The 121,737-nt window shown below is 41.0% G+C and overlaps 1 protein-coding gene and 1 pseudogene across 6 annotated transcripts; both read right to left on the bottom strand.

Annotated features, from left to right (window-relative positions):
- Nucleotides 1-8,244: 8,244 nt before the first annotated feature.
- Nucleotides 8,245-116,094, bottom strand: Tet1 (tet methylcytosine dioxygenase 1). 6 transcript variants are annotated; one of them, XR_012449732.1, is made up of 15 exons: nt 115,856-116,094; nt 106,374-106,450; nt 103,339-105,353; nt 87,471-87,524; nt 51,304-53,596; nt 47,680-47,770; nt 47,041-47,134; nt 31,612-31,823; nt 27,784-27,934; nt 27,514-27,600; nt 25,629-25,718; nt 24,234-24,371; nt 22,011-22,326; nt 18,370-18,450; nt 17,697-17,771 (listed from the first exon to the last, which is right to left on the bottom strand). XR_012449732.1 is itself a non-coding variant. In XM_074079015.1 (14 exons), exons 3-14 carry the CDS (start codon nt 105,232-105,234, stop codon nt 16,840-16,842), a joined length of 6,354 nt encoding a protein of 2,117 aa, XP_073935116.1. In that variant the 5' UTR covers nt 105,235-105,353; nt 106,374-106,450; nt 115,856-116,094; the 3' UTR covers nt 8,245-16,839. The 6 variants fall into 6 exon arrangements, 5 of the variants coding, with proteins under 5 accessions (XP_073935116.1, XP_073935117.1, XP_073935120.1 ...); XM_074079015.1 differs by lacking the exon at nt 18,370-18,450 and having other exon boundaries at nt 8,245-17,771; XM_074079016.1 differs by lacking the exons at nt 18,370-18,450; nt 106,374-106,450 and having other exon boundaries at nt 8,245-17,771.
- A 3,833-nt stretch (nt 116,095-119,927) lies between these two features.
- LOC109695226 (trans-1,2-dihydrobenzene-1,2-diol dehydrogenase pseudogene) lies at nt 119,928-121,152 on the bottom strand (annotated as a pseudogene).
- Nucleotides 121,153-121,737: the final 585 nt, after the last annotated feature.

Raw genomic sequence — 121,737 nt, 5'->3', positions numbered from 1 at the left:
CAATTCACTATTTGCAATTCTTTTTTTTTTTTTGCAGTACTGGGGCTAGAACTCAGGGCCTACACCTGGAGCCACTCTTACCAGCCCTATTTTTGTGATGGGGTTTTTGGAGATAGGGTCTCTCAAAGTATTTGCCCCTGGCTGGCTTTGAACCAGGATCATCCTGATCTCTTCCTCCTGAGTAGCTAGGATTACAGGTGTGAACTATGGGAGATGGGTTATATTTTGTTTTTGAGACAAGGTCTCACTAACTTTGGCCAGGCTGGTATGGAACTTTAGACCCTCCTTCCTCTGCTTCCCAAGTAGCTAGGCTTAAAGGTATTCTCTCCTATGCCCAGCGATTTAATTGATTTTATTGAAGTTATCTTTTTCCTTTTCTTGCTTGTGCCAAATCCAAGGTCATGAATATTCATTTATCTCTATGCTTTAAAGAATTTTTTTCATTTTGTTCTTATATTTTAAGTCATTGATCCTTTCTTCCTTTCTTTCCATTCTGTCTTTTTTTTTTTTTTTTCATATGTGCATACAAGGCTCGGGTCATTTCTCCCCCCTGCCCCCACCCCTTTTTTTTTTTTTAATGTGATGCTGGTGATCAAACCCAGAGCCTCCACATGCTAGGCACGTGGTCTGCCACTGAACTGCATTCCCAGCCAGATCCATTTCAATTTATTTTTTGTATATGGTATGAGTTAAGAGTCCAGTTTATTTTATTGCATGTAAATAACAAGTCCCACCACCAATTGTTGAAAAGTCTATTCTTTCTGAAATTAAATATTCTTGGCACCATTGTTCAAAATCAATTGTATATGTATGGGTTTATTTCTGCAATGCTTTTCCATTTACTCAGGTGCTCTAATTTCTTTCAGCAATGTTTTACAGATTTCAGTGTAAAATTCTTTCACACTGTTGGTTGAGTTTACTCCCCAAGTATTTTATTTTTTGTTTTATTCATTTTTTATTAGCATCCACTAATAATACAAGGGAGTTTCATTGTAATAATTCCATAGATGCATGCAGTGTACTTTGTACAAGTTCACTCCCTCTACTATATTCTCTTAACCCCTCCTTCCTATCTATCTATTTATTTATTTTTAGTGAAAGTGATAGTAAACTTTATTAGGAAAAGAATACGCTGAAAGTGGGTCATCTCAGACAAGGAGGTTGAGTATGACCTTTTATTTTGAGATGGTATCTTGCTATGTTGCCCAGGCTGGTCTTGAACCCTGTGCTCAAGAAATCCTCTTTCCTAGCCAGGCACTGGTGGCTCACACCTGTAATCCTAGTTACTCAGGAGGCTGAGATCAGGAGGATCAAGGTTTGAAGCCACCTGGAACAAACAATTCATGAGACCCTATCTTGAAAACATCAAGGGCTGGTTCAGTGACTCAAGTGATAAGAATGCCTGCCTAGCAAGCATGAGCCCTGTAGCTCAAACCCCAGTAACCTTCCCCCACATACATACACACACACACACACACACACACACACACACACACACATACACACAAAAAAAAAGTCCTCCTTCCTAAGCTTCCTAAGTAACTGGGACGCCAGGCATGAATCACCACCACGACTGACATTTTTTATGCTATAGTAAATAGAACTATTTTTTTAATTTCATTTTTGCTTTTGTTTTTTTGGTTTGGTCATACTGGGATCTGAACTCAAGGCCTCATGCTTCCTAGGCAGGTGTTTTGCTACCTGAGGCCACTCCACCAGCCCTTAGTTTCATTTGTGTTGTGTGTGTGTGTTCATGTTTATGTGTGCATGTGTGTGTGTGTGTGTGTGTGTTGGTTTTTTTTTTTTTTTGCACTGGGGTTTTGGGTTGATTTTTTTTGAGGTACTGGGGCTTGAACTCAGAGCCTTCACTTTGAGCCATTCCACCAGTCCTATTTTTGTGAAGGGTTTTTTGAGATAAGGTCTCAAGGAACTATTTGCCTGGGCTGGTTTTGAACCTCAATCCTTCTGATCTCTGCCTCCTGAGTAGCTAGGATTACAGGTGTGTGCCCCTGCAACCCAGCTGCACTGCGGTTTTGAATTCAGGGTCTCATGCTTGCTAGACAAGTGTTCTAACCTCTTGAGACACTCAGCAGCCCTTAATTTCATTTTTGGATTGTTTGTTTCTTGTAGGAATAATTGATATGTGAGTGGTGATCTTAGATCTTGTAACTTTCTTGCAAATTAGTTTATTAGCTTTCATAGGTTTTTGGACTCTTCAGGATTTTCTTTATGTAAGATAATGCTATTAGGGCTGGAAATGTGGCTCAAGTATTAGTGTACTTATCTAGCAAGTGCCAGGCTGTGAATTGAGATAATCCTAGTTCTAAGTCCTTTTTATATTGGAAAGAAAGAACAAGGCATTCACAGATAACATGATGTGTTGTTGCTTTGGTAGTACTGAGGTTTTGAACTCAGGACTTCATGCTTGCTAAGCAGATACTCTATCACTTGAGACACACCACCAGCACTTTTTTGCTTTGGTTTATTTTTCAGTAGGGTCTTGCTTTTGCCTCAGCCAGTCTCAGACCAAATTTCTCCTACCTCTACCTCCTGAGCACCTAGGATTACAGATATGATCAACAATACCCAGCTTATTTGTTGAGGTGGGGTCTGGCTAATTTTTTGCCTGGACTGGCCTTGAGCAGTGATCCTCCCAATTTCTGCTTCCTGAGTAGCTGAGACTACAAGAGTGAGCTGCTGGCCTAAGAATGCATTTTATTTATTTATTTTATTATTATTTTTTTAGCTAGAAGTTCATATAACGTTGAATAGGGGTGGTAAGATACGACATCTTTTATCATTTTCCTGATCTTAAGGAGAAAGTTTCTGTCCTCTACCATTAAGTAGGATATTACCTTTGAGTTTCTCATTGTTAATCTTTTTTCAGGTTGGTTGATTATTGAATGCTTTCATCATGAAAGTGTTTGGATGTTGTCAAAAAATATTTTTCCTCCATAATTTGAGATGATAATGTGAATTTTTCTTCCTATACTCTATTAATACAGTACAGTACACTGTACATTCAGGGCAAGTGTCCTACTAGTTGATGTATGCCCCATATTTGTGGGATTTTGTGTATTGATCCATGCTTGCATTTCTGGGATGGATGAATCCCATTAGATTCTGGTTCATAGTCCTTTCAATATGCATCTGGATTAGTAATTTTTTTTTCTTTCTTTCTTTCTTTTGGCAGTACTGGGGTTTGAACTTAGGACCCAATGCTTGCTAAGCAGGTGCTCTGCCACTTGAGCCACTCCACCATCACACTTTTTATGTTGTTTATTTTCAAGAGAAGGTCTCTCCAACTATTTGCCTGGGCTGGCTTTGAACCTTGATCCTCCTGATCTCAGCCTCCTTCGTAGCTAGGATTAGAGGGCCACCAGTGCCCCAACTGTATTTCCTTTTAAATAATGTATCATAGAAATTGTTTCACATCCAAATACAACATGCTTCCATATCCTTTTTTTTTTTTTACAAGCTAGGTGATATTCTTTTGTATGAAATGATCATATTATATTTAGGGTACGGCAAATTTATGGGTATTTAGGCTTTATTTTTTGTTTTGTTTTGGGCAGCAATGGGGTTTGAACTCAGGACCTTACTCTGGCTACACAGGCACTTTATCACTCCAGCCACTCTGACAGCCCTTTTTTCTGGTGGGTTTTTTTGAGATAGGATCCCTCGAACTATTTCCCTTGTGCTGGCTTTGAACCGTGATCCTTCTGGTCTCTGCCTCCTGAGTAGCTAGGATTACAGGTGTGAGCCACTGGCACCTGGCTAAGAATCTCTTAAAATGATATTACACTCACGGTGTGGCTCAAGCAGTAGCATACCTGCCTGTAACCGCAAACCACCATCTTCCTCCTCTCATCCTTCCAAGTAGATAGGATTGCAGTTGTGAGCCAACAGTGCCCAGTTAAACCCTATCTTCTTGAAAAGAGAAAAAGTGTATTTAATTACCTTATTTTGGGTGTTGTGGTTAACATGTGCCCTTAAATCACAGGAAGTGGTATTTATTTAAAACCTGAAGAATGAGGTCAGGCTAAGAGGAAGGAGGAAGTCATGGTGACCTTACCAAGTACATTTTCTAAGTTAGAAGTGTCTCTCTATGTGATGTAATTTCAAATAAATTGTAGGCTAAAATATGATGTGACATTGTATAATGCCAGAGATTAGACCATATTTATTTATTTATTTATTTATTTATTTATTTTTGAAGCTCTAACACTAATACGGACTATATTGAAGATAAGGTTATTTTTTTAATTTTCAGTTTTTTTTGGGGGGGGTAGTACTGGTGTTTGAATTCATGGCCTTGTGCTTGCAAGGTAGACACTGTACCAGTTGAGTCAAGACCCAGCTCTACTAGGTTGTATCTAGATACTGATGGGAAGGATCCAGTATTGAGGGAAACCCTGAATTTAAGTCAGAGGGAGAACACATAGCTGAAGAAGTCCTTGAGCAGTCAGATGAGACAGAAACCACAGTGCACATGGAGGAATTAGCCTTTGGTTGATGGGAGAATATTGTCTTCAATGTAATAGATAGTAGGAGAAAACAGTGAAGTGGAGGTAGTCTTGTACCTGTAGAGATTAAAAGGAGATTTTTTTTTTTTGCAGGTTCAAACTGGGGCCTACACCTCAAGCCATTCCATCAGCCCTTTTTTGTGAAGGGTTTTTTTGACTTGGGGTCTGAAGAACTATTTGTCTAGGGCTGGCTTCAAATTGCCATCCTCCTGATCTCTGCTTCCTGAGTAGCTAGGATTACAAGCGTGAGCCACCGGTACCCAGCTTAAAAGGAGATTTCAATCTGTGAATTTTACTACTTCTCTGAGGAAAAAGGAGGTGAACATTTGTGACCTAGTGAGATTCAAAGATGTACAAAGACAGAATGGCGCCCCCCCCCCCTTTGGTGGAACTGGTGTTTGAGCTCAGGGCTTTGATTTAGCAAAGACGGTGCTCTACTGCTCGAGCCATACTTCCAGCCTTTGCACCTCTCTTTGTAAAAATCCAAGTTGGGGGCTGGTGGAGTGGCTCAAGTGGTAGATCACCTGCCTAGCAAGTGTGAGTCCCTGAATTCAAAACCCCAGTGCCACAAAACCAAAACAAAACAAAATCAGAGTTGGGAAGCTGCCCAGCATGCCATGGGATGCTTGGACCGTTCAGCCTCAGTAAATAGAAAGGCTCCCGGGCCATATGCCATGAGCTTGTGCCTTTCCCTGTGGTCATGTGGAGTCAGTGCTTGTTTTGGCCGTACAGAGACTAAAATTGAAATGAGCATATGAAATCAATAACCTGTTTCCATGCATGCATGGACCATCAAAACCTAGGCTTTTGCCTTCACATGGAATAATTTCTATGTAATAACCAAGGAAGGAAATAGTCACATTTCCCTCAGGGTTTATATTTTCCTCTATGTAAAGAGAATTTTAGCATGTTCACTACATTGTATTAGTCTGTTAAAGACTGAAGAAATCCTTATTCTCAATGGTTCAAAAAAGAAAGGAAAGTTCTCTCCTTTCTTTTTTGCTTCCCTTCTCACAGAAGAAGGAAAAAGCAAAGGAAGGGGAGGGAGAGAAAGAGACAGAGAGCGAGCACTAGGGCATATAGCTCAGTGCTATAGCACTTGCCTACTGTGCTCAAGGCCATAGCTTTGAATGCCAGTACCACAAACAAAAACAGCACGTGCTAGGTGTGGTGGAACATAACTGTAATCCCTGCACTGAGAATGCCGAAGCCAGGAAGAAAGTTTGATGCCAGTCTGGACTACATAGTGATAATGTGTCAAAAAAGAAAAAAGCCGGGTGCCAGTGGCTCACACCTGTAATCCTACCTACTCAGGAGGCAGAGATCAGGAAGATGGAGGTTCAAAGCCACCCCAGGCAAATAGTTTGAGAGACCCTATCTCAAAAATACTTAACAAAAAAAAATGGCCAGTGGACTGGCTCAGGGTGTAGGGCCTGAGTTCAAGCCACGATACCACAAAAAAATAAATGGAAAGAAAAGTTGCATATCATTATTGGTTTTGAACATAAAAGAAGGAGGCTCTCACAGGGTGGGGAGACAGTGACCAAGTCATCTTACAAAGCAGTTCTGAATCCCCTGAGATGGGTGGAGGGAATAGAGGATGAGGGTATGGATTGTGAAGTAAGGCTTCCCAGGTTCAAATCCTGGCTACTTCTAATAGCTATGGCATGCTTAACTTTTCTGTCTGTTTCCTGATTGAGGATTACATGGATTAATATATGAATAGCACTCCAAATAATGATAACACACAGCAAATTATAACCCTCTTTATTTCATTTCTGCCTAGGTTTTATTTCATTTCTGCCTAGGTTTTGATGGTCCATGCATGCATGGAAACAGGTTATTGATTTCATATGCTCATATGCTCAGGTAATGTTAACTACTGTTAACATTAGTAGAAAATAAGGCATTTTAAAATGCATGAGTTTCAAGAGCATTATGTTAAGTGAAAGCCTAGTCATTCCATTTTCATAACATTCCGAAAAAGGCAAAAAACAAACAAGCAACAACAAAACTACACAAACTGAAATCAGGTTAGTCATTGCCAGTGCTGACCATGGGGAAGGTGGTATTAGGGCAGTGTTAGGGGTGGTGGAAACTCTCTCTAACCTGTAAACACTTGATTACCTGGCTACTGAGTCCCTTAAATGTGGAGAAACTAAGGAACTGATTTTTTTTAATTTTATTATTCATATGTGCATACAAGGCTTAGGTCATTTCTCCCCCCTGCCCCCACCCCCTCCCTTACCACCCACTCCGCTCCCTTCCTCTCCCCCCCACCCTCAATACCCAGCAGAAACTATTTTGCCCTTATTTCTAATTTTGTTGTAGAGGGAGTATAAGCAATAATAGGAAGGAACAAGGGTTTTTGCTGGTTGAGATAAGGATAGCTATACAGGGCATTGACTCACATTGATTTCCTGTGCGTGGGTGTTACCTTCTAGGTTAATTCTTTTTGATCTAACCTTTTCTCTAGTTCCTGTTCCCCTTTTCCTATTGGCCTCAGTTGCTTTTAAGGTATCTGCTTTAGTTTCTCTGCGTTAAGGGCAAGAAATGCTAGCTAATTTTTTAGGTGTCTTACCTATCCTCACCCCTCCCTTGTGTGCTCTCGCTTTTATCATGTGCTCAAAGTCCAATCCCCTTGTTGTGTTTGCCCTTGATCTAATGTCCACATATGAGGGAGAACATATGATTTTTGGTCTTTTGGGCCAGGCTAACCTCACTCAGAATGATGAGGAACTGATTTTTTATGGTACTGGGGCTTGAACTCAGGGCCTTATGCTTGCCAGGCAAGTGCTCTGCCACTTGAACCATTCTGCCAGCCCTTTTTTGTGTTGGATATTTTCCCAGGCTAGGATCTCGTTAGCGGTTTTCCCTGACTGGCTTCAAACCATGCTTTGATCTCTGCCTCCTAAGTAGCTAGGATGATAGCCATGAGCCACCAGCTCCCGGGGTACTGAGATTTTAGGGTTAGGTGCTGGGGATTAAATCCCAGGGCCTTATGTATGCTAAGCAAGTGCACTAGCACTTACATCCATCCTAGTGCTGTTTTGGTTTTTTGGTGGTATTAGAGTTTGAACTCAGGGCTTCCCTCTACTACTTGTGCAACACCTCCAGCCCTGCAGCCCTAGTTTTGTGTATTAGCAGATCCAAGCTAGGCTTGGTAGTATACAGCTGTAATACCAGCACTCAGGAGGCAGAGGGAGAAGATGGAAAGTTCATGGCTACCTTGACTTACATAGTGAGATCCTGTCTCCAAAAACCAAGGGCTTGAGACTGTAGCTCAGTGGTAGGGTGCCTGCCTGCCATACATAAGAGCCTGCATTCTGTCTCCATCCAACAACACAACCACACAACCTGCCATGATCCATATGTTTGGTCATCTCCAAATCTTTCTTTTTTTAATTGGAGTTTGAATTCAGGGCTTTGCTTTGCAAGCACAAAGCAGCCACTCTATAACTTGAGCCACACTTCCAGTCTGTTTTGCTCTGGTTATTTTTATTTGTCCAAGCTGCCCTTGAACAACAATCCTTCCAATGTCAGCCTCCTAAGTAGCTAAGATTACAGGTGTGAGCCATTGGTGCCTGGCTCCAAATCTTAAGATCTTCTATAATTAAAACTGTGAATTCTATTGGACATTACATTTTAAAATATGCCTTTGAAGAGGAAAGAAAAATTAGACTACCAGGTGCAAAATAGAAGTATAAATTTTATTAAAACCACCCACAAAGTTCTGTGTAACCAGGAATGATACAATTTGCAATATTTTTTTAGAAACGCATGACAGATTTAAAATATATTTTCAATTACAGTATTCATTTAGCCTTATTCAGTTAGAACAATTTAAAAAATGAAATTTTATGATCTAAACAAATGAGACACACAAGGAAAATATAAGACAATTTCCACAACTATCTTTACATGTATATTTTTATACTACTACATTTTAATGCATTTTGCTACATAAACATGAAATCATGTACAACTGCTGTGCACCAAAATTTAGCTTAATTAGATCTTTCAAGTAACATGCAGTTCCAACTCACAAGTCTTCAAGTACTGCTAACAAGTGTTCCCTTGTCTGAGGACTAAAAGTTGATCCTCTATTACAATGATCATAAGATTATTATTTTTCCCTTCTACATGGTGAAGTGCTTTTTCATAAACTTTCCCTCATCTGTTAAGGACTAAACTAGATATTTTATGGAGTATTTCCTAAAGAATATTTTGGTGTCTGGGATATGTAATGCAGTAGGACAGCAATGGGTTAAAAAAAAAAAAGCAAAAAGCAAAGAGAAGAAATAAATAGTAAGGCCTGGGAGTACGGCTCAGGTAGAACAGTGCCTGACTAGCAAGCATGAGGCACTGAGTTCAACCACCAGCACCACCAAAAAAAAAAAAAAAAAAAAAAAAAAATTAACATATTCCAAGGAGAAAAAAGTCAAGTAGATACTTGAACTTGATATTTTTCTACTGGAAATTCAGCACTCCTGAATTTCTTCATTGCCTGTGAATATTTTAGTTCTATCAAAGATAAGCATTCTGGCTTCTCCTTTAAGTCACGCTACTAATATGCAAGTGAATTTACCTGGCAGATCACCATACAGCATGAGAGAAAATGAACAAAGTAGAAATTCATGTTTATTTCATTTTATTTTTATTTTTTTATGGGGAGCTGGGGTTTGAACTAAGGGCTTCACGCTTATAAAGCAGGCACTCTACTACTTGAGCCATACCTCCAGTCCATTTTGCTCTGGTTATTTTGGAGATGGGGTCTTCAGACCTTGAATTGCAATCCTCCCAATCTCAGCCTCCCAAGTAGCTAGGATTATAGGCATGAGGTACCAGCACCCAGCTTAGAAATTCATGTTTATCTTTCTGCCAAGTAACCCTACAAGTTTATCTTTAGGGAACAATTCATGATTTTCTTTTTTTAGTAACCCAAATATGATCATCCACCCATACATCACAATGCAAAAGCTGCCCTTAGTTTTTACTATAAAACCATTTCTGGAAAAAATATTTCTCTTAAAGCACGTATCACAATGTTATCTCCATAAAGGTTAAAAAAAATATGACCATACATTGCAATAAAAATATTTAATCTATTTCTTAAAAAGAGCTGTTTTGTAAAGTTATATATCGCCAACATTTTATCATATCACAAACAGGCATTGGTGAGAAAGTTATTGGACTCACCAAAAAGGGGGTTATTTGAATATTCACTTCTTTTGTGACCCAGAATGTATTGATGGAATAGTCAAAATATCCTACCTCTTTATAATGGAGATTACTAAAATAACCTATATAAAGAAGTGACTAAGAATTTTACAAATCTCAGCATTTTTCTTAACTCTCTAGGCAAAGATATACTTAAACTTTGACCAACAGATTTTGTGACTGAAGCAGAACAAAAATACAAGATAAATTCAAATAATTGAGAGACATTCCTACCTTTAAGAGATGTCAATAATTTTCATTTTTATCATGAGTGTCTGGGAACTAAAATTGTTTACCTAATACATTTCCTTCAAGAAACCCATATTTCAGTAAATTTGATTGTGAGATGCTGACTCTCATCACTGTTTTAAAAGTAATAATTTAAAAATTTATGTAGAGGAAATGATTTAGGATATTCCCCTTGTTTTAATAGCAAAGGGATATTCTTTATGGAAGCCTTTTTTCATAAGGAAGAAAAAATATGAAATGTCATAAATCTAAGCCCCAATGCAGAAGCCCTGGGAATTTGGGGAGACTTTCCTTCCTATGCATGAGAAAACAGGTGACTAAAAAATTTGTTTCACAAGTAAGGTTTTATATAAGTCTTAGATTAGGTCTGACAAAATGTCTCTTTAATAATACATGATCTCAAGTTGTGGTACAGAGATGTATTTAGCAGTCTGCAGATATTAAGTGTTGTACCCTCAGGTAGGTTGACTTGCTTTGTGACTTGGAGCAAGCCCCTGGCTGTTTTTGCTACCTGCAGGTTCCTCAACTGTAAAGTGAAAAATGTTGTCTGTATAACCCTCAGTTTGGGGGAGGAAAAGGTTGCACATAGTAAAGCATTCTGATAATCTAAATAATATAAAGCACAGGGGCCATAATTTTTATCACTACTATGTCTGCTTCCAAAATAGGTCCTTATTTTTAGCAGCTATTTTCAGATAAAATTGGCATAGAGGGTAGATAAGAAGTATTAAATGGGTCTCTTGCCTCTGAGTTGGGAGAGTGAACCTTAGTTGTAATAGCACAATTCTCACTCCTTACTCTCCCTCCACTTCCCTACAGTGCTTCATGAAGAGCTTCTCACAGCTTACTTATAACCCAAGAACTCTTCCAGTTTCATTTTAAAACTTTTCTCAGCCAGATTATAGTTCTTATTCTAGCTGAGTGTAGTGGCCCGAGTCTGAGATGCCAACAGGAGGATCATGAGTTCAAGGCCAGTCTGGAGCTCCATAGCAATTCCCTGTCTTAAAAACCAAAAGTTCCTACTATTGCCAACATTATGAAAGAATTCTAAAGGAGTACATTTATATTAGAAAATAGATACCATCTACAAAATTTGGTTGAGTTAAGAACAATAGGCAGGTATTCTATCCATAGATAAGACTCAGTCAGTAGTCACCAATTTTGTAATTAGCACGATGTGTTACACAGAAATAGCAAAGCCATACAATATAGAATATTGGAAAATTTATCTTAACACTCAAATGCCAACCAGGAAGTGAACTAAATACTGTAATCTGTGTTCTTATGACTACTACCTATTCCTAAAAACCGAACTTGCCTCTAACCAAAAGGACTGTATAAAAGCTCTTGGTCCTTCAGACTTTTGAGATGTGGTTATTAAAAGATAGAAAAACAGGTGGAGAGCATAAATTCCAGACTGGCCTGGGTTAGAGGGCAAGACCTCTCAAAGACAAATAACAAAAAGAAATATATTTTTTGCTTGTGGTACCGGAGATTGAACCCAGTGCATGCTAGGCAAACACTAAACCACAGAGCTACACCCCAACTCCCATGCATATTTGTGTAGGGGATCTGGGGAATGGAAGCAGGACAGAGACATGCAAAAGCATGAAGACAGGTCTTGCTATGTAGCCCAGGATGACAATGAACTCTTGATTTTCCTGCCTCTGGAGAGCTGGGAGTAGATAGGTAGAATTGCAGTTGGTTTCAATAATCTTTTCAGTCCTTTTCCTTTCTCTCTATTTCCTTTTTTTTGTGGTGCTAGGGACAGAACCCATGCCAGGCAATCACTCTGCCACTGAGCTATTTCCCTAGCCATGAACAGATTTTTAATTTAAAGGAGATCAGAGGAAAAGATTAAACATGCAAAAAAAGAATGAAAGTGCACTTAGTGGCCTTGGAACCTCAGTAAAATGAGAAAAGAAAAATAGTAACAAGCAGAGTTTCTGGTCAAGGATTCTAAGTTTATACCCTGCCAAATGGAAAATTGTTTTCCAATATCTCTTCTCCTAAAACGAAAATCTTTCTGACAGCTGCAAAATTTTTTCTCATGAACAATACAAGAGAGAGAATGCCTTACATAACAGCTGCAAGAGGCAAACATTCTATTTTTAGGACAACTAGCTTTATATGTTAATTTAAAGTCGTATGCAAAACCATCCTCAAACATAAATGGGCTAAATCAGCTAATGAACATGTATGGCTAAACAAACTAGAAGAAAACTTAGGATCCAGACAGAATCATGAGTATTATACTAGGGGTGGAAAAGGAGGAAGGAAATAAGCTGGATAAATTAAATGCTGTATACTACCAAAAAACAAATTTGAAGATGGTATGGGGCCTGTAAAAGGAAAGAGAAAATGAAAAGTAGCAGAATAGAATAAACAATGTCTTTTGAGCAAACAATGATATTTGATTGGCTATCCAGAAAAGAAAGGATTTAAACAAGCTGGGCACTGTGTCTGTAGTTCCCAGCTACTTGGGAGGAGAATTACTTGAACCCAGGAGTTTGAGACCAGCTTGGGCAACATACTAAGACCTTGTTTCAAAAAAAAAAAAAAAAAAAAATTCACATAAAAGATGGCTCTACCATCTCAGAAACTGACTCAATTTCTATTTGACAAACACAAGAAAAACAAAACATTCCATGAAACTTAATACACTGTATGAAAATATACAAACTCATCTTCTGATGGACATACTAATCCTGACTTTCTCAACTGCCTTCCTGAGACAGGGATGTCATCATTTTGTAAAGCTCTAAGAAGGCCAACATGGAACACAGTTTGATTTGGATAAACCCAGACTCTCTCTGCAACCAGGCACTGCGTACACTATTTTGATAGGAGGCATATGGACTGGCACTGAAACAATACACATATGAGCAAATTTAGGAGCTGTACATAGCAAAACAGTATTCAATTCATGTCGACAGCCACATCGAAACTAATTGCGAGGACATAACTAGGCAAGGGGCACATGAAGGGATCGTATAATCCTGGCTAGGTAGTATGGAAATATACTTCCCTTAATCATCTCAATGAAATAGTCTTTTATAACTCCTTTCTCGGTAGGTAAAAGTCAGCTAACTTCTGACATTAAGCGTATGTATAGAATGGATAGGCGAGGGGATCTTGACCAAGTTTCATTTCTAACTTTCTTTGCCTGAACCACTCAGGAAAAAAAGCCATTTTATTTTTGAATTGTACCAAAATAAGGCTATTTCCCAGTGATAAAATACCCTGTGGGTGAAAACTCCAAGTTTGTTTTGTACACTTCTCCTAAGCATCTGCTTCAACTCTGATTAGAAACTGACATTGACTTCTGTGTCTGGGCCCCAGTGATTGAACTACATGACTTAGGTGACTTCCACCACTGTGAGAGGCCACTACTTTACTACCTTATCCCATAATTCCTTTGTTATAAGATTCCACTAAAGATGCCTCACAATTTTATTAAATGTAGATGAAAAATTTTCCATGCATTCTAGTGAAATTGCACTAAAAGTTGCACATACCTACTGATTTAGTTGACACAAAATGAAATGTTGTAACCCACAATTGCTGGCAGTTGTCATGCAAGAATGTAACTTTATCTCAGATAAAAAGTCTCAATATAATTTCCATTTGAAAAAGACTACTTTGGGGTTATTTTCACACATGCTATTGTGAAATGGCAATCAGTAGTAGTCCACTGGAATGAGAACATTAGGAAGTAAGTTACTTCATATAAATGATGTCACTAGCTCATTTACACAGAGTATGCATTCAGTTAGCTACGCATTGAGGTTATGCCTTAAGTAAGTTGCTTATGGATCTCATCTAGTGAAATTCTGTATTTAACAAATGAAATTATTTCATCCACATGCAGACTGGATAACAAAGATGTTGGAAAGTTACTTAAGATGTAAACGTGTGGCAAAAATTTCTCTACAGCTATGTAGTTTCAGTTACCCTCACTTTCCAACAACTAATTTCAGTTAGGTTTAATGACAAGGTCTACTGAAACCTTTGTGGATAAACTGGAAATAAAATGTAGTAGGACAGACAAGCATAAGAAAAAAAAATTCACTGATATTCCCAATAGACATTAGAAGTGGAATTTTAAGGAGCAGGTACTTTTTTTTATAGGATTCTAAAATAGGCAGGGGTTATATATGATCATATTTGTTAACATTTTAACTATGAATCAACTAGGCTAATTTGAAGATTACTTTTGAATGAATTGAATATACCACAAAAGCAGAAAATTAAAAACCCAATTAGAATGCTATCAAAGAGATAAAATAAAAGGTAATTATACTAAAACATAAAGGAGTAGAAATAATGTTAGATGACAAGTTTTATGAGTGAGAATGTCATTTCAAACCAATTTATTTTGTTGCTTCATAAGAAAGAGCATTCGTAAAGCAGAGTAGTCAGCATACAATCACAATGCTGCAGGACATGGGAAAAATCACAGGGAGAATGGGACAACAAACGGTTCAAATCCAGAAATATACTCCAGAGAAATAGGAACAGAGTGCAGTTCCTACAGTGGGGTTATTGGTTGAGGCAGTCCATTCATGATGTTACTTACAACAGTGGAATGGAAACATTTTAGTTGAAACTGGATACTTTCAAGTACTTGTTTTGGTAAATTGCAACTAGCTTCACAAATCCTAATCTCATTAATCAACACTGGAGTTTAAAGTTTAGCATTAAGAAAGAAACTGTTTATTATACATATATTACCATGGATTATTTTGAAGGGAATTGTTTATTTCTTCAAAGATATTTGCAATCTTTTCAGTTTTAAAATTTTCAAATGTACTATGGCATAGGTGGTGATTCAAGGAAAAAGTAAATTGATATTTAGAAAGTTCGCATTGGAGAAATGGCTAGACGGGTGGATGGATAAAGTTGAGGACACAAGTTCTAGTGAAAGCTAAAGCCTAAAATCTAAACGATAACATCAAAAGGGTGTATTCCTGATAGGCTAAAACTAGTAATTACCTTATTGAAGCAGCTGAAGCAATAAACAATCACTTATATATTCATATGTATAAGAAACCTTAGGCTCAAAAATATACATGTTTTAAAACGGAAATCTAAGGCACACAAAACACTAAAACAAGTCAATGAAATACCCTATTTTACATATTCAAGAAGCAGAAATCTACTTGTACAAAAGATGATGGTCTTTCAATGAACATTTCATTATTTACAATCCCTTCATATTCCTTTACTTGGATTTTTAGTCAAAAGCTTTAAACTGATACTTTGCACCATATATTATTTTAATAAGTTAAGAACTTGCTGGAACTGTTTGAGTTTGCACCAAAGTTGTGTGTTAGCAGTTCTGGGCTTCCTATGGCATTTGCAAGGGAGAAGCACCATTAGGTTTTCTATACTCCCTAAGAATCTGACACTTTGAATGTTATAGCACCTCTGCAATTTAACAGGATCAAGTATTTCATGGAAGGTTCTTTTTGTTTTAAACATTGTTTGGGTAAATCCATTTTCTTTTGCTATAAAAAAAGGTCAATAAAACAATGGAAAAACTAAAATAAATGGAATGCCTACTTTTTCCTATTACCTAGAACGTAGGCATTCCCATCTTCCCAAATCCAACAGGTCAAGATTAATGGCTAAATGAGCCCTCGAAGCCATGTTTATAGTATCACTAGAACAATCTGACTGGGGGCCAAAGAAGATTTCTATGGGATTTAAAAAATTTTTCTATGTTAGAATGGATTTCAAAATGAAAAAGGCAATTTGGGATGGGTAGGCTTCTGGTTGCTTAATTTTTATAATTTTAATCACCATGTAACATTAGAAGCATTTGACTCTTCTAAATACCATTTTGTTCCATCTCCTGGAAACATCTTAAATGGGGTATAGTGAAAAGGCTGGGATGAAAATAATTTTGAGACCACTGTTGCTCAGTCAAACAGAAGAGAGCAATCTTTGTTCAGTCTCTCCCCACATACACCAAAAAAATGTTAATTGTTATTGGTGATGTTTCCCAACTCCAACTGTAGAGATTTAACTATTTTATATAATTAGCTAATATGTAATGGGAAAGGACACATTAAAAGAATATAAACCATGTATATGATTTGAATACATACTGCAGTTAACAAGATGGAACTCTACACAGCAAGAATAAATGATTTCTCTTGTATGCAAATATGCACAAACAATAGACAATAGGATTCTTATACTATACTATTTCAAGTTACTTTTAAAAATAGAAAGTGCTTTTAAAATATATATTTACAGTATATGAACAGCCTCCAACCATTACTAATAATAATGAATTATTTTATACAGGAGAAATATTTTCAGAGAAAGAAAGCATTTCATTGGTCGATTTCAAAAGGATATGCCAATTTTCTAGCAATGATTGGAAGATGTTAGAATAATGGCACCTTGAAATAAAAATTCAGCTTATGTTTTACTGTGTTGATGTGGTAAAGCACCAAGAGCTGTGTAGAGTTAACACTGTGTGTTTTGATTTTACATCACAGAACAGGAACCTGTTAAAATCCTCTTGTTTCATAGTAAACAGACTTAATTTAAAGCACCAAACTGAGTGATTCTATCAATGTTAACACCTAACCAAAACATTTCTTTATGTATTTAAAACTATAAAACTTTTTATTTTTGCTTAAAATGTGCACCTTCTACCAATTTTCAAAATATAGTCACAGTTAAGTACCCACCCCATTTTTTAAATTTTTACCTCTGACTGGAAATGGGTGAGATGAAGATAGAGTGAACGACACCATGACTTTCTTTTAACAGCACCTTGAAAAAATACACTGCACTAGCAGAGGCATTAAGGAGGGGAGAAAAGCCTTCAGACCCAATGGTTGTAGGGCCCCGCCACTTGTGTGAGTGCATAAGGGGACACGGTGACAATGTTGTCATGGGTTAACGTTAATGCTTTATGGGAAGGAATTTGGTTCAATTCATTTCCTGGTGGGGGCTGCCCACCACCCTCCATAGCTGCCTGGTCTTTCTGCTCTAAGGCCTTCAATCTCTTATTCCTAGCTTCTTTAGCTTCAAACTTAATCCTGTTGAGTTCGAAACCATGTTGGGGCAAGTTTAGGTTTTTGTGCTGGTAAAATACAAGGGAGAGGCGAGCGGGGTGACAGCGGTTTGGGTTCAAGACAGGAGTGGTGGCATGAAGCTCTCGGCGTGCACACTCAATCAAGATTGAGCTATGAGTGGGTGCTATGGCCACCCCACCAATGTTGGGATCCAAGAAGTTGGGCTCATCGTCTGACCAGTACTCTTCAACGTGGGCCACTCTGTCCTCTGCAGGAGACAGGGCGTCCTCTGACAGGGGATCATCTGACATAGGCTCATCTGCTTCAGAATGCTGCTCATCCTCTTCCCCTACACAGGGAGCCAGGCCTGCAGGAAAAGCAAGGTCTGGGAGTTGCTGGGCTGGCACACAACAAGGGAGCTGCCCAGATAGACCAGTGGCAGGCTCAGAGGAAGCAAGGGGCTCAGTTCCTGGAGGAGACAGGGTGGGAGGAGGAGCCATGTCACCAGGCTGGACAGCACCAGAGCATTCACCAGCAGCTGCATTAGCACCAGAAGGCATTGTGCAGGGGTAGATGCCACTTCTTTCTGAGATCCCAGGTGAGGCTGCTTTATTGCACCTCACTGGAGTCGTTTTCATGGATGCTGCCTGCAGAGGCCAGAAGGCTGGACACAGGTTTGCCTCTTTCACTGGGAGAGGAGTGCAGGGGACCGAAGAGCAGCTTTTAGTGTTCTCTGTACCTTGGAAGATAAAATGAGGTTTAGTTTTACTTTTTATGGTAGCTTACAGTGTCTCACTATTGATCTCTAACAGAAAGAACCAACAATGTGAAGATAAATATAACTTTTTCATATAATGACTTTTCTTCAAGAATTCTTGGGCTGGAGTTTGGCTCAAGAAGTAGAACACCTGCCAAGCAAGCTCTGAGTTCAAACCCCAGTACTGCCAAAAACAAAACGAAACAAAACAAAACACACACACACACACACACACACACACACATACACACACACACACACACACACACCAATTTCATCTTTGCTTCTTTACCACTAAGTAGGTAGATCGTTACTACTTCACTGGTCTCATTAGTAAGTATAGGCAACTTACCCTGTAATCATTACACAAGTCTAAAATGGAAATATTTTTATTAAAAGATATTCTACCTATTTTGAAGTTATTTTTTGGAGGAATACAAAAGGAGCAAAAGATGAAAAGTAAAGCAGCAATTTTCTGAAATGATTAACAATTTAACACAGCTTTGTTTTCTATAGATCTGCAATTCTCAGATGATACAACCTGGTGCTATGACAGTTCTTGTTACTCAAGAGAACTTACAAGCAAGAATCAAGCCATCACATGAGGAAACTGATGGAGCTATGTGTGGTGGCATCTCTCATTACAGAAGTAAAACTGTGACTGCAGGGAAGGAATGAGAAGAAAGGATTTTTAGAAAACTGTGTTGTTAAATGACCCGAACAATGTATGCACATGTGAATAAATGATTAAAAAAAAAAAAAAAAAGAAAATTTTGTTGTTGCTGCACTGGGGATTGAACCCAGGGTCTCAAACAAGCCAGGCAAAGTGCTCTGCCAGGCCTTCTGGTTTTGTATTTTGTTTGTCAAACAAAATCTTAACTAACTTTTCCCAGGTTGGCCTCAAAGTAGCTGGAGTTGCATGCAGGTACCACCATGCTGGGCTGGATAAATCTGTTAAAAAAAAAAAAATCAACAACACGTCCTTGCCTTGTATGTGCAAGATCTGATGTTCAGTCTGCAGCATCATGAGGTGGGGGGAAAGACAGTCAAAAGAGAGTTGCAAGTAATTGCAATCAGGAAAGGCACATGAAAAATGACATCATGGAATATAATGATATAAGAAACATATCATTAAAAATTGAGTATCAAGCTGGGCGCCAGTGGCTCATGCCTGTAATCCTAGGAAAAAAGCCATCACAAAAAAGGACTGGTAGAGTGGCTCAAGGTGAAGACCCCGAGTTCAAAGAGCAGTACTGCAAAAAAGAAAAAAGAAAAAAAAAGTCATTTTGGTTTTTTTAGGGCCTCTTGCAAGACTATATTAATTTTAAGACAAAACTGTGCAGTCCTATGAAAATGACAGAATTTTGATAGAATTACAGTGAATATGTAGATCATCAGTAAAACAAGGCAGTGATAACCAAGAAGGAATAGTAATTCTCCCCCACCTTGACCTAAATAGTTCTCTCTACTGGATTTGTCCCATCATTATATAAATGCCTGCATGAACCTGACACTTCCTTCATCTTTCTTTCTCACAAATATAAAAATAAAGGAAGCTAGAGAATACCTGCAAAAAAATTTTCTGTAGGAATGCTGAGGATGGAATCCAGGGCCTGCCAAATGCTAAGCACATTCTTTATCTCTGTCCTACTCTGGCAGCCTTACTCTGTAATTCTAAATTTGAAGATCAGTATAATTCATGATCTATTTTTTCTATAGGCTCCATAGAGAAATGGCTGATTTTAGATATGGGGCAGAGGCAGAATTATATAAGATAAGGCTGGAACATCCTGTGTAACAGAAGCTAAGAAAGCTAAAGAACCATGATTATGACAAAAAAAAAAAAAAAAAAAAAAAAATCCCACAATGCCAGCTTGAGTGGTTTGTACAAACCAAAGATGGGAACATTTGAAAAATCTGAAGCATTTTAAAACAGTGGGGAGTGGGGTGGATTGGGGAGGTGGATCAAGTGGTAGAGATGCCCCTGCAGAACAAGCAGAACGCCCTGAATACAAACTCTGATAAAAAAATTTTTGTACAGGGTAAAGAGTGGCTCAAGTAGTAAAAGTGTCTGCCTAGCTAGTGTGAAGCCCTGAGTTCAAACCCCAGTAAAAATAAAAGTGTTATGGAAAAAAACCAAAAACCAAAAAAACTTTAGTGAGGGGAAAAGCCCAACATATAGGCATTGAAATGTAAACTGTTAAAACATTTCTGAGCTGAAAATCATAAATTCTGGAAGATACATGGGAAGCAGTTAGTATCTGGAAAAATGATGACTGACCCCTCAGAATTGCTTAATCAATGAATGAGGTTGACAATATGACTCAATCAATATGAACATCACAAAAGGAATCTATAAAGAAATGAATTGTGCAAATCACTGGTGCTATTCTCTTTATGGTATTAAAAAATAAAGTGAAACTGAATTGGATGAAAGCAGGGTGCTGGAGGCTCAAACCTGTAATCCTATTTGGGAGGCTGAGATCAGGGGAATCTCGGATTGAGGTCCATCTCCAAAATAACCAGAGTGAAAAAGACTGGAGGCACGGCTCGAGCAGTACAGTGCCTGCTTTGTAAGCACAAAGTCCACTCACACCAAGAAAAGAAAAAATATCTAGTGTAAATCTAATCAAATTATGTATATCTAATTATATCTACAGTTCCAAATCTACTCTTCCTTCCCCAGGCTTCATCAGCATCCTTCCAGGTTCCTCTGGTCAATAACATTGGGACAAGTACTTATTGTCTTATACTCCATATTTAACCTATCAGTAATCCTGGTCACTCTATCTTAAAAAAAAAAAAAGAAAGAAAAAAACATAGGGGTTGGGGATTTAGCTCAGTGGAAGAGCGCTTGCCTGGCAAGTGCAAGGCTCTGAGTTCGGTCCCCAGCACTGAAAAAAAAAAAAAAAAAAAGAAAAGAAAACAACATAACCAGTCACCAGTCACCTCTCATGTGCTCCCCATTAGCTTAGCCACTATTCTCCATTCTCTCCCAAGTCATTAGGATAGATTCTTCATAACCTCCCTATTTTTGTATCCTCTGCCTCCTCAATTCTGTTTCAACCCAGTAACCAGAGATTTCCATTTCAGACCTATCACATCTTTGGTACATTCTAAAATCTCTAGTAACATTCCTCTGGCTCTCAAAACGTAGTCTTTACAAGGGTCTAAGCTCACTCATCCCCTTACCTCTCGGACCTCATCTCCTATCATTTTCATTTCACTGTTGGCTCTATCCATGCTGGCTCCTTTGCCTAGTTCATATACTGAAGATACAAGAATGCTAGTTCTCCAAACAGTGAAACCCTGTCTCAAAAAACCAAAGCAAAACAAAACTACAGAGGAGGCAGAAATACGAGGATTTTAAGAACGTATCTGGAAAAAAAATGGTGGATATGGTAATCCATCCTTGTAATCCCAGCTACTAGCTGAGAAAAAAGTGTGAGACCTCATATGAAAAAGAAGGCACAAAGCACTGGGGACATGGCTAAAGCAGTGGAGGAAGCCCTAGCCCCTCAGGGGAACCCATAGGAGCTTTCCTTCATTTTAAATGAAGCCAGAAATAAAAAGATCCTCAAATAGTGATGGGTCATATTTGTTGATTTCTTAATTTTAAACTATAATAATCAGAACAAATGAGATTAAAGAATGAGGAGTCAACCCAGCGCCTAATCCTAGCTACTTAGGAGGCAGAGATCAGGAGGATCATAGTTGGAAACCAGCTTATCTAGAAAAACCCATCACAAAAAAGGGTTGGTGGAGTGGCTCAAGATGTAGGCCCTAAATTCAAAGCCTAGTCCTCAATAAATAAATAAATAAATGAAAACAAACAAACAAAAAGATACGGAATATTTCAAACATATACAATGAAATGAGTATAATGAACCCCCATGTACCTCACCCAGATGTAACAGACAACACTCTGAGGTTCCCAGCAATGCTATTTTACAAGTAAGTGGAAGCTTTCGAATTAAAATAATAGTAGTAGTGATAATAATAATAATAATAAAGGCTGAGGGTGCGGTTCAAGTGCTAGAGTGCCTGCCTTGCAAATGCGAGGTCCTGAGAACAAACCCCAGTACCACCAAAACATCCGTTAAATACAGTAGTACTTTCTTAAGTTAAAAATGAGTCAGTATCTCTGCACAATGCCTCAAAGATGGCACAAAGGTCAAGGAGAGGAGAAAAAGTTCTGCCAATGAAGGGAGGAGCCCTTACTGGTGTTTCCTGAGGCCGAGGGATTCTTCCTCTTGAGTTGCTTCTTCTCCACAGCTCTTATCTTCCGATCCAGAACCTCGGTCATCATGGCCGACCTCTTCTTCCCACATCTGGGGACCGGCTGGGTAAAGCGGGTTCTCTTCTTGCGGGAAGGCTGCAGGACCTGAATGGCCCCGGACCTGATCTTCTCCTCCATCCCTTCCCTGGAGCCGAACTCATCAGTGTCCGCCAGTCTGTACAGCGGGAGGACGTGGAGCTGCTCATCCTCTGGGACTACGCCCAGGGAGCGGTTGTCTTCGCGGGTTAGAGTACACACCTGCAGGAGGAACGCGGGAACAGCGGGAAGGAGATGCAGCATCCGCGGCGCCATGGCAACCATTTATTTCCGACTGGCTGCTGCTGGTGCATTAATTTTGGATAGTTTTTCTAGCAACCCACCAAAGCGATTCAATTTTAGTGGCTATTCAGTTTTTTTGCAAACAGACAAGTGTAATTTTGAGATGAGTTCTTTTAAATATAAAAATGTTGTACATTTGGGGATGGAAGTATGGCTCAAGTGGTAGAACACCTACTTGCTTTGCAAGTGTAAGGTCCTAGGTTCAAACCCCAGTCTCACCATAAAAAAAAGTTGTGCATTTATGTATTTCTTTTTTCTTTCCTTATTTAATTTTTTTAAAGACAGGATCTGACAGCAAACATGGAGGTTGCCTCAGCCTCCTAAGTGCTGAGACTATAGGTGTGTACCACTACTTGGAACTAATAGCTTTGATTTGAAGCCTTCTTGTTATTCATCATGTAAGTTAAGGAACAGTTTTTAAACTGTATTTACTACATTCACATTAAATATTAGCTATTAAAAATATGACTGAGCAAATTGGTCATGCCTGTAATTCCAGCTATTCAGTAGGCAGATAGAGAGAGGAAAAGAGGATGGTGGTTGGAGGATAGCATGAGGAAAACATCAGGGAGATCCCATCTCAAAAAATAAGCTGGGTAAAATAGCTCGCATCTGAAATCCCAAATAGACAGGAGGAGTGTAGCTGGATGACGGGGCAAAAACTCAATTTCTTACCCAAAAAAGGAATGGGGTAGGGAGAGTGTAGTCTTTCAAGTGATAGAGTGCCTGCCTACTAAGTTAAAACCCCAGTACTGCCCACTCCCTAAAGAAGATTTAAATGAGGTCAGATTTTCTTTCAGCAGAGGGCTTAATTACCATGAATTATTCTAATTTGCTGGAGTTTCCTTAGGATTATTTTTTCCACTCATGATACCAAGCAGTATTTAGTTACAGAGGGTTTTCTATTCTTGAAAAAAATAAAACAAAACTGATTTTTAACAAGTTGCACATCTTAAAAAAAGTTTTAAAAAATCATGTTTTATTATAGAACATTTAGAATGTACAGACAAAATTTTTATTTTTTGGTGGTACTGGAGTTTGACAGACAGTATTTTTAATGAATTTAAATAACGTCACTGAAATATAAGATCTGAAGGTTAAATTTAAAAATTATTGCAGAGTTCTGGAGGTTTAGCTCAACTGGTAGAATGCCTGCCTAGCAAGCATGAAGACTTGACTTCAAGCACTGAGTTCAAAAAAATTAAATAAAAATTGTTGCAAACCATTTGACTTTGCTGATATACATGAGAACTTCTACAATTTCTTTTCAAAATGCTTTTACTAAGAGCTAAGGGAAATCACTAAGTTCAGATTTTTCACACTTCATACCAGTTGAATAAGATCAAAGCATATACTAAAAACAAAGCCAAAGCAAGCAAAATGCCTAGCACAATTCCCCACAAAATACCTGGCAGTCCACCTAGCAAAAAGAAACAACTAGCTTGCCCAATTGTTTTCATTATTATTTGGTGGTACTAGGGCTTGAACGCCGGGCCTCGTGCTTGCTTGGTAAGCATTCTAGCTTGCTAATTTTTTTTTTTTTTTTTACAAATCAGCATTTCACAGAATTGTAATTTATGTAAATCATGTATTTCTTAGGGAAAATGCCATAAATACATAATTCAAGCATGTCAACAAAATATCTAATATTGATTCTAACACTGAGAAATACATTGACAGTAAGTTTAACAAAAATACCACCCATGTATACACTTAACCTTCACAGCAGGTAGACAGTGGTCACGCAAGAGGCCCTGTGTGGTCCAGGCTGGCCTAAGATGTAGTAGTGAGAGAACTTTCAGACCAGCAAGCTCCTCAGTACATACCACAGTGCTCCCGTTATTCATGTTGTGAATGTCCCTGTGGGAGTGAGCACAGAAGTCCAGGCAAGCAGTGACACCAGAGAAAGGACGACCATTCTTGGTACCGAGGCGACAAGCTTGGGCAACATGTTCATATTCCACCTAAAAAATGTATAAGACACATTATTTAATTTTTATTATTATGAAGTTTTATTAGGATATTATATGGGGGGATTCGTAGTGACAATTCGGATTCGATTTACACTGTACATTATTTGCATTGCCTCCACAGTGATAGTGATCAAACCCAAGGGCTCCCACATGGCAAGTGATCCACCAGTGGAAACATCCCCACATGTTCTGGTAGAGGATCACGGCTTGAAGCAAGCCCAGCAAATAGTACAAGTATAAGTCCCTGAGTTCAAATCCCAGTACCACAAAAATAAACAACAAAAAAACCCCACTAAACTAAAAATTGATTCCTAACAAAAGGTCTGAAATGAATTCTACTTTGTAACTCCTGATCTTTCTGCGATGTCAGTGCATTGCTGTGGTAAAAAAGACCTTAACAGCACATATGAATAAAATTAAAAAAAAAAACAAAAAAACCTTAACACATAGATGAAAATTAAAATCATGGATTTGACGTGGAAAGGCAGAGAGAGGCCCCTAATGCCTAATGGTGATGGATAAAACAAGTCACATAAATTGGAAAACAGAAGAATGAAAGCAAATTAATCAGATATGCAGCATTTTAAATGTCTATGAAGGATAGACACACACTTCATGAGTCATTACAGAAAGCAAATTCATGTTTTTATTTTGTGATTAAATTTATTTAATTTTTTATTATTATAAATTTTTATTAGGATATTATATGGGGGGGATTTGTAGTGACAGTTCTGATTAGACTTACACTGTATATTATTTGCATTGCCTCCACAGTAATAGTGATCAAACCCAAGGGCTCCCACATGACAAGTGATCCACCAGTGGAAATATCCCCAGATAATGAGTGTATTTAAAATGAAAAGGTGGAGCTCAGTGAAGTGTATGCCTGTAGTCCCAGCTACTCCAGAGACTAAACTAATAGGATTGCTTGAGCCCAGAAGATGGAGGCCAGCCTGAGACTGCATTGAGGGAAAAAAAAAAAAAGCAGGAGAGGACAGTTGAGGAAAAAGAGATCTTACCTGAAAAAAATAACTAAACCAAAAAGCATTGGGGGAGTGGCTCAATTGGTAGAGCAAATGCCTAGCAAGCATGAGACCCTGACTTTAAACTCCATTATCACCAAAAAGATACCCAATGAAAAAGTATACATATCAAAGTTCAAATGTGAACCTTTTCTATTAGTAAGGACTTTGCTGATACAGAAATAGAACCATGCTTCAGATCACTAGACTAGTTTCTAATTCATACCTGATTTTGGTAAGCAACTGGGGCAAGCTGCATATAGATTGGAGCTAATTCTGTAGCCAAACTCTGCAAATTATCTTCAAGTTTTTTTTCCTATAAGGAAAAAAAAAAAGCAGTCTATAAGGGTTACTTTAGAAGGACTTCCTATTACAGTTTAAGGCATAAAATTCCATTATAAATAACTGCTGATGACACACAATACCATGATAAATCTAATATGGATAAAAATACATAGACACTCAGGAGGCTGAGGCAGGAGGACTGTGAGTTCAGGAACAGCCTGGCTACACAATGAGATCCTATCTCAAAAAAAGTTCTGCTATCATTATGCTATCATAAAGAAGGAAGAAGGGAAGGAACACTCTGGAAATATGAATAGTGGAAAGGCCAAAATGAGACTTGATAAATGAATAGTCACATGTAATGATAACAGTTGAAAGGGGATTGAAAACAAGAATGAAACAGGAACTGAAGAAGGCCAATGAGTTCTCGTAGGTGAAAGTGGCAGAAACAGACTCAACACCCTCATAAGTCAGTTTATGTCCAGTGTCTAAGAAATTATTAAAAGCCAAAGCCACTATGCAGAACTCATTTCTGTGGTGGTTTTTAACATGCCTCAGTACTGTAAAGCATCAACGGTACACCACCAGTGATGACCTATTGATTTTTGTTGATTCTTTCATTACATAAGGGACTGTTTCTAGATTGTTTTGTTTATCTGTCAACTTATGGTTTGTTGTTTATTGGGTGCTGGTGGCTCTTGCCTATAATCCTAGCTACTCAGGAGACAGAGATCAGGAGGATCTCAGTTTGAAGCCAGCCCAGGTAAACAGTTGGAGAGACCCTATCTCAAAAATATCCATCACAAAAAAAGGTCAAAATTCACCAATATTCTCATGTCATTTCATTAAACTTCATAGCAATATCTACTATATTATTGATGCAAGCTCCAAAATAACCAAACCAAAATGGGCTGGAGGTGTGGCTCAAGTGGCAGAGTGCCTGCTTTGCAAGACTGAAAACCTGAGTTCAAACCCCAGCCCCACTAAAAAAGTTTTATTGCTGTTTTAGTGAAATAGTTACAAAACGCTAAATAATTTCAATTATTTCTTTAAACAGACCATTAGGGAGTAATTCTATGCTGCTTAGGTTATACTAACCATATTACATATACAGTTGGATATTATGTGTTTTCAATTTATCTTGCACTATCTCAAAAAAATTTTTCTATCACCACCATTACTACTCACACTTTTTTTTGAATGTGTACTTTCAACACAGGTTTTTTGGATAAGATTGAGAGTAGTGTTTTCCAACCTGTGGGGCATGACTTTTGGGGGGTAGTGAAGTCAATGGAGCACCTGCCTTGCTAGTGTGAGGCCCTAGGTTCAAACCCCAGTGCCTCCTAAAACAAAACAAACAAACAAAAAATCTGTGAAATTTAATAAAAAACACTGTAACGCATCCTTAGGAGTAAGTATCTCAATATTAACATAGAAATTTTTTTCTTTCTTACATGTGATCACATTATTAATAATTGCTTTCTGATAATTTTACTTTATTTCTTCATAGAGTAAATGTATGTGTACAGTGTTTTGCAATGTAAAATATATTTAAGTATTGGTCACAGCTCAATGTTTGGGAAACACCGATCTTTGACTTAAAAAAAAGTGGGCCTTCACCCAAACAAAGCACAAAACATTACTGCATTTTGTTCCTATAGAGCCACAAACCCTCCCACTGCCTACCCATTCCCAGGATATTAAGAATAAAGATTTGTACCTACTTTTAAATTTTAAAATAAAAAGAAAAATAGAAGCAGAAAAAAAGAAAAGAAGAACTAGACTTATTTAAACTTAATAGCAAATCGACTCATTCCTTTGCTCACCATGGCCTTGTGTTCAGGACAGATTCGTTCTGGTTTAAAACATTTTCTTTTTCGATTAGATCCTCTAGAAATTCTTTCATAGTAGGCCTGTGGGTAGTGTTGATAGAAGTCTTTAATTTATTTAGAATTTTAAACTACTCACCTACATATATAAAAAATATATATATTATGTATAGTATTTTGTTACATTTGAGTATTTAATTTTGTGAGTGTTTCAAAAATTGTAAAGGGAATTCACTGTGTTAATTGAAGAGTAAAAAGGATACTTACATGTAAGGGCATGCTTGGATCAATTCTAAATCTTCTGGGGCTTGGGCTTCTACCAAATTTGCATCCATTGAAATACATGCTCCATGAGCAGCCAAAAGAGAAGGAAGCGCCACAGGTCTCGGGATTAGTGCCTTGACATATACAGGTCCGACTGTAAGATAACAATTGCAAGGATGTCAACTGGTAGAGCAGGACAGTGCTCAGTGAGAACAGGACAGGGTCACACAACCTTAGAAATGCACAATTGAACTTTCAAATGATCAAGATTGTAAAGCCAATGACAAACTACTCAAATCTAAAAAATCCATCACTTTGTTTGATTTGAGGCCTGCATTTATTACCATCAGAGATGAAAATAATCACTACTGGAATAACTCAAGTGGTAGAATGACTACATAGCAAGTGTGAAGTTCTAATCCCAGCATCAAATTATCACGCCTGTAAAACTAGCTACTTGGAAAGATTTCAGGCAAATAGTTCCCATCAGCAAGCTAGTCAGAGCAAAATGGACCAGAGGTGTGGTGCAAGCGGCAGTTCGCCTGCTTTGTAAGATCTCCAATCTCTCCCCCGACCACAAAAATAACAAAAACAAATAAATGAAATGAAAATTAGCCTGTCTTTCATTTATTTAGATTTTTACATTCTATCAAAAAAGGAGAGTATGGTTGGCAGAGTGGTTCAAGTAGTAGAGTGCCTGCCTAAGCAAGCCCTGAGTTCAAACCTAGGTGCCACCAAAAAAAAAAAAAAAAAAAAAAAAAAGACAATACACATATTGAATGTAAATTGAGACTTTATGACAGTCTTTATGGGAATAATAGAACAGAATGACTGTTTTATTCAGTAAGTTTTCAAGTACAACATGCTGGGTGCTGGTGGCTCATGCCCGTAATCCTAACTACTCAGGAGGCAGAAATCAGGATGATTGCAGTTCAAAGCCAGCCTGGGTTGGTGGAGTGGCTAAAGGTGAAGGCCCTGAGTTCAAGCCCCAGTACTGCAAAAAAAAAAAAAAAAAAAAAAAAAAAAGTGTAACACTCTGAGGATATTTCTGAATATTTTTTTTAACTAGACTTTAGTTAATAAAATTATGCACACAAGATAGGCTTTAAATTTTTAAAACTGTACATAGTATATTGATGATAAAAATACAAATAAAAACTAAAGATTAAAAAAAACAAATGAAAGTAAACAAAATATAATGTAAATGGGGCAAAATTAAATTTGAAATTGCAGAAGGAAACTGGTAAACAAATAGAAAAATACAGCCTGGCGCTGGTGGCTCACACCTATAATCCTACCTACTCAGGAGGCAGAGATCAGAAGGATCACGGTTCTACGCCAACCGGGGCAAATAGTTCTGTGAGACCCTGTCTCAAAAAACAAAAATAAAAAAAAACCCTTCACAAAAATAGGGCTGGTGGAGTGGTTCAAGGTGAAGGCTCTGAGTTCAATCCCCAGAACCACACACACACACAAAAAAAGAAGAAAAGAAAAATAAATAATTTACATACATCCTGGCAAAAATATCTAGGGAAAGAAGCATGTAGCTTAAAATACACATATTATTTTACAAACTAGAGTACACACCCAGACCTGGGTGCGGACACATGAAGAGGGTGCACTGAGTGCTCCAACCTGAGGTGTACTCATGGGAGGTAAAAACAGGGAAGGGGGAATTTAGGTTAAACATTCCTTTTTTCTTGCTGGCACTGGGGTTTGAACTCAGGGCTTTCCACTTGCTAGGCAGCCACTCCGCCAACCCAAGTTTATGGGTTTTAATAGAGCTTCCTCAGTTATCCTCACCAAAAATGGGACTAACTGATTTGAGCTAGCTTATGATAGTAAACACCAAGTTTAATATAATGGCCAAAAATGCAAAGCCTGCCTCAATTGAATTAGAGAAACCAAAATTAACTGAGTTGACTAAATTAGTTTTTTCACTTCAGCAATGTCAATGCTATGAAAGACAAAGACTGAGATGAAGCAATTAAGGGAGCAAAAAGACAAAATAATGAAATGCATTCAATACTAAAAGTGAAAAGTAGTATAATGCATATTTTTGCAAAATGGATATTTAACTAAGAACTAAAGATTACATAGTTTTCACGATTTTGATCATTATAGTGGGGTTACAGAAAAGAATGTCCTCATTGAGGATAAATCTGAGATATTAATTGAGGAAAAGACATGAAGCCTTCATCTAGTTTTCAAATGAAAGAAAAAATAGCAAAGTTTTTTTTTTTTTTTTTGAGATAGAGTCTCAAGAACTATTTGCCTGGGATGGCTTCGAACCTAGATCCTCTTGATCTGTTTCTTGGATAGGTAGGATTGCAGGCGTGAGCTACCATTGTCTGAATCATACTCTGTATTTTATCTGAATACCTCCATATGGATGTACAAGCAAATGAAATGTGGAATCTTTGTTTAGAACTGTAAGAATTCACTGAAGGATTCCTATGCATGCAGCCACTGAGCTATGCCCCCAGTACTGCAGTTTTTAAATGTTATGATATATCTACATTAATAAAAACAAAACAATATTTTACTGAACTGAGGAGATGTAATATAGTAAAATCTTTTGAGAAATAATTTCACAAGGTGTTATTATATACCCATGTAGTAAATATTTTGCAGATTTTAATCTTGTGTGAACCTTAGGAAGGAAATAATACATATTTTCATTTACACTTTGTATTACAACATTTCTTTGAGAGATGGGGGAATGGCTCAAGTGGTAGAGTACCTGCATACTAATGGGGCCCCGACTTCAAATCCTAGCAATGGAGAGAGAGACTTATGAAGTTAGTATAGAAAATTCTTGGGGGGGACACTAACTTGAGCAAATGTAGAAAACAAATTTTGTTACTAAATAGTAAGACTCAATATTACATATTGTGGAGATCCCTTTTCAAGGAACAAAAAAGAGCTGGGGGCTGGTGGTTCATGCCTGTAACCCTAGCTACTCAGGAGGCAGAGATCAGGAGGATCGAGGTTTGGGCAAATATTTTGTGAAACCCTACCTCACAAAATGGAACTGGTGGAGTGGCTTAAGTGGTAGAGTGTCTGCCCAGCAAGCCTAGCAAGCATGAGGCCCTAAGTTTGAGCCTCAGTTCTGCCAAAAAAAAAAAAAAAGTCCTGGAATAATTAACAGATATCGTCCAGAACAAGATTTAGAAGGGCCAGGTATGGTGACAGGGGGATCAGTTGAGCCCAAGACTTAAATAAAGATCACCTGGGCTATATAGTAAGACCCCCTTCTCCAAACAAAGAAAGAAAAAAAGAAAGGCAAGTAGCTTTTAGTCAGATGGAAAAACTCTGTTTCATAAGAATAACGCAAATCAGTTATACTGATTAAATTTCTCTTTTAAATACATAAAAATAAACCTCAAATATGACAACATAGTCAAAGTGCAAAATGACACAATCTCTGCAAGGTTCTTGGAAGGACCTTTCTTTGTACTGAAATTCCTCCAGACTCTAGGGGTGAGTGAGTCAGGTATCAAGGCAAGAAGCAATAAAAATACACAGGGATTGGGTATGTATATGGGTGGTTGTGACTCAGTGGTAGAGCACATGCTCTACATTCACCTGCACAACCCTAACCAAAAAGAAGAAAAAAAGAATATTCTAGGTGAATATTGGAAAATGCCCCTAACATACAACAAAGTCAATCTCACTTGAGCAAAATGCATACTGCTGTTAGCTTCACAATAGTTAAAACCCTATTCTCCCACATAATAGACATAGTTGGTGGTTAGTTAATTATAATTCATAATTTACCATTATATAAAGAGATCTGAATGTCAAAGCAGTACAAAACAGATTGATTACGTGTCATTGAGGGTACATCTTCGGTCTGTTGGGTGGCCATTGTAGGACTTTAGACTCTGGGTGAGCTCCGTGTACAGTCGGTCAGCCATGGGCAGGGGGATGCCCTCCCACAACATGATAAGAATGATGATCACAGCTGTTTGACAGTGGTGGCCTGGACGCTCCCGGACCAAGCAGAGAACCTTTTCTTCCTTACTGCTTCTTCTTATAACCTGCAACAACAGAGTGCATGCACGTGTGCAAAGGAGGATCCTACATTTGAATGCAATGCATATGCCTTACAAAGCTCTCTATGAATATATTTTAGTTTGCTATTTCTAAAAAGTATTACTAGGGATCGAAGCCTATGGAAGCCAATGGAACATTCCACCATTTCACTAGGTGCCTCCACACATCACAAGACTATCAGAGCTTCCATGATGAACAAAAAATAGAACAGAACCCTGAGGTATGTTGTTATTGTAAAAGCAGCACAAAAGAACCTGTGTCTTAGTTCATTATTGATAGTTTGCACAGGGAAACCTGAGAACTCAGGAAAACTTAAGTAACTGCCCTGCTCTTCTACAAATGTCACCACAGGACAAATGAGAGTGGACAAAAAGACCCAAAACTTATCCATGTGAGGAAGCTATAAAATTCCCCCTTTAGTGACACATTTTACCTTGTAGAATAATATAAAACACATTACAAGGAGAAATCACGTCTATTTTAATCAAACACTAAGGTGGTGTACCTGACTGGTAAATGCAAAGCACCATTTTGTCTTTGCTGGGTTTTTTTTGGTGGAGGTACTGGGGTTTGAACTCTGGGCATTGCACTAATTAGGCAGGTGCTCTACCACTTGAGCTACAGCCCCACCTGATCAATTTGTCTTACACAGCATCAATATCCACATTGCTAAAAGACCTTCACAAGGATTTTTATAGTTACTTTCTATTTCTACTGTTCATTGTTAAAACAATTAAAAAAAAATCCAAAAACTGTAAGTGTGAGCACTTAGAGCCTCCAGCTCTGTTCAAACTCCCCGCATAAATTAGATGCCTTAGTGCAGGTCTGTAATACAAGCTACTCTAGAGTAGCTGGGGCAGGGAGATTAGTTTGAGGCCACCCTGGGCAATAAGAGACTTTGTCTTAAAACAACCAACCAGCCCACCCTTCATAAATAAAAACTCTATACACAGCAGAGAGAATGAACAAGTACATTTTCAGGACATGATAATACTGCCCACTTTGAGGTATGTGTGGGGACAGTTGGGGGCAGGGGTCATAGCTCAATGGCAAAGCATATACTTGAGGCTACAACAGAACTCCTCTCCCCCAAACAGCCAACGTATGTGACCAAATTGGCTAATGGTAAATTGTCAAGGAATTAATATTCCAATTTTGTGATAACGAAAATGTTATATAAACTTTTCTTTTGGCAGTATTAGATTTTAACTGAAGGCATTAGGCTTGCAAAGCAGATGCTTTACAGCTTGAGCTTCAACTCCAGTCCTTTTCTTCCTTTTTTGAGGCAGGATTTCACCAAGTAGCCCAGACTGGCCTCAGTATGGTCCTCCCGCCTCAGACTCCTAATTGTTTCTAACCAATGTTAAAAAAAAAAAAAAAAAAAAAAAAAAATCATTAGCTTCCACATTAATTTTCCAATTTACTTCAAGGTGACTGGAATTGGATTCTTAGGTCAAGTTACTCTCCTGCCTCAGCCTCCTGAGGCCAGCATCATTTGCATATGAAGATAAAAATTCCTGGTGGCTCATTCCTGTAATCCTAGCTACTCAAGAGACAGAGACCAATAGGCTGGCAAATAGAGACATCCATCACAAAAAAAAGGCCTGGTTAAAGAGTAGCTAAAGGGGTAAGAGCATCTGCCTAGAAAGCAGGAGGCCCTGAATTCAAACCCTACTGCTGCCAAAAATTACTAGCATGACTTATTTCTACCAGTCCAGATGGTGGACAATAACTCCTACCAGCTAACTCCTTGAGAACTGTACTTATGAACTTTTCCCTAAACATAATTATTCCTATTAACTTTTTCTATACTTATGTCCTTGACTACCAAATAACAAATTTCTTGAAAAACAACCTCAAGAACAAAATGGCATATCAAACAGAATTATACCAGTTGATGACTGATGCTCATCAACTTTTTGCATGAGAAATTTTTTGACATGGGTTCTCCCTTCCTCTGCTGCCCAAGCTGCTCAAACTCCTGAGCTCAAGCAATGCTTTTGCCTCAGTTGCCTGAGTACAGAGACTATAGGGTATACTACAATGCCTATCAAAGATGCTTTTTATTGATAATCATCACTAAACATTTCAAATTTCCTTCAGTAATGAATACAAATTAAGCATAATAGGAGGAGGTGGGTCTCCAAAATTCAGATCTGAGGTCAATAAGATGCTTAAGTAGAAAGCCTGTGTAAGTCATGGAGAGGCAGAGATGGGAAGGATGGAGGTTAAAGGAGAGAGCAGTGTTTTGCTTTGCTATGTGACTAATTGTGATTGCATATTCTTTTTCAAGTGCTTGTTCAATTGTTATTGCCAATTATCTATTTGTGAAAATGTTTTACCTGCTTGAAAATCATGAAGATGTTTCTTACTAAACCTCTCGTGTTTAGATCTACAATTTAACTCAAGTTGATGGTGTAAGTTGTATATCAAAACTCATTGGTTTTTCTATAAAGTTATGGAAACAGTTCAATTTATTGAAAAAGAGTACACTTGTATTACAAGTCACATTCTCTGTCTTTGTTGCTTTGCTTGTCATGTTTCCATATAAATGTTGGAATAACATGCTTTGATCAACTTCCTCACAAGTACAAACATACACCTCTGAAAGGGTTTTCTTTTGGATTGCACTCAATCTGGAGATCAATTTTGGGAAAACTGACAGCATTTAATAATGGCTATTCCATTAACATGCTATCCTTCTCCATTTCTTTAGCCTTTATTGCTTTAAATATTTTTATTTATTTTTTAGGTTGTACTGGGCTTTGATCTCAAGCCTCTTGCTTGCAAGGCAGGTGCTCTACTAACTTGAGCTTCACCCCCAGACTTTTCTTCAGTTATTTTTCTACTGGGTCTTCCATTTTTGCCCAGGGCGGGCTTCAGACAATGACTCTCTTAGCTATGGCCTCCAGCACAGAACTCAGTTTAGGAGGTCACATTTGTTAACTGAACAGTAAAAGCCATAAAACCTGGTGGAACTTACATTTTTAAAAAATTCACCTACTACAATTTACACTATTAATAAGATGGAAACTCACAAAACTCATCGAGTTTTAGAGCCAGGTGGATCACAAGTCCAAGGTCATCCTGGGCTACAGAGTGAGATCATATGTCAGCCCTACCAAAGAAAAGCCTAGGTTGAGCCCCAATTAATAGAAATCTTTTAGTCCTTTCCTAGAAAGGACCCTGGATGCCAGATCCCCTTCTTTCACCATGTAAACCAAAGGACTTTCTGTAAAAAATATGGTTAGCATTGGCCCCACAAAGGGACCCAGAATAAGAAAGGCAAGGATTCTCTGCATGCTCAAGGAATGACACATTATGATTCGAAGAAGCTACAATAGGCAGACAAGGCCAGTTTTCTAGAAGAAAGCCAAAACCACAAAGAAAAGGGTGCTGAGGGCTGAAAGTGTTAAACCTAATTGTTGACAAGCATTTTGAACTGGAAGGAGACAAGAAGAAAGGCCAAGTGAGCCAGTCCTAAGTTTGATGATTGTAGTTGAGCCTTTAATTTTGAGGGGAAAATATCATAGTGATAGAAGAATTACCTGTTAGAAAATAAAACTAGTGATTGTCACAAGAAAAGTATTTTGTTCTTTGCAGAAATAACAAACCTTCAGCTGGGCGCCGGTGGCTCATGCCTGTAATTGTAGCTACTCAAGAGACAGAAATCAGGAGGATCAAGGTTCAAAGTCAGCCTGGGTAAATGGTTTGCAAGACCCTATCTCGAAAATACCCATCACAAAAAGGGATGGGGGAGTGGCTCAAGATGAAGGGTCTGAGTTTAAGCCCTAGTACCACAAAAAATAAAAATAAGTAACAACTCTTCAAAATTCATGGGCAATGATTTCCCATGGGAATAGGATAGAATAATTAAATGATTAGTTCTATTGAATCCTAAATTGCTTTTGAATTGTGGCTTATACTAGATGCTTCCAGAAACTTTTATTTATTTTATCATTAGTAGGGCTCGGGATCAAACCCAGGGCCTCACGTATGCTAGGCACATGTTCTAACACTGAGCTATAACATTCCCAACCTTACCATCTACTATTCAAAATGGAGAGCCATAAGGTCTTCAAATCTTTCTGAATTTGGTTGCATCAAAGACCAGTAACCAGTTTGTCACAATGTCAACTAATATTTATGCGTTCTTTTTATGTGGTAACGGGAGTTGAACCCAGTGCCTCACACTTGCTAGGCAGGCTACTCAAGCCACTCCATCAGCCCAATATCTATGTATTTCATTTGGGTACTAGATACCTAAAAATTAACAAAATTAGGGCTGGGGATGACTAACTACCTGAAGGCTGTTTAATTAATAGGGACTCTTGTAGCCACTCAGACTTTCACTATAATTTATTGCTGTCTACAGTTTGATTTTAAGTAAGGCCAGATGTGGTAAAGCACACCTATAATTCCAGTATCATGGAGGCTGAGGCAGAAAGATAGAATTTGAGGTCATCCTGGGCTACACTAAAAAATAAATAAAAAAAAAAAAAAGTCTGTCACAAGTAAATGCAAAGAAGTGTCCCTGGGTTGGGGGCTGGTGGCTCAGGCCTGAATCCTAGCTATTTGGGAGGCAGAGACAAGGAGGATCACAGTGCAAAGCCAACCTCGAGCAAATAGTTCTTGAGACCCTATCTTGAAAAAACCCATCACAAAAAGGGCTGGTGGAGTGGCTCAAGGTGAAGGGTCTGAGTTCAAGCCCCAGTACTAAAGGAAAAAAAAGTGTCCCTGAGTTGGATGATGAACAAGGACAAAAATTTCTCACCCATGCAGGGTAAGACGTAAGAACCTCTAGAGCAACTCATCAACCAAAGGTACAGAGGCAAGGTACAGCAAAGAGAGAAAAAGGAAAACCAAAGTGGTGAAAAGGTACAATTGGTTAAGCTAAATGAAATTAAAGAAGATTTATAGGACCCGGGTACTTGTGCTTCAATGCCTGTAATCCTAGTTACTTGGGAGGCTGAGATCAGGAGGATCAAGGTTCAAGGCCAGACCTGGCAAATAGTTTGAAGAGACCCCATCTCCAAAATAACCACAGAGAAGGTGTGGCTGAAGAGGAAGAAGAGAGTTATGGACCAGTGGGGTTATAGCTCAAGGGGCAAGCTATATGGCAAAAAGTCCAACACCAGTGATTAAAAAAAAAAAAAAAAAAAAGAAATTCATGAAAACAACTTAAGATAAGCAAAGAATAAGCAAGAGCATAACCTGAGGAATAAGCAATGAAATTTGTGGGAAAGGAAAACTGTCTTTTCAGTTAAACTTGAACAAAACTCCTGGTATCCTTGGGAGATTGGCTTCAAGACAACTATCCTCACCTTGGATACCAAAATTCATGAATGCTCACATCCTTATATAACAGTTTGATACTCTGACTTAAATGTAAACTATGCACAACCTCACATAGCTTATCTCGAACCTATTCAAAAACAGCAAGTGGTAGGACATGGCAGTAACTTGGCCACTGGTGACTGCCTATAATCAGATAAACTCACCTAAACAGGCTTATAAGAGACACTGATTACAGTTGACCAGAGCTGTGCAGCAAAATCCAAGCAAACAATGAGCCAACCAGGAGGGAACCAATAGTATAAACTGCTAAAGTTACTATGAGACCTAACATTTTCACTGGTAGTTAAAAGTAAAAGCTCATGTGACCTTTGGGTAGCACTTTTAGAGAAGGAGTGGAGATAAATCACGATCTATCTGATGATCCTTACATTCCTTGAATGAGTCCTGAGCCAGGGTTATACATTATTCTGCTTCAACAGCCTGTTAGGAATAATTAGGAAAACTACTGCATACTACATTTCTGACAACCTGGTCTAGGTAAGTTCTGCAGGTGGCACTCTTAAGACAAGTTAAGACCAGGATCAAGAATGAAAACAGGATATTTGGGTGACCACTGGTGGTTCAGTTGGCTAAACATTCATGTTTTTCTTTTTGTTAGTACTGGGGTTTGAACTTGGGGCTTCACACTTGCCAGGCAGGTGCTCTTTACTGCAGGGACTTTTTTTTTTTTTTTTTAAATTGAACTCAGCACCTATACCATGAGCCACTCTTACCAGCCCTTTTTTGTGGTGGGCTTTTTTAAGATAGGGTCTCTGGAACGATTTGCCCGGGCTGGCCTCAAACCATGATCCTCCTGATCCTCTGCCTCTTGAGTAGCTAGGATTACAGGTGGCTAAAGTCATTACTTTTAAGCTCATAAAAAACCTGGGAGTCTGAGGGTGGAGCTCAGTTGTGGAATATGTGTTTACCACGTGTAAGATACTGGGAGGATCTGGCCAGTCTTGACAAATAGTTCAGGAGATTCCAGTACCACCAAAAAACTGTAACAATAAAAACAAAATGGTTCAAAGAGAAGATATTGTAAGAAACACAAAATCAGGATGGGACCATGGCTCAAGTGACAAAAGCACTTGCCTAGCAAGCAGGAGGTCATGAGTTCAAACCCCAATGCTGAAAAAAAAAAGAAACACAAAGTCGTTGCTACAATTTCCCTGTATGTAACAGTATTCTTATTAGTAGGGCATGGTTACTAGAAACTTGGATGCCCTCAACAGGGTTTTGCTGTAGCAGGTAAACTTGGCTTCTATAAATAGCATACACAACTAGGCATATAGAAACAAATATGTAAATAGCTCATTAATTCCCCCTTCCAAAAACCAGCGGACAACATGAAATGCACACACATCCTTGCTCTGGTTGTATCAAAATATAGTCTCTGTACATGTCAGTAAGTAGTAGCCTGGTTTTTATTATTTTTTCACTATAAGCACTAACTTCCTTTAATTATTGCATTTGAAACTTGGTATTTGTTCATTGCATTTGCACTACTACTTTGCAACATTTGACAGAATCAGCAGGTATTTCATGTACACAACGTGCTTTTGATTGCTGGAATTAAGGTGAAAATTTAGGCTATAATAAAGAGAAGCTAACAGAAATAGTTGTAAGTTAAATTTGGATAGACTCATTCCAGAATATTCAAGACAAAGAAAATCTAATAGATGTTTCCTTGTAAACACTGAGGACTCAAGAACATTAACACAGGGCTGGAGTCATACCTCAAACCCCAGTACTGAACATACACATATATGTGTGTATGTGTATAGAAATATATGTATCAGCAACAACCCAATAGAACTGGTTTACAACTTGACTCGAACACAGCAACATACCAGTAAGGATTATCATGGGGGGAATGCGTGTATCTGGTATCACAGTAAAGTATAGAGAGGTGGACACTGGTAGTCCACATCTGTAATGCTAGCTACTCAGGAGCACAGGAGGATCACACTTCAAAGCCAGCCCAGGCTAAGAGTTCAAGAAACCCTATCTCAAAAAAATCCCATTGCTGAAAAGGGCGGAGTTGCTCAAGTGGTACAGCACCTGCCTAGCAAGCATGAAGCTCTGACTTCAAACCCCAGTACCACCAGATAAGGACATAAAGACAGCAGAGGTAGAGGAACAACATTGATCCTAACTGGAAGCCCAGCTAGAAGAGTTCATTGCAGCTGCCCACCTCTTTCCCAATCTAAGGTCCACCTGGAAGAGGAAATGAGTCAAGTCAAGAGAAAGATAGATATAATTTTTGAAACGGTATTACTAGGTTTGAACACATGACCTTACTTCAGATATGCCCTTCGCCCATTTTGTTGCAGTTTTGTTTACAGGTAGGGTCTCCAGTTTTTGCCCAGTAGGCCTGTGATCCTCCTACCTCTGCTCAGCTTGTGTTTTGGAGGTGTCAGTAACTTTTTGCCTGGGCAGGCTTTGAACCATGTTCCTGCACAGACATGCAAGACGATACCTAATCAAGATTTTTCTTTTTAGATGGTAAAGGGGATCAAACCCTGGGCTTGCATACCATAGGCAAGCCCTAAACCACTGATCCTGACCACAAGCAATGATTTTTACTTATTTACTTGTTTATTTCTTTATTCAGCAGTGATGGGGATTGAATTCAGCACTTTGTACACACTAGGAAAGTGCTCTACCACTGTGCTACATTCTCAGCACAAGAAAAAGATTTAACAATGAGTGAATTTCAGTCTGTTTCCTTAAAAATACAGAAAACAGCGTAGAACCAACCACAGTGAACTATGTTAAACAAAACAAGGAGCAAGTGGAAATTACAATAGAATTTAAAAATCAATGAAAAGCCGGGCATGGTTGCTTATGCCTGTAATCCCAGCTACGTAGAAGGTTGAGGTGCCTGGATCACAAGTTTGAGGCCAACCTGGGCAATATTGGTACACCTTGTTTCAAAAAACAAAACCATGTAAAATAAAAATTCAAATTCTTGGCTGACAGAAGTGCTCAAGAGTTAGAGTGTCTGTCTAGCAAGTGTGAGGCGCTGAGTTCAATCCCCAGTACTGCCACCATCAAAAAAAAAAAAAATCTAATTATTGGCTGTCTAAATAAGCCAAAATTATAAAGCATGTATTTCAAGCTTCTCTACCAAGACCCCACCGGGGATGAGGAAGGGGAGAAAAAACAAAAACAGTACCACCAGGGACTCAAACTCTAAAGAAATCTAGGACTAGCCAAAGGTAGTCTAGATGATAGAAAAAAGAGAAGACCTAAAAGCAAATGGTTATGACGAGCAAATGCATGAGACAAATGACAACTAGCCTTACTAGTGAAAAAACAAGCTCAAGCACAATGACAAAACCAAGTTCAATCATCAATTGTGGGGTTTTTGCAATTTTTAAAATCCAACTATTAAAAATTAAACATTTGGCTGGGTGTCAGTGTTTCACACCTGTAATCATAGCTACTCAGGAAGGAGAGATCAGGAGGGTTGAAGCCAGTCTGGGCAAATAGTTTGTGAGACCCTGTCTCAAAAAAAAAAAAACCTTCACAACAAAAAAGGGCTGGTGGAGCAGCTCAAGGTGAAGGCCCCAAGTTCAAACCCCAATATCACAAAAAAAAAAAAAAAAAAAAAAAAAGCTGGGTGCTGGTGCATCATGCCCAGTCCTACTAAAAATAAAAATAAATAAGTTAAAATAAAATAAAAAATTTATATGACCTATCTCTGTTCAGCCATTTTGATCACATAAGTAAATTCTTGGATGCATTTTTTATACTGGAACCAAACCGCCCATGAAGGACTGAGCTAAACGTGTTATTTCAGTATGGGTGGAGAAGCTAAAAGCTTCTGATCAGGGGCATTTACAGCTACTTAGATATGATAATAAAATGAACTTCAGCTTTGAATACATGACTGGATTTTGAATATTCATCGAAATCTCCTTCTTGATCTGGCAGTAGTTTCTGGTTGTGTTCATTCTATAAAACATCACTGAGCTCTATACATTATGTTTGAATAGAGTGTCCTTAAAAATGAACTCTGTAGCACATGTAGTGGTCCATGCCTATAATGCATGATACTTGGGAGGCAAAGATCAGACTAGCTTTTTGCTAGTCTTGAGACCCCATTTCAATTAATAAATCAGGGATAGTGGCACACAATTCTGATCCCAACTATATGGGAGGCAGTAGTTGGGAGGATTGTGGTCCCAAGCTGACCTGAGTAAAAACAAAAGACTCTGAACTCAGAGCCCAGTGCTGCCAAAACAAAAACAAACACAAATACCCCCCAAAATCAACAACAAAAAAAAAACAACCTCTGGGACACACATCTGTAATTCCAGCTAATTGGGAGGCAAGGTATGAAGATCCTATCTGAAAAACAAACTAAAAGTCAAAGGACAGGGGTGTGGCTCAAAGGATTGAGTATTGCCCAGCAATCTCAGGCAGAGGCCTGAGGTCAATCCCCAGTACCACAAAACAAACAAACAAATAACTCTGCATATGCTACCATAAGTGTTTCCAATGTTACAATAGCAGATACTTAGGATTAAGTGAATCAAAACATGTATACCAATAAAATAAAGTACTGAAACTGAAAAGCTTAATCTATTTAACATCGATAGCAGCCAGTGTAGACTGTTTGCCCTTTGCCTAAAATTTCATCAATGACACATAAAGTAGTTACCATGTTAGGAAAATATCACAGGAATCAAATAAATAACCCAGGATACCAAGTAACCCTTTATTATGCTAACCTGATAATATGCAAGGAGGTGTCTGATTTAGGCATAGAAGTAGCACTGAATCCAAAGACCAATGCAGAAAAAGAACAGAATTTCAGTCAAAGAAGTAGGAAGAATGGCTGTCAAGACTATATAAAGGTGTACATGAATCCAGTGAAACGACTTAAAGACTTTTGGATGGTGTACACCTCCCAAAACTCAGTCACATCAGGAGAGTAGTGAAGAAAACACACATTGGAATATATATTCATTGCCATGCCTGTTCTATTGACATATATACAATCCTCCAGAGGGAGTCCACGGCCTTGAGCCATGTGAGATGCACAGTGCTTTGAATTCTTCTTCCTACTCCCACATCATCCCACAAACCACGGGGAACACAGTTCAGGTAGGTAACAGGCCCCTGGGGCATCTCAGACACTGTAGCACCCTTTGGACCCAAATCCTCTGAATAACAAGATAACTCGTTCCTGAAAAGATCCAAACTGACGGCAATGAACAAGAGTCAAAATCTCTACCAAAGACTAATAATTATGTGGGAGGATAAATAAATGATGCAAAGAAACATTTCAAAAAGAAGAAAATTAGCCAGGTCCTGGTGGCTTACACCTGTAATCCTAGCTATGCAGGAGGCAGGGATCAGAAGGATCATGATTTGAAGCCAACTGCAGGCAAATAATTCTTGAAACCCTTATCTCAAAAAAAAAAAAAAAAAAAAACCTTCACAAAAAGGGGCCAGTGGAAGTGGCTCAAGGTATGTAGGCTCTGTGTTCAAAATCCAGTACTGCAAATAAAAAAGAAAATTGTGTTTAAACAAGGAGAGCTGTTCGGTTTTGTGTGTGTGTGACTCATGCCTGTAATCCTAGCTACTTGGGAGGCTGGCAGGAAGGGCTGCAGCTGGAGGCCAGGCCCAGCATATAGTTTATTGGACTCCCATCTCCAAGATAACCAGAGAAAAATGGACTGGAAGCGTGGCTCAAGCGTACAGCACCTGTTTTGCAGGTGTGAGACCTGTCTCAAAAAAACACCGTCGCAGTGCACGCCGGGCCAGGAAGACTTCCAGAAGGTTCCCCCGCAGCTCGGCTGCGTGTCTGGCCTGTGCGCATGCGTGTGCGCCCTTCCGCCCCTCGAACGGAGGTCAGAAGTCGGAGCCCGGAAGTCTGAGCCGCTGAGGATAGTGCTGTTTTCTGAGCCCCGTCTGTGAGGACAGTGCGGTTTTTTGGATGGTGAGCGCAGCCGCTTTACGCGTATGGGAAGTGGGTGCTTTCTGAGGGGGCCAGGGTAGCTGTGGCGGGGCAGGGGACGGCCCGAGGCTTGGGTTTCTCCGATGTCCCTGCTTGCATTGACGCCCACCTTCCTTTCCTCTTGCTTTCACAGGGCCCCTGGGTGGGGGGGTGGGGGTTGCTCCCCAGCACCGGGCTGGCCTTGAACCATGATCCTCCCTACCTCTGCCTACTGAGTAGCTGGGATTACAGGAGTGAGCCATCGGTGCCCAGCTAAAATGTGTTACCACCAAAGCAGAAGGCACTCTTGGTGTACCTGGTGCATGGAAAATGTACAACTCTCTTCTTTGTACCTAATAACTGAAGAGAACCTAACGCGTAATAGAATTTGCATAGGCTGTTGCTACTGATTTTATATTTGTCATCAAATATAAAATAGAAAAAAGGAAAAGAAAGCTGGGTGTGGTGGTGCTGAAGGGAGGACTCTGAATTTGAGGCTAGCCTGAGCTACAAAGAGACCATATCTCAAAAAACAAAAATCAAACAAACAAAAATTAAAGAAAAAGAAAGGTACAAAACATAATTCCGTTAGTCATTATTATTATATTAGGGAAAGTTAGAAATGCAGGAATGGAGGAAGCATATAAAAGCCCATGACAACACAGCCACCTTGCTATCTTTTGGATCACCCTTGTAGAGAAAGTCACCATATGTCATGAAATATTTTTACTCTGTGATACTTACAGGCACATAACTAGGAGAACTGAATAACCGATCTTTGTCAATTAGCAGTGGCAGAGCCTGGGAATTATGCCCTGACACCTTCCTCAGCAAATGAGGCAGGTACTAGATAGATAACTTACATAGGAAGAAAACCAAACAACTGAAATATTGAGAAATGCAGGGGCAAGCCAGGATAGGAGGTACATGACAGGGGCTTTTGTTGCCTGAGTATTCACTTTACAATTGTAGAGAAATTGATGTTTAATAGCATTTATTACATGCTGTGAACAGAAGTTCTCAAATGAGAGCACTACCTGTTTAGGTAAGACAGGGCTGAGGTGGATGTTAAATATATATTACATGGGAGTAAGTTACATATAATCTACTAAGGCGGTGTAGTGTTGTTCTTTATCCATACTATTTTTAGGACTGGAGGTGTAGCTCAAGCAGTAGAGTGCCTGCTTTGCATGCACAAAGCCTGGAGTTCAAACCCCAGTCTCACCAAAAAACACAAACAAAAAAACCAAAAGAGCCATATTATTTTTAGCAAAGAATGAATGTTGTGGTTTGAGCTCATTGACTCCTGCTAGTTAGGCTCTATCACATGAGTCATAGCCATGTCCCCAGCCCTGTTTTGCTACATTCTTTTAAGGATAAGTTCTTGAGGTTTTGGCCAGAGCTGGCATTAGACTGTAATTTTCCCTATCTCTGCCCTAGATTATAGATGTGTACTACTTTGCCCAACCTTGTGATACAGTACTTTTTTTTTTGGTTTTGGGGTGGTGGTGGTGGCTGGGATTTGAAGTCACCTTGAGCCACTCCACTAGACCTTTCTTGTGAAGGATTTTTTGAGGTAGGGTCTCGTGAACTGTTTGCTGGGTGCTGGCTTTGAGCTGCAATCCTCCTGATCTCTGCCTTCTGAGTTGCTAGGAGTACAGGCGTGAGCCACCAGCACCCAGCTGACACTGTCTTTAAGATGGCCCTAATGGTCACTATATCTTAATACTGATACCCTTACATAGTCTCTTCCTACACTGATAACCAACATAGGAATTTTCAAGGCTGGGCCACAGATGACACTGTAGCTTCCTCCTTGCCCTGTTGTTTTATTTTGAGACTGGTTCTTGTAATATAAACTTGGGATCCTCCTGACTCAGCTTCTCAAGTTTTGGGATAATAGGTATGCACCATCATGCTTGAGTCTTTTCTTTCGATTGCTGATTCCGGGGGAAACCAAGCTGACATGTCATAGGAACATTAGGAGGAACTGAGGCCTCCAGTCAGTCATCAAAAAATTACGGCCTTGGACTGGGGGCATGGCTCAAGCGGACAAGTGCCTACCAGATGTGGTCTTGAGTTCAAACCCCAGTACTGTGTCTCCAAGAACAGGGTGTGGAAGTAACCCTGTGACTACACCACCCTCCCCAGTCAAGTTTCCAGATGACAGACCAGGCACACCCTGCACAACCGCTCTGCAGTCCTAACTCACAAAAACTGTGCCAGGTAAGAGTTGTTCAAAGTTGCTACTTTGGACAATCTGTTCAGTAGCAACATATCATTCACACAGATAATACCAGTTAATTCCTTAAACTACTGTTTGGAAACCAGAAAACATACTGCTCTCTCAAATACCTCCATGGCTTCACGTTGCTTGTAAAATAAAGCCTCATCTCATTATTATGTCCTACAAAACAATTCCAATGTGGCATCTGCCTGTCTTTTCCCCTCACGTGGTTCTATTCTCTTCCTACTCAACTGCACAGGAGTCTTCTGACATCATCATCATTTGGCAGTACTAGAGTTTGAACTCAGGGCCTCACTCTTGCTAGGCAGGTAGCACTCTTACTTCTGCAGCCACTCCAACAGTCCTTTTTTTTGTGGTGGGATTTTCCTAGATAGGGACTTGCCTAGGGCTGGCTTCTTAATGCTGGAATAGCTAGGATTACAGGAGTGAGCCACAGGCATCGAGCCTGACATTCTTTTTTTAATGTATCCTTTTCCTTGACTTGCTGTTTCTGGTTAGGAATCTGCTCTTCCCCCTGTATATTCTTGGGGATATTTTTACTTTGCATACGTTGGCTCCTTTTAGTGACTCAATTCTTTCTCCTTCTCTTTTCATTTGTTTATATTTTTTTGAGGTTTGAACTCAGGGCCCCATACTTGTACTTGCTGGGCAAGGGCCCTCCCACCAGCCCTATTGCTTTACTTTAGTTATTTTCAGATAGTATCTCACAGTTTTGCCCTGGGCCAACCTTGGACCTCAGTCCTCCTATTTATACCTCTCACATAAATAGAATCACAAACGCATGTCACCATGGCCAGCTTCTTTGTTGAGATGAGAGTTATCAGTAACTTTTTAGCAGGGTTGACCTCCTAATTCTGTGCCTTCTGAGTAGCTGGGATTATAGGTATGAGTTACTATGCCTCAATAAGGTCTATCTATGTTGCCACGGCTGGCCACAAACAAATGGAGTTAAATGACCTGAGCATGCTGTACCACCCCTAGCCATACTCACTTCTCAGTTTCAGTGTTCTCTCCTAAGAGAAGTCTGCCCTGATAACCCATGCTTAATGGGAAAATCCTGAAAGGATTAGTGCTGAAAGAAAGAAAATAAGAAAACTACCAACAAAGCAATAGACATTGGAGTTAGTCTGCTGGTCTAGCTACCTGCATTCAAAGAAAGGAATGAAGAGCATAACATTTGAAAAGGAGCCTATAAAGGAGCCTATAAATTTATTACTGGAGAAAATGCCATTTCACAGGAGATTCACAAGGCAAATAAATTGCAAAAGAAACATTGATGGGAATGAAACCTTTTTTAAGTGTATGTGTTCCTAGAGCCCAGGAATATAACTTTAAAACAGGCCTGAGGGACAACTGCCAATGTCTATACTAGTATTGTTTTAAAATGAGAGCTGGTGGTATAGCTGAAGGGATGGATTGCCTGAGTGAAGGTAGAGGCCCTGAGTTCAAACCCCAGTAAAAAAAATAATTGACACCCTCCCACCCCAAAAAAAGTGTACATCTCCCACTGAAACTCAAAACCCAAAGCCTAGGCAAACACAGATAACTTCTCCTTGTTGCCTCCCTATGGGAGCAGCTATTTTGTGCTCCACATTTTTATGGAAAAAACACATTATTTAACATACAAGTCCATTTCAACCATCTGAAAGTATGAAGTACTTACCCACTTAGCAACTGGACACCCCTGAGAGCTTTTTCCTTCTTTTCCCGTGTACTGTACTTTTTCTATCCTTATTGCCTTTCCTTTCTGGCCATACCTGAGTACAAAGCACAGTGGAAAGCACTAAATTAATCACTATCTATATTTGAAACCCTCAGCTCTTAACATCCAAGTATGCTTAAGACAGAGACGATCAGGTGTTGAAAAAAAATGAAACGCTGCTCATAACATACTTTTGTTAACAATTTGCTTTTGTGTGGTAGATATTTTATTTTATCCAGTTCTGATGACTTATGTTAAAGTCCACTCTTTAAAAATAGCCTGGCTCCAAGACAAACAACAATAATGCAGGGTTAAGGTAGTGTTGGGGTGATGATTTAAACTATTTTCCCATTACACAATAGAAAGAAGGTAGTTCTGAATTGATCAGAGACAGTTAACCTTGCTCTGGGAGGGCCTCTTTGAATGCCCAGGAGCTCATGTAATAAGGGCCTCAGGATGACACCTGGGCACCATTTTTCCTGAGCCCTAAGAAACACCCTGAAGGTTGCCATTCATCTGTTTATTTCCAGAGATAATTGGTCTACATTGAGTCAGGTCCACAATAAAGAATGATTTGAACAGGGAAGCACATTTCCTCACCTATTCTCCATGATTTCCCTGACAGCAGCAACACTTGGTCCTGCCCCAAGGTGTGTATAATATGGGCCTTTGTCTTTTTGTGTACCTCGATCTGTGGAAGGAATAAGATTATTAGACCCAAAGCTTTACCATATTGCACAGGGGCAAGGAGGAGCTAGCTTTACTTTTTTTCTTTTAAATAATTCGAAACCTGGAATTGTGTTAAGATTTTGGTCAGTTTTGATAATTAAAGTCAAGGACAATATGTCCTGGAACTCAACTAGTTCATGTTGCCGTCTGCCTGCTCCTAACTAATTCTTTCTTCCTCCAAGAATCAGAGGAGAAAAAAAATATGTGAAAGAATGGGTCATATTTATTGTCACATCGCCTGCTTAAAAAAAATCTACAAAATGGAGCTGCAGATTTACCTAAGAGCAATAGATCTGATAACCTTGGCCTTAGAATCCTATTAAAATTGAGCCCGGCAAAATTGTCCTACACATTTAGACAATTAGTTTACAATGTAAATGTACAACAATGTTCCTTGTAACAATTATCTGTAGTATAAAAGAGAAACAACCTTAACATCTGTCAGTATGTTAAATTATAGGAAGAGTATGGAGTGAAACACAGTGACATTTACAAATATTTAAAGAGCTATAATCTCACTAGGTTAAAAGGGCAAGTTGCAAAAAGTGTTTTTTAAGACATATATCTGTAAAACTGGACACAAAACTAAAACCAGGAATATCCTTTGTCCATACAGAAGTTATTTCTTCAGAGAACTAGGACAATGCAAAATGCTTACAAATTTCTGTATGGTTTGTTGGTTTCTTTGTTGTTTTGGTGAGACGGGGTCTTGCTACATAGCCAATGCTCCTGCCTCAGTCTCCCAAGTGCTGGGATTACAAGTGTGCAGCACCAAACCCAACTCTGTTTTGAATTTTTGTGAGTATGAATTCCATATGTCTTGGCCTCGTAAATCTTGGGCCACTATAATTCTTGGGAATTTCCACATTTTCTGCATTTCTTGCCATGTTATATCTACTCCAAAAAAGCCATGCATCATTTTAAGTGGATGTCAAATCCAATTGAAAATAGCCTCTTAGGTAAGATATACTGAAGAGATTTTTCACTTCTTATTGGTGATCTTGAACACTGGTTGTCACTCCTGGTGGTCAGTATGCGAAGACGATTTTGGTTGTGACACCCGCAGGTGTTTGTATGACAGCCAGTGGGTACAGGCCAGAGACGCTGTGAAACATCCCACAGTGCACAGGACCGTCTCTGAAAGGCCAATGGTGCTAACCTAGAGATGTCTAGATATGAAGGTCCTACTTGGGATGTGCTAGTTTTCTTTCTCTCAGTCTTTAAGTTCCTGTTCCTACATGAGGAACACGGCAACCTCACACAAACTGATTTAAGGACAACATGTAACTGACTGTGTGGAAAAGTCAGTTTTGGTTGCACTATAGGTGCTCAATTAACTTAATACCTGGCTGATTTACCTCCTACACTCTGTGACCAGTGACTTCCTATGAGGAACAGATCATCCTACTGGCACCATGCACATAGGAAAACGAGAGCAGTGCAGGAATGTCTGTATTTTTTTAATTGTAGCCTTTTTTCCATTTGCAAAGATTGTCATAAGAGTTATTTTCCCTTTTATATTTTATTTATTTATTTATTTTTGTAGTATGGGGGTTTGAACTCAGGGCCTCAGGGTTTCTAGGCAGGCACTCTACTGCTTGAGCCATTCAACCAGCCCTATAAGCAAATAGAGCATTGAGGTTACAAGCATGGCCTCTAGTTAAGACTACCTGTCTCCCAAAAGCAGTTCAGTCTCTGACTAACTGTGAACATCTCTGTGTCTCAGTTTCTTTGTCTGCAGGGATGTTGTAACTACAACAAGTCAAAGACATGGCTCAGTTCCAAACTTGTAGGAAGAGCTGCAGAATAGGAGTGATTATCACTGTACACTCTTCTCCTTGGTCAGTGAACCACTGATGATCCCAAGGACACTCCACTCAGCCCTTATCCTTTTGAGACACAAGGTAGTTTTTTGAACTGTGTGAGGGAGGAGGAACAAAGGAATCACTTTATTTAGAGTATCAGTTATACTCTGGATCATCAAGAACAAAAATCACTATACTTTGCTGTTTTCCTACTATGGTTAAAACAAAACAAAAAATCATAATGATATAGTTATCCTTCCAAACTATCCTTCAACTACCCATTCTGGAAAGTACTAAAGTGTACAAAGATGATATTTTTCTTGAGATAAGGTCAGGCTATGTAGTCCAAGCTGGTCCAAAATCAGTACTCTTCCTACCTCAGTCTCCCAAATGCTGGGATTACAGATGTGTGCTACTTATACCTGGCTTCTTCAAAGCAAATCTTGAATCTTTGTGATTTGTGCCATACTTTAAGTGGGACTATTTTAATAATTAAATACATAGAAAGGGTTCAATTGTATAATGGGTAAAATAAGAGGCTTTAAAAGCAACCCCAAAAAACTTTAATGATACACTCTATTTAATCTCCCTATTTTCTTTTTTGATATAGTTGTACTTTTTTTGTTATATTTGAGCTATGATGTGAACCTTGACCATAGATCAAATTACCCTTTCAATTTGTTTAGCAAATTTTTCTTAAGGAATGCCTGAGAATCTCTACCCCAGCAAGAACTTCTCAGAGCTTTTAACACACTGACAAAAACTGTTAGTTTCTGAACATTTTTCATTGCCTCTAAGGCACAAAACTTACATATACATTGGTTAGGAAAGAGTTCATGATTGACCTCACTAAACTTATTGTAGTTTTGTTACATATTAAATCAACACTTACAGAATAAATGTGCTCAAATACTTTAAAACTCAGAAGGAATAACAAATAATAATCAAGATTATTGAACTTCATTGTCTCTGGGTACACTTTTCCTATTGCAAAATATAAAAGGATGGGCTGGCAGAGTGGCTCAGGTGGTAGAGCGCCTGCCTAACAAAATGTGAAAGAACTAGAGAGGAACTGGGATATGGCTAAAGTGGCAGAGTGCACAAGGCTTCAAACTTTATCACCACCGAAAAAGAAAAAAAAAAGACACTGAAAAAGAAATTGGTTCCCTTAACTGGGAAGGCATACAGATATTGTATTATATTTACATTCTCTCTTTGTAGTTCCGTCTTACCAAAAAAAAATTATGAATTTTTTTTTTTTCTTGGTGGTACTGAGGTTTGAACTTAGGGCTTTGCCCTTGCAAGGCAGGTGCTGTACCAATTGAGCCACACCTCCAATCCTATTTAATGAAATTAGTATAGGCTAAAATTCTGTTCAGCATAGGAATAAGATACAAACTATAATGAAGTATTAAGGTTTTCATTCTTATGCTATGACAATAAACAACTTCAGACAGTCTTCAGAGAAATTAGCATAATTCCCACTTGAAAAAGTTTACTTTTGTATTTTGAAATTAGAAGTTGAAATTTTCATTTTTCTGAACAGAATGGATAAAAGTCCAACAGAAAAATGGGTACAGAATTACTTAGTCTGTCTTAGTTAGAACAGAAATGGGGCAGAAATCCCACAAAAAATGAATTTGAACTTGCTTCCACCATGATGAAAGAACACATGCACACAAGCACTTACCAATACAGTCACAGGTTGGCACATCATAATTTGGCGTTGCAGTCACCAGGCTTTTAGCAGAGTCAGTAAAGTAGTTCATGGAGTAATCATTGAACCTTTCCTGTGCACTTTGTCCGGGGGAAACTTGGGCTGCTCCAACACTTGATGGACAGACGTCCTCTTCCCTTTTGGGAGAAACCACGGTAAGTCTACCTGAACTCACTATGTTCAGATTCCTGAGAATTGGTGTTGGGTCTGGTATAGGTAGCTCCTGAGAGACACCAGGCAAAGCTGGCAGTCTCTGAGGCGCGAGGTGCTCTTGACCATGATGTTGAAAATGTGTCTGCTCACTGCCAGCCATCACATTGGCACACTGGTTAGGTGGAGAGGAGGGCTGGGACAAAGGATGAGCATTCTCACTGACATTCACTATTGACTGTACCTGAGAATTACCAGCTGTATCTGTAAACACCTGTCCATTGGACTCTGTCTTCGTATGTAACATTGGGAAAGAAGTCAATGACTCAACCTTCTTCATTTTTTCCCGGACTAATTCAGGATATCGCTGGAACTTTATCTGACTGAGTGGAGGAAATAACTTTTTCTGTTGTAGGGATGTACTCCTTTGAGCCAATGGTTTCAATACTTGGGCAAAGGAAGGAATTTTTCCCAGCAGAAGAGGAAAATTGTGTGAACCAAATTGTCCAAATCTTTGAAATTTGGATGCTATCCAAATGTCATGTAAATTTCTGTACTCATTGGACAACTGTTTTTGCTTCTTCTGATCATTTTCTTGAGAGCCTGGGACTGTGGGCTTCTTTCTCCGGCGATCTCTTGATGGGGTAGATTTTGCCTTTTTCTGGGCTGGGTTCTTTTGCTTTGATAATGGCAAGCTATGATTGTTTTGTACACTTGAAGCCAGTTTCGGTTCTTTTATGCCTTTCTCTTGACTGTGTTTGTGCTGCACGTTACATGCACCAAGGCTTGTTGGTGTACTTTCAGCACTGTTTTCCTCTGGCTTTCCATGATTGCATTTAATGAGTGATGCAAGTTGTGTTAATTGTGTTGCAACGTCTTCCTCAATTTGACTATAGGATGCATCCTGACATGATGGATTATCCTTTGAATTCCAATTTTTACTGCCATCCAGTAACCGGGTGCAATGTCCCAATTCATTAATTCTTTGAGGCAATTGATGCAAATTCTTAGAACAGTTATCAAGGGTTCTTCTCTCTCCAACATTTTTATTGGTATCACTTGTAGCTGAATTTGATTTTGGTATTAAAACAGATAGGGAATTTTTGACATTTGCCTGTTCCTGTGGCTTTGCAGGTGCTTGGTTAGTAGCTGAGCTGACAAGTGGCAGGGAATTTTGGCCATTGAACAACACGGTATTGCATGAACTCTGCTTTTCCAAAGGTGGATGGCTATGAATGCTTTTTGTCTCTCCTTGAACATGTGGGGCTTGGAGGTCTTTTTTGACAGAATATAGGATAGCTTTACAACTATTAAGCAGACTAGCTGTTCTCTGATCTGTTTCTTCATCATTCTCTGACTTAGATGGTGAGGAATTCTCCGATGGGGCTTCAGAGAGTTGTGTAAGAGCCTCAATGGCTACTACTTGCTCCAGGGTTAATCTCCGATCTTTCATAAGGGATAAAAGACTTGGTTGAACTGGAGATCCATCTTTTGGTTCTTTACTGGGTATATTCTCAGGAGTGTTTGGATGACCACCTTCACTGTGTGAAATAGAATAACTATTTAAGTTTGCAGAATCTTCAACAGATTTACAATTAGAGTGAGGCCTCTGGAAGACTAAGACATCACTTCTTTCCTTGAGATTATCACAATTTGCACTAGAAGTGGTGGAGCTCATGGCATTGTTATGTTTTGCAGTATCTTTTAGGAATTTGTAGGAATGGTTTTCGAATGCCTTGCCAAATTCTTCAATTTTAAATTTGTTAAAAGACACCATTGTTTCAGTTGGTAAATAGTGTACATTGTTAATGCCGTTTCTTACTGGTTGTGCAAACTTTGAAGGTTGGGTTTGTTTATGGTCATCTCGAGAGGTTTCTGATTTCTCAGCTTCTGTTACATTTGCACTGAAGTCTCCTTTGACATGATCAGTTAAACGAGATTTCTTGTTTGGTGTCCACTTTTCCACCTCGATACCTGTCATGCTTTCTTCATTCTGAGTTACATTTTTAAGGGGAGCTGCATTCAAATCCAATCTTTGTTCTTCCCCATGACCACATCTGCCGTATTCCATGGATTCTGACTTGGGGCCATTTACTGGTTTCTTGTGACAATCAGCCTGTAAAATGAGTACAGAAATTACTATTATTAGCTTAATAATAATATATATAACAAATGTATAAATATAGCCATCGGAACTTTACAATTTAATAGCAACTAACTGTGAAGACTGTGTGAATACAACCTGAAAGATTCTTATCATTAAGTCAGGTTGTGGTGGTGCACATCTCTAATCCTAGCACTCAGAGGCTGAGGCAGGAAGATTGTAAGTGATGCCAGCATGGCAAGTCAAAGCCAGCCTGGAATGGTGGAGTGGCTGAAGTGGAAGAGTACCTGCCTAGCAAGCATGAGGCCCTGAGTACCCCAGTATCAAAACAAACAAACAAAAAAACAGCCTGGGCTTATATAGCAAGACCATGTCTCAATGTGTCTCAAACAAAACAAAACAAATAGACTTGAGACTGGGTCTCACTACATAGCTGAAGATGGCTTGGAACTCTTCATAGTCCAAGCTGACCCTTTAACTTGTAGTCTTCCAATCTTTGAGTCTTCCCCTCCCAAGTGTTAGGATTATAGGTGGGCATTACTACACCAGAATGCTACACCTCTTGAGCCATCCCCTGCCTACCAGTATAGCTCAGTTTGACCTCTAACTCACAATCACAGTGCTTCAGCTCCCCAAGGGTTGAAAATTATTTTGCTTTTGATGTTTTCCAGAAGTCATAAAATAGCAACAGGTTCAGTACTACGTATATATAAAAAAAGAAGAGAACAATCATAAGCCTATGTGTATTATTATTTTGGCAAAATCAATTTTAAGCTAACTTTATATGGGTGTCATTCAATGGGTAATATCTATCATTTAAATGCAAATTGTAAAGCCAGGCTCACGCCTGTAATCCTGCTACTCAGGAGGCAGAGATCAGGAGGATCAAGGTTTGAAGCCAGCCCAGGCAAATAGTTCTGGAGACCCTATCTTGAAAAAACCCCATCACAAAAAAGGGCTGGTGGAGTGGCTCAAGATGTAGGCCCTGAGTAAAAGCCCCAGTACCGCAAAAAAAATTATATTGATAGAAAACAGCACACAGAACCAGTGTATAAATAGTAAGTATATAGCTTATTCATTTTTCACAAAATGAACACCTGTGCACTCAGATCCCAAGCATGAAACTCTTTGGCCTCTCATCACTAATCCCACATGAGGTAACCATTAGCCTGATGACTAATGTCATAGATTTCTCACGCCAGTTTCAAGGTTCACATAACTAATTTCCTTTCACTAAAAATTATAGTTGTGTGATATCTGCCCGTTATTACATTTACTTGTATACCACTGATTCCCATTGACAGTATATTCAGTTTTTCTGCTGGAGATAGACATTAGGGTTGTTTTTAGTTTTTGGGTATTCTAAGTACATTGCTGTCGCTTCCTAGTGTTATTTTTCAGTAAACATGCACATACAACCCCCAGTGGTGAAGTTCTGGGTCATGTGTGTATTGGATGTATCTTTAGGTTTAATAGAAAGAACAGAGTATTTTGTAAAGTGGTTACCAATATAAAATCCCAAAAATAATAAATTAAAGATCCAATTGTTCCACATCCCCATCAACACTTGGTATATTCTGGAGTTTTGTTGTTTTGTTGGAACTGAGTATAGAACCAAGGGCTTCATGCATGCCAAGAAAGCATTCCACCTCTGAGCTACATTCCCAGCCTTACATTAGTGTTTTCTAACTTTTTACTTTTGCCATTGTAGTGAGTGGGAAGAATAATTCCTATATTTCTTTATTGAAATGAACTTCATAATAAATTCACACAACAAAATGCATCTCATTTTATTCTGTGTATACATTATCCAATTATACAACATTATCACCACCCCAAACAGATGCCATATTCCTAATAGGCAGATACTCCCTATTCCTTTCTCTATTCACTATTTAAAACCATATAAACAGCTTATCCAATATTACAGGAATTATGACAATGTGTTTCTATCCATGTCCGGAGCAAATGCAAGGACAGGCCCATTCTACAGCACATGTTTCAGAACAAGATGCTGTTTGGAAAAAAAAAAACAAAGAAAAGAAAGAAAAAGAAAAACAAGATGCAATAAAATGAGACGTACATACTATCTTTCAGGCGTTCTTCAAGTGGTAGAGCCCCTGCTCAGCAAGCGTGAGGCCCAGAGTTCAAACCCCAGTACTACCAAACCCCCCCCCCGCCCACAAAACCCACCTGAAGGTGTGACTCAAATGGTTACAGCACCTGCTTTCAGAGAGGGAAGTCCTGAGTTCAAACCACAGTCCCACCAAAAGAAAAAAAAGAAAATACTCTAGGCTAGAAATGCAGGTAATATATCTAACCTACCAAACATCATAGTTTAGCTCCATATGCCATAAACATGCTCAGGACAGTTAAGTTAGTTAAACAGAATCATCTAACAAAATAAATAAAAGTGCGTCCTCTAAACAACTGCTGTTTAACACAGCCTTGCAACATCTAATCAATGTCAAGAAGAGAGAAATAGACCAACATCAAAATTACAAATGACTAGGAATGTAACCTCAGTGGGTTCATCCCAAGCATGGAAGGAGGAAGGAGGGGAAGGGGAAGGAGAAAGGGAGGAAAGGAGGTGGGGAAGGAGAGGGGAGGGAATGTAAAAGGGGAGGGAAAGGGGATGTAGTACTTGCTTAGCATACAGAATTCTGAGTTCAATACCCAGTACCACCAAAAAACTTACGTGTGTATAGTTATGTACATACATACATACATACATACACACGTATGTATGTATGTATGTTTATAATATTTGAGCATTACTCACTTATATAAACATAGTGCTTTGGCTCAAGCAGCAGTGAAGTCTGAAGTCAAACGTTAGTACCACCAAAAAAAGAAAACAAAAAACAAAACCCAAAGGGAGTAACTAAAGTAGTAGCAGGAGGCCCTGGGTTCAATCCCCAGATGTATTAACTTCTAAAACTCCTAAGAAAAGTATTGTGTTTTTTTCTTTTTTCTGGAGGCACTGGGGTTTGAACTCAGGGCTTCCTGTTTGCTAGGTAGGGGCTCTACCGCTTGGGCCACTCCTCCAGAACAATTCCTCCTTTTTTGATCAGGCTTTGTTCAGGTTTTTTTAATATCCATGAAAACAGGTATTTATTACATACAAATTTCTCTACATACATAATAGATTTCAAAACATTTTCAAAATAAATTTGACATTAAGGGCAAACTTTTCTGTGAAAAGGAAATGTTAGATAAGTTTTTTGTTTTTTAAATATTACAAAGCCATAACAGGGTCAAGGGTGTAGCTTAGTGGTAGCACTTGCCCGGCATCCGCCAGGCCCTAGGTTCATGATCCTGCCCCCAGCCCCCAAAAAACTCAGTGATTTTTATAACGCACTGAATGTTTATAAGGCTGTGCTAACTGGGAGGCTGACACTGGGAAGATGAAGGCTCAAAGGCCAGCCTGGGCAAATAGTTCAAGAGACCCCCATCTCCAAATAAACCAGAGCAAAATACACTGGAAGTGTGGCTCAAGCAGTAGAATGCTGGCTTTGCAAGTGCAAAGAGTTGAATTCAACCCCAGACCCAACAAAAAAGGAAAAAGAGAAAAAAAACCTGCTTGCATTTCTATAAAAACTGTCATTTTTAAATAATGATATCATGTCCAGGGTGTGATGGTACAAACCTATAATTCTAGCTACTCTAGGGGTAGAGATAGGAAGGACTGTGGTCCAGAACAGGCAGGAACTGCCTGGAGACCCTATTTCAAAATAACAAAAACAAAAAGGGCTGGGGGTGTCTTGGCTCAAATGGTAGTATGTCTAGCAAGCATGAGGCCCTGTGTGCAACTCCCGGTATCACTGAGAAAACAAAGTGACGCCAGAGGAAAGTTTAACTCCAATCTTACAGTGTCCCACAAAAATAATATAAGTACAAATGATATGTGTGAATTCTGGATAAGGCATTCATACTTTTCTCTAAGGGCAGACAAATTGTTTTGGACAAAACCATTTTTTTGTGGTACTGGAATTTGAACTCAAGTCTTCACCCTTGCTAGACATGTATCCTACCACTTAAGCCATACCCCACTTTATTGCTTTGTGTTGTTACTTTTCAGAAAGGGCCTCAAGTTTTTGCCTAGGGGCCAGCATCAAACTGCCATCCTACTACCTACACCTCTCCTATATCTAGAACAACAGGTGGGCCATTATGCCAGGCTTACTGATTGATTGATTGAGATGTGTCCTTGCTAACTTTTTGCTAGGGCTACTCTTAAATCTTGATCTTTCTGATCTCTGCCTCCTGTGTGGCTGTACAAAGCCCAAGGGTTATTGTTTTGTTTTGTTTTGGGGGGGCACTTTTTTGGGTGGCTTAGGGAAGAAAACCCCAGGACTTGTCATAAAGGTAAGCAATTTACCACCTGGCTATGTTAAGCATGTGTGTGTGTGCACATGCAGGCACATGCATGCGTGCGCAAGTACTTAGCTAGGATTACTATTTTTCAGGCACTTACTGTTTACAGAACAAGCAGATTTTGCTACAGACAGATTAAAATTCCTGTTCATGCCATGTCAAAAGTGAATGATGCAGCCAGGTATGGTGTTTACAGAACAAGCAGATTTTGCTACAGACAGATTAAAATTCCTGTTCATGCCATGTCAAAAGTGAATGATGCAGCCAGGTATGGTGGAGCACATCTGTAATCCCAACACTTGGAAAGCTGAGGGGAATCACAAGTTCAAAACCAATGTGAGCTCAAAATCCTCCCTAAAAAGTGAGGCGGGGGCTGTGGGCGTAGAAAATAGTAGAGCATTTGCCTAGCAATTGCAAGGCCCTGAGTTCAAACCCCACAGCTGCAACAATAACAACAACAACAACAATAACAAAGGAAAATGATGCATGATGCTGGGTATGCTGGTTTGTGCCTATAACCCCAGCACTCAGAGGCTGGGCTAGGGGGAACAGAAGTCCCAGGCAAGCCTGGGTTAAGTAGGAAGATTCTGTCTCCAAACTATCAAAATATTTTCCCAGGAGGCTGGGAGGATAGTCAGTGGTTGAGTGCTTGCTTAGAATGTATAAAGCCCTGAGATTGTAAAGTCTGATCACAATTACCTTGGTGAAAAATGAGAGTGCAACACCTAAGCGAGGCAATTTGGCAATATTTACCTAAATTACAAATGCAATTTATCTTGCTCCACAACTTTTATATGTTTAGTTTTGAAGGGCTACAGATCAAACACCTGCTAGCCAAACCTCCAACCCTTGAGCTACATTATTTCCAAACCCAGTGTTTTGTAATTTATGCATTCATACTGCAATTTCAATTTTGGGGATTTCTTCCATAGTTAAACCTGTACATGATGACATAAGCTTTGACATCTTTGCATATGATTATAACTGAAAATACCCAAATGTTCATCTATACCAGACTAATTCACTGTTGTGTATTTACACAGTACCATACAGCTATTAAAAAAGGTGGGGGGATACTCAGCCTTTCTGAGACACCTCCATTATGGGGGTGTCATTCACTTAAAAAAAAAAAATCCCAACTACTCTGGAGTAGGATGGTGGCTCAAGGCCAGCCCAGGCAAAGTTTGAAAATCCATCTCCAAAATAACTAGATCAAGATGGACTGGAGCAGTGGCTCAAGTGGTAGAACTACTGTCTAACAAGTGTGATGCTTTGCATTCAACCCTAGTAATGCCAAAAAAGAAAAGCCAAGCACCAGTGACTCAGGCCTGTAACCCTGGCTACCTGGGAGACTGAGATCTGGAGGATTGGGGTCAAGACCAGACCAGGCAAATAGCTCCCCAAAACACAAAACAAAAACTACCCAATACAAACAGGGATGGAGGAGAAGCTCAAGAGGTAAAGTGCCTCCTGGCAAGTGAGACCCTGAGTTCAAGTCTCAGTACCACCAAAACATGAAAATTATTTCTATTAGTGATGTCCAGGAATTGTTTTTAAAGAGGGGGGAGTGTGAGCTGTTGCTCAGTTAGAGTATATGCTCAGCATGCTCAAGGCCCTGAGCTCAATCCCTAGTACTAAAAATAAAGGGTAATTTAGGGCCTACATACAGGCTAGTTCTTTTTCTTTTAAAGGTGATATGTATCTAACACGTGTGCGCACACAGAGACTATGCTCATATTTACATAAAAACAAGACACTAATATATTCAAGTGGAAAAGCAGTTGCCTAGTGTGAGGCCTTAGGGGTCAATCCACTGTATCACAATAAAGAAAGAAAACAGAAGAAAGGGAAGAGGGAGAAGGGGAATGGGAAAGGAAAAGGGGAAGAGAAGACAAAGAAAGAACAGTGGCTCAAGTGGTAGAGCACGTGCCTAGCAAGCCTACCAAGTGTGAAGCCTTGAGTGCAAGCCCCTGAACTGCAAAATAAATTAAACAAAGACGAGAAAGCACTCAATGAAAAAATTTCTAGAGCTGGGGTTGTAACTCAGTGGCACAGCTCTTGCCCAGCCTGGGTTCAATTCCAGGTACACTAAACACCTCTAGGATGTATTAAGTGAAAAACAAGCAAACATAAAAACCATGCAAGCTGGGAATGTAGCTCAATGGCGGACCACCTGCCTAGGATGCGTAAGATTCTGGATTTCATCCACAGCACTACAAAAACAAACAAAAAAATAACAGGCTTATGGGAGGTTGAGGCAGGAGGATCATGAGTTCCAGGCCACCCTGGACAACACCTGGAGACCCAGTCTAAAATAATAAGCAAGCAAACAAACAAAATAGTTCATGTACTATCAAAATACTAACAAATTACAACCTATGGCGGGGGGGTTGGTATAGAGTACCTAACTATTTGCTAATAATTGCTTGAAATATTTCTGAAGGACACACAACATTTATCCTCCATCGTATGCTTTGGAATGTTTAGCAACCAGCTTGAGAAGGGGAAAGAAAATTATGGTATTTTAGTATTGCCCAATTTTGGTGGTGTAGACACTGGCCGTGGTGATTTTCAGTTGGGAAAGAGATAGTTGCATTAAACTGAATTACCACAACACATGGAATAGGCTCCACTACTACAGTGTGACTTTGTAAATGAAGGCTTCTTTTTTTTTTTTTTTTTTTTTGGTACTGGGGCTTGAACTCAGGGCCTACACCTTGAGCCATTCCACCAGCTCTTTCTTGGGACAGGTTACTCGCCCTCCTAAGTAGCTAGGATTACAGGTGTGAGCCACCAGCACATGGCTGCCAGCCTTAGTGATGGGTTTCTTGGCATTTAATCTGCTCAGATCAAGTGTATTCCCAAACATCCACCTTCATCGTCAAGATGTTGTCTTCTCCAAGAGGAAAAGGAGGTCATGTTTAAGACTACTAAAAAATAAAAAGACTGCTGAAATGGTGGCTGGTTTACCCAACCTACCCCCTTTCAGTTATACACTGGGGACACAAAATTCACACAACCTGCCTATGTCACCTCTCCTCCTACGCCCTTCTCTGCATCTTCAAAACTCCCCACCCCCACCCCAAAGGGCCCAAGGGTACAGTTTAAAAGCGCTTGTAATCCTAGTTTCTTGGGAGGTAGGGAGATTGTCTGTTGAGGCCACGCTGGGCAAAAAGTTCAAGAGATTCTCCCCTTCTCTATAAAATCACCAGAACAAAATGGACTGGAGGTGTGGCTCAAGTGCTAGAGGGCCTGCTTCGCAAAACCCTAAGTCCAAACCTCAGTCCCACCATAAAAGCAACATCAACAAAGAAAAAAAAGGAAAGAGAGTGTAGACTGTAATTCAGTGGTGGCAGCTCAAGGCCCATACTTGGATCCCCAGCAGGGGTTGAGGGGAGGCACACCAAAAACAAAAAAAATAAATTTCATAAACTGACAGGTAGCATCCAACAAGGAGCATCCCAGTCATTGTCTCATCAGAAGTAACACCTTTAGTGGGGCCCTGGAGGCTCATGCCTGTAATCCTAGTTACTCAGTCACAGTTCGAAGCCAGCCTGGGCAAATAGTTGGTGAGACCCTACCTTGAAAAAACCCATCACAAAAAAGGGCTGGTGGAGTGGCTCAAGGTGTAGGCCATAAGTTCAATCCCCAGTGCCACAAAAAAATGAAGTAGCACCTTCTGTCCCTAGGTGATCAGCCTGAAAGGGAAGTGTTTGGAGAAGGAATTCAGAGAGCACTGGTGCTAAATTCACCTTGCCTGAGATCCCACCTTTCATCCTCTCCCAACTGCCGCTAAGCATGGAGTGCATGCATGATGCTCACTTCTGCTTGCTAACAAAACCAGATGAACCAGCTCCCCACCTAAGGAGCCACCTTGGAGAATTAAGAAATAAACCTTTAAGGCAAAACCAAGAATAAAATTTTATTGCAAAGCAAGTCTGCTCAGCAGCACCTTATTTTCCATGAGCAATAGCAGGCACCAAGCTCTCCATTCCCCATTTGAGCAACAAAGAGGAAACGTACTGACTGTATGAAGTTTGTGGGATTTTTTCTTGGTGGGACTGGAATTTGAACTCAGGGTTGCAAAGCAGTCACTCTGTCAGTTGAGCCACACCTCCAGTTCATTTTGCTGTGGTTATTTCAGAACTATTTTTTTCCAGGCTGGCCACAAATCTCAACTCTCTTGATGTCAGCTGTATGAAGATTTGTCATCATACTCTGTGACCCTGGCCTCAGATCTGTGCTCCTCTAGTCTGCCTATAACCAACAGCTAAGGGATGGAAAATCAGTACCAAAGAAAAGGTGCTGGTGGTACTCCTTCCCCCATTCATCCTACCTTGGTGCGGCCAGGCCTGGTGCGCTTGCATCTAATGGGAGCCATGGCAGAGTGCAAAGAAGTTTCCAAACTCTCCTCACTACCTGCACACTTCCTTTTATTCTAACTTTCTTACCAGTCCCCAACAAAAACCCCACCCTCATCTAGCCACAGGGTCTCAGAACCCAAAACAAATCCTTTTAAAATTCAGGGGTGGGGTAAAGAAGGTTGGAACAGGAATAGGCAGTTAATGGAGGGAGGAGTCAAAAATCTCTTAATTTCCAAAAGAAAGTAATAGATTCTGGTTCAATATGAATAGAAATTACTATTGACTTAAGTAAGAACTAAATCTCTCCAGCCACAGGTGTCCCTGGCCAACAGCCTCTTTCTTTGAGGCAATGACCCATACCTCCTTCTGAGATGCTAAATCTACAATTGTCCTACCAACTTCTGGCTTCATTCAAGAATCTTAAACTTTTACCCTCAAGGCTGTAACTGAATTTGCAGCAACCAAATTCAGTGTCAAGGACTTAGCCTGCTCTTTGTAGACCTCCAAGTAAAATAGTCCTAGGACCCCCCCCCCCCACTTAGCTGTCACAGCAAGGGTCCCTAGAGTAGATGTGTTCCCTGAGCCTAAGGTCATTCTAAAGCACAGCCCATTGCTGTTTCAAGGACAGTCCCACCCTTGCTGAAGGTTAATAGCCAACTGTGCCATGAGGTGGATTATTCTTTCTACCTTTGCAGTGCCTAAGGTGTGAGAGAGGTGTGAGAGAGTATGTCTTTAGTGCTGTGGATTGAACCCAGGGTCTCCAGCATGCTAGGCAATTACTCCCAGCCTGCTTCATATACGTACATACATACGTGTGTGTGTGTGTGTGTGTGTGTGTATTGAGACAGGCCCAAAACTGGCCTGAGCATCCTGCTGGAGTTACAGGTATGTATCCCATGACCAGCTGTTTCATATATTTTTAAGAACATGGGTCCACCTGGTATCAGACAACCTTTGGCTACTCTCTGAGGTCTATCATTAGCAATCAAATGGCCCAGAGCAAGTTCTTGCTTAATAGAACTTCTGTAAGCCCCACCTTCCTTGGTATAAAGTGCAACTAGTTATAATGTTTGAACAGATTTATTTTGCTTATTAAAGGAATCAATATATTTGTATATGTCACTGGATCTCAATATGTGTGAAAACAAACCTAAAGAAAAAAATACATATTAGCTAATTCTTCCTCTGTTTATCCTCTAAGATGTCAGAAAAGCCTAATAATAGAAGTCTCCACCATTAATACCTACTAACAGCTATCTCTTATTTATGTTTTAAGCATTTATTACTTGCCAATTGGTAGTGTACAACTTTTATAGGAACTCTCAAATTTGCATTCTTCACGAAAGAAAGTTTCTGACTCAACTCAATAAAGAGAACCAGGCCTCAGGGCTGGCTGAGTGGCTCAAGTAGTAGAGCGCCTGTCTAGCAAGCATGTGGCCCTCAGCTCAAACCCTAGTATCAAAGTTCAGACCCTAATATCTCACACACACACACACACACACACACACACAGGAACACTGTCCCTTTAGTGGTTTCTTCTTTTTCTTTTCATTTTTTTGAGGCAGGGTATCTCATGGGTAAACTTTATGACCCACCTCAGTCTCTGGAGAGCTGGGATTGGAGACTTTACCACCATGTCTAGTTTAATGGTTTCTTAAACTGTGCAAGTAGTTTCTGAACCAACTCATCAGCTTTTTTTCATCTACTTATGAAAATTATAAGTCAGGCATTGCTGGCTCATGCCTGTAATCTTAGTGACTGGGGAGGCAGAGATAAGGAGGATCACAATTCAAAGCCAGACAGGGCAAATAGAATTTAGAAGCCAGTTTTCCCTTCACATTTTTCTTAAACTATAACCCTCCTCAATTCTGGATAATCCTGATAGGTTTTATCTTTTGCCTAACATTTTCCTCAAATTTTTCAGTTTCATATCATTGGAAGACTAAGATCTAGTGAAACTTACTAGTATTAAATTATACTCCAGTATGAATTGTTATATTAATTTTTTTAAGAAGCAAACAAAGTAAAAGACCTTAAGAATTGTGGTTTACCCTAGTTCACTTTCTTTTCCTTTTCTTATTCATTCTTTTTTTTTTTTGGTATAGCCGAGGCTGATCCTCCTGCTTTGACTATCACTCATGGCCAAAATTAGAGCTTAAAAATGCTCAATATTTCATGAGATTTGTTCTGTGGCAAATCCTGTTTTCCACTAAGCTTTGTGTCTCCAGCCATCCCTTCTGGAATTCTTCCCCCTGGACAAAGGTAATGTTCAAGGACCTAATTCCATGAAGAAGGTCATCAGATAACTAGTTAATTCATGAACTGTACTTACTGCACATGTGTTAGTCATTCTGCAGGCAGTTTCTCCAGTGCATTTCTGCCTCAGCTTTCTAAGAACAGAAGCTCCAAGCATACTGAATACCTGTTCTCCATCAGCACTTGGCTGGTGATAACATGTAATGCACAGAGGTGTTTGCACATTCCTACCAGAAAATCAGCTTTTTGAAGCCAGAGTTTGGAAATCTATAAATCCTCCCCCCAGCTCCTTCCCGCAGACCACAACAAATTCAAACTTTTTTTTTTGGTGGTGGTGATGGTAGTGGTGATCCTGGGGTATGAACGAAAGACTTTGCACTTAGAAAGCCACCAGCACCTGGCTGAGATCTTGTCTTGTGGTTAAGTGGATGAATTGGAGAGAAGGCAACTGGGAACATCATGATTTGTAATGGCCCAGGTATAAGCACAGGTAATGAAGTAATGGGTACACAAAAGGAAAGGAGGACATTCAAAGAGGGAGGAACAGTACTAAAGTCCATTGCTGTTGGCAATTAGAAGAAATTTACAGTGAGTTGAAGAGCACATGGTAGAGGGGTGATGAGTACATGCTTTAATCGTAAAATGGTGAAATTAGGTGGGGTGGAAGCTAATACTTCTGAAAAGCTTAATTTTCTTATGATAGGAAAGACTTGAGGGCTAGTCACAGGTGGCTTACACCTGTAATCCTAGTTACTTGGGAGGCTGAGCTCAAGGAGGAACACTGTTCGGTTTGAGGCCAGCCCCAAACAAATAGTTCTTGAGATCCCCATCTCCAAAATAACCAAAGCAAAATGGACTGAAAGTGTGGTTTAAGTAGTAGAGTACCTGAGTTTAAATCCCAGTCCCAGAAAAGAAAAAAAAAAGTCAGGCATTAGGAGCTCATGCCTGTAATCCTGGCTACTCAGGAGGCAGAGATTTGAAGCCAGCCTGGGCAAATAGTTTGCAAGACCCTATCTCAAAACAAAACAAAACAAAAAAACCCTCCACAAAAAAGACTGATGGAGTGGCTCAAGGTGTAGGCCCTGAGTACTGAAAAAATAAATAATTCAGAGTATAAAAACAACACATCTCAAATTTTCAGTGGTTAAAGTAAAATGAAGGAGTAAGAAAACTATGAAGTTGTATGAGAAATATTTTACAGGGCTTCAATATTAAATTATTGAATTGTTAAGGAAAGAGAAAAAAAAAATCACAAAGTCAGCAAGTCAGTTTATTGTCTGCAGTACTCAAATTCCAAGAATTAGAAGAGTATTTGTAAGGGGTGTGTTCGAAAATGCAAATTCCATTCCTTTAGGCTTCATTCTCCATCTGGAGGTTTTAGAAAACCCTCAGATTCTAAGAGTCCCTTGCAAGGTTCCCCTTGGTCTAGAGATAAAAACTCCATAAAGATTCATAGAACAACTTGGTAAGAAAACCTGGAAAGCACTGATTCCCAGAGCACAGTTCACATTTTTCAGTGCAGCAAGAAGCCCTCCAGCTCCTGGCACTGGCCAAATTACACAGAAGGTCTCTTACTCCTACTGTATCACTACCCCGCCCCACCCCCAGCCTTGCCAAGTGCTTCCAGTAGGCTATTTTAAGTAGCTCTGTCAACCAAGAATGCCCTATGGTCATTCCAATTCTCTGCCCTACTCAGTCCAAAAACCACTTATTCACTACTCAGGAACGGGACAAAAGGTGGCCACAGGAACCAGCTATTTTTTTTTTAATTTTATTATTCATATGTGCATACAAGGCTTGGGTCATTTCTCCCCCCTGCATACCAGCTATTTCTTAACCTTCCTCACACAGATAAGACTGTCATTCCTTCCTTTACTATCTCTGCACAGATCTTTATCAAATCAATTGATTAAACTTCCTTGTTTCCATTGCCCACTCCCCATCCTGGACTTTAATCCCAGAACACAGAATTTGGGGATTGTCCTGTAGGCTCAAATTGTTTTATGTGGGGGACAACTGAGGAAATAGTACACTAGGCATTAAGTAATAAGAAATACCATTAAGAGATCTGAACTTCAGGATGATACCCTGGGCTTCCAGTGGTTCCACATACGAAAAGACAGTTACTGACTTGAGAACATCTATACAGTGGTGCTTACTATACTCTCTCAATTGTTTTTTTAATGGTGGTACAGTGGTTTGAACTCAGGGCTTCATGGTTGTTAAGGCAAGTGTTCCACCACCTGAGCCATTCCACTAGTCCTTTTTTGTGATGGATTTTTTTGAGATATGGTCTAGAGAACTATTTGCCCTGGCTGGCTTTGAACTGTGATCCTCCTTATCTCTACCTTCTGAGTAACTAGGATTACAGGTGTGAGCCACTGGCGCCTGGCTTTTAATTTGTTTTATATTAAAAACTTAGTTCATTAAAATATTGGGTGGAAGAAAAAAGTTGGGTGGAGGGGGTGAATCTAAGATCTATTGTAAGCAATTTTGTACATGTCACAATGAACCCTGGGTACAACTATGACATGCTAATAAATAAATTTTTTTAAAAATTGTGTGAGAATCTAACAACTCAAAGCCTTGTGGATGTTTAGGTGCTCTATCAGTGAGCCACATCCCCAATAACTGGTATTTTTCTTAATAATAATAAATACACAAATGAATTTAAAAGAAAAAAAACACAGATTTTCCATGATGGTTTAATCTGGGGTGTTTCCAGCTATGCTTGTCATTAGACTAGAGTCCTTATCTCATTTCTATATATCCATTTTCCAACATCTATTTTAAGAAGGTAGATCTTTTTTAATTTTTATTTTTTAATTATCATACATTAATAATCCCAGCTATGTGGTAGGAGAAGGCAGGAACATCTTGAGTTCTAAGCCAGACTGGGCAGTTAGTGAGAAGTTACCTCATTAAAGGAGTGTACGGGTGAGAGACTGCCCTTCAACTTAGGATTCATCTGCCTCTGCCTCCAAATTTTACATACTCTTACATATATATTCTACAACTTTAAAAAATAATTTAAAAGTTTGAAAAGCACATGGCACAAAGTATTAGAGCGTGGTTCATTTTGTGTACTCATTTGTACATGCAACAAGAAAAGTCTGAACAGTGCCTGTGATCATAGCTACTACGCAGGAGGCAAAGATCAGAAGGATTTCGATTAGAAGCCAGCCTGGGCAAATAGTTCACCAGATCCTATTTGGAAAATACCCAGCACAAAAAAGGACTGTGAGGCCCTTGAGTTCAAGCCCCGCGGTACCACAAAAAAAAAAAAAAAAAAAGTTTGAACAAATAAAAGAACATGAGAAGAGGTAAACTGTTACTTCTTTTCTTTCTTTTTTTTTTTTTGTGGTAGTGGAGTTTGAACTCAGAGCCTCACACTTGCTAGGCAGGTACTGCTATCACTTGAGCCACTCTGCCAGCCTGAGAGGAGGTAAAATGTATAAAACAAATCAAGTGGACTGGGTAATGGCTCAAGTGGTAGAGCACCTGCCTAGCCAGGTGCGAGGTCCTGAGTTCAAACCCTAGTATTTTCCCCCCAAAATTACAAACATACATGTATATAAAACAATACTATACACACATCAAGTTACTATGAAAGAAAAAAAAAATCCTTTATTTACAATGTGGCTTTTTCTCAGGGACTATCATATTGCAAAGAAAATGGCACAATATAAAAATGAAAGCATGGGGCTGGGGATGTGGCTCAGTGGTACAGTGCTTGCTTAATGTGTGAGACCTTGAGTTCAGTCACTGGCACAGCAAAATGAAGACAATGACGACGATGATGAAAGCACTGCACAAAACATTTTACAATCGTAAAGTCATTACAATTATATATAAGTGGATACTGCATTTCCCCATTTGTTTTTTTCTTTTGTTTTCTTTTGCTTTGCTTTTTTGGCACTGGGGTTTGAACTCAAGGCCTTGCACTTGCTCGCAGATCCTCTACTACTTGAGCCATGTAATCAGTCCCTAAGTACTTCTCTTTTTTGGTGGCACTTAGGTTTGAACTCAGGGCTTCACACTTGCAAAGCAGGTGCTCTACTGCTTGAGCCACACCTCCAGTCCATTTTGCTCTGGTTATTTTGGAGTGGGGTCTCTGGAACTATTTGCCTGGGCTGGCCTTGAACCTTTATCCTCCTGATCTCAACCTCCCAAGTAGCTAGGATTACACTCATGAGCCACTGGTGCCCAGCATGGGATTCTTTTCTTGGAATTATAACTTTTAAATTATATTTTAATTTAATTATTATGTCATATAATTATTTTTAAATTCCTTCTAAAATGGTGTGAGGGGCATGTCTGTAGTCCCAGCTACCTACTCGGGCAGTTGTGGCAGGAGGATCATTTGAACCCAGGAATTTGAGGCCAGCCAGGGCAACACAGTGAGACCCCATCTCAAAAACAAAACAACTCTCTTTAAATTACAAGCATTATAGGATATAAATCAAAACAAAGGTCAGAATTTAAAACATAAATTTATAAAAAGATTTTGAATTCCATAGTTCCCAAAAGACTCGTGTTACACAACAAAAATTAAGAGCACTAAATTTCCAAATCGTGCAACTGGGTATCAGTATAAAAACCAACACAGCTGACTATGGAAGGGTTTTAATGAAAATAAACAAAAATAACACCAGAAAATGATGTGGTTTCCTCGCCTGTGAACACTGAGGGCTTTTTGCTACTTGTGAATTTTTCTCACCTTTTATAAGTAACTTAGTTCCCGACCGACCCCGGAAACCTCTACTCTGCACCTTGATGGAATGTTGCCACAGAGCCTTTTGTGGCCTGTTCTTAAACCATTTTGATGCTGCTAACAAATGAGATGACAAGAGTGGGAAGCAAATGGGGCTTCTGAGAACACCAGGCTTGGGCAAAATGAAGCCTCAGCAGATGTTCTACATTTGGACGTTAATAATGAAGCAATTCCTACAAGGCCTCCTGGTATTTTACTTGCAAAACTGATTCAAACAAATCAGCTTGGGAAAGAGCAATCACGGAGCCTGGAAGCTGGATTAAAGACAGTCAGCCCAGGACGCTTGCCAGGAGGGAGAACACATGGCTAGGACAGATGAAATGAAACCTAAAACCTCCTAACTGCAATAATTAATTCTAAGATAGAGGTTGGAGATCTCAGTCAGTGAGAGCACTTGCCTCACTTGCCTAGCATTCATGAGGCCCTGGGTTCGATTCCCAGCACTGAAAAACAAAGCACAAATCAAATGTAGAGCCAGAAAATAATTGAAACCAATGCTACAAACTACTAAAAGGGAAGAATATTCCAGCAACTATTAAAAAATATATATGCATATATATGAAAAGAAAATGTGTGTTAGAACTTTTATAGTGCTTCATAGAATTATTTCACAAATGGAGGCGGTTATGTGGAATTGAGCTGAAAAATATGGAAATGAAGCGGGTGGGGATAAATGAAGGCTGAAGAGCAGAAGTGCTGAAAAGGAGACTGAAGTGGTAACAGCCAAGAAACCCAACAGCTATGTACTCAGCATTGGAGAACACCAGAAAATAAAAACACACAGTGAGAGGCCTCGCTGTGCTGTACTACATGAAAGTGGTGTCATTCCTAACATCTGACAGGTCTAGATTATTCACATTGAATTCACACTGCACATGTTGCCGGGGTGCTTGTTGGGTTTTACCCAAGCCTGACTACACAGCTGAGTAGTTCACAAAGTTATAAGAGGCCATGTATGTTTGGCCATTGAAAGGATGTCAAAGTTCCAAGAGACCTTCAAGGACATCTAGCCCAACCTGAGGGCAAAATCAGATCTGAATTATCTGCATAAGTGACTCTTCCACTTTTGCTTAGGTATCCAGATAACAAGAAACCACCTCCTGACAGGGCAGTATGCCTTTTGTCCCTATCTCCCCAACCTATGGCCCTATCTTTCTCACTTGGAGCCTGAGGGGGGCATGTTCTCTGTGGCTGGGGATGCAGCTAGCTCAGTGTAGAACACAAGCTTAGTATAAGGATCCCAGGGTTTGACCCCTCAGTATGACCAGAAGACAAACCAACCAAACAAAAAACCCTCTTTTTCTAATCCTTCAAATATGTCAGTAATGGACTGGTCCACAGACTAACATAAATAGCTTTGAGGCTATACAACTTTAACAAATCATCTAAGGAATACTAAACTAGGAGAAGGGACAGTACTTCCTTAAAGTAGAATTTCCATTAGCAAATGTAGGAAGGATGTGGAAATTGAAAATGACTGTTTGGTCATTCATAACTGCTGGAAGCAAGAATTATTAATAGATGCTAAAATTGCTGGTTGAAAATATAATGGAAAACAGGGTATTTCCATTATCTCCAAGTATTTCCCCCAGAAGACACTTGTTAATTACAAAGTGAAACTAATTTTACAGAGTAGAAATCTGACAGTTAAGCCGAGAGAGCAAAGTTAACCAAGATGAGGCCTTGTGATTACATAGAGACATGACACTTTGGGGGATTCTCAACAAAAATGTACACGCTAAATGTAAATCACAAAGAAGCATCATACAATCCCAATTTGAGGGATATTACCAGGGTTATTCAAAAGTGTCAATGTCACCAGGCACCAGTGGCTCACTGCCTGTAATCTTAGTTACAAGGGAGGCAGAGATCAGAAGGATCAAGGTTCAAAACCAGTTGGGACAAAAAATAAAGAGACTTTGTCTCAAAAATACCCAACACAGTAAAGGCTAGTAGAGTGGCTAAAATGATACAGTGCCTGCCAAGCAAGGGTGATGGCCTGAGTTCAAACCCCAGTACTGGAAGAAATTTAGGTATTCTAGAGCCATACAATGGGGTAATATTGAAAATGAATGTAGCTATCACTAGAATGACTAAACATAATGGTAGTAGAAATCGTTAAACATCCATCTAAAAATCAACAATTGAGGTATCCATTAAGAAAAGAGTGGACAAAAGGTAGCATATTTTACAATGGAATTCTTTTCAGCAAGAAGAGGGAACATGACTGATAATCACATCAACATGAATAAATCACAAAATATTGTTGAGTGGCAAAACAATTCAATGGGGAAAGGTGGAGAAGAATGACCTTGGATTAGGTAACAGTTTTATAAATAAGACATTAAGGGCTGGCTAAGTGGTTCACCTGCCTAGCAAGCATGAGGCCCTTAGTTCAAACCCTAGTACCACAAAAAACCCAAAGAAACGAACAAAAAAAGAAGCAAACCAAAACAGAAACAATTTAAAAACCTTTAATAAGAACAATTTAAAAACTTTTGTGCTTCAAGGAATACTATAAATCAAGTGCAGAGGGTGTGGTAGTGCAAGTTTGTACTTCCAGTGCCTGGGTAGGCCAAGGTGGAGTATTACCTCAGCTCAGGGGTTCAAGACCAACGTAGGCAACATACCAAGATCCTCCTCTCAAAAAAAAAGAAAAAGAAAAAAAGGCCAGGCACCAGTGGATCACGCTACTCAGGAGGCAGAAATCAGGAGGATCAAGGTCTGAAGCCAGCTCAGACAAATACTTCTATGAGACCCTATCTGAAAAACCCTTCACACAAAAGGGCTGGTGGAGTTGTTCAAGGTGTAGGCCCTGAGTTCAAGCCCCAGTACCACAAAAAAAAAAAAAAAAAAAAAAAAACCTAAAAAGATAACTCACAGAATGGGAGAAAATATTGGAAAATCATAATTGACTTAATAAAGTCAAATAGCTCAATTGAACAATGAATAGGGGACTGGTCAAGTGGTAGAGTGCCTGCCTAACAAGCACCAGAACCTTTGGGTCCAAACCCCAGTACTGGGAAAAAAAAAAATGGCTAGGCTGAATAGCTCAGTGGTACACTGTTTGCCCTGCATGGGTGCACCCTAGGTTATATCCCCAGCACAGCAAAAAAAAAGAAAAAGTTCTCTAATGACACATGAATGGCCAAACAGGCTTATGACAAGATGCTAAATCACTAGCATACACCATTTCATTTGCACATCCACCAGGAGGGCTGAAAATGTTGAGAAGGACATTAACAAGTGTTGGCCAGCGTGGAGAGAAATTGGATCTCCACACTGCTGGTGGGGAAGCAGAATGGTGCCACTGCTCTGGAAATGGTTGGTGGTTCCTCCAGAAGTTAAACAGAGTCAACATGTGACCAAGTAATTCTATCCGGGGTGGGGACCCAAGAGAAGTAGGAACCTGATCTGCAAAGAACCCTGCACAGGAATGACCATGCCCAAGAAGCGAGTGGGAGAAAAAGCCATGAACTGGAGAATGGATAAATAAAAAGCAGCATACACAAATAATGGACCATTATTAAAGGAAAAAAGAGAATTTCCACCACATGCTACAACATGGATGAACCTTGAAAACACTGGGCCAGGTGGAAGCAGTCAGTCACACAACACCATGTTCATAGGATACCATTTATAGGAAATACCAGAAGAGGCAAATCCATAGAAAGCAGATTAGCGGTTGCCAAGGGCTAAGGTACATGGAGGGACTGGGTGTTGGAAGCTATGATAAGGACTTTTTTGGGGTAATGAAATTGTGTAAATTAACAGTGACGATGGGTCTGCAAATGTTTGTGTTGTGTTGTATTTTTTTGTCATTTTGGTTTTTTTCAGCACTGGGATTTCAGTTCTGAGGACCTCACACTTTCTAAGCAGGTGCTCTATCACTAAGGCACTCTACCGGTCCTTTTTGTGATTTTTTTTTTTTTTCCTAGATGAGGATTTACAAACTATTTGCCCAGGCTTGCTTTAAACCTGATCCTTTGTCTCCTGTGTAGCTAGGATTACAGGTGTGAGCTACCAGCACCTGCTCACCTGCCTTATTTTTGTGTTTTGTTTTGCTTTTGAAACAAGGGTCTCAATATGTGGCCTAGGCTGTCCTCAAATAACTCCTGCCTTAGCCTCCCAAATGCTGGGATTATAGGACTGGAGATGTGTCTTAAGTGGCAGGGCACTTGCTTTGCAAGTGTTGAGACCTGAGTTCAAACCCCAGTCCCACCAAAACCAAAAAAAACAACCAAATGCTGGGATTACAGCTGTGTACCACCAGCCTGGCTCCACAATTACTAACAACTACTGGATTACACACCTCAGATGGGTAAAGTGTATGATATATGAATTATAAACCAACAAACCTGTGTTTTATTTGCTTCAGCAATAAACATTCTTTAGTATGGAGTTTGGGGAAAATAAAGATGTTTTTTACACACTAACTTTTTTTATGTTTTTTTTCAGACAGCGTGTCTTGATAGATCACAAAAATGTTTTTGCAGGGTGGTGGGGGCTGGTGGAGTGGCGCAAGTGATAGAACACTGCCTAGCAAGTGTGAGGTCCCAAGTTCAAACCCCAGTACCTTACACAAAAAAAGAAAGAGTCCACAGATTTGTGTGCATTCTACATACATGTAACTATAGATATACTTGTGTGTACATACACTACATCTAGAAGAATACACACAACACTATCAAGAGTATGAGTCTCTAAGGTAAGAGACTAAGGAGATTTAAAGAGGAAAGGAAAAATGAGTATATAAGGGAAGTTTACTTTTTCTGTGTGCATTCTGTTTAATTTCTTCAAGAGTGTGATTTTTAGCAAGGCATGGTGGTGCATGCCTGTCACATCCCAGCACTTGGGATTAAGTTGGTAGGAGGACTAAATTCTAGGACAACCTAGACAATGTAGTGAGCCTGTATAACTAGAACCTGCCTCAAAAGAAACAAAAATTTGGGGTTTTTTTTGGTGGTGGTACTGCAGTTTGAACTCAGGGCCTCATATTTGCTCAGCAGGCACTCTTGAGCCCTTCCGCCAGCCCCAGGCAAGAGTTATTTTGGCCAGGCATGCTGGGACATGCCTGTACATAGAACTTCTGAGGCTGAGGCAGGAAGACAGAGACTTCAATGGCATTCTGAACTACATACTGGGACCTTGTCTAAAAACACAAATATAGGGTTAACAGTTGCTTCATTATATGTGAAATAATATGAATAAATCAAACAGGCCTCAACACAACAAAAGAACACACAAAAAAATCAAAATCACATTGATTTTGGATGTGAGCTAGCACTTCACATCCATTAGGCTGGCTATTACCAAGAAAAGAACAAAACAGCCAAGCTTGTGATCCAAGAGTAAGGGAGGCAGATGTAGGAGGATCGTGAATTTCAGGCCAGCCTGGGCTACACAGCCTCACCCACTCCCCTAGTAAAGTGTTGTTTTTATAATTTAAAACTACTGTAATTCTAAATTAGTTCTTTGAATTTCCTTTCAAACCATACTGTTCAATTAGATTTCCCTTTGAAACAAAATTAATTTTGAATATGCTTTGCAATGTTGCGCTTGAATCACTACATAGAATTGTAGCATACTTTTCCCGTTAATATGATAAGCTACAAATTCACAGAGAGGTAATGAGGTTTAAGGTATTGTTTCCTATACATACCTGGAAGGACATTTTATACTTTTTTCCCTCCTATCAGGCCCATAAACAAATCTTTTTTTTTTTTTTTTTTCTTCAGAGCTATTAGGTCCTAGGCTGGGGATGAGGTATGTGTAGGGTGGGGGGTAGGTTATCACTGATTGATTAGTTATCTTCTATTTTACTTTGTCTCTGAGTTTTTCAGAATTGAGCTGCTTTCTTTTTGCTAAATTCCTGGTAAGATAAGGTTGTGGGGAAGATAAGAGCAGGAAGAGGCAAGATAAAGAAGGAATGAAGTCCATCTCACATTCCACCAGATTCTGTATCGAGTTATCCCATTTCCCAACATTGACTTTTTTTTTTTTCCAGTATTGGGGTTTGAACTCAGGGCCTACACCTTGAACCACTCCACCAGCCCTTTTGTGTTAGGTATTTTCAAGATAGGGTCTCCTGAACTAGTTACCCAGGCTGGCTTTGAACTGTGATCCTCCTGATCTCTGCCTCCTGAGTAGCTAGGATTATAGACTCTAGTTATGATGCCTGCAATTTTATCAGACACTAACCTGAGTCCAATCTCGAAACTGAAGTCAACCATCTGACTACACTGGAGGAAGAAACAGTAAGTAGAGCCATAGGTATTTTTCATTATGGTTTAAATGTTCTATCTACTCTTTAAAATTGAAGACATTTACCATTTGCATACCTACAAGAAGTGCCTTCAACAATAGGGAAGAAGTTTGCTGTCCTCTTTCATGTGGTTAAGAATGTGAAATTGAAGTCTGGAATCATGGCTCAAGTGGTAGAGTGCTTGCCTAGCAAGTGGGAAGCCTTAAATTCAAAACCCACATCCAACAACAACAAAAAAAGAACCACCCCCCCCCGAAAAAAAGAATACTGAACTTGCTAAAAACCAATGATACAAATATAAAACTTACATAGTTTTTAGTTTTTTGGATACTTTTTGTTTTTGAGGTGCTGGGAATGAAATACAGTGCTTTGTTTGGCTAGTGCTTTATCAATGAGCAATACCCCCAAAACTTTTACACAGTCTTAAAGTAGCTCCTAAAAAAAAGTTATACAATTACAAAATGAAAAACAGTAGTTTAGTACTAGAAAAACTTAGCAAATACCAGCATGTAGGAGGCTGAAACAGAAGGACCCTGAGTTCAAGGCCAGACTGGGCTACATAACCAAAACTGACTCAAAAAACAATAAATGGACAAATACAACCCTAACCAAGTCATACCCCTTGTGGACATAATAATGTGACAAACTGACATCAGATCCCAGCTGTAACACCCTGAATATCACAAACCCGCTTGCAGGCCCTAGATTACAACATTATGGTTTGGTGTGATGCATTGTATCTTACCATGGTGGCCCAGGTAATGGTCCTAACTTTTGTTAATTAACTCATTAAATAGAGGGATTAAATACACACAGAACTGGAGTACATTGCCGATGAAATGTTCTAGGCTGCAGTATAGCTGTTTTGCACTGTATTAAGTGAGGGCATAAAAACTATTTCATAGGTGGAGTGACAAAAGTAACATTACAGGGGTGGGGGAGTGGCCCCAAACAATGTATACACGTGTAAGTAAATGTAAAAACAGTAAAATAAAAATTTTTTTTTTAAAAAGTAATATTACACAATAGCTTTTAGCCACCCCCACTTTCCCATATCCTCCATAAGCCCCCTTGGGGGCACAGCAGCAAGTGGACGTGGCTGTGAGGCCTCCTGGATGTGTTGTCACTCATCGTGTGTGCCACTGCCTGAGCCACGGGTGGGCACCTGCATCTGGAGCACAAGAAGAGATTTTACCTCTTCTAGGAAAAGGAAGCTGTTCCTTGGCACCCAGGCCTCAGTGTGCTCCCTAGAGAAAACAGGCTTATATTCAACAAGCAGAAATTATTCTGTGCGCATTGGTGAAGTTTACGGAGGCCAACATGGGTATCATCTGCAAAGATGGTCACTATGATGCAATGGGATATTTTTGGTTTTTTGCAGTACTGGGCTTCGAACTCAGGGCCTATGTTTTGAGCCACTCCAGTGAAAGAGGGAATGGAGCAGTCTTCAGCAAATAATGCCTTAGATGGCTAACATGGAAAGGGTTATGGTTATTTTAAGCTGGGGATGCAGCTCAAGGGCTAGAGCATTTTGCCTAGCAGGTGCAAGGCCCTGGGCTCAATACCCAGTACTGCCATAAATAAGTAAGTAAGTTAGTTAGTTAATTAATGAATTAATTAAAGTATATTATTTGGGGGGAAACTCAGCCCTTAGAACTGAAAATGAGAAAACTTGAACTAAAAACAAGAAATGTTTAAAATGTTGACAGTCTGAGCAGATAGCAAATGAGACTTCAGTGTAGAAAAAATAGCAAACAAATTGTATTCGTTGAACGAAAAGAAGCTGCTGGAATTGAAGACAGAAAAGGTGGACCCACAAGCCCAGCAGGACCAGCCCCTGGCCCAGACAGGTAAGTAGACAGGAATTGAGGTCGCTGCCTCAAAACCATGCTCCAGGCACACCAGCTTGATCCCATCAGATATTTAGCAGGATCTGTATTTATGTGCCTAACAACAGCTCTGGAATTTTATTGCCTATGGCTGTAATAAAGCCTCTAAAGGAAGAGGGGGGCCGAGGGTGAAGCTCATTGGTGGAGCTCTTACCTAGCATGCAAAGCCCTGGGTTCAATCCCCAACACCAAAACAAAAAAACTAAGACAAGAGAAGAGGGCTGGGTATGTAGTTCAGTGGTTGAGTGTTCGCCTAGCATGCACAAGACTGTGGGTTCAATCCGAAATACCACACACAAAAAAAAAAACCCCAAAACTTTATTTTAATCTGTAAATGATGTATACATTTGCTTTTCTTTTTCAGCACTAGGGGTCAAAGCCTTGCACATGCTGGGCAAGCCTGCTGCCACTGAGAAACACACCCGATCCTGTTTATAATTTTATAAAGTTCTTCAAAACCCATACTTAAATTCAATAATATTTTTGTCAGTGCTTCCCCATGGCTTTCTAAAAACCACTACTTCATTTTTTTATTCCATCTTTTTTCTTTTTCTTGCAGTGAGCAATAGTTATGGTATCTTCCATTCAGTGCTATCCCCTGCTGTGAAAAGTAGAGATAAATTTAATATCTGAGTTTACCCACTTACCAATCTAACCTCTAGTTAGGAATTTAGAATGTTAGAAGCCGTGGACATTCTCCAAAGAACCAAAGTTAAATGTGGATGATTTACCTGAAACCTGAAATTTAATTGTCACTTTACTCAGATCACTTGACCTTCAAACCTATGGATTTTATAAAAAAGTAACTTAAGAGGGTGGGATTATAGGGTGTAGGAGTAGAGCACTTGCCTAGCATGTTTGAGGCCTCACAAACATTTTTTTTCCAGCACTGAAAAAAAAAAAAAGTAGCCAGGCTTAGCAGTGCATATTTGTAATCCTAACACTCAGAAGGTTGACAGACTGCTCTGAAATTCAAAGACAGCCTGGGCACATATTGAGGCACTGTCACAAAGTCAAAAAACAATAACAACAACAAACCACTTTTCATACTGGGAACCAGGCTCATGCCTGTAATCCCAGCACTTAGGAGGCAGGAGCAGGTGAATCAGTGCAAGTTCCAGGCGACCCTGGTCTACATAGCAAGTTCCTGGGCTGCACAAGACCCAGTCCCCGAACAACTTTTCATGCAGACTATGATGGTAGTAGTATGTGTCTTTAATCCCAGCCCACAGGAAGTGGAGGAGGAGAATCTTAAATTCCTAGTCATCCTGGACTATACATAGCACACAAACAAAAACAAACAACCCCTACCAAAAAAACCAAACCACCTTTTCACGTGCAGAAATGGACTTAAATTAGCAATTAAAACTAAAGCATTAGGGCTGCAGGCATGCATGGCTCAAATTGTATCGTTTAAACCCCAGCACCTCCTATTGCCAGCACCAAAACAAACAATAAACGAAACCACCGAAGCACCAGCACAATTTTTTTGGGGGGGCGGGGTGGTACTGAAGTCTGAACTCTGGGCCTTACACTTGCTAGGCAGGCGCTGTAGCAGTTGAGCCACTGTCAGCCCAAGCACAAATTTTCTTTTTCCACGAGCCCAAGCACTCAATGCATGAGTGCACACACACCACTGTCATCTGCATTCTCTTCAATAGGTAACTGGTGGGTTAGTCTTGCAAGGCAATGTTTGAAAACAAAAGATAATAAACCACCTTTTGGATGTGGAAAGACATCCCACTATAAAATAGTTATAATTTGAAAATGGATTAAGGTCAATACTAGTAAAGTTTAACAAATACTTAATGAACATTTATTATTTTTAAGAATATGTGCTACTTGGTGTATGGTTATCTAAGTAGACCTCAGAAATCATATGAGCCAGGCATTGCTCACCTGGAAACCTAACTATTCAGGGAGCAGAGATCAGTATTGAGGTTTGAAGCCAGCTGTGACAAATAGTTCCTGAGACCCTATCTTGAAAATACCCATCACAAAAAAGGGCTAGTGGAGTAGCTCAAGGTGTAGGTCCTGAGTTAAAATCCTAGTACCACAAAACAAAACAAAACAAAAGTCATATAATCTAGCAGTATCATAACACATTATGAGAACAGGTGGAGTGGCTCAAGTGGTAGGGCACCAACCTAGCAAGAGTGAGGCCCTGAGTTCAAACCCCAGTACCACCAAAACCAAAAACCCCACAGTATGAGCATAAGGACTTGAGACAAGCCATATGTTCTTTGGTGGACTAGGAAAAATTTGACAGACTTGTCTTTTGGAGACCGAATGAAATTTTCCTCCAGCCCATCCAACCCCACTTAGCTTTTATTCACTCTCATTGTCTATTTGGGATCATTCCTAGAAATCTCAGAATAGACATGTATTTTGAGTCACTGGAAATATCCATGCTTCAGTGATAAGTGAATGACTGTGTGTGAGCTGCTTTAGGGAGAACCCTAAACTGTAACTATGCTCAGTTACAGTTTCTGGGTATGCAAACAAGGAGGCCCATGTGCGCCTTTGATCTTATGACTCAACACTGCTGGATGAACACATGTCTTTAGCAGGTTTTGCCAGTTTATGACAATGAGGAGCCAAATACAGATCATGTGTTAAGTTACCAAACTAAATAATTAAATTATGTGCACTCCCTTGTGTTCTGAAATTGTCTCCCCCCCCATATATATGTGTCTCTGTGTGTGTGTGTATGTGTATACAATTTTTTTGGACAAAGGGTCTTACCATGTAGCCCAGATTAGCCTTGAATTTTTTTTTTTTTTTTGCAGTACTAGGGTTTGAACTCAGGGCCTACACCTTGAGTCACTCCACCAGCCCTTTTTGTGATGGTTTTTTTCGAGATAGGGTCTCAAAAATTATTTGCGCAGGCTGGTTTTGAACCTCACTCCTCCTGATCTCTGTGTCCTGAGTAGCTAGGATTACAGGCTTGGGTCATTGGTGCCCAGCAGCCTTGAACTTCTGATCCTCCTGCCTCAGACTCCCAAGTGCTGGGATTACAGATATGCACTCCCATCCCATTTTTGTTGTTATTGTTTGTTTGTTTGCAGTAGTGGGATTTGAACTCAAGGTTTCTTACTTGCTAGCAGGTGCTCTATTGCTTGAGCCATGCCACCAGCCCCTAACCCCTTTTTTTAAGCTTTTAGTTATTTTTCAGTTAAGATCTGGAGCATTTGCCCAGGCTGGCCTCCCCCAGTGATACAGTTTGCCTCCCTGCTCTTCTTTGAAAGCTGGACAGACACATGCCATCACATCAGTATTTGTTGAGATGAGGGTTTTACTAACTTTTTTCCCCTACCTGGCCTTGAACTGAGATCCTACTGATCTTTGCATGGATTCAAAATGGCCTATCTTTCCCCTGAACAAAGGTCAAGGTAATCTATCAAGTGATCTATCCCTTAAATTTGCAACATGTTGCTCTAAATAATAGAATGTTGCCTTATAACTAGAGTTGAAAAAAAAAAGCTATCATTTTACTAACAATTTCTTTTACTAATTGAAACAAAGTTGTAGGTAAGTATGCAGAAAAAAAAATCTTTAGCAACTATTACCTTCCATTTCTTGTAGCTTAATGGGTTTTTAAAATAAACAAAGTATCTCAAGTCTAATGTAGTTCTTTTAAATCAACACTATTATAAAATACTACTACAAAGGAACTAGTTCTCAAGGACCCCAAGTTCATTTTACTAAATGATGCTTTTCTTCATCTCCTGCTTTTTGTTTCCTTCAAAGCATTGACCACAGCCAAGCAAGGGTGGCTACTCAGGAGGCAGAGATGAGGAGGATAGAGGTTTGAAGCCAGCCTGGGCCAATAGTTTGTGAGACCCTGTCTCAGAAATACCCAGCATGAAAAAGGGCTGGTGGGTGGAGCACCTGCCTAGCAAGCTTGAGGCCGAGTTCAAACCCCAGTACCATCCCTCGCCCCCCAAAAAAGCGGTAACCACAATTTGCACTTTCATTTTTTTTCTTGCCTCAGCATATTTAATCTGGAAGGCAGGAAACACACGGGTCTTATATGCACACAGTTGCAGTCCCCCAGCATTTAGAATGTACTCCAAAACCATATACTGAATGTTAATAGTACTATTATTTGAAAAAAGCTCTGTATGGTGTATTTAATGGGACAAGGTACTGGTCCTAAATATTTTGAATGTCACTATGTCATGCCCACGAAGACCGTGTAGTGATTCACTTCTGCCTTGGTTCTGTTTTAAAAAGTTTCAAAAAGACATTTAAGTATAGCCATATACTTAAATGTAGATGTCCTGTCCCCTGCTAGTTGGGCTCTAGCCTTCCCCACAGCGCGCCTCCCTCCCCCCATTCATTCTGCTTCTTATCAGCACATGGAGGAAGGAAGGAAAGAGTAGGGCCATGAGGTGATCACTTGGTTTTCATTTTCCTTTTCTAAGTCAGTCGCTGCACAGTTTCCTGCTTTAGTACCCACTGACATTTCTCTCTATTTGTTCACAGAATTCTTTCAAATACTGTACTACTTTGATGACATTTTATAACCAAATGTGTAGAAAATGTCTGCGGGCAGCCAAGGAAGAACATCTAATCACAGAATGTATAAGCATGTCCCCATCCAATGATGCTCACACGTTTTGTTTTGAAATGATTTTAGATTACAGATGGCCTACAAACATGATATGGAGTTCTCATATATCCTTCACCGGCTCTCACCTAATTGACCCGCTCTCACCTAATTCACCTGTTCTCACCTAATGTAACCAGAATCACGATCATGAGTTTGTTTTGTTTTGCTTTTGTGGTACTGATGCTTGAACTCAGGGCCTTCACCTTGAGCCACTCCACCAGCCTATCTTTGTGAAGGGTTTTTCCAGATAGGGCCTCTCAAGCTATTTGCCTGGGCTGGCTTCAAATAGAGATGCTCCTGATCTCTACCTCCTGAGTAACTAGGATTAGCCACTGATGCCCAGCTGATCATGGTTTTAATACTCTTTTGATCCTATCATCCTGCCCGTGGAATCGAATAGGGCGGCACATGTTTGGCTGTTGTTTTAGAGACAGGGTCTTGCCATGTAGCCCATCTCAACTTGTGATCCTCCCAGGCTCTGCCTCAAGAGAGGGGATTATAGGCACGTACCACCATGCCCAGCTTTGCATTATGTTCTGTTTGCCCGTCCAGGTGCACACTCCACGTTCTACATTATTACATGCCCCGGAGGGTAGACCAGTATGTATTCATGAGAAAACTCCTTTCCTTTCTGGCTTGCCACTGGGACAGACCACCAGAAGCAGCAAGAGACTGGTGGGCAGGGTATTTCTCTCTCTCGCTCTCTTTCTCACACACACACACACACACACACACACACACACAAGAGAGCCTCCATGCAGAGGCATCCCCTCCACAAAAGGCCAGGCAAAAGCCCCTGCTTCCTCTGCTCTCTCTTCACCTGAGTTCCCACCACCACCCTTCCCTACCTCTTTAGGCCTAGGCATGGTGATAGCTCTCTGCTTTTCTAAACGCTGACATCCTTGGCTGTCTGAGTTTTGTCCTTAATCCTTCCCACACCTTCACAGATAATCCCTGGTTTCTTCCATTGCCCAGGAGCTGGTCATCCATACTGACTCATCACCTTGTCATTTGTTAAATTCACTCTTGGATAGTTTTATTGTAAATAAATAAATAAAATCCCTGAATGAAATTCTACACGATTGTGCTGTCTGATTTTCTCCAGGAACAATGACTGACAATAAGCAAATTATTACCTTAAAATTGACCTTCTCTAAGGAAATATTCCCTCCAACCCATCCCCCCAGCCACATACACAAAGTAGAGATTATTTACACAAATGTTTCTTACAGGAGAAATTCCAAACCATGTCACTTACCATCCCAAATTCATAAGTCCTGGGCTAAAACTAGTCCAGTTTATATTAGATTCTTGTAGAATCTACAAGAATCTAATATAGCTAACAAGTTTCAATATTGCCAGCACCAGTGGCTCACGCCTGTAATCCTAACAACTTAGGAGGCTGAGATCAGGAGGATTTTGGTTTGAGGCCACCCCAGGCAAATAGTTCCTGAGACCCCCCCATCTCCAAAATAATCAGAGCAAAAATGGGCTGGAGGTGTGGCTCAAGTGATAGAGTGCCTGTTTTGCAAGCAGGAAGCACTGAGCTCAAACCCCAGTCCTGCCAAAAATAAAACAAACCAAGTTGCCATATATGTATAAGAAAACAACTTAAAGTTACCAATGGGCTTCAGTGAGAAGCTGATGGCAACCCACCCCCAGCCCTTAGGGTGCTTTCTACAGACATGGTCATGTCAGCTAGAGGAAGGGTCTCTAGAAAGGAACTGGAGATCGCTACTTACAGTTTTAAATTTTGAAGTACAATAGAATGAATTATTGCTTGTTGCTTTACTTTTTATTTGATTTTAGTTTTGGCATTGATAGGTATTCAGGCCTTGTACATGCTAAGCACAGCCTTTGTCACTGACTTACATCCCCAGCTCACAGCAGTTAGAAAGAAGACAAAGCAACTTCTGCAACACAGCTGGACTCCGTAGTTACCAGGTTCAGAAGAGGAGTCGATCAGCTTTAAATTCTAATTTCCTTCACCAGCTTCTTCATCTAACTACTTCCTAATCAAGGATGAAGATGAAAAATGATTGCAGTACCTGCAACATCCATCCTGGGAAAGAGCAAAGACCACAGGCTACATGAAGATCTAAGGGGCAGAGAGAAACTGAAGTAGTAGAGCCCCTATCTAGCATGTGCAAGGCCTGTGTTCAAACCCCAGGACTGCCCCCAAAACAAACAACTAAGAAAGCAGGCCAGATTTGCAAGGCCAAATGCATATAGAACATTTAAGTCATTAAAAACCTTAAGCTGTGGGCTAGTAGAATGGCTCAAGTGGTAGAGAGCCTCTCCAGCAAGCATAAGGCCCTGAATTCAAACCCCAGTACTGAAAAAAAAAAAAGTAAGCTGAAAGCTGTATTATTCTCTCATCCCTCCTCCCAAAACACACTCCTTTCGGATACATTTCCTTTATCTGAATTTTACATGTCTCAAATTAAAATCCGAACATTTCCAGCATTTTGTTTGTTTCTTTTTTTTTTTTTCTTTTTCTTTTGCAGTACTGGGTCTTGACCTCAGGGTCTCACGAACTTATTTATCAGGGCTGGTTTTGAACTGTGATCCTCCTGATCTCTGCCTCCTCAGTAGCTACGATTAAAGGCATGAGCCACCAACACCCACCTCATTTTTAGCATTTCTGTTGTGCAGAAAACAACCTTTTCTTTGGGAAAGGTAAAGAATGTCTAACAAAATTTAAAAAAAATTTTTTTGGCAGTACTGAGGACTAACCTCAGGCACTATACCTTGAGTCATTCCACCAGTCCTTTTTGTGATGGAGTTTTGAGATAGGGGCACAGGAACTATTTGCCTGGGATTAGCTTTGAACCACAATCCTGATCTCTGCCTCCTGAGTAGCTAGGATTATAGGCATGAGCCACCGGTGCCCAGTTTAAAATAAATTTTTTAATCCAAAAAAAAAAAAACATCAGCTTTGGCCAGGCCTGGTGGTGAGTGTTTATAATCCCAGAATTTGAAAGACTATGGGAGGAGGCTGGAAACTTCAAGACCAGTCTGGACTTCATAGTGAATTCCTGGCCTGCTTGGGCTACTTAGGTAGACCTTGTTTCAAAAACAAACACCAGGCTGGGCACAGGTGATTCACGCCTGTAATCCTAGCTACTCAGGAGGCAGAGATCAGATGGATCGCAGTTCAAATAGTTCCAAGAGACCCTATCTCAAAAAGAAAACAAAACAACAACAACAACAACAACAAAATCACAAAAAAGGGCTGGTGGAGTGGCTCAAAGTGAGGGCCTGGAATTCAATCCCCAGTACTGGGAAAAAAAAAAAAAAAGGAGAAATTAAAAAACACCAGGCTGGCAGAGTGGCTCAAGTGGTAGAGCACCTACCTAGAAAGTGTGAAGCCCTGAATTCACACCCCAGTACCACCAGAAAATGCTAGTTACAAAAACAAACACCATTTTTTCCTTTTAGAGTATTAGCCTCATCTTTTTTTTTTTTTTTTGCTGTTACTTGGATTTGAACTCAGGGCTTCCCACTTGCTAGACAGGCGCTCCACTGCTTAAGCCAAGTTTCTAGCTTAGCCATCCAGATTTCTCTACTCTTACTCAAGAACTATAAAGGGAAAGTAAGTAAGGATTCAGTTCTACCTGCAGGGACAGAGGAAATTGGGCCACCCACAAGCACTTACTTAAAAAAAAAAAAGTCAGGGTCCACTGTCATGATTTCCAAAAGCCACAAACGGTATATTTACTTCTGAAACTTATTTCAGGTGACGGGACACCCACACACTACCAAAACAAACACAGAATTAAACAGTACTCTGAAGCTCAATTCCATTTCCTAGCAAAGATGGGAAACAATGTAGCTCCAAGACTTGGTTTCTATTAGTTTTTTCTGCCTGTAGTCTATCTCTTTCTTCTATACTCCCCCTGCCCAAATTTAAGAGCCATTTATAACAGCAAGGCTAAAACTATTTCTCGCTTGAAGAATTTAATGCCTGAAATAGATATACCATTACAGAAAGTATAGAAAGATACCTAAGGAAGGCTTTTCATGCTAGCACTTAAAGAGTTGGGGGTGGAGAGGGGTGGATGTGGAGGTAGATGGGATCAACACGAAGAAATACAGAAGATGCTCTCACTCATCTTGAAGATGACCACTATTCTATCTGTCCAGACCTCTGAAAATTTGCATCAAGCAAGTCCATTCATTTCCCAGTGCCTAGCACACTCTCTGTGGTAAATATCAAGGAAATACTTGTTGATTGGGGGGAAATGTATGGGGAGTGTTGTGCAGACTGAGGAAACAGAAGCTCCAGGTGGTCAGTCAAATTAGAAAGCAAAGTGAGGGCTAGGTCGCAGGTGAACATTTTTCAAGTTACGCAAGCAGGGGCACAAATGAGATGAAATCTGCCACATTCAAAACCACAGTTCAACATGTTGTTCCTGTTTGAGTGCTAAAACTTTATTTGCAAAAGAGAAGCTATGATTAGGTTAAAATATTTTTCAATTAAATATACACAATATAATTTTACAGGCCAATAGTTTCATTGCTTAATATTTCTGCTAGAATTAAAAAGACCGCTTACATTTATAATACCAATACACCACTGGAAATCTTAAACCCATGAACACCTATTTGCTACACTAAGGCTAGCTTGAACTTTTAGTGATGTTCTATGCTTTTAAGTTAACCCTTCTATACACTGTACAAAGCTTGTAACACACAGCTGTCTTATATACAAGTTAGGTTACTGCTAAGTACTCCTCAGGCAGTCTATAGGAATGAAAGAAAACATGCATGTTCCCAAAGTTCTATGAAATTAAAGATGATATGAGCATCTGGGATTAAGCAATTTCAATTTGGCTGTCAGATCTCAATGACTTGTACAGTACCTTTTAAGTTAAACTAAAATCTCTAAGGACCTTTTTTCCTTTGGGAAAAAAATCACATTTTAAAATAGTATATATTGGAAGGTCTGTTAAAATGACAATGATCATAGCTGTCAACCTCAAATAGCACCTCTCCTATAAAGCTTAAGTTCACACTGGTGCAACACCACAAATGCAGATGTTACAAAGGGAACTATAAAGAAAAATGAATTTTATTCATAACACTTTGCATATAAACTTTTCCTTCTGCAAGACTTGTGTGGAGTTGAAAATAACGGTGCTAATATGCACATTACGCAGCCCATCAAAAAAAAAAAAAAAAAAGAGATGGGGGAATAAAACACTTTAGTTGAGTGAAATTTCATTTATCTACTGACATCTGGGAGACTCCACCTCCACTGCCCTGCAAATTTACTCTCGAGTGACAGAAAAATGCTTTATGAAATGGAACAAAAATTAAATCATTTAATCAACATCTGATTACCTTTACAACTTTTGGCTTCTTTTCCCTCTGGGGCCTCTTGTTTTCTTTTATAACCTAAAAAAAAAAAATCAAATTGGAAAATAAGCCTCCATTTAAGAAAAATTTTAGCTCCTACCCAACCACCCCCACAATTTTTTTTTTTTTTTTGGCTATTTCCCTGTCAAACTCCTTGTGCCATTTTAAATCATCAACATGTTTGCCAGACAGAACCTCAAGAGCTTATGTAAAATGTACACTTGAAAAGTCACTGAAAAAAAAAGCTTGCATAAAAATGAAGTAGGGAAATACCCTTTCTTCCCCTTAAAGTCTGTCTTAATTAGCCTCTGCATTCTTCACGGCGAAGCCCACGAGGTAGCCATCTTGCTTGCTTCTGCAGAGGAAGCCTCTGCCTGAGCAGTTCTGCAAACTGCTTTTGGTATGATTATCATGGTGTTTAAAGGCAGCCCTGGCCTGCCGGCACTGTAGACGTGCTGGGCATGCCTTTTGCAAAAACAGCCCCACAAAGAGTGCAGCCAATGGCAATGCAGAGTTTAGCAACTCCAAAGTGATCTTGTCTGCCTAGCCCTTCCTAGACAAAGGATCTCCTGTGCGGCTCTGCTCTCACCACAGGACACAGGCAGCCACAAGCTGCGACATGGAGTTCTCTGCAGTGGATCTGGTTGCGCCGAAATCACAGGAGGCTTCCGCAAAAACAATGCACACAAATCCCCCAGGTCGCCACCATGGGATCTATGGCGGCGTCGCCCTGATTAGTAACCTCTGGGTGGCTCCCAGGGCAGGCAGATCTGCGCGGGGGAGGGGGCGCCGCTCTGCCTCCAACCTACAGGAGACATAACGGAGCCTAGGGGGCCATCTGGGCTGGCTGAAACTCTGGAAGGTATTGTGCATTTTTACTTTATAAGGCAAGGCTCGATATTGGCGATATTTAAGGCGGGAGGTTACGTGAGGACAGGGTAAGCTCAGCTGTTGAGCTGTGTGTCTCATTCCTCCCAGCCACACCTCTTTGCAGCAGGCGCATTGCCCAGAAACACAGCAATTTGATTTCTGTCAATAAATGTCCAGTGACAAAGGCGAATTAGGAAGCAACAATAAGCCACTTAAAAGGAAAAGGACAGAAGGAGGACAGGAGAGGGGGTGGAGTTTTCAAAATACACTTGCCACTCTGAGTGGCTAGAGAGAAAGAGAGAGAATTTCTTCCTCTTGCTGTGCACATTCCTGGTGACCTTCATTTCCCAAAGAAATCCCTGCCTTACCAGAAGGCAGATTCTGACTTGCACTTTGGCTGTCTCACAAGATGTCAACTGTCACTGAGCATCTTTTCCTAGAGCTGCCAAGCCGGTCCCCACGTGGAGCCCGGTCTGCGCACCAGCATGGCGCTCAGACAGAGCCACCCACTTCCCTGGGACCGGGACCTGAGCCAGAAGCAGAACAAACCACCATCTCCCACACACACACCTGAACTGCCCCCATGCCCAGTAGGTGGCAGGCACTAGGAGAGTTGGCACCATAGTTGACACCTGCCAGACACTAGCAAAGTCAGGATTTAGAGAAATCTCCATCCAAATAATCTGGCAGCGGTGAGCTGGCTGGTCTCAAGATCACTGCCAAAAAAGCTGTGCAGAGGCCAGTCACAGTCCCATCACAGCCACCTTGACAGCTGCACAGATCTTGGGAAGACAGCCCTGGCTCCCGCTGCGAACGGCCAAAGTTTCAGCAGTACATTTGGAGGATTGGCAGGATGGCTTGCTTGGCTGCTGAGCCAAGAATGGGTTTTCCACTGGCAGATGGATTCAGAACAGAGTCCCACAACCAGAAATTAGGAATGGAGCAGGGCCGGAAGGCCTGCATTTCATCACTCTTTGCTTCCTAGCCTCTAAGTCTGCCACGAACGCACGCTGTCTTTGTTGGACAGTGAAATCCAACATGCTTGGTTCTCCCACTTTTATTTTCATTTTTATGGTGCTGGGGATTGAACCCGGGCCTCATATGTGCTAAGCATGTGCTCTACCAGACCTGAGCCTGCGTTCCCACCTTAAAATTACCTCTCTCGTGTACTCAACCCCCACAATTTTAACAAATTAATGTAAAAACAAACAAAAAACACGACAAAACCTTCCTTAAACACTTAGAGCAAAACCCATGAATTCTGTCCACCAGTGCAAACAGACTAAGTCCACACTATCTCTTAAGAGCCTTTCTGTAGAATACTGAACAACCAGGAAACAGGTAGAAATATAATTCAATATAATCAGGTTTGGAAACCAGGAATTTATCCTTTTGTGTGTGGTTCACTTCACTTAACAGGTTTTCAAGGCTCATCCATGTGAAGACAGTGGGATGTATCCAAATGTCATTCCTTTTTAAAGCTGAATAATATTTCTTTATATGTGCTTGTACCTACTGTATTTTCTTATTACCCATTCTTCCATTGTTAAACATTTCAGATGTTTCTACCTTTGGGCTGCTGTGAACAGTCGTGCTGTAAACACTCATGTGTAAGTGTCATGTGTAAGTGACACTCATGTGTTACTGCTTCCGATGCAGAATTGCTGCATCATATGATAAGTCAGGGTTTAACTTTCTGAGGAACTTTTTGAGAACTGTTTCCCCAGCAGCTGTACCATTTTACATTCCCATGAGCCATGCACTCGGGCAGCCCGACAATTCTTAAGCGTCTCCTGCAGTTCTACCACAGATTGGACCTTCTGCCCCCGCCCTGGATACATGATATATGACTACAGCTTTTAAATAGCATCAGCGTTCTTTTTTTTCCAGACTGATTGTTCAGTATTTAGTAAAGCAGCCATGATATATTATGACATAATTATGTATTTCAAGTCAACCTGCACCCTGTGTGATGCATACATTTGCCTCGATGAAATGAAACAGGCTGAGAGAGCTAGGTGTACTGAGTATCTACATGGGTGAGATGTTACTTTTCTCAAGCCCCATGGACAGAATTTTCACTGTATGAGACATTCATCAAGCCACACAACTACACCGAGCAAGCTAAGCAAATGTCGAAGGTCTGTGTACAGTGTTCTGGAAAATTAGTTAATAAATAAAGCCAAATCTTACCCCAGGGAGATGTGAGACCTCATGAAAGTGACAGAGATAGCATTAACTCCAAACATCAAACGGATGTGATCACATGAAGCCTTGCTTCCTTGAACAGACTAGATTGGTAACGTCTATTGGCTGTGGTCATCTGTTTCAAAGCCTACAGCTGGAGATTGGACAATCGTAGCTCAGGGCTTAGGTGACAAGAAGTTTTGATGGAGAGAATAATCAGAAATGACTAGCAGACAAATTGGATTTCAACCAAGAGAATTATTTTCACACTACCAGATGCTGCTGAAAGGTAGCTCAGAAACTAAGGAACTGAGTGTTTTAGTTTTGACTATTTAAAATTGCATTAAGTCAGGTATGGTGGCACACACCTGTAATCCCAGCCTTCAGTTTTATATGAGACGGGGGTTAATATAAGGAACGTGCCATCTTGCTACTTTAGCCTCCTGAGTGGTGTGTCCCACTACAAGGGGCTGTTGGGCTTTGTTAGGTGAACCTTGCTTTGTTCCCCAGGCTGGTCTCGAACTCCCGTGTTTGATTGACCCTCCCACCTCAGATATAGAATTTTGTAATAATTCATTGTGTATAGTTTTCTCATATTATTACAACATCAGACCTGCTTTCTCTCTCTCTTTCTTTTTTTTGTTTTTTTTGCGGTACTGGGGTTTGAACTCAGGACCTATACATTGAGCCACTCCACCAGCCCTGGTTTTTTGTTTGTTTGTTTTGGGTTTTTTTATGTTGGGTTTTTTTCAAGATGAGGTCTTGAAAACTGTTTGCCTAGGCTGGTTTCAAACTGTGATCCTCCTGATCTCTGTACCTCCTGAGTAGCTAGGATTACAGGCCTGAGCCACAAGCACCCTGCCTCTGCCTTCTCTTAAAAAAAAAATTATAGAACTAAAGAGAACATTAGAGACAATTCAAACTGTGTAGATAAACTGAGGCTGGAGAGGTAAAAATCATGCAGCAATTTAGAAACTTCACTAAAGTTATGGGGTGTAGTGATGCATAACTCCTGCACTGGAAACCCTGGGGCGGGGAGGGCGGGGGGGGGGGGAGAAAGCTTGTTTAGAACCATTTCTATTTAAGAGAATGACAGAATAGACACTGGGATGTAGGTCAGTGGTAGAGCTCCTGCCTAGCATGTGAGAGGCCCTGAGTTAAATCCCCAGCACCAAAAAGAAAAGATTAAATGAATAAATGACACATGATACATTGATGGGGCTGGGTATGTAGCTCAGCAGTAGAAAGCTTGCATGTGTGAAGACCTGGGTTGCATCCCCACAGCCCCAGTACCCCACCACCTGCACTCAGATGAGAGGGAAAGAGAGAACGATACATTGAAGTTTGTTTCTTATTACTAATCTGCTCAGTCTAGTTTATAATGAATACACCTTGAGGACTGCTGGCGTGGCTCAAGTGGTATAGTACCTTGCCTAGCAAGCTCAAGGCCCTGAGTTCAATCCCCCAGTACTGCTAAAAGAAAAAAAAAAAAATACACCTCGAGCCACTTCACCAGTCCTTATTTGTGAAGGGTTTTTTCAAGATAGGGTCTCTCAAACTACTTGCCCAGGTGACTTCAAACTGCGATGCTTGCATGCCAGGTGCCAGTGGCTCACGCCTATAATCCCAGCTACTCAGAAGGTAGAGATCAGGAGGATCGTGGTTTGAAGCCAGCTCAGGCAAATAGTTCAAAGGACCCTATCTCGAAAAATCCTTCACAAAAATAGGGCTGGTGGAGTGGCTCAAAGTGTAGGCCCTGAGTTCAAACCCCAGTACCACAAAAAAACAAAACCAAAAAACCTGCAATGCTCCTGATCTCTGCCTCTTGAGTAACTAGGATTATAGGCATGAGCCACCTGTGCCCAGCCAAGACAGGTATCACTCTGTAGCACAGGCTGGACTCAAACATGCTATGGAATCCAGGTTTCCCTTGAACTTGTGATCCTCCTGTAGCAGTTGAGAGATTACATGCATGCACCTCCAAGCCAGGCTTTAAAGGAAATTCCAAACCTTCAAGCTCCATCTGTATATCACTCATGCTAGACAGCTGACTCAAGATAAAATTTTCCTCTCAGCTTTTAGATTATCTAAATGTTTAGTCATGTCTACTAGAAAATTCTAAAAATTTACTTTTTCACTGAGTAGCTCAAGTAGTTTTTACACACACAAGCATACCTTCTTTCTGGGAAAGTTAGACACAGACTATCTCCTAAGTCTAGCAAAATCAACTTAGAACTGTTAAACTACCTTAAAAACCCCACATTCAAAAATATTTTCTTTAACATTTATTAATTCATCTTTTACATTGACATTGCCCATTTAATAACCCAAATGCATTAAACAGTTTGATAAATGGCCGGTATGTCTGTCTTGCAATCATGGTGCCGGGTATTCATGGGAGGAATTTCGTTCTTGTCCTGCTGAAGCCTACTGTCTCATGACAGACACTCGCCAACATTCATGATGGAGTATAGAATGGAGATGAGCTCAGGAAGCTAGGCAGGACAAGAAGGCTTCCCAGAGGAAATAAAATTTCCATTGAAACCCAAGGACAGGTAGGTATGAGCTGGCAAGATATACTGGGAGGGGAGAAAGGTGGGTGCCCTGGGTGGAGGTCACAACACCCATAAGGACACTGGGGGCATGCTCCAGTATAGGTGTGAATGCAGGGTGGAGATGTGCATAGAAACAGGAGAGCTACCCCTTGGGAATAAGGCTGGCCACTGAGTGTGTGTGAAAGGACCACATGCTTTAGTTTTCCACCATCCCAGTTTGAGTGTTTAGCTGTGGTTCTGTCTTTCAGTACTCCATAATTGATCCTTTGAAAACCCAACAAGGATGCTTCTGCTAAGTCAACCGTTTCAACAGATGTCTGCCGCATTCTCAAGGGAAGAACTCAGACAGTGCAAGGCCCTGCATCCCCAAAACAGACCACCAACAACAAAAGAACAAGAGGGCTGGTTGGTTTGTTCTAGGACTTAACTCTTTGCTTTTTAAAGATTTTTTTTCTTTTCCTGGTGGCACTAGAGTTTGAACACTGCCTCACGCTTGCTAGACGGGCACTCTACCACTTGAGCCACTCTGCCAGCCTAACCTTTGGCTTTTAAGGTAGAAAACACCCTTGTATAACTAAGTCTGCTCCCCAGAGAAAAAGCAGTACTTTAAGAACGGTGTATGTAAGAAGTTTGTGCTTAAGGAGAGTAGTTATTCAGGAAGAGTTTTAGTCCACAACCACCTGTGGAGATCGTGGAGACACAAGACTAGTCTGGCGCTGGATCTCACACAGGCTTCTGATGATGAAGTAAAGCATGTTCTTCATTTGTTCACTCCAGAAATTGAACAGAGACCATAAGCTATGTTCAAGATTCTACTTAGTAGGATCTCTGACTTAATGAGTAACTCTTCCAAGGAGCCTAACTCAGATAAAGAGAAAAGAGGAATTGTTGCCTACAGGGAAAAATAAAATAAAATTACAGTACTGGGGAGGCTGAAATGGAAGAATCTCAAGTTTAAGGCCAGCCTGAGCTATATAGGGAACCCTTGTCTCAAAACAAAAATAAAATGAAAGCAGCCTTACCAGTGCTAGCAGAGTGGCTCAAGTGGTAGAGCTCCCGCATAGCAAGCATGAGGCCCTGAGTTCAAACCCCACTACCACTCTAAAAAAAAAAAACAACTTACCAGGTATGAAACTTAAGCTTATAATTCTGTTACAGGGCAGATTTGATTTACCGGGCAGATTTGATTTAAGAGGAAAAAAAAATACTATTTTTATGAGGAATATTTTAGCAAAAACAATTATAATGGTGTTCCCATAGATACTTTTTCTTTCTTTCTTATCTGTGACTGATTGGATGACTGAGGAATGTTCTAGCTTTATAGCCTAGGATGGCCTCAAGCTTGAGATTACTCTACCTCAGCCTCTGGAGTGCTGGGATTACAGGTGGGCACCAACATGCCTGGCTACTCAGCTGTTTTGAAAGAGCCCTTCTTCCCATCTTCCCTCCTTCCTTCCTTCCTATATCTCTCCATCTCTCTCTTTCTTTCAACAGTGTCTCACTATGTAGCCCAGGCTGGCCTCCAACTCCTGATCCTCCTGCTTCAGCCTCCTTGGTGCTGGGATTACAAGCATGATCCTATTAGTTTTTCCTTTTCTTTCTTTCTCTTCTCTTTTTTTTTTCAGCTCTGGTTTTGAACTCAGGGCTTTGCACTTGCTAGGCAGTAGCAAGGTGCTCTAACACACCTGAGCCTCATCTCCAGCCCAGACCATGTTTCTAAAAAAAAATGAAAGCAGTGTCGGGGGGCGGGGGGAATAGCTCAGTGTTAGGGTGCTTGTCTAATACATCTAAGTCCGTAGATTCAATCCCCAGCACCACAAATATAAAAACAAAATAAAATTAAAACCTTTTTGTATTTCTATCACATGAACCTTATGATTCTAATAACATTCTAACAACAAAGTGTAAATGACTGCAGCATGACCTCTCCACATGTCCCACAACCAGTCCACATCTTGGTTCCCCTCTTCTCCACCCTCTGGCCCTTAGCATGTTGCTTACTACCCTAACTCAGGATCATGGTGATTAAAATGAACACATGCCATCCAAGCCAAGTCCTCTAACCTCTGACCCACTGTGTGGCCCTAGGGGAGTTTCCTGCCTCTTTAAGCATTGGTGTCTTACTTCCTAAGTAGGGACAGAATGTGTATTTCATTTTATTGATGTAAGATTAAATGAGATGTGCACGTCAGTGTTGAATGCAATCCTGGGCATCTAACAAGTACTCAATACACGAGAGATGTTATTAACCCCTTTAAGATATCAATGTTAGGAATGAGCACCTGCCTAGCAAGCATGAGGTCCTGCGTTCAAACTCCAGTACTACCAAAAACAAAACAAAACAAAAAAGCAGAGATTCAGTACAAGCAACCAAAGACAAAAATAAATATTAGAGGACTGGTAGAATGGCTCAAGTGATGGTGTGACTGCTTAGCAAGAACAAGGTCCTAGCCAGGACCCAGTGGCTCACACTTGTAATCCTAGCTACTTCAGAGGCAGAGATCAGGAGAATTGTGATTCAAAGCTAGCCCAGGCAAATGGTTCCATGAGACCCTATCTCAAAAAAACCCTTCATAAAAAAAGGCTGGCTGAGTGGCTCAAGGTGTAGGCCCTAAGCAAGCCCTAGTACTGCAAAAAACAAACAAACAAAAACAAAAAACCAAGAACAAGGTCTTGAGTTCAATCCCCCAGTACCACGAAAGAAAAGAAGGAAAGAAGTTGAATCCTGTTCTGGCTTTATTTTACTGCTTTTTTGGTTGTTTTAACACAGAGTACTGAAAGAGTCTCTGGAAGACAGGGTTGGTTGAATAAGAAATTGATTTAACTTCTATGTTGGCCACTAGACAAATCTTCCTGCAATTCTGAATTAACTCATAAACAAATTACTGCTACTCCAAGGAGAAATTTCACATATACACAAATACACTTCACTTTCTTTTTTATTTGGTGCCACTGAGGTTTGAACTCAGGGCCTCCTGCTTGCTAGGCAGGCACTCTACCATGTGGGGATGCCTCCAGCTCTTCTTTCTGAGAGAAAGAAGAGTTTTTTGTATGTTTTTGAGATATGATTTTTGCATTTGCCCAGGCTGGCCTCAAACTTTGATCCTTCTCATCTCAGCACCTGAGTAGCTAGGATTACAGGCAGGAGTCACAGATGCCCTATGTCTAACCTATATCCATCCTATCCAAAATTCCATGGCTGGGATTAACTGTGGCCTTCCACCGTCTTGTTTGTCCTCCCACTTCCTCCTGCCTTTTCCCTACTTTTGCTGGGTAACAAAAACCTCACCACAAAGTAGTGTTTGCATGTGAAATATGATATAAATATAAGTCTTATGGTGTAAATGTCTCGAATACACCAGAAACACCAAAACCCCTCTCATTACACGAGGACAAGAAACTAACCATGCACGGTCATCTCACTGGAAACCTCAAGTGCAACTCTGCATCTCATGGGAACCAAAAACCGAGTCATTCACAGCAGGAAAAAGGCTTGGCAGACATGAGCAAATGGTGTGTCCTGGCTGCTTCCCGTGCCCTCAGTTCCCTTCCTCCAAACAGCATGAAAACAGCAGCAATGGAAGCTGGCTGACACTAGGGAGATGAATACAGCGCTTTGGAGGATGGACTGGTCACCAGCACCTTAGCACAGGTGTGGTGTCGCAGGCACATTGTTTCTGTTTCCCCCATCCTCCCTGCGTCCCAGTGCGCAAGTGCATGCCTTCCCTAATGAGGACCACATGGGGAAAAGTGAGATTCTCCTGGAAGCGCCTTTCCTTAGCCACAGAACAGCTGTCAGTTACATTCCTTTAAAGCCTTAAGAAAGCAGGGTGATTCGTTTGTTTTGGTTTTGGTTTTTGAGACAGGGCCTCACTGGGTCAGCCCAGGCTGACCTGAAACTCTAGATCATCCTGCCTCAGCTTCCTGAGATTAGAGGTGCATCACCATTCCCAGCAGTGTGAGTCTATTTTTTTCTTTTTTTTGTGGTACCAGAACTTGAACTCGGGGCCTACATCTTCAGCCACTTCACCAGCCCTTTTTTTTTGTGTGTGTGTGTGTGATGGGTATTTTTGAGATAGGGTCTTGTGAACTATTTGCCCAGGCAAAATAGTTCAAACTGTGATCCTCCTGATCTCTGCCTCCTGAGTAGCTAGGATTACAGGGGTGAGCCACCAGCACCCAGCCTAGCAGTGTGATTGTTACTTCTTTTTATTCTGGGGAGTGGGGAACAAGACTTATATTTTGATGAAATCCAGTGAGAACTATGGACTCTCTCTCCAACGTATTTTAAAACAGAAAAAAAATAAGCCAGGCACCAGTGGCTCACGACTGTAATCCCAGCTACTTGGGAGGCTGAGATCTGGAGTACTGAGGTTTGAAACCTCTTGAAATCCTACTTGGGAAAATAAACTAAGGGGATGACCAACAAAAAGAGATGTGGTGTTCAGCTCTGTAGGAAAATACACGTGTGGCATGGTAGTACATTCATGATTACATAATAGTATAATTTGGATTACGCTGATACTAGATGAAGGTGTTGGCCAGAGGAGAGAGGGAAAAGAAGGAGGGAGGCAGGGAAGAAGAAAGGGGAGGAGGGAGGGAGGGACAGAGGAAGGGAGGAGGAAGGAGGAAAAGCATAGTTATTATAGGATTTTGGAGATTAACATCCACAGCTCAGCAATCATGACCATCAGCAGGCTTTTGTTGACAAATGGGGGTTACACACATGTACAATGGGCAACAAAGGGTTTTCTTCCCTATGTCCACCCTACTTTCCATCTGAGGTTAAGTCTAAGTAGTGATACAAAGAGATTCCTTCTAGGCATATTTAAGGACACGCAACATCTGCCCTCAATTGAAGGAGTTGGTAGCAAAAATTTGTTCCATATGCCACATACAGCATATGCCAACATGAGATCGGCTGTTTGAAAACACTGAGAAAAGCGTTAGCCAAGCAAGGCTAGACCCACTCCAAAAGCCCCCAGAAGGGGGAAATAAAACAAGTGTGTCAACCAAATCTGAGTGACACTTCTGAAACTGAAAGTATACTATTGTCACATGGAAAGACCCATCTATAAGAGTGGATAAACGGGGCAAGCCAGGTGCTGGTGGCTCAAACCTTTAATCCTAGCTGCATAGGAGGTAGAGATCAGGAGGATCATGGTTTGAAGCTAATCTGGACAAATAGTTTGAGACCCTATCTTGAAAAAAAATCACAAAAAAGGGCTATCAGAGTGACTCAAGCAGTAAGAGCGCCTGCCTACCAAGTAAGTGTAAGGCTCTGAGTTCAAACTCCAGTGCAGTGCCACAAAAAAAGTGGTAAAATTCACATCCTTACAATATAGCTTTTTTTTTTTTTTTTCCTGTGCTGGGGATTGAACCCAGGGTCCTGTGCATCCTACTTTTTAGCTTTTCTTACATAACTCTATGTGACTAGCACTATTTCTCCATGTGTAATTTGCACACTTTAAAGTGTTTTCTAGGACACTGGTATTTTTCTCTAACCAAACCATAATAACCTCTAATATTTTGAGGAGAAACATTAACCAGAGTAAATACAAGAAAGATTGTTTCACTTTGGGTAGATCAACTCACACTGTCTGGTCATTCAATTAATGTTAATTAAATGCATGATACTATAGCAAAATTCTCTGGCTAGAGACACAGTTCAAGATTTCACTCTGGCTAAGCGCCAATATCTCATGCCTATAATTCTAGCTACTCAGGAAGCAGAGATCTGGAGAATCACGGTTCAAAGCCAGGCTGGGCAAATACTTGAAAGACCCTATCTCCAAAAAACCCATTACAAAAAAGGGCTGGCAGACTAGCTCAAGTGGTAGAGTGCCTGCTTAGCAAGTGTGAAGACCTGAGTTCAAACCCCCGTAGCACCAAAAAACACCCTAAAAGACCTCACTCTCTATACCCCACACAGAAGCAGAGTCTACAAACACTGTATTATTGGGTTTTTGGCTTTTGCACACACCAAAAATAACTTGTGAAAAATGTAACCTTGCAAAAGCCCCTACCTTCTTTATTTTATACAGGTGTAAGCCATTGGCTCCCAGCTTGTGAGTTTTTCGGTTTTGGGTTTCTTTTTTATTGTTGACTTTTCTCTTTTGATGCTGGGGACTGAACCCAGAGCCTCAAGTTTTGGAGCTACATCCCAGCCCTTGTGTTTGTTTTTTGAAACAGGGCCTCCCTATGTAGCCCAGGCTGGCCTCAAACTTGTGATCCTCCTGCCTCAACTTCCCCAGTGCTGAGATTCCATTAAAGGAAGTCTTAAGTGGAACAATGACAGCTGCTGGGTAATCACTACAAAAACTGAACAGATGCTTATCTTATGAGTCTGCAATTCCATGCCTAGAAATGTACCCCATAGAATACATACATATGTTCACCAAAAGACACATACGATACTGTTCACAGTAATGAGTACTGCTCATTAACAGAAGAATGAACAAATTTAGTGTGATAATTTACATAATGAAATACTATACTGAAAAGACAATGAACCCTGCTAACTATAAGCAATATTACTGATGAATCAAATAAAAATATTGAGGGAAAGAAACCAGAAACAATTGTTCCTGGCTTTCCAAGAACGGAAATGGAATGGCTTTCTAAGAATGAACTCCAGCCAAGGTCTGTGCTTCCCTCTGCCTCTCCATGAACTGCTGGATGGGTCAATCTGTCTACCTCCAGAGCTCCGTGTAATGACAGCCAAATATATTCTTCACAAAAGCTTGTCAGAAATAAAAATGATCTATTGGAGAAGGGGATTACAAAGAAGAGGAAGAGAGGGAGAGAGAGAGAGCACAAACTAATTCAAGTAACTTTTGACTGAGCATGGTGATACTCCCTGTAATTCCAGGATTCAGGAAGATCAAGAGTTCAAAGCCAGTAGCCAGGTGCTGGTTGTGCACTCCTGTAATCCTAACTACTTGGGAGATTGAGACTGGAAGGATCGATCCTATCTCCAAAATAATCAGAGAAAAATGGACTAGAGATGTAGCTCAAGCAGTAGAGCGCCTGCTTTGCAAGCTTGAAGTCCTGAGTTCAAACCCCAGTTCCACAAAAAAAAAAAAAAAAAAAAAATTTCAAAGCCAGTGCTTGCCTACAAAGCACAAAGCCCTGAGTTCAAACCCAGCCTGGGCTATATAGTGAGACCCTAACCCAAAATAAAAAACAAATTTTTAAAAAAGATTTATTTATCTTTTTTACATTTACTTACATGTGTACACATTATTTGGGCCACCTCCCCCCTTCTCCCACCTCGGGGCTGTTCTCTGATTTTGTTGAAGAAAAAACATATAAGATAAAAAGAAGAACATCATATTTTTGCTAATTTGAGATGAAGATAGCTCTACAGGGAGATTCCTGACCTCTTCACTACTTCCTGGTCCCCTTCCCCTAGTGGCCTCTGTCAGTTTAAGATTACTATGTTTGTTCCTATATAGAGAGCACATCAATCACATTCAAATTTTAGGTTTCCTTCCCTTTCCCTATTTCTCCCGTGTGCATTCTCCCCTTAGTGTGTGACCCATGTCAATAATATTACTGCATTTGTTTTAGGTCTATAACCCACGTATGAGGGAGAGCATGCAATTTTTGGCCTTCTGATTCTGGCTAATTTCACTTAAGATGATGTTCTCCAGTTCCATCCATTTTCCTGCGAATTACAAAATTTCATTCTTCTTTGTGGCTGAGTAAAATTCCATTGTGTATAAATACCACATTTTCTTGATCCATTCGTCAGTAGTGGGGCATCTTGACTGTTTCCATAACTTGGCTATTGTGAATAGTGCCGCAATAAACATGAGTGTGCAGGTGCCTTTGTAATAACTTGAGTCACATTCCTTTGGGTATATCCCTAGGAATGGGATTGCTGGATCATATGGCAGATCTATGTTTAGCTTTTTAAGAAGCCTCCATGTTGTTCTCCAAAGTGGTTGTACTAGCTTACATTCCTACGAGCAGCGTATGAGGGTTCTTGATGGTAGCAATTCCAATAGGAGTGAGGTGGAAGCTTTTTTTTTTTTTTCTGTACTGGTGTTTGAACTCAGGGCCTATACCTCAAGCCACTCCACAGCCCTTTTTTGTGATGGGTCTTGCGAGCTATTGACCTGGGCTGGCTTTGACCCACAATCCTCCTGATCTCTGCCTCCTGAGTAGCTAGGATTACAGGCATGAGGTGGAAACTTACTGTGGTTTTGATTTGCATTTCCTTTATGGCCAGGGACGGTGAGCACTTTTTCATGTGAAAAACAAATAGTTTTTGAAGATAGCATTGACATGAGTGATAATAATCACATCAGGACAGTACTTTCCAGCTACATTCCTCTACCAAAACAAGCCTACTTTCCATAGGTGTGGGGCAGGGCACATTGTACAGAAACACATTGAACAGAAATTACTTGGATGGTTCGAGGAGCTCCCTGACCAAACTTGAGCATCAAATTAATAATAAGGGGGCTGGGAATAAGCCTATTGGTGGAGGTTACATGTGAAAGGTTGAGGGTTCAATCCCCAACACATACCGCTCCACAAAAAAAAAAAAAAAAAAAAAAAAAAAAAACTGATTATAGTGAAATCCAGGAGTTCAGATTGAAAGACAAATAAACAAATAAATAATTAGCTGGGTTGGAGTCAGTGGTAACAAGGCAAGTTATGACAAACCATTGGACTAACCCAATCTGAGGCACAAAGTAACTGATCCATACTTTTCAAAAGTAGCAATTTTGCCGTGGAGTGGCTCAAGTTCAAATCTCAGTACCACCAATTAATGAATAACCTTGCTTTTAGGAAATACACTCTCCACTATGTAGGGTAAAGAAGTGTCATGTCTGTACAATTTGCTCTCAATTGCTTCAGAAAATGAGGGCGAGTAGATGAAGTAATAGGACAAATTTTTTGTTCAGCTGAGATCAGAAGGCTGGAGGTGAAGCCAGCCCAGGCAATTAGTTTGAGAGACCCTATCTCGAAAGTACCCACCACAAAACAGGGCTGGCGGAGTGGCTCAAGTGGTAGAGTGCCTGCCTAGCAAGGGGGAGGCCCTGAGTTCAAAAGAAGAAAAAAAAAACACCTTAAAAGCTGTCAATACAGGATTGGTTACTAAGTTGATCTCTTGATTGCAAAGGCTCAAACAAGAAAGTAGGCTTTTGGGTACCATAATTTAAGTCAAGAGAGAAATAGAGAACTTTGAATAAAGTTAACTTCTTAAATCAACCCATTTTACTAAACCTGCATTCATAGTAGACGTAGTAGACAAAAGTAACATAACTTCAAGTGATCTAAAAATAAACACAAAACACCATACTTGTCAGGTGCTTTAAAGGCTGATAAGCAGTAATTTTGAGTTTGGGGTTTTTGTTTGTTTGTTTGTTTTGTGGTATTGGAGTTTGAACTCAGGGCCTACACGTTAAGCCATTCCACCAGCCTTTTCTTGTCATGGGTTTTTTCAAGATAGGGTCTCATGAACTGTTTGCCTGGGACTGGCCGGGAACTGTAATCCTTCTGATCTCTGCTTTCAGAGTAGTTAGGATTACAGGCATGAGCCACTGCCGCCCAGTTTATTTTGAGTTTTAACCGAATTCCATAAAGCCTTTTAAAGAAATCCTAAATCAATGGATAATTCTACTATCTTAGGTTCATAAACTGTAATAATAAGAACTAATGTTTATATCACATTGGAGTTTGCAGATCATTTTCATTTAATCCCCAAAACCCCCATGAAATATGCGGAACAGGCAGACATCACCCACTAAGTTGAGATGAAAGCTGAATCACTGGTATGCCTCCAAGGCAAAGTTTCAAGATTAAGGATGCAGTTTCATTCTTTCAAAAGTAAAAAGATTACTTCCTCTGGTTTTTCCAGGTTTCAAGGGAGTTAATGAATTTGTTCCGCTCAAACTTTAAATCTGTAACTTCCAAAAAAGACACACAACTAGCCAAAACGAGTGATAGTGGAAATCTTTGCAAAACCACGCTTCATACAATTTTCCTATGTCTCTATCAAATCCTATAACTGAAAAACTGCAGGTTCTTGTTCTCTGGGACAAATTTGAAAAGCTAACTAAGCCAGCACTCCACAAGACATTCTTCTGGTACATCCATAAGTTCTTACAGGTAAAGCAACATTTTACCAGCGTAAAAGGACAGAAGACTGAAGCAAAATTGTTCTCTGCACAGACCATTACATCAAGAGGTACAGTAGACCTCCAGCCCCTGGGCTCTTTACTTACCTCAGCAGGTACGATGATGGCTGGCTTCTTTTTCAACTCCTCACATTTCCTCATCTTACAGATCTGATGGCTGTTCTTTCTGTTCCTGCAGTAAGTACATTCACCACAGCTGGTCTTCCGCTGGCAGGGCTCACAGACCCCACATCGCTTGCGTTTCTTTTTTTCCAAGGTTGGTAGTAAGGTTGTATAGGAAGGAACAGAGATACTGGCAATTGACACTGGCAGAGGCACCCTTGTGTTGCTGACAACATCAACTGTGCTGGTCATATTGCCCTGGGAACTCTGGCTTTCTGAGATGCTGGGACCCGCCTGGGAGACTTGGGCAACACCCAGGGAGGCAGGGTGGAGTCCTCTCTCAGGGGCAAATGCAAAGCCCTGAACGTTAGCTGGAAGAAGGCTTAGATGAACCTGTTTCTCACTGTCCACATTGCTTGCAGCTATTACTGGAGGTATGGAACTTAGCTCTGAGTATGAGGATGATTGAGGAGTAGGTCCTGAACCCAAAGGCAAAATCGGCATAGCACCTTGGACCTCAAGCCCATATGCAACAGTGCTGTGGGGCTCAGGCCAGTTGCGGGGAGCACTATAGGTAGCAATGGTGTTTGAAGGACTAGGAAGGAAGGTTGGAAGGTCTGGGACAGCACCCACACCCAAACCAAGGGTTTCTTGTTGGTTTAGCATGGTACCAAAGACCTGTCCTTGGACTGAAATAGCACCAGCAATCTCTGGTGGGTCTGGGAGCTCACCCAAGGCCACACCAGGAACTTGGTTAGCACCAGGGAAAACCCACTGAGGAGGGAAAGCACTGAAGGCCTGTCCTAGGACAGCAGTGGTATCAGGAACTTCCTCTCCATCTGGGGTAGCTTTGAGGACCTCTTGAGGAACTGGTTTAGCACCCAGAGTTTCTGGATCTGAGCCTGCCAAGAGCAGTTTTATTAGCGTAGTAGGATATATAGGTCCACCAAGAGATAAGCAGTTTCTAAGGTCCATTTCAGGTGTGATGTGATTAAAACCAGAGGTGGGGCAGTAATTTCGTTCATGTTTCATGGGACCCAGGTAAGAATCAGACAGCTTAAGAGATTCAACACGTGAACCTAAGTCTTCTAACTGAATGTTAGCGCTTCTTTGATAAGTAACTTCCGGAATTGCTCTTTGAGGCAAAGAAGTGCACACAGTGTCCTGAGAAAACATTCTAGAGGAGCTACCGACATCATTTGGTGTCTGTTCAGATGATAGTCCTTCACCACAATGTGTCCCCTCCAAGGGCCCAGCAAGGACCCCTCCTCCAGAGCCACTGTGAACAGGGATATTGATTTTGGAATCCTCTACCCTTTGAGACCAAGACTGGGCTACCTCTTGGCTCTTGCCATTCATTAAAGATGTATTTTGTACACTAATTAGATTCTCTACAGCAGGGGGAACTGGCGGATCTTTTTTTGGGACTGGATCATTTTCTGAGTGTTTTACTCCCATGTCTTTGCACCCATGTTGCTTTTCCAAACTCCTGGAAGGTGGGACTTTCTTGGGTTTGCTGATAACCACAGGGGATTGGGAGAGCCGCCTGCTAAGAGAGGTGCTGCGGAGAGCCATCGTAAACCCATTGCAAGTTAAGGACTCCGGATTCTGAAAGAGGACCTCCGTCCTATCAAAATTCATCCGGGCTGCTCCAGCTCTTGTCAAAAGGCTTCTGACTGGCACAGGTGGTTTGGGTTCTGTTTTTTTCTTAACATCTCTTTCTTGAATTAATTGCTTCAGTTTTCCAGGGTTCACAGTCTTCACCGGTACCACATTTCTGTTGGCCGGTTTGGATGTATTCTTTGGTTGGTTGTTTTTCTTTTTGTTTAGATCTTCCTTCCTGACTAGTCTGGAAGGCTTGGCCTGGCGGGATCGAGACATAGTTACAGAGTAGGAAAAAAGGAAAGGGCACAAGAAACAGAGTCATTGGTCCTTTGGGAAGTCTCACTTCTGAGGAGAATCTGGATGGATTGCCAAGCTCAGTCACTCATGGTTTTGCTCTGAAATAAAAATAACAACAACAAATTAGAAGTGAGTATTTTTGCTATGTACTCTCAAGCATGAAATGGAATATTCACTATTATTCATTAAAATTAAGGATCTGAGGATGTTTACTGCCACACACACACACACACACACACACAAATAAAATATACACAAAAAACAGTAGGAATTCTTTAAACCTTAGATTCATGATAATGCTCCATTAATTACTATGACAATTGATGAATTCTTTGAATAAAGTACACATGAGGGTCTCTGTTAGAAGCCACACTTGATGCATTATATGAATTTTAACTCTAAATTCTAATCTTTACACTGTGGACACTAACAATTACCTCTTAATCTGTTTCCTGAGCATATTATCCCAACATGGGGACAGAGGTGTCATGTGCTTGAAGTAAAGGTGGTAAAGCCAGAGGAAGAAGAGACCCATATAATCCAAAAAACACAACTCCCTGGAGAGCCAATATTAATGCTATATCCCAATTATAAGTCCACCAAAGACACATAAATAGCATAAAATCAGCCTGATGTGGAGGCACAATCCTGGAAGAGACAGGAGGCCAACCCCTGGAAAGGTAGCAGGGAGACCCTGCCTCAAAAAATAAAAACAAAGGGACTGGGGGCAAGGCTCAAGTGGTAGAGTAGTTGCCTAGCAAACATGAGGCCCTAGGTTCTGGAATTAAAAAAAAAAAAAAATAGCATAAGATTTTTTTAATGATACAGGGGTTTGAACTCGGGGCCTACACCTTGAGCTACTCCTCCAGCCCTTTTCTGTGATGGGTATTTTCAAGACAGGATCCCACTAACTATTTGCCTGGATTGGCTTCAAACCAGGATCCTCCTGATTTCTGCCTCCTGAGTAGCTAGGATTACAGGTGTGAACCATGGGCACCAGGCTAAGATCTTGAGAGTGTTGGCAAATCACATTGCAAATAAGAGTCAAAGATGCAACAAAGATCTGTTGAGTACCTACTGTGTGTAAGGAAGGGGTGTGTGGCACTGCCCATACTCACAAATGATGTCTCTTGGACGGGGGCATAACTGAAGTGGTAGATGCCTCGCACTTACAAAGCCGAGCGTTCAACCCTCACTATTGGAAAAAAAGAAAAGAAATGATGTCCCTCTTGTCTCTTCTACCCAAAGACAATGTCCTGAGTTCTATCCCCAGCACTGCAAAATAACAACAACAAAAAGACATAGACTGCTGGTTCTAACATTCCTTCTACCAAGGGTCTCAAAAGTCTCCTGAGAAATATCTACGCAAAGAACTGGAAATAAGAAGAAAATGAGATAATTAGAATCGTGAAGCACATTCAGCAAGCATCATTATCTGAGAGACATAAAAAGGAGAAAATGTCAGAGGGCTAACAAAGTGCCATTGCCAATATTCTTTGAATCTCACATTGTCCAGGCGCTGACCCAGGCACCCCTGTAATCCTAGGTACTCAGGATGCAGAGATCAGGAGGATCACATTTCGAAGCCAGCCTGAGCAAATAGTTCAAAAGATCCTATCTCAAAAGAATCCAACACAAAAAGGTCTAGTGGAGTGGCTCAAGTGGTAAGAGCACCTGCTTAGCAAGCATGAGGTCCTGAGTTCAAACCTCAGTCCCAGACACTCAAGACTGAGGCAGAAGAATGGCTTGAACCCAGGAGTTCAAGATCACCTTACAAAAAAAAAAAAAAAAAAAAATCATACCTTTTGTGAAAATGTAGGGGTAGGCCATAGGGATAGGTTTATTTTTTTAATGTTATTATTGGCAAAACAAAAGGGGACAGGTCTCTATCATCCTCAGATTTTGGATGGTGGTGTTACGGATGTGACCCAGGCAATTCTGAGACCCGCTAGTTGGTTTGGTGGCTAAAAATGGTCTCAATCAGAAAGATTTTCAGATGGAGTGGCTCAAATCCTGTATCTGAGTCAGTGGCCACTGGCTATGTGTCAGTCAGCACACTGACATTTGATCATTTGAAATGATGATGTCTTGAAGTCTCAAGGAGCTCCAACAGGGAAAACCCAGTGGCCCTGGTTTGTCTTTGTGGTATCTGAGGTTGAGGGGTAGGAACGGTGGGAAGAAGGGTAAGAAGATGGACTTTGGAAGTAGGTAGGCATGGTTTTCCTTTTCAGTTTGGAAACATTAGTGGTAGCCATGATGTTGTACAAATTTCTAAGTGTCTATACTTCAGTTTCCTCATGTCTAATACACCAGGATGCATAATATTGACCTCATTGGGTTATCATGAGAATAAAATGAGATGACAGGTGTAAAGACTTAGCACAGAATAAACACAAAATAGTATTTCATAAAATGAATTTTAAAAAATAAAGGCTGTTAACAACTCCAAAATACAGAAGTACTAATGAAGCTGAGTAGTGCACACTGAGCGCTGGGTTCCATCCCAGCACGAATTTAAAAAATGAGGGTGAGGGTGAGGGGTAGTAGTTACCATTATTTAAAAAGAGTATAACTGACAGTCTATCATACCCTACAGAGTTTCTTATCCAATGTAAGTCAGACACCATGCTATAAGAGACCCTACGGCACATTTAATAGTCAAAGCATTTTGCCTTTAAGGCTTTTAAGACTGGGTTGTGCTATGTGGCAGGCTGGCCTCAAACTTGAAATCCTACTTCAGCCTCCTGAGTAAGTACTGGGATTACATGCATGAGCCACCAAGCTTTAAGACTTTTAAGATAGGCATTAGTGATGATAGTAACTAGGTGAAAAAATAACATCTTGATAAATCTGTACTGAATAAAAACACTAAGTCAAAGAACATCTCACTTGAATATTTGCCATCCACGCTTACTATTTCTCCTTTTTTTTTCAGTATTGGGGTTTGAACTCAGGGTCTCACTCTTGCTAGGCAGGTACTCTACCACTTGAGTCACTCTGCCAGCCCTTTGTTGTGCTAAGTATTTTTGAGATAGGGTCTTGTGAACTAGTTGCCCGGGCTGGCTTTGAACCTCCCTGGATCCTGCTGATCTCTGCCTCCTGAGCAGCTAGGATTATAGGAGTGAGCCTCCAGCACCCAGATAAACAAATGCTAGCACTGACTTTTTTTTCTTTTGCAGTACTTGGGATTTGAACTCAGGGCCTCATGCAAGTGCTCTACCACTTGAGCCACTCCACCACTCTCCCCTTTTTCTTAAACAAATTAAAAATTAAGTGTTTTGGCTCATTAAAGTAAGTAACTCTTTGGTTGTGAAGACCTGCAGGACATTTTCTCCAAAGAGCAACTGCTTTTAGAAAATAAAAGGCATAAATGTCACAATGCACCCCAGGACAATAATTTAAAAAATAAATAAATAAAGGCATTCCAATACCAATCTCTGGAAGATCCACAATACCTTTTTACGAGTGATTTCATTATTTAAAAAAAAAATCCATTCTAATCTCTGGAACTGTAACAGTAGGTATGTTTTATCTCTGGTATCAAGATTGCATTGCTAAAAAAAAACTTATTAGAAGCATATAATCTAAGTATTACAATCAACCACAAAAATTAAAATTCATGAATGTAGGCAAGTAATCTGGATTTAGCAGACTGTCATGGGATCTGCTTTTGAAAGTAGTTTATAAATTGATCTCAGTCTATCCATATTCTTTTATATTTTTAAATTGAAGTGCTTTAGAAATTCAGAGGTAATAAAGATAATGGTTACGATTCAAACCTTATCTCCTTTAAAAAGAAAAAAGAAAGAGAAGCCTACCAAGAAATATAAATGGTATGAGCAACATGGATTGGAAGATGTGGCCTCTTTAAATGATTACAGCCTTTTTATGAGATCCTGAAAGAGGCCAACGATCCCTGAAAAACCAAACTGCAGGGGGAAAAAAAACTGTAGCACCCAGACAAGGACTCAGACACATCAGAAACAAAATAAGGGCTCCAGGATTTTGGATTTCGTCATCCTCGGCTCTAGTTGATGCAGTATAACCATTTTTTTTTGGCAGGGGCGGGGGTTTGGTTTTTGGTGGTATTGGGAAATTGAACTCAGGGCTTCCTGCTGGCAAAGCAGGTATTCCACTGCTTGAGCCCCACCTCCAGTCCAGTATAACCTTCTTTTGTTGTAACCTGTGCTGTCCCAAGGGCTGAACTCTTGGAATTTGTGGGGGAGAAAAAAAAAAAAAAAAAAAGAAAGAAATGTAGTCTATTCTATTAAATAGGTCCACAAAGGTTGGACCTAAAGAAAATTAATTTCATTAATTTTCCTTTTTAGCTTATAAACATTATTAAATGTACTTTAAAAAAAAACAAAAACAAAAACAAAAACAAAAAAACAGGTACCAGTGGTTCATGCCTGTAATCATAGCTACTCAGGAGGCAGAGATCAGGAGGATCGCAGTTGGAAGCCAGCAGTTGGAAGAACAGTTCAAAAGACCACATCTTGAAAATACTCAACACAGAACAGGGCTGGCAAAGTGATTCAAGTGGTGGAGTGCCTGCCTAGCAAGTGTGAGGCCCTGAGTTCAAACTCCAGTGTAGCCAAAAAAAAAGGTATGGGCTGGGAGTGTTGCTCTGTGGTAGAGGGCATGCAAAGACCCTTAGTTTGATCCCTAGCACCTGAAAATAAAATAAAATAAAGCAGTTTATTCTAACTTAGAATGTCTTCAAGTGTCTCATTGCTACATCATGTGAACAGAAAGTAAGATTGGTGTCCAAGTTATTAAGCATACTTAGCAGGGGCCAGAAGGGAAACCATGTGCAATTAATTAACACCATCTTGTGAATTCTTATTGTCCTTGGAAGGAAATAACAAAACAAAACCAAAATCTAACTCTTGGATGCAAAAAGGTTCTTTCTTTTTTCTTCTTTTTGGTGCTACTGGGGCTTGAACTCAGAGCCTCACACTTGCTAGGCTTGTAGGCAGGTGCTCTACCACTTGATTGACTATGCCAGCTCTTTTTTTTTTTTTAAATGATACTGGCAATTGAACCCAATGCCTAGAAAATGCTGGCAAATGCTCTATCACTGAGTTACACACACACACACACACACACACACACACACACACACACACACACGAGTCCAGCCCTTTTGTGTTTCTGGTGGGGCTGTAGTTTGAATGCAGGGCTTCCTATTTACAAAGCAGGCACTCTGCTGGGCGCTGGTGGCTCACACCTATAATCCTAGCTATTCAGGAAGCAAAGATCAGGGAAGATTGCAGTTTGAAGCCAGCTCAGGAAAATAGTTCATGAGACCCTATCTTGAAAACACCCATCACAAAAAAGGGCCGGTAGAGTGGCTCAAGGTGAAGGCCCTGAGTTCAAGCCCCGGTACCACAAAAGAACAATCAAGAAAGCAGGCTCTCTGCCAACTGTGCCACATTTTCAGTCCATTTCACATGGTTATTTTGTAGATGGAGCCAATTGAATATTTGCCCAGGCTGGCTTTGAACCATGTTCCTATAGATCTCAGCCTCTCAAGTAGCTAGGATTACAGCTAGCCTTCTCACTCTCTCTCTCTCTCTCTCTCTCTCTCTCTCTATTTTAAAGAACCAACACAGATTTATTAGTAAAGTAGATTAGAACAGGGAAAAGAGCTGGGTGCTGGTGGCTTATGCCTGTAATCCTAGCTACTCAGGAGGCAGAGATCAGGGGGATATTGGTTTGAAGCCACACTGAACAAATAGTTCGAGAGACCCTATCTCAAAAAAAAAAACAACCCACTTCACAAAAAAAGGGCTGGTGGAGTGGCTCTCAGGATGAAAGCCCTGAGTTCAAACCCCAGCACACACACACACACACACACACACACACACACACAAAATAGCCAGGCACTGGTGGCTCATGCCTGTAATCCTAGCTACTCAGGAGGCAGGGATCAGAAGGATCAGTTTGAAGCCAGCCCAGGGAAATAGTAAGCAGACCCTATCTTGAAAAACCCTTACAAAAAATTGGTTGGTGGAGTAGCTCAAGGTGAAGCCCCTGAGTTGAAGTCCCAGTGTGTGAGGGGGGGTGCCTGGCAGTGTGGCTCAAGCAGTAGAGCACCTACCAAGCAAACAACAGTGAGGCCCTGAGTTCAAACCCAGTCCCACAAATAAATAAATATAAAAATAAAATGATGGTGCAAAAAAAAAAAAAAAAAAAAAAAGAAAAGAAAAAGTAAGAGGGAAAAGAAATAGCACTGCCTGACATGCAGAGGGTGGGAGCTGGGGCTCTTTTTTTTTTTTTAAATGAGTTATTATTAAGTTGCCCAATAAATCCTCAAACTTGTGATCTTCATCTCAGACACCCATATTCTGGGATTATAGATGTATGTTACCATACCCAGCTCACATATAACTGAAGTTTAAATTTACCTAATCATATTAGTCAACACATAGGATCAGAATTTTTGCTTCAATATGATTTGAACTTCTCATCACTTGGGAGGTGGAGGCAGGAGAATTTAGGAGTTTGAGGCTAGCCTGGGCTACTTGAAACTGTCTCAAAAACAAGCAAACTGAGGCCAATAGGAGAAGGAGACCAGGAACTAGAGAAAATGTTAGATCAAAAAGAATTAACCTAGAAGGTAACACACACGCACAGGAAATGTGAGTCAACTCCCTGTATAGCTATCCTTATCTCAACCAGCAAAAACCCTTGTTCCTTCCTATTATTGCTTATACTCTCTCTTCAACAAAATTAGAGATAAGGGCAAAATAGTTTCTGCCGGGTATGGAGTGGGTGGGGGGAGAGAGAGAGAGGGGGCGGAGTGGATGGTAAGGGAGGGGGTGGGGGCAGGGAGGAGAAATGACCCAAGCATTGTATGCACATATGAATAATAAAAACAAACAAACAACAAATAAACAAAAATGTCATGATGAAACTCTTATGTACAATAAAAAATGCTTGGGAAGAAAGAAAAAATAAAATAAAAAATATATATGCACATACATCTGATTTAAACTTACTAAGTGACAAAACTTTTCTTATCCAGTCTTTTTTTTTTTTTTTTTTTTTTTTCAATTTGGTGGAACTGGTGTTTGAATTTAGCGCCTCAAGCCTGCAAAGCAGTTAACCCACACACCTCCAATTCACTTTGCTCTGATTATTTTGGAGATGGGGTCTCAGGGACTATTTGCCCAGCTGACTTTGAACAGAGATCCTCCCAACTCAGCCTCCCAAGTAACTAGGATTACAGGTGTGAGGCACCAGAGCCCGATTCAAGAGCCTTTTTTATAATTATTAAAGAACCATTTTAGCCAGGCACCAGTGGCTCATACATGTAATCCTAGCTACTCAAGAGGCAGAGATCCGAAAGATCACTTTGGAGGCCGCCCTGGGCAAATAGTTCGTTAGATCCTATCATCCTGTCTCGAAAATACCCAACACAAAGCAGAGCAGTAGTTCAAGTATTAGAGAGCCTGCCTCGCAAGAATGAGGCTCTGCGTTCAAATCCCAGCACCGCAAAAATAATAATTGTACCACACTGCCTATAAAATGAAAGGCCGGCATCCTAAAACTATACCAGTTGTCTGTAAGTTACAATATTGACAGCAATATGTCAAAAAATCCTCCCACCTACATCTCTCCTCTTTCTGGATCTCCCAAAGTCCCTTGGCCAGAAAGTGGCTGAACTGATGTAACCAACCATCCAGCCCGCACATCAATTTAAAATTATATTACAATCCTTCCCACTACCAGCAGTGGCCAAAAAATGGCATTTGCATACCTAGAGGTAGCTGTAAAAGAGGGCGATTTCACAGTCTCTCAGCTTCCTAGAACTTCAAGGCTCTTAACACTTCACCCGAGAAAGCATTTCTTTTCAAAAGGCACCACCTGGCTTAGTTTCCTCTAGCAAGCAAGTTCTCCGTAGAAAGGAAGCGGCCGCCAGCGACTGCTGGCTGTTCCTAGATAGCTTTCTACCGCAGGAAGTTGGGAGAGCTCCGCACGGGCAAAGGCGGTTCAGGGAAACTCACTAGAGTGCCAGCCCATTTAGTCAAAGACTCCTTCCATATGTAAAACACCCCTGCCGCCCTGCAGAGCGCGAGGGGCAAGAAGGGAGGGGGGGCAGTGCTAAAAGGGCCAAGAGAAAGGGAAGAAGAAGGTTAAAATGGAGGTACACTGGCCCTTCCAAAGAAAGGCATGAAACATATCAAGAGGAAGAAAACCATACCTAAGAAGACCATGTCTAATTAGGAAAATAAATCAATGAATAAAAACCAAAGGAATAAGGGAGGTTAAGAAATTCATTTATAGTAATAAAGCTAGGATCTAAAAAGACAATTGGGATCAAAAGGCTGACGCCCAAGCAGAGAAGGAAAGAAGTGTGCAGGAAAGACACACATACAGAAGAAGGTGGGGGAGGGGAAGGACAAACCAGATAAGGAAGATTGCAGAAGGTAGAGAAACAAAGGGCAGATCCAGTGGAAATCCAAACCGCTGAGCCATCCCTCCTGGAGAAGACCGGCCAGGAGGTCACATTTCATTAAAATGTGAAGCGGAAAATCTGACTGCTAATCCGCAATGAAAAAGGTCACAACGTGTCATTCACCAAATACCTTGATTCTGAAGTTGAAGCCGTATCTTGGTTTAAGACAGAGAGGTTGACAACCTAATTAAAATTCCTTAATTTAGGAAAATGGACACTTGGATTGTATCCTGTGTAACCAATGGCGATAAAAATCGAGAAATACCAAAAAATTCACGTCAACTCGGCCTTTTAATTCTTGGAAATAATACGGACTATGCTCCAGACATCGCCTAGTTAACGTACCTCTCGACCTGCTCGCACAAACGCACGCACCCGCGCGACCTAATGATAGCCATAAATTCCTAATATGCTCTAAATAACCCTGTTCCAAGAAGCTCCCTTCCCGTATTGTTTCAGTAGACTGAGGCGTAATGAAGCTAATGCCTGTATTTTACTTATATATTTTGGGGGGTTCTGGGGAGAAGAACCTGAGGTTGCAGATCTCTAGCGCCTCCCCTCAGTCATTCCGGGTGGCGCGCGCAGCTCACCCCAGGACCCCAGGCTGGGCACGGGTCGTGTCCTCGCTAGGACCCCCGGAAGCACGTTTCAAACGTTTCTTCATTAAGCGGTCATTACCACGAGATACTACTCAGCTCACTTGGTGCCCGAGTGAGACCCCGCACACAAGTGACCTAGGAGTGATGGGTGGTGAGCTGGGGAGGAGAATGAGATGGGGGCGGGGGAGGAATCCCGTTTCTAGTGTTCGGTTCTCTTGGAGACACATCAGTTTTCACTGGGTCAGAAATGCCAGAAGTGGGTTCCCGGCTCACGTGGAGAGGTTCACTGATGCGGGCCAGTTCTTTCCTGACCACTTGCATTGCGCAGCGCTGCTGGAGGATGAAGCCGACCAGGGGGGTCGGGAAACAGGGAGGAGGTGAGAGCGAGGGAGAGAGAGAGTGAAGGGGAAATTTTAAAATAAATCTTCCTTGCCCTGCACGAGAATTGGTGGCGGTCCCCGAGGCCCCCTGGCCAGGGGCGGGGATTGGGCTGCTCACGTGCGGCACGGCGGGTACCAGACACCCAGCTCCGTGCGCCTCCCACCCTAGGGGCCCGCTCCAGGGTCCCGCCGGAGCTGCCCGGGGACCGCCGCGACGCAGCGCGATCGGCAACCGACTGGTTCTCGTGGAAGGGTTTCAAAAAAGTCATTTTGACAGAACGCTGCTTCCTTCCCTACTGCCTCCTTCCCCACTGCCTCCTTCCCCAGTCTATGCAACTCCGGGTCAACTCCCAGCACTACTCCCTACTGCCCGGACTCCAAAAGCTTCGCCCCCTGAGGCCCCATCCCTGAAACGCTCCCAGAGGCAGGCGCCAATTGCTTTCCCCCAATCGGTCCCCTATGGAGGGATGGGGAGAGGGAGCGATCTCGTTCGTGGGGGACGCTGGAGGTCTGGACAGTCCAGGCTCCCCACTCGCAAGTTGCGCAAAGTCTTGCCACTGCTCCGGCTCAGCAGCGCAGGGACCTCCGACTCTCCCTAGGACGCGGACTCTGTAATCACCCGCATGTTTAGGGGTCTCCCCCAGGCCACACTTGCCCTCCCCCCTCCCCAAGCCCGATTTCCAACGAAGCACGGTGTCCGGGCCCCTGGCGTCCCTGCTGCCCTCACCCTGCACGGCGGCCAGGCCTCCGGGGCGGGCTGCACCATCCTCTGGCCGGGGGCATTGTTTACCACCCGCAACAAAAGCGCCGGGAGCGGCCCGGGGTGGGGGGTCGCGGCGGGGAGCGGGCCCACTCCTGCGGCCGCTGGAAGCCTTGGATGCCAAGCCCCCGCCACCTCCAGCCTATGCCGAGCGCTGCCCCCGTAGCCCCCTGGGGCCCCAGAGTCCAAGTCCCCGCTCCCCACTCCCCTGACCTCTGCCCCAGCCCCAGTCCACCGCTGACCGGCTCGGGATAGCTGCGGAACGCGAGTGTCCCTCGTCCCCAAGCCCGCCCCAGCCCTCGGGCAAACTTTTCCACTCCCGCTGCTCCCCACAACTTTGAAGCCTGAGGCCCCCGCGGGTGCGAGGGGCGCGGGCGGGCCCCGGGTGGACTCTTACCTTCCGGCACAGTCAGGGCCCCACCCCCCGGGGTGGGCAGCTGCTTCCCAAAGGTCCACAGGGGAGAGGCAGGTAGCTTCGCATGGCTGGGGTGGGGCAGGGGGGTGTCCCGGGGGGCAGACCCGGGAGCAGAGGGGCCAGCGGCTGCGCGCACAAAGCCGCGCCGGAGCGGACTGCGCGGCCACTCCCCACCAGGTCAGCCCCCCGGAGCAGCAGTGTCTCCCCAGGACAGACCTCAGGGAGTGAAGCTGGGGCTCAGCCTTCCCTGGACCCTGCACCGCCGAGCGAGAGGCAAAACGCGAGCTGGATTTCCCCAAACCGGAGCTGGACTCCCCTGTGGACCCCTCCTCCTCCCCTTCTCCCTCTTTCTCCCAAGATCCTATCCATACACACCGCCCCCTTTTCTTTAGGTTAAAGGAGACTTTTTTTTTTTTTTTTTTTTTTTTTTTTAGTACTGGGGTTTGAACTCAGGGCATCCCTCTTGCTAGGTTGGCGCTCTACCACTTGAGCCACTTTGTTGTGATGGGTTCTCCCCCGCCTCCACCCCCCCCACCATAAGTGTCTCCAGAACTATTTGCCCAGGGCTGGCTTCCAACAGAGATTCTCCTGATCTCTGCCTTGGGGAGTAGCTAGGATTGCAGTGTTAGCCACTGGGCCCCAGGCTAAAGGAGACTATTGAAGGAGGAGTAAGTAGAAAGGTGTTAAGATTTTCTTGTCAATACCTTCCCCCCCCAAGAGGCTCTCAGATTAGAGAAAAAATGTTTTGAGGATCTCTAAAATTTATGTTTATAGATGCATGCAGGGGGTGCCAGGTCATAGATGGGACCATTGAGCAATATCTGGGTGGTGAGCAATGGAAAACCATCCTCCACACCAAAGGGAAACCAAATGAGGGTTGTGTTCCTTGACTCAGCCAGCGTTGATGTCTGCAAAGGTCATCTTAATTTTTTTTTGCCCAGCACTGGAGTTTGAACTCAGGGCCTCATGGTTGCTAGGCAGGAGCTCTTACTACTTGAGCCACTCCACCAGCCCTTTTTTGATATGGATTTTTCCCAGATAAGGTCTCCTGAACTATTTGCCCCAGGCTGGCATGGAACCACTTGCCCCAGGCTGGCATGGAACCATGATCCTGCTGCTCTCCCTCTTGAGTAGCTAGGATTACAGGTGTGAGCCACTGTTGCCCAGTTCTAATGTTTTTATTAGTTATCTGGCCCTGGACCTCAGTAATGCCATATTCACTTTAAAGCTGAAGAGATAAAGGCACAGCAAGAGAGTAAGTTTTCACCATTAGGAATAACCAGTCAAAATTAAGACTAAGGCAGCCAATTTCTCCCCAAATGTTTGATGGCTGTTACTTCTTCCAATAGTCATCATTATACAGGCAAGGGAATCCAAGACTTTTAATGGGGTTCCCATGGTAAGGAAAACACTGATCATGGAACTAGCATTCCTTCCAGTCCAACTCCAACTAAAACGAAAGGATGGAAGTATTCATTGTCATTGCTTTTCACACCTTCCTACCTTCATTGCACACTCACATTTCGTTCTTTGTTATACACACTTTATAATTGTTCTTTCTAGAAAGGTCCAAAACTTTGGACCTTCCTGGCTGATTAATTTCATTCAAAATTATTCTTGAAGTAGGATTCAGGCATACAGAGATAAATAAAATTTGCCTCCTGCTCAGAAGGAGCATGGATTCCTGGTTGGCACACACAATGAACTGATGAGGGCCCCAATCCAAAAAAGTGCCTAGACTAGAGAAATTCAGAAATGGGGTACCTGGGCTGGGGGTGTAGCTCAATGACAGAGCCCTTATGAAGTATGCATGGAGCCTATGCTCAATCTTCAGCACCAAAAAAAAAAGTGTTTTTGGAAATAAATGGTTTTTTTCTTTCTTTTTTCTAGGGTCCTGCGACCTGACTGTTAATCAACAGAAAACCATTTTTTTTCTACAGCCCACGGGACACCACCCTCACTCCTATCCTACTTCCAACTCCTTCTCTCTAAACTGGTCATTATGCTGGCCTCCCTGGTCTTAGAGGTTCTCCTCAGTCAACTTCAGCCTTCCTGCCCATCAACCTACTTGCTCTGCTTACCTGCCCCCCAGACTCCCGTTCCAGCCTACTTGCCGCCCAGCCTCCCTCTCAGTCTTCCTCTGAAATAAGTCTTATAGCCAAAAATTGTCTTTCCTCATATACTGCTTCCAAAATTGTTTTGTTTTTTGAGATGGGATATCCCTATATCATACAGGGTGGCCTCAAACCCTTGACCTCTAAGGATTCTTCTGCCACAACCTCCCAAGCAGTTGGGACTACAGGTGCACTTCCCCCTGTACCCCACAAATGCCCAATTGTGAGTACATTTTTCTGGGTTCTGGGACCTAGATGAAAAGAAAGGAATGCTGGGAAATTTTGACTCAAAGCCTGAATCAAACTCAGGACTTTGAGCATGCTAAGTAGGGCTCTATCACTGAGTTACATTCCCAGCCTTTCAGTGTTTTTGTTGTTCTTTTTTTTTAAGCATCAGAATTTGAACTCAGAGCCCACACCTTGAACCACTCCTTCAGCCCTTTTTTGTGATTCCTTTTTTTTTCAAGAAAGGGTCTCAGGAATTATTTGGCTGGACTGGCTTGGAAACTCGATCCTCCTGATCTCTGCCTCTTGAGTAGCTAGGATTACAGTGGGAGCCACCAGCACCCAGTCAGTATCTGTTTCTTAATGTAGCACCTAGTGACATTAGTTCCATCTGGTCCATCAGGTCAAAAGGGGGCTGATATTTATAATAGAAACTAAAGTGTTGAACAAACTTTGGGAAACTAAAGGACATAAATCATCTACCTTAAGGAGGAAAAAAGAAATGCAGTGATTTTGTAGACCTCGATATCAAAGAATAAGCTGAGTGTGGTGATATACTTTGGTAATCCAGCACTAGGAAGACTGAGGCAGGAGGAACTCAAGTCTGAGGCCTTCCTGGGCTATCTCAAAAACAATAACAAAAAGTGTGTGGGGGGCAGAAATCTGAGGATGTGACTCAGTGGTAGAGCTCTCACCTAGCATTTGTGAGGCCCTGGATTGGATCCCTAACACTGCAGTAATAATAATACTCTGGCCAAAATGTAAAAATCAAGTGGAATACCAAGTGTTGGTGAGCAATATGTGTGTGTGTTTGTGTGTGTCAGTATAAATGGAAAAAGAAACAAAGCAGACTGTTTTCTATAGGGATATCAGGGATTTATGTGTGGATAGACTGACAGGTGAGTAGAGGATGTAAAAGAAGGTAGGAAAGAGCTCAAGGTTTCTGGGTGATGTGGAACAGCACAGTCTGCATGGTCCAAGGCAACAGAAGAAATTGGGCAAGAAGCCAAAGGTGACAGCGTTGGAAGGGCCAGTGCTGTCAATTCTGCTAGGAGTTAAGGGAACAAGAAATTGCATAGGAGAGCCAGGCACTGAGGTTCACAGCTGTAATCCTAGCGTCAAAGGAGGCAGAGATCAGAAGGATGGCAGTTCCAAGTCAGTCCAGATCAAAGAGTTCTCGAGACCCTATCATGGAAAAAAAAAAAAATCACAAAAAAGGGCTGGTGGAGTGACTCAAGCAGTAAGAGCGCCTGCCTAGCCAGTGTGAGGTGCTGACTTCAAAACCCAGTGCTTCCAAAAAAGAAAAGAAAAAGAAAAAAATCATAGTAGTAAAGATACAGGGGAATTACCAAATAACTTACACTGAGTATTTTTTCAGGAACTAGAATTTACTGATCAATCTACTGCCAGAATGACATTAAAAAACAAAATGTCTGTTTATCTCTACTAACACTCCACACCATCAAAGAGTATTTCTGTGACCAGGTGGTGTGAGGGTTTCCCCCCAACCCCAAGCAGTTCTTCACCAGTCACTGACTGAGGGTACTACACATTCATTCTTTGGTATGGGGGGGCGGGAACTGAATGTTCATGACCCTTGAGGGGCAAGTCCCTATGATAAAATGCCATAGTATTTGCTCGTCCTATTTCCTCCCTCCCTCCCTTCTTCTCCTTTTCTCTCCCCCTCCCCAATCCCATGGAAACTATGACTTTACTTATTGAGGGGAGGCTTTAATCTTCGTCTTGACTTCAATGGTCTTCACCTCCTCAAGGATGTCAGCCAGGAGCTCACTTTCTGCCAGAGGACTCACTGGACTTTCCTTTAGGTCCTTCTGCAGACACTCTCGGACATGCTTGGCCTCATACGTCATTCCAATCCAGTTAGGAAAATTGTACTCCTTGTTTGGGACCCAGGACACCGGGAACGCTTTATTCACCACCAGCTCTGTTGGGCACCAGGACGTGTGAATCTGAGTCCTACCCTCGGTACCAGTCACAGAGGCTGTGTTGGAGAGCTCAGCAGAAATACTGCAGGTGAAGGTGGCATGGAGTCCTCCTGGTGAAACAGCATGCTCACAGTGTCATCCACACCTGTTTCATAAAATCTTCCCACAGCTGAAATCTTCTCTGGCCTCTGCCTGCCAAAGACCATGGAGATGAACTGGAGGTCCAGCAGGCTGCCGCTAGCCTGGGCTGTGTCTGTGGCCCCTGGGAAAATGGAGCAATTTAAGCCCTAATTCTGCACAGTTCATTGAGCCAAAATTGACTTCAGAGCCTCCACAGCTGGGGGGGGGGGGGGGGGGGAAATGGGTCCACCCGCGTCTTGTGCGGTGGTGCTATGTGCCAATGTAGGCCACCTCTAGTGGGAGGAAGTTAAGTCCCCTGCCTTCCTTTTTGAGGAGGGGGTCTTGTTATGTTGCCAGGATAGCCTCTAACTCTCCATTCTTCTGCCTCAGCCTCCAGACTAGCTGGGATTATAGGACCCAGCAACCTCTCCCAGCAGTAGCTCATCCCATATAGTTTATTTTTTTCTTTGCAGTACTGGAGCTTGAACTCAGGGCCTTCACCTCGAGCCACTCCACCAGCCCTCTCTCTTTTTGTGATTGGTATTTTCGAGATAGGGTCTCAGGAACTGTTTGCCCAGACTGGCTTCAAAGCGTGATCCTGACCTCTGCCTCCTAAGTAGATCGGATTATAGGTGTGAGCCACCAGCTTCCTCCTACATGCCTTAAATCATCTCTAGATTACTTACACCAGAGACAATGTAACATTATGGAAATAGTTGTTAGATTGTATTATTTAGGGAATAATGAGATGAAAAGACTGTCTGCTTATGTTCAGTACAGATGCAATACCCCAATATTTTCAATCTAAGGTTCATCTAACTGGAGCATGCAGATTACCTGCTGGATTCAGAGCATAGGAGTAGCCCTTATTCATGCTTCGGCTGAGTATGGCTGTAATTATTCTTGGTCAACCACCTTCTAAAAACATTAAATGTAAAATTCCAGAAATAAACATAAGTTTTTTTGTATGTGTTGTTTGTCAGTTTTGGCCATACTGAGGTTTGAACTCAGGACCTCCCACTTGATAGACAGGCCTCTACCATTTGAGTCTTGCCCCCAACCCTGAAGCTTGAAATAACTTTTATTACAGTACCTTACTGCTTAATTTTACTATGAAGTTTTGTTTTTGATTTTGTGCTGCTGGCCTGGTACAAGCTAGGTTACCACTGAGCCACATTCTCAGCTATGTTGTTAATTTCTTACTGTGCCTAATTTATAAATTAAACTCTTTCATAAGTATGTACATATTAGGAAAAAGCATCCTGTATATATAGACCTTGGCACTATCTGTGGCTTCAGGCTTTCACAGGGGGTCTTGAACCATATCCTCTGAGTTTAAGATAGGCCTACTGTAAATCAGTTCAATATTTTTTTATTCATTTACAGTGCTGGGGATTGAACCCAGGGCTTTGCATGCTAGGCAAGTCTCTACCCCTGAGCTACATCCCCAAACCTTTAT

This window comes from Castor canadensis, chromosome 7 (genome assembly GCF_047511655.1).
Source record: "Castor canadensis chromosome 7, mCasCan1.hap1v2, whole genome shotgun sequence".
Taxonomy (NCBI): domain Eukaryota; kingdom Metazoa; phylum Chordata; class Mammalia; order Rodentia; family Castoridae; genus Castor; species Castor canadensis.
The sequence above is the reverse complement of the archived record's forward strand: the minus strand, read 5'-3'. Positions and strand labels throughout refer to the sequence as shown.

Excerpts from the sequence above, each read along its gene's own strand:
- Tet1 (XM_074079015.1), bottom strand. The coding sequence starts at position 105,234 with ATGTCTCGATCCCGCCAGGCCAAGCCTTCCAGACTAGTCAGGAAGGAA. Across the intron at positions 27,935-31,611 it reads AGATGTACCCTCAATGACAC|TCGGACCTGTATATGTCAAG; the intron begins GTAATCAATCTG and ends GTTATCTTACAG. Across the intron at positions 25,719-27,513 it reads GTCCTGAACACAAGGCCATG|GAAAAAAAACTTGAAGATAA; the intron begins GTGAGCAAAGGA and ends TTTTCCTTATAG.